Here is a 144,179-nt window from a genome sequence, read left to right as displayed (position 1 = left end):
GGAATTAGCTTTTATTTCTATTTGAAAAATAAACATTTAGAAAGATTTATGAGCAAATAAATATTTGTTTAAAAATACACAAAAATTTTAAATTAGAACTTTTCTGGTGAATTTGAATTTGTTCAAGATTAACTAATAAGGACCAGATTTTACCCACATCTATTGCCTTAAACAACTACAAAAATAGATACATGCGGCACAGACGTTTTTAGAGATTGGACAATAAACAGCACAGTACTGTGATCCCTGAAAGAAGGGAAATAAACAAAGTGAGCCTTATGATTTTACCAATTTATTGGTTAGAGGCAGTTTTCATGCTGTTATACAGGTATAGACACCAAAACAGAGCATAGTGGTCTTGCTAAGTTGAAAAAAAAAAAAAAAGGCTGGGCGTGGTGGCTCATGCCTGTAATCTCAGCACTTTGGGATGCCGAGGCGGGTGGATCACGAGGTCAAGAGATCGAGACCATCCTGGCTAAAACAGTGAAACCCTGTCTCTACTAAAAATACAAAAAATTAGCCAGGCATGGTGGCGAGTGCCTGTAGTACCAGCTACTCGGGAGGCTGAGGCAGGAGAATGGTGTGAACCCGAGAGGCGGAGCTTGCAGTGAGCCGAGATTGCACCACTGCACTCCAGCCTGGGCGGCAAAGTGAGAGACTCTGTCTCAAAAAAAAAAAAAAAAAATCTGAGATTGGGAAGGGTGAGCTGGCTAGAATTTGCTAGTGAGATTACTAACAGAAAACTGCACAAAAAAGTTCCGGGGATTTTTAGAGGGGTCCCTTGAGTCTTTAGCTAAGTGATGTACACATGAGTGAAAGGAAAACTACCTGAGGATCACAGAAAGATTCGCCATAAAGGGGTAGGCAGAATAATTTCTACAATTCATACAGAATTGAGAGCTGTTCATGGTCCTAGCAGTGAATGTGTAAAGATCATGTAAAACGAAGCATTAGATAGAATTATTGAAAGGGTATCACTTTAGTGGTGCTACATTGGTCTCAGATGGAAGGCTGTTTTTGATACTGTTTTGATGACCTTCTACTCACCCCACTGGTGAAGAAGGGATTTCCCACCCTAAATAGTATAAGACGACTGAACACAGGATACCTAACAATGGACAGAAAGATCTTGGCAGCAGTTTATTGGTCACATATACTCGCAGCATGGGAGTGGATCCTGTGAGGCTCAAAGATATAAAGGCAACACTTTAAACTTTAGTTTCTATACTACAGACACACTGTAATAAAGTTTAAAAGAAGACTCAAAATGATCCAGCTGATTATAAGTAACTTACCTCTTAGATAATTTAAATTTTCTAAGTAACATGCCAAAACAAAACTCAACATTATTTAAAGGAAAATAACAAAACAGAGCAATTGATAATATAAAATCCACAATGCCCATTACCAATCAAAACTAAAATTTAAATGTTCAGCAAAAGAGCAGAAAAATAAGACCCATAACTAACGAAAAAATAAATTAATAGAAATTGATCCAGAAATAATAACAATGATGAAATTATCAACAATGTATAAATAGCTCTTACAAACATAATTCACATGTTTAAGGATGTAAAGCAAAACATAAAATTATGAGAAAAATATATATAAAAACATTTCACATGGAACTTTTAGAGGTGAAAAATATAATAACTAAAATGGAAAACACCCTATGGAATTAAGAACAGACTACATATCATAAAAGAAAAGATTAGTTATCTTGAAGACATAGCAATAGAAACTATACACAATAAAGCAAACAGAGAAAACAAAGTACTGATTTATAAAAACCCAAAAAGAATCAAGATCTGTGGGACAATATCTACTAGTTTAATACATGTATAATTGAAATCTCAGAGGAAAGGGGGTGGAAGGAACCCACTGATCCAGGAAGTTCAATAAAAATCATTGAGAAAGCATGCCAAATCACATCATAATCAAATTACAGAAAATCAGAGAAAATCTTAGTATCAGTCAGAGAAAAAGTCACATTACAAGGAATAAGTTTAAGGATAACAACAGACTTCTGTTAAGCCAGCAAAGAGTAGAGTAACAGCTTCAAATCTTTGAAAGAAAATATGGTCAACATAGAATTCCTTATCCAGTGAAAAGATGTTTCAAATAACAAAGCAAAATAGAACTTTTTTTCAGACTAATAAACCTGAAAAAATTATTGCCAGCAGACGTATACAATAGGAAATATTAAACAAACTTCTTTAAGCAGGTGGAAAATGATATCAGAAGGAAATTTAAATGCAAACTAATCAATGAAAGAAAAGATAGATAAAAATAGATATCATATTTTTAACTCATTTTTTAATTTTTAAAAAAGATAACGTTTTAAGCAAAAATAATATCAATGTGTTGTGAAGTTTAAAGTACTCAGAAAAAAATTACAAAAATAGTAGAATAAAATACATGAGAAAGAACAGAAGGGAGAAATGGAGGCATATAATTATATGGTTGCTAGACTACATATGAGTTTAAAAAATATTATTTGAAGGTGGATTGTGATGTTATTGAAGTATATTGCAAACTCGAAAGCAATCATTAAACAGTGAAATAAAAAGGAGTAGATAAGTCAATAGTAGAAATAAAATGTAATAAAAATAATACTGAATCCAAAAGAAGGCAGAAAAAAACTAAGTTGCAGAAAAGACAATTAGAAAACAAATACCAAGATGGTAGATTTACATCAATGTATACTAATGATTATATTAAATGTAAATAGCCTAACACACCACATAAAAGGCAGAGATGGTCAGATGGAATTTTTTTTCTTCAAGGAAGACTCAACTGTATACTTAATATAAGAAATGAAGTTTAAATAGAAAAAAAAAGCAGATAGATTAAAAGTAAAAGCATGGGAAAAGATATACCATACACTGGATAATATATACCATGCAAAGGCCAATCAAAGGAATGATGTAGAACTTTCACTTTTAGTCAGAATTAAGAAGCAGGGATACCCATGCATATAAGACAAATTTAAAATGCATAGATATTATTAAATAATAATTTTAATACATTTTACATAAGGCAACAAGAACAGCAATTTCTGAGAGATGGGAAACAAATGAGGAGGCCCTATAATCGCTTTAGTTTAATGCCTTGAGAGAGTTTCCAGACCATAATCATTGAAAGACATTAAATATCAAAGCTCACTCAAAAAGAAATGGGTAATCTGAATATACCTATATTTGTTAAAGAACTTGAAATTTTAGTATTGTAGTTATAAAACTTCCTAGAGCGGGGGGGTAGGAAGTGGAAAAAACAAAAACAAAACAAACAAACAAAAACTTCCCACAGGATAACTCCAGGCTGATTGCTTACCTGGTGAGCTCTAACAAATATTTAATAGAGAAACAATATCAATTTCGCATAGACTGTTCCAGAAATTAATAAATAAGGAATACTTTTCAGTTTGTTCTATGAGGCTACTATTACACTAATATCAAACCCAGGCAAGGGAATTCCAAGGAAAAAAGAAACAAACAAACAAAAAACCAAGAACATATACTGATTTGTATTTCTCATAAACATCTATACAAAAATTTCAAACATATTAGCAAATGGAGCACAAAATATATTGAATGGATAATACATCATAAGCAAGTGGGGTTTATTCCAAAAATATAGGGTTGGTTTAGCAGAAAATAAATCAATGTATTCAGAATATTACAAGCTAAAAAAGAAAAATCATATTAAAAATTATCACATGAACTTTAAAGTAGTTTTCTCCAATTCTGTGAAGAAAGTCATTGGTAGCTTGATGGGGATGGCATTGAATCTATAAATTACCTTGGGCAGTATGGCCATTTTCACGATGTTGATTCTTCCAACCCATGAGCATGGAATGTTCTTCCATTTGTTTGTATCCTCTTTTATTTCATTGAGCAGTGGTTCGTAGTTCTCCTTGAAGAGGTCCTTCACATCCCTTGTAGGTTGGATTCCTAGGTATTTTATTCTCTTTGAAGCAATTGTGAATGGGAGTTCACTCATGATTTGGCTCTCTGTTTGTCTGTGATTGGTGTACAAGAATGCTTGTGATTTTTGTACATTGATTTTGTATCCTGAGACTTTGCTGAAGTTACTAATCAGATTAAGGAGATTTTGGGATGAGACAATGGGGTTTTCTAGATATACAATCATGTCATCTGCAAACGGGGACAATTTGACTTCCTCTTTTCCTAATTGAATACCCTTTATTTCTTTCTCCTGCCTGATTGCCCTTGCCAGAACTTCCAACACTATGTTGAACAGGAGTGGTGAGAGAGGGCATCCCTGTCTTGTGCCAGTTTTCAAAGGGAATGCTTCCACTTTTTGCCCATTCGGTATGATATTGGCTGTGGGTTTGTCATAGATAGCTCTTATTATTTTGAGATATGTCCCATCAATACCTAATTTATTGAGAGTTTTTAGCATGAAGGGTTGTTGAATTTTGTCAAAGGCCTTTTCTGCATCTACTGAGATAATCATGTGGTTTTTGTCTTTGGTTCTGTTTATATGCTGGATTACATTTATTGATTTGGGTATGTTGAACCAGCCTTGCATCCCAGGGATGAAGCCCACTTGATCATGGTGTATAAGCTTTTTGATGTGTTGCTGGATTAGGTTTGCCAGTATTTTATTGAGGATTTTTGCATCAATGTTCATCAAGGATATTGGTCTGAAATTCTCTTTTTTGGTTATGTCTCTGCCAGGCTTTGGTATCAGGACGATGCTGGCTTCATAAAATGTGTTAGGGAGGATTCCCTCTTTTTCTATCGATTGGAATAGTTTCAGAAGGAATGGTACCAGTTCCTCCTTGTACCTCTGGTAGAATTCGGCTGTGAATCCATCTGGTCCTGGACTCTTTTTGGTTGGTAAGCTATTGATTATTGCCACAATTTCAGAGCCTGTTATTGGTCTATTCAGAGATTCAACTTCTTCCTGGTTTAGTCTTGGGAGGGTATATTTGTTGAGGAATTTATCCATTTCTTCTAGATTTGCTAGTTTATTTGCATAGAGGTGTTTGTAGTATTCTCTGATGGTAGATTGTATTTCTATGGGATCGGTGGTGATATCCCCTTTTTCATTTTTTATTGCATCTATTTGATACTTCTCTCTTTTCTTCTTTATTAGTCTTGCTAGTGATCTATCAGTTTTGTTGATCTTTTCAAAAAACCAGCTCCTGGATTCATTAATTTTTTGAAGAGTTTTTTGTGTCTCTATTTCCTTCAGTTCTGCTCTGATTTTAGTTATTTCTAGCCTTCTGCTAGCTTTTGAATGTGTTTACTCTTGCTTTTCTAGTTCTTTTAATTGTGATGTTAGGGTGTCAATTTTTGATCTTTCTTGCTTTCTCTTGTGGGCACTTAGTGCTATAAATTTCCCTCTACACACTGCTTTGAATGTGTCCCAGAGATTCTGGTATGTTGTGTCTTTGTTCTCGTTGGTTTCAAAGAACATCTTTATTTCTGCCTTCATTTCATTATGTACCCAATAGTCATTCAGGAGCAGGTTGTTCAGTTTCCATGTAGTTGAGTGGTTTTGAGTGAGTTTCTTAATCCTGAGTTCTAGTTTGATTGCACTGTGGTCTGAGAAACAGTTTGTTATAATTTCTGTTCTTTTACATTTGCTGAGGAGAGCTTTACTTCCAATTATGTGGTCAATTTTGGAATAGGTGTGGCATGGTGCTGAAAAAAATGTATATTCTGTTGATTTGGGGTGGAGAGTTCTGCAGATGTCTATTAGGTTCACTTGGTGCAGAGCTGAGTTCAATTCCTGGATATCCTTGTTAACTTTCTGTCTCGTTGATCTGTCTAATGTTGACAGTGGGGTGTTAACATTTCCCATTATCATTGTGTGGGAGTTTAAGTTCTTTTGTAGGTCACTCAGGACTTGCTTTATGAATCTGGGTGCTCCTGTGTTGGGTGCATATATATTTAGGATAGTTAGCTCTTGTTGAATTGATCCCTTTACCATTATGTAATGGCCTTCTTTGTCTCTTTTGCTCTTTGTTGGTTTAAAGTCTATTTTATCAGAGAGTAGGATTGCAACCCCTGCCTTTTTTTGTTTTCCATTTCCTTGATAGATCTTCCTCCATCCCTTTATTTTGAGTCTATGTGTGTCTCTGCACGTGAGATGGGTTTCCTGAATACAGCACACTGATGGGTCCTGACTCCTTATCCAGTTTGCCAGTCTGTGTCTTTTAATTGGAGCATTTAGCCCATTTACATTTAAAGTTAATATTGTTATGTGTGAATTTGATCCTGTCATTATGATGTTAGTTGGTTATTTTGCTCGTTAGTTGATGCAGTTTCTTCCTAGCCTCAATGATCTTTACAATTTGGCATTTTTTTGCAGGGGCTGGTACCAGTTGTTCCTTTCCATGTTTAGTGCTTCCTTCAGGAGCTCTTTTAGGGCAGGCCTGGTGGTGACAAAATCACTCAGCGTTTGCTTGTCTGTAAAGTATTTTATTTCTCCTTCACTTAAGAAGCTTAGTTTGGCTGGATATGAAATTCTGGGTTGAAAATTCTTTTCTTTAAGAATGTTGAATATCGGCCCCCACTCTCTTCTGGCTTGTAGAGTTTCTGCCCAGAGATCAGCTGTTAGTCTGATGGGCTTCCCTTTGTGGGTAACTCGACCTTTCTCTCTGGCTGCCCTTAACATTTTTTCCTTCATTTCAACTTTGGTGAATCTGACAATTATGTGTCTTGCTGTTCTCGAGGAGTATCTTTGTGGCGTTCTCTGTATTTCCTGAATCTGAATGTTGGCCTGCCTTGCTAGATTGGGGAAGTTCTCCTGGATAATATCTTGCAGAGTGTTTTCCAACTTGGTTCCATTCTCCCCGTCATTTTCAGGTACACCAATCAGACATAGGTTTGGTCTTTTCACATAGTCCCAAATTTCTTGGAGGCTTTGTTCGTTCCTTTTTATTCGTTTTTCTCTAAACTTCCCTTCTCGCTTCATTTCATTCATTTCATCTTCCATCAGCGATACCCTTTCTTCCAGTTGATCGCATCTGCTACCGAGGCTTCTGCAATCTTCACGTAGTTCTCGATACTTGGCTTTCAGCTCCATCAGCTCCTTTAAGCCCTTCTCTGCATTGGTTATTCTAGTTATCCATTCGTCTAATTTTTTTTCAAAGTTTTTAACTTCTTTGCTATTGTTTTGAATTTCCTCCCCTAGCTGGGAGTAGTTTGATCGTCTGAAGCCTTCTTCTCTCAACTCGTCAAAGTCATCCTCCATCCAGCTTTGTTCCGTTGCTGGTGAGGAACTGTGTTCCTTTGGAGGAGGAGAGGTGCTCTGCTTTTTAGAGTTTCCAGTTTTTCTGCTCTGTTTTTTCCCCATCTTTGTGGTTTTATCTACTTTTGGTCTTTGATGATGGTGATGTACAGATGGGTTTTTGGTGTGGATGTCCTTTCTGTTTGTTAGTTTTCCTTCTACCAGACAGGACTCTCAGCTGCAGGTCTGTTGGAGTTTACTAGAGGTCCACTCCAGACCCTGTTTGGCTGGATGTCAGCAGTGGTGGCTGCAGAACAGTGGATTTTTGTGAGACCACAAATTCAGCTGTCTGATAGTTCCTCTGGAAGTTTTGTCTCAGAGGAGTACCTGGCCGAGTGAGGTGTCAGTCTGTCCCTACTGGGGGATGCCTCCCAGTTAGGCTGCTCAGGGGTGAGGGACCCACTTTAGGAGGCAGTCTGTCCGTTCTCAGATCTCCAGCTGCGTGCTAGGAGAACCACTACTCTCTTTAAAGCTGTCAGTCAGACAGGGACATTTAAGTCTGTGGAGGTTCCTGCTGACTTTTTGTTTGTCTGTGCCCTGCCCCCAGAGGTGGAGCCTACAGAGGCAGGCAGGCCTCCTTGAGCTGTGGTGGGCTCCACCAGTTCAAGCTTCCTGGCTGCTTTGTTTACCTAAGCAAGCCTGGGCAATGGCGGGCACCCCTCCCCCAGCCTCGCTGCTGCCTTGCAGTTTGATCTCAGACTGCTGTGCTAGCAATCAGCGAGACTCTGTGGGCATAGGACCCTCCGAGCCAGGTGCGCGACACAATCTCCTAGTGTACCGTTTTCCAGGCCCGTTGGAGCGCAGTATGAGGGTGGGACTGACCCGATTTTCCAGGTGCTGTCTGTTACCCCTTTCTTTGATTAGGAAAGGGAACTCCCTGACCCCTTGCGCTTCCCGAGTGAGGCAATGCCTCGCCCTGCTTCGGCTCATGCACAGTGCGCTTCACCGACTGTCCTGCACCCACTGTTTGGCACTCCCTAGTGAGATGAAACCGGTATCTCAAACAGAAATGCAGAAATCATCTGTCTTCTGTGTTGCTCAGGCTGGGAGCTGTAGACCGGAGCTCTTCTATTCGGCCATCTTGGCTCCACCCATCTTGCACTGGTTTTCAAAGGGAATGCTTCCAGCTTTTTCCCATTGAGTATGATATTTGCTATGGGTTTGTCATAAATAGCTCTTATTATTTTGAGATATGTTCCATCAATACCTAGTTTATTGAGAGTTTTTAGCATGAAGGGGTGTTGAATTTTATCGAAGGACTTTTCTGCGTCTATTGAGATAACCATATGGATTTTGTCATTGGTTCTGTTTATGTGATAGATTACATTTACTGATTTGGGTATGTTGAACCAGCCTTGCATCCCAGGGATGAAGCCAACTTGATCGTGGTGGATAAAATTTTTGATGTGCTGCTAGATTCGGTTTGCCAGTGTTTTATTGAGGATTTTCACATTGATGTTCATCAGTGATATTGACCTGAAATTTTCTTTTTTTGCTGTGTCCCTGACAGGTTTTGATATCAGGATGATGCTGGCCTCTTAAAATGAGTTAGGGAGGAGTCCCTCTTTTTCTATTGTTTGAGATATTTTCAGAAGGAATGGTACCAGCTCTTCTTTGTACTTCTGGTAGAATTCAGAGGTCAATGTGTCTAATCCTGGGCTTTTTTTTTTTTTTTTGGTTGGTTAGGCTATTAATTACTACCTCAATTTCAGAACTTATTATTGTTCTATTCAGGGATTTGGCTTCTTCCTAATTTAGTCTTGGGAGGGTGTACATGTCCAGGAATTTACCCATTTCTTCTAGATTTTCCAGTTTATTTGCTTAGAGGTGTTTATAGTATTCTCTGATGGTAGTTTGTATTTCTGTGGTATCAGTGGTGATATCCCCTTTATCATGTTTTATTGTGTCTATTTGATTCTTCTCTCTTTTCTTCTTTATTAATCTGGCTAGTGGTCTATTTTGTTAATCTTTTCAAAAAACCAGCTCCCGAATTCATTGATGTTTTGAAGGGTTTTTCATGTCTCCTTCAGTTCTGCTCTGATCTTAGTTATTTCTTGTCTTCCGCCAGCTTTTGAATTTGTTTGCTCTTGCTTCTCTAATTCTTTTAATTGTGATGTTAGGGTGTTGATTTTAGATCTTTCCCACTTTCTCCTGTGGGCATTTAATGCTGTAAATTTCCCTGTAAACACTGCTTTAGCTGTGTCCCAGAGATTCTGGTATGTTGTGTCTTTGTTCTCATTGGTTTCAAAGAACTTATTTATTTCTGCCTTAATTTCCTTATTTACCCAGTAGTCGTTCAATAGCAGGTTGTTCAGCGTCCATATAGGTGTCCAGTTTTTAGTGAGTTTCTTAATCCTGAGTTCTAATTTGATTGCACTGTGGTCTGAGACACTGTCTCTTTGTAGATCTCTAAGAACTTGCTTTATGAATCTGGGTGCTCCTGTATTGGGTGCACATATATTTAAAATAGTTAGCTCTACTTGTTGCATTGATCCCTTTACCATTATGTGATGCCCTTCTTTGTCTTTTTTGTTCTTTGTTGGTTTAAAGTCTGTTTTATGAGAGACTAGGATTGCAACCCCTGCTTACTTTTTTTTTTTTGTTTTCCATTTGCCTTGTAAATATTCCTCCATCCCTTTATTTTGAGCCTATGTGTGTCTTACCAATGAGCTTGGTCTCTTGAATACAGCACACTGATGGGTCTTGACTCTTTATCCAATTTGCCAGTCTGTGTCTTTTAATGGGGGGATTTAGCCCATTTACATTTAAGGTTAATATTGTTATGTGTGAATTTGATCCTGTCATTATGATGCTAGCTGGTTATTTTGCCCATTAGTTGATGCAGTTTCTTCATAGTGTTGATGATCTTTACAATTTGGTATATTTTTGCAGTGGCTGGTACCAATTGTTACTTCCCATATTTAGTACTTCCTTCAGGAGCTCTTGTAAGGTAGACCTGGTGTTGACAAAATCTCTCTGTTGGTCTGCAAAGAATTTTATTTCTCTTTTGCTTATAAAGCTTATTTTAGCTGGACATGAAATTCCAGGTTGAAAATTCTTTTCTTTAAGAATGTTGGATATTGTCCCCCACTGTCTTCTGGCTTGTGGGGTTTCTTCAGAGAGATTTGCTGTTAGTCTGATGGGCTTCCCTTTGTGGGTAACTCGACCTTTCTCTCTGGCTGCCCTTAACATTTTTTCCTTCTTTTCAACCTTGATGAATCTGACAATTATGTGTCTTGGAGTTTCTCTTCTCGAGGAGTATCTTTGTGGTGTTCCCTGTATTTCTTGAATTTGAATGTTGGCCTGTCTTGCTAGCCTGGGGACGTTCCTGGATAATATCCTGAAGAGCGTTTTCCAACTTGGTTCCATTCTCCCCGTCACTTGCAGGTACACCAATCAAACGTAGATTTGGTCTTTTCACATAGTCCCATATTTCTTGGGGGCTTTGTTAGTTCCTTTTCATTCTTTTTTATCTAATCTTGTCTTCATGTTTTATTTCATTCTTTTTTATCTAATCTTCATGTTTTATTTCATTAAGTTGATCTTCAATCTTTGATATCCTTTCTTTCGCTTGATCGATTCGGCCATTGATACTTGTGTATGCTTCATGAAGTTCTCATGCTGTGTTTTTCAGCTCCATCGGGTCATTTATGTTCTTCTCTAAACTGGTTATTCTAGTTAGCAATTTCTTTAACCTTTTTTCAAGGCTCTTAGCTTCCTTGCATTGGGTTAAAATATGCTCCTTTAGCTCTGAGGAGTTTGTTATTACCCACCTTCTGAAGCTTGCTTCTGCCAATTCCTCAAAGTCATTCTCCATCCAGTTTTGTTCCCTTGCTGGTAAGAAGTTGTGATCCTTTGGAGGAGAAGAGGCATTCGGGTTTTTGGAATTTTTAGCCTTTTTGCACTGGTTTTTCCTTATCTTTGTGGATTTATCTACCTTTGGTCTTTGACGTTGGTGACCTTCGGATGAGGTTTCTGTGTGGATGTCCTTTTTGTTGATGTTGATCCTATTCCTTTCTGTTTGTTAATTTTCCTTCTAACAGTCAGGCCCCTCTGCTGCAGGTCTGCTGGAGTTTGCTGGAGGTCAACTCTAGACATTGTTTGCCTGGGTATCACCAGCAGAGGCTGCAGAACAGCAAAGATTGCTGCCTGTTCCTTCATCTGGAAGCTTTGTCCCAAAGAGACACCCACCAGATGCCAGGGGGAGCTCTACCATATGAGGTGTCTTTCAACCCCTGCTGGGAGGTGTCTCCCAGTCAGGAGGCATGGGGGTCAGGGACCCACTTGAAGAGGTAGTCTGTCCGTTAGCAGAGCTCGAGCACTGTGCTGGGAGATCTGCTGCTCTCTTCAGAGCTGGCAGGCAGGAACTTTTAAGTCTGCTGAAGCTGCACCCACAGCCACCCCTTCCCCCAGGTGCTCTGTCCCAGGGAGACGGGAGTTTTATCTATGAGCCCCTGACTGGGGCTGCTGGCTTTTTTTCAGTAATGCCTTGCCCACAGGGGAGGGATCTAGGGAGACATTCTGGCTACAGTGGTTTTGCCTAGCTGCAGTGGGCTCCACCCAGTTCGAACTTCCTGGCGGCTTTGTTCACACTGTGAGGGGAAAATCACCTACCCAGTCCTCAGTAATGGTGGTTGCCGCTCCCCCTACCAAGCTCGAGCGTTCCAGGTCAACCAGACTGCTGTTCTGGCAGCAAGAATTTCAAGCCAGTGGATCTTAGCTTGTTGGGCTCTGTAGAGGTTGGATCCACTGAGCTAGACCACTTGGCTCCCTGGCTTCAGCCCCCCTTTCCAGGGGAGTGAATGGTTCTGTCTCGCTGGCATTCCAGGCACCACTGGGGTATGGAAAAAAAACTTCTGCAGCTACCTTTGTGTCTGCCCAAATGGCTGTCCAGTTTTGTGCTTGACACCCTGGGCCCTGGTGGCATAGGCACCTGAGGGAATCTCCTGGTCTGCAGGTTGCAAAGACCATGGGAAAAGTGTAGTATCTGGGTTGGAGTGCACCATTTCTCATGGCACAGTCCCTCATGGTTTCCCTTGGCTAGGGGAAGGAGTCCCTCTACCCCTTGCATTTCCTGGGTGAGGTGATGCCCCACTCTGCTTCAGCTTGCCCTCCATGGGCTGCACCCACTGTCTTTTTTTTTTTTTTTTTTTTTTTTTTTGAGACAGAATCTGGCTCTGTCGCCCAGGCTGGAGTGCAGTGGCACAATCTCGGCTCACTGCAAGCTCCACCTCCCGGATTCACACCATTCTCCTGCCTCAGCCTCCTGAGTAGGTGGGACTACAGGCACCCGCCACTGCGCCTGGCTAATTTTTTGAATTTTTAGTAGAGACAGGGTTTCACCATGTTAGCCAGGATGGTCTCAATCTCCTGACCTCGTGATCTGCCCACCTCGGCCTCCCTGAGTGCTGGGATTACAGGCGTGAGCCACCGCGCCTGGCGGGCTGCACCCACTGTCTAACCAGTCCCAGTGAGATGAGCCAGGTACCTCAGTTGGAAATGCAGTAATCACCCACCTTCTGCATTGATCTCTCTGGGAGCTGCAGACGAGAGCTGTTCCTGTTCGGCCATCTTGCCAGCCCTATTGTTTTATATTATTACCAGTGTTTGGTTGGTTAATGAAGTGCATGATTGGTTTATGTGTGTGCATTAGTAAATTTAACCTTTCTTATTGAACATCTTTTATGTATAAAGCTTTCTGGTTTGTATTTTGGGGACATGGGGTTAGTTTTCTTCTTTTCATGAGCTCATAATCAAGTACAGGAGACAGACATAAACACAAATGACTCTTAAATAAGGCATCAAATTAAAATGCCAAAATAGTTCTTAGAGAAGACTGGGTGCCTTTGGAAGGCTGAGGTGGGAGGATCACTTGAGGTCAGGAGTTCGAGACCAGCCTGACCAATATGGTGAAACCTGTCTCTATTAAAAATAGAAAAATTAGCTGGGCGTGGTGGCAGGCACCTGTAATCCCAGCTACTTGGGAGTCTGAGGCAGGAGAATTGCTTGAACCCTGGAGGCAGAGGTTGCAGTGAGCCGAGATCAAGCCACTGTACTCCAGCCTGGGTGACCAAGCTAGACTCCATCTCAGGAAAAAAAAAAAAAGTTCTTAAAAAAAAAAAAAAAACACACAACATACTCCCCTTAAAAACAAGGAATTCTGAGGGAGAGGTTAATTATACTTGTGGGGTCTACATGGAGAGTCTTGAGAATACTTGGAGAGAGAGAGAAGAAAAACAGAACTGGCAACCAAATTCTGGAAATATAGCAAAGAGAAAACACCAGACTAAGGGAATATAAAAAAATAGATATAATGGTCTATTTTAAGTATTCTTCTGTTTTAGAAGACAACCGACTTATTGGGAACTTTCTTTTGTGGTACTAATTGCATTTTTAAGTATATTAGTTTTACGTTGTGGAGAATCATTTAAAAATAATTGTTATCTAAAGAATATGCTTAGTCACAAAAACAGTCATTGGAATCATAAAATATTTTACTTTTCAATCTATTCTATTAACTGTTAAATTCTATTCACCTTTAAATTCATTCTATTTCTATTAACCATAATATCTTCTAAATGTTCACGTACGTGAAAAACGTGTAAGCAAACAAAATTTTCAAGTCACACGCTGGTCAATTCACATCCACAAGAGAGCAAACAGTACTTCTAAAAGTAAGTTTTTTTAAAAACCATAATGTAATGTGTATCTTCATATTTAATGACAATACATAATCATATGAGTAACATATGGATATTATTTTATCTGTTTTAGAAATTAAAGTTCTAGAACACAGATATTTAACCAGATTCATGTGCTGTATATATGGGTTTTTGTATTTTATTGTAGTTCCTTACTTGCATTATATTATAGTTGAAATAATATTAATAATAATTTTTATGATTCATTGAATGTCTCTTATGTGCTATCTACATGATATACCTTTTCTCAAATGATCCTAACAACTCTAGAAAATAAGTAGTACTAACTTCATATTAAGTATGACTTAAACAAGTCACGCACTTTGCAAATGGTATGGCAGATTTCTGCTTGACCACACAGTGAATGCTTTGTCCAAATCACCTATTTTGCTTTGAACTATTCTATTTTGGCCTGGGAAGGGGAATTACTGCTGATATGATTGGTTAATGGTTAGTCCTATGACACCAGGCTTGTATCCATTTGCTAGCTTTTTGTATGTCCGTGAATTATCAAACAGAATAGGAGCCTCCTGGCTGAGACTATGTACTATTAATGGATCATATGTATCCAGATATATTTACAGATGGAAGACATTTCAGAAACATAAAGGACAATAAAAAATAGCAGAATTTACAATCTTAGCAACATGGTTGCAGAAGCAGAATGGGAAAGTCATGTAGGCAGTCAAGGCAATACACACAATGTAAACATGTCATCTAGGACATGAAGAAAACCTTTTGGGCCAAGTAGTATGGCATGTTTAGTTAGATCTAAACAAATGTGCATGACTATAACCCCAAATCTGTAATTTCATTTCTTTCCTTTGCCACAATTATCCAATCTTCAGTTTTACCAGTAGTATCAGAGACATTTTCTGCTCTTAAACTCTAGCTATCTGTGACACTTCCATCTGGAAAGTGTCCAAAGCTTGAACGCTCCCTAGTTTCTCACACATCTGTGCATAATTAGCCTGTTTCTGGTCAAATGGTGTGGCAGATGAACAACAGCCACAGATTCTTTGACATTCTTCCTATAGGGAGGTAGGGCCTATTTGCCATCTTGAATCTGGGCTGCCATTAATCTGTTTCCACTAATGGAGTGCAGTGATAGGGATTATGACAGTTCTAGACCTTGTTTCTATGAGATTGGCAGCTTCTACTTCAGTCTCCTAAAGCCCCCAGGGACAAAATAAGAAGTCAGATCACACTGCTGGAGAGACCACATGGAGAATATTGAGAATATGTGGAGAGAGACAGAAGAATCTAGCTGAGCCCAGCCTTCCAATTGTTCACAGCAAGACGTAATGAATGGAAGTAAAACCACCTTGGATCAGGTGAAAATTAGTAAGTCAGCACCCTGTGGAGCAAAATAATTGCCCAGCTGAGTATGCCCAAATTCCTGACTCACAAAATGATGATATATACTAAAAGGGTTATTGTTTTAAGTCATTAAGTTTGGCATAGTTTGATATATACATATTCTGCCTTGGTTTGCATGTTGGTCCATCTTTATAAAGTATGCATGTCCTTTTTTGCACATGGATCTCTGTCTGTAATTATGTTACAATGAGACTTTCTTTATATCAGTTTCCCATGCCTCTGTGGGATGTGTCTGTGTTTCTCTCCATTGATTCCTTTCTGCCTGATCTTTATGTTTATGTGAGTCAGTTTTGCCTATTTAATTAACTTTCTGTTTCCCCTTTCTTTTCCCTTCAGTGGCTCTTTCTACTAATTTCTCTCACTTTTTCCCAGGACAGGTAGTGAATTAGAACACAGACACTGGAGCCCAATTGCCTGGGACCAGACATCAGCTCTGCCATTTACTGTGGGATGACCTCGAGCAAATTTTTTCACGTCTTAGTGTTGTTGGGGTTTTCTCATCAGAAATATGAGGGTATAATAGTCTTCACCTTATAGAATTGTTGTGTGGATAAATTAATAAATATCTAGATAAATACATGTGTGTATACATGTACATGTATGTCTATGTACACACACATATATATGTGTGTATTAGAATGATAGCTCTAAGCATTAAATATCATTTATAAGTTCTAATTCTCACTGTTTCCTTGTCTCTATTCCTTGTCTTTTTCGCTTCTACTTATCACATTTCTCTGGAAAGTAACTGACATAGAAATTTTATTTTCTGAGCAAGTCGGTAGAATTCAACACTCCCATTATTAATTTTAAAAGATGAGTAGATTGTAGTACACTTATCTCTGTTAAAAAATTCCTCAATTTAGGCTGGGCATGGTGGCTTATGCCTGTAATCCCAGCACTTTGGGAGACCAAAGCGGGCGGATCACCTGAAGTCGGGAGTTCAAGACCAGCCTGACCAACATGGAGAAACCCCGTCTCTACTAAAAATACTAAATTAGCTGGGCATGGTGGCGCATGCCTGTAATCCCAGCTACTCGGGAGGCTGAGGCAGGAGAATCGCTTGAACCTGGCAGGCAGAGGTTGCAGTGAGCCAAGATCACGCCACTGCACTCTAGCCTGGGCAACAAAAGCAAAACTCCGTCTCAAAAAAAAAAAAAAAATCCACAATTTATATAATAATCTTTAAACTTGTATAGACATTGACTTTAAAATTTTTCCCTCCTGAAGTGCAATATATGAAAAGATTCCTTATCCAGGCTTAGTATAGGGAAGGATTTCAACCCTTTTTTTTGGAATGACACATCTGACAGATGACATTCCTAGAAGGGACAATTCTGAGTGGACTTGGGAGGTGTATTAGTCCGTTCTTATGTGGCTAATAAAGACATATTAGAGTCTGGGTAATTTATAAAGGAAAGGGGTTTAATTGACTCACAGATCAGCATGGCTGGGGAGTCCTCAGGAAAGTTGCAATCATGGCAGAAGGGGAACTAAACATGTCCTTCTTCACATGATGGCAAGATGGAGAAGTACCGATCAAAAGGGGGAAAAGCCCCTTATACAACCATCAGATCTCATAAGAACTCACTATCATGAAAACAGCATGGAAGTAATGGCTCCCGTGATTCAATTACCTCCCACCAAGTCCCTCCCATGACATGTGGGGATTATGAGAACTACAATTCAAGATGATATGGTTTGGACACAGCCAAAACCACATCAGGGGCTTGTACAATTTCTGACACAACATCTCTAAGTTTATCATTTCTCTTCTATTCAAGACAATATATTGCCTTAGATAAATTTTCTCAGAAGCATATCAACCCTGAGACAAGAATGGGTGTGTGTACAAGTGATTTGTAAATAAAGTACTTGCAGGAGATTCCAGGAAGGAAATAGGGTCAGCAGGACAGGAATACAGGAGAAGCCAGGTAAGAGCCTCAGCCTGATTTTGTGGAAACTTCAAATTCTCTAAAATGTAGAATTCACCACAGCGTTTTGCTGATTGGAGAAGGAAAAGACCAAGCTTTCATATTTTTGCATCAGTAAGTAATCAGCTAAGGACTGGGGATGTGGGGGGTACATAAGCTCCCAGGAACTTTCAACTCCTTTGCCCTTAGCCTGTAGGCAAAATAGCTTCAGTTGTCTTCAGGCAGTTTTTGTAAGAGTCTGAGGTATAGGCCAGAAACTGGAGGAGGGCTGCTCATGAATAGTAAAGGCAATCCAAAGAGATCTAGACAGAACACTGAGACTGTCCTGGCCGTACATATATCAAAATGCAAGGAATGGGAGTAATAATACTTTAGGAATAAAATTTGAATCTGTTCAAATTTACTTTTTAAAAACAAGTCACTCACAAGTGTTGGTACTTTAACATCTAGCAGGTGGCATCCTCCTTATCTGGTGGCTACCTTTTGTGTCACAACATGGTTATATCTAACTAGCTAGAACTTAATTTCTCTTTCTTTTTAGATGAGTAACATAGCATCTTTGTGCCTTAATTCAAACTCAGTTTTTGTGTGTGTTATGATTGTATTTGCCAGTTGGCACAAGTACCAATGATGTAAGGGAACAAGAGTCATTTCAAGGTGACAATCACAGGTTAATTAATCTTTTCAGGTCAGGACGACTTCTAAATTAGGTGGGAAGAGTTGACTTCTTCTGATACTATTGGGCTATTTGAGGTGACCCAGGCCATCCTGAAAAAATCAAGAGAGAGACGATTTCTTACTGATTCCCTGATTTCAAAAGTGCCAAATGGACTCTTAAGCCCACTCTTAAGCCCTGCAAAGCCTTTCCCTGAAGGGTATCTAAAGCACAGAAAAGGCCAGCTGAGGGCAAGACATGAGGCACAGAAGTAGGGAAGCTTGTATTTGGCAGCCATGGTCTCTCTTTTGTCTGAGTCTCTTTTTGCCCCCTCTGGGTGTCTTGTAAATGTTTGCCTCACCTCTGTGCTTCTTCTCTACCAAAAGAGAAGAAAACTAATATAGAGTTCTAACTATGTCCACCGTAAACTCTATGGTGCTGTGTGTAAAATGGTTAAATAGATACACACTCAACTGCTGTAGTCAGTGTTGACATAGGATGTGTCATACATGATATTGATACTTTAGTCAATGTAAAAGTTGTTATTACCCCATCCAGAGACAACTGTTCTTGCCCAAATTTGTGCAACATAATACCAATGCTCTCTTGAGAAGTTTCTTCTCTTCCTCCCCACTTCCCTCCCTTCCTTCCTTTCTTCCACCCATCCATCCATCTTAGAAAGAAACAGATAAACAGGGGAAGGGAGGTGGGAGAAAGTAAAAGACAGAGAGAGAGAGAGCAAGAGAGTGAGAGATCATGCACACACAAGCACACACGAACCTTTCAAGGTTAAGAAATAAGGCAGGCTGAAATTATTTTGTGGGACAAATTCGAAGAGTCAACTCTCTATAGAAATCAGATGATTAGTGAAATTTAAGCATTTGTAGATACAAAAATGAAAACTAGTCTGAAAATAGTAATGAGGGCTTTTAAATAAGAAAGACACAAATCCCAGGGTAGATGGCCTGATAAAAACTATCAGGGCAATAGAAGTGAATATAAGAGGATTCCAGATAGGAGCAGTACAGATACCAGATATCCTCATTTAAACTGGCTAAGGAGGTCTCATAAGCTCCTTACTAAAATATAGCTAAAAGTCTATTTCAGAGCCCTACTATATTAGTTTATCAACTTCCATATGTATATGTATGTATTTAGTTATAATAAAATAGATGAATGTCTGAGTATGTGCACATATGTACATGTGAACTGCAAGAGATTTTATGGAAAGAGATATGGCTATGGCTAGTCAGGATAGGGCATCTCAATCACCTTAATTTGATTCTTAACAGGTACCATACCCACAAATCCAGGTAAAAAATATATATATAGAAAACAAAACCAAATAAAATAATATTTTATTACTATCTGGGGTTGGCTTCACACTCCCATGGAGATCTCGGGTGGGCTGAGCTTGGCTTAACCATTCACTGATTCTTTTGGCTTGGTTAATTGGACCTATGTAGTCTAGGACAAAAGTTGAGTGGAACACCTACTTGCTTTCTTTGCTTCTACTACAAAGTTTAAATCTGAATTCTCAATGTCAACACTCATTGAGTCAAGGAAAGCACACCTCTAACGACAAGCAGTGGAGGAAAGCACTGAAGAGTAATATAGTATTTGGCTCAAAGGGTAGGGCAGAGCTTGTTGGAGTCCCAACCTCTGTGTTTTTTGGGTTGGCTGTGGGGAAACCTCAAGGGAGCTTCTTTGGCTCTTCTTATGCAGCTGGGCGGAAAAACTAGCCAGGGTTATACAACATACACCAGACACAAGCTTGGCTCAGTTATATAAGGCCAGAGATATAAAGTGCCGGAAAGTTGTTTTGTTTTTTTTCTCTAAAACTGAACAAAACAAACCCTTCTTTTGATCAAGAACTTCCTCGTTTCCCACAAAAGAAGTCCCTTAAATGGATTTTACTCTCAAATTATTCCTGACTAAATATAAAATTCCATAATAGTACAGGAACATAGATTTTCTTTTTGCCTCTTTTCCTGCTGTTGGAACTGTTGTTCAGGACTTCCAAAGTGTTAGTATGTCAACTCCAGATTTAGAAGAGCTCTGATGAATTTATTTGTTCAGTAGCTTTCCCCCTTCTTCATGTGCAGCTCTCATTCATTCGTATTTTCATCCACCTGGTTTGGATGGGAGCTGACAGTCATTTGCCTATGGATGAGAATATTTCCCAAACTGAGCAAACCAGAGTTTCCTTCCAGGAAGTGAATCTCTTTCTATTTCTTCTCTAATCAGGAACCGTGGGATGTGGCCCTTGATTAGTTAGTTAGGAGGCATTCCACATATTTACTGTATTGCAAAATTTAGGAAAATAAAGCTGTCACCATCCAGTTCCCCAAAGTAATAGAAATGATGAGAGGTAGGGGGAACGTCGCATATTTAGAAGATCTCTTCAGTATGTGGTTTATCCCTGAGGCTAGTTCAACACTTGTTCTCCCAAAGCTTTGGTTGTATTTTCAAAGTTCTGAAAATGGGACAAATATCTTTGCAAAAAAAATCTTCCTTTTTTCTTAAGCTAGTTCAAGGTGGGTTGCTGTCACATATGTTGATACCAAGACTTCCATTTGTTTTATTTTATCCCATGAATACATTGCTACACCACTTCAGCTGGGGCTTCAGCTGCAAACCCTATACTGGGAATTCTAGTTGATGAGACTGGGCCTTCAGATTGGGTTAGAATGAGTGACCTATTTACAAAACTGGCCAAATGTTGTGGACTTTTCTTACTCCACCGAAATCTACCTCGGAGTTTTTATTACACGGCAGGGACTGCTAGCGGTTTACTATAGTTTGCATTCTCATTTTCTTTCTTGTAATTAAAACCCTGGATTTTAGTTGGACATTTGGTTGCCTGGAAATAAGGTTTTATTTTCTAATCTTCCTTGTGGCTAGGTATGGCCATGTGACTAAGTTCTGCTCAACAAGACACAAGCATAAGTTTTTGGATTTTTGTTTATAGCTTCACAAAACCCTCCGTAATGGTCATCTGACATATGCCTTTTGCTTCCTTGCTTTTTCAGCTGGCTGTAATGCAGTCCAGATGGAATTTGACCAGTTTTCTTGGGCCATGAGGTGGAAGTCATGAGCTAAGGTTGATGTAGCTGGGCCTACTCTTCTTTGCCTCATCAATTAAAATGCTGTATACATACTATCAAATATATCAAATATATATTTCTAGCCCAGACCTCTCTCAATGGATGGACTTTAGTATCTGAATGCCATCAACTCCTCCATTTGAATGTCTAAAACATCTCAAACTGAACTCCTGATTCTTGCCCTAAATCTCTCTGTACCCATAGTTTTCTCCATCTTAGTGGATGGCTACTCCATTTTCTGACTAGTTAGACCAACTCCTTAGAGTTACATTTCCACATTCATTCTATCAGGAAATCTTGTTGTTCCTACCCTTCAAAACAAATCCGAATCTAACCACTTCTCACTGATACTGCAGCCACCATTTTAGTCTTAGCTGCAACGTCTGTTGTCTCAGTTACATGGTAGTCTTTTGAAATCTACATCAGTGCATGCCATGGCTCTACTCAAAACCCTCCAATGGTAGCCCGTTGTACTCAAGGGGAGAGCCTGACATGAGCTGGCTCCACTGTGACCGCTATGACCTCGTTATCCTATTCCTCTACCCCAGCTCAGCCCTGAAGTATAGCTCAGTCCCATACAAGCCCTCTAGCGCATATCTCTAGGCTTTTTTTTTTACAAAAAACATGAGACAAATAAATTTAATTCTAGTTTAAGTCACTATTATTTTGTTTGTAGCCAAACTAACCATAAGTGATAAAATATTCTGGTTGCAAAAATTCCAGTTGAGGTCACATCCAATAGCAAGAAGACCCAGGGAATAATTTAAGGGTCTGCAGTGACTAGAAAGCCCTACAATGACTGAAAGGTCTTAGCACAATTTGTTTCTTTAGTTGTTTGAGGTTTTCTGTTATTTTATTCTTCCTACTGAATTATATGCTCTGCAAAGGCTGAGACCATGACTATCTTGTCATGAGTGTCTACCACTGTGCTTGGCACAGAGTAGATGGCCAACACATGTTTGTTAAGTGAATGACAAGGAGATGAATGAATTTAGGAAAAAAGAATTTGAGAAATCCTTGAGGTAATACTATCTCATAATGGTTCCTAAACTGAATTGATTATTATAGTTAAGATTCTGGTGTGCAAAAAGGATTACACCAAGTAGCACTTCTTATAAAACCTTGTTTTAATTGTTCTATTTACAGGGAGTGGGTGGCATGGTATGCTATATACAACAGGCAGAATTCTAGGATGACTCTCAATGACCTGTGACTCCTACCCATTGAGTGTGGGTAAAACCGTGAATATGATATCTCTTGCATGATTAGATTCCTAATTTGTTGACTGATTAATCTAAAAATGGAAGTTATCCTCAATGAGCTTGACCTAATTAGATGAGGTCTTAAATAAGAAGTATCAGCAGATACATTCCTGCTGGCCTGGAAGAAAGCAAAGAGATAGATTGTGCACTGCCTGTGGAAGGCACATGATAAGGAACTGCGGGTGGTCTCTAGAAACTCAGAATGGTCACCAGCCAATAGCCGGAAAGAAAATGGGGACCCTAGTACTACACTGCAAGGGACCAAATTCTTCCTATAACCTGAATAATCTTGGAAGAGAACACTGAGCTTTGAAGAAGAATGACAGTATGGCCAACACCTTGGTTGCAGGTTTGTGAGACCCTGAACAGAGGATCCAGCTAAGCCATGCATGACCAGACTGCTGACCCACAGAGATGATTAAGCCTCTAAGTTTGTGGTACTATTGTTAAGTAGCAATAGAAAATGAATATGAACACTTTCACATACATTATATTATTTATTCTTATCACAATATACAGATTTATATTTGAATTTAGGAAGGTTAAACAACTTGCTAAAGTTTATCCACCTAGTAAGTTACCTAGAAGAATAGGGAGGCCAGGCACAGTCGCTCATGTCTGTAATCTCATCGATTTGGAAGGCCAAGGTGGGAGGATCACTTGAGCCCAGAAGTTTAAGACAAGCCTGGCTAACATAGTGAGACACTCACCTCTAAAAAAATATAAATATTAGCCAAGGTGGCATGTGCCTATAGTTCCAGCTACTCAGGAGGCTGAGGCAGGAGGAATTGCTTGAGCCCAGGAATTTGAGGCTGCAGTAAGTTATGATTGCGCCACTGCACTGCAGCAGCCTGGAAGACAGAACAAGATCTTTCTACTGGAAAAAAAAAAAAAGAATGAAAGAAAAAGAAGAATAGAGAGACTTTTATAAAGACCATATTACAGGTGGTATAACTGTGTTCTCATGTGGTCAAAGGATGGAATAGACCAAGAACTGAGGCTGCAAACACTTCCATAATGTGGTACCATTGCTTTCTATCCAGCTAACAGTGGTGATTGGAGACTTTAATTCTAACCAAAATATGATAACCTAGGCTGGAATTTTCAACTTTTAATTGCTTAGAAATCTCTGTAAGTGCTTTTAAGCCTATGTATTTCTACTCTTGGCTTTCTACATCTACTTTTCAGGTTCTTATTATTTTATTGGATATATTCTTATTGAAATCTCTCTCAAATCCTATGTGGCATAAGGTATAACGGAAGGAAGGGAGGAAGGAAAGAAGAAAAAGAGAGGGAAGGGGAGGTGGAGGGAGGGAAAGTAGGAGAGAATGAAAGTAAAGATGAAAGGAAGGAAAATAAGATAAACAGGAAGAAAAGAAAGGCAAACACTACACAATGATGCTTTAGAAGTGAGGAAGCTATGATTCAGAGAGGTTACGTGACTTGCCCCAAATCACTCAGTTTGCAAGCTATAAAGCATAGTTTTTAAGTCTTCGGACTTTAAAATTTATGCAATTTTTCAGGCTGACATAAATATTTGATTATCTTTATCCCGAGGCTTTCTATTTTTAAAGCAATGTGTGTATTTCGTTCAGGCAAATCACGAGGCAAGCACCTACTCCACCTACTCACAATGAGAGATGCGCCAGTGCCCTTCTGTTACCAATTAGGCTTCATAGTAGATTTGGGTCTTTTTGCAATGCTAATAGGAAGAGGCTGATTGAAATAAAACATGATGGATTTAGATGAGCTCTACTCCACACATGCTCCAGAAATCACACTTTAACTTCAGGATAAAACTGATGTCTTAAAAATTTAATGGCCCACAGAGCAACAAAGAAAAAAATGCAGTTTTAGAAAGAAGAAAAAAAGAACAAGCAGAAGGTAATAGAAAAAGAAGGAGGAGGAAAAGGAAAAGGAGAGTTATAAAACAAAAACTAAAGAAAAATAGATTTTTCAAAAATAAACCTTAAAATCCACTCTGTTATTTTTATTGTATTTTTGCAAGTCTTAAACAGTCCCTGTTTGGGATTCATTTATTATGGATGCAGTCTGAATTGTACTATTCTTTAGACCATATGGAATATCAGAGTATCTAGAATACACTGATCCATCCAACTTGTCATCACTATATTTCATAGTACAATTTGATTGCTGGGTTCAGATTACGCTTTTCTCCAGGGATCAAGATTTTTTTTTGAAGTTTTGATGTACACTAACAATTTCTGTTCATTGAGGAGGAATGTTAAGCTTAAACAGAAATAATAAACTCTAAGACCTCACCAAAAGCCTTTCTATCACAGTTAATGGCTACCTCATCCTTTTAGTTGTTCAGACCAAAAAACACTGAAGTCATCCCTCATCCTTCCCTTTTGTTCACATCCTACTCATAACCTATGAGCAAATCTGGTAGCTTTATTTTCAAAATAGTTCCAGAATCTGACCTTCTATTACCAGTTCTACTGCAACCACTCTATTCTGCAATACCACCTTTCCTCAGCTGCTTCCTTTGCTCTTTGTCCCCTAAAGTTGATTTTCAACCTGGAGGCTAGAATGATTCTGTTAAATATTAGTCCGATCATAGAATTCTTCTGCTCAAATTCTCTAATGGCTCCCCATTTACCCCAGAGCAAAATCTCAAAGTCACTCAAGTGGCACCTCCCTAAAATCTTCTCTGTCCACTTTATTTAAAATTGCCAGAACATTTTGGGGTCTTATAACCACAAGCCTCTATCTTATTAATGGCCAGCAGATGTAGGATGAGGTTCCTAATGGTGTGCAAAGTAAGAAGGCTGTAAGTGGCTAAAAATCTGGGTGTTTGGGCTATTCAAAAATAATTGGATGTATAGACATTTGAGTTTGGTGCTGGGGGACTTTTGATTTAGTGGATTTCAGCCTGCAGTGATGAAATAAACAACCTAGAGACCGAGATACAGAGGCTGTCTTTGGCTCAGTTATATAACAGCCATTATGAGCATACTTTTGCCGGTCAGAAAGTCTCTTGGCCAAATTTTGCCTTTGCTACTTCTATTCATTATTTACTCTTGGGTATCTAATTATTCTGGCCCCATTTATTTTTACTTTAAGGATTATTTTTAGATTAATGTAAATGGTATATAAAAAGTTACCATACTTGGTAAGTACTGGATAATTTTGTTTAAAGTAATGGCAAACAATGGGGGAAAATTTTGATTGGGTGGATACCTGGCAGCAGTGGGGATGATGAGTATTGCTCCAATGGCTTTTAGCAGACACAAGGAGGAGGTTTTGTAGAAAACACACAGAGAGCCAAGCATGAAACAGTAATCATAGAATAATAATAACAAAAGAGTGGATTTAAAGATTATTGAGGGAAAAACATAATAGGACTCAGTCAATAGATTGAATGCAATTTTTGGCTTGAGAAAACGGCTGGGAAGTAGTACTATTTGCCAACGTAGGAAAAACAGCAGATCAGCAAATTTCAAGGTACAAAAGAGATGGTGAGTTCAATTTAGGATATAATGTGTTTGAAATGTGATACAACATTCAAGTCAATAAGTTAGATGTTGTACTATTAAGGTTACTGGTAGTTAAAAATCCTATAAATCAATGAGATTTTCTCTATAAAAGACAGAAGAGGCCTGGCGCAGTGGCTCGCGCTTGTAATCCCAGCACTTTGGGAGGCTGAGGTAGGCAGATCACCTGAGGCTAGGAGTTGGAGACCAGCCTGGCCAACATGGCAAAACCCCATCTCTACTAAAAATACAAAAAATTTGCTGGGTATAGTGGCGGGCGCCTGTAATCCCAGCTACTCAGGAAGCTGAGGCAGGAGAATTGCTTGAATCCAGAAGGCAGAGGCTGCAGTGAGCTGAGATCGTGCCATTGCACTCCAGTCTGAGCAACAAGAGGGAAATTCCATCCCCCATGACCCTCCCCCTGCCAAAAGAAAGAGGAAAATCAAGAGTAAATGGTGGCTTAACAGTCATAGGAGGAAAAAAACCTCAATAAAGATGATAAACAACATCATGAGTAGAAGAAAGGTCATCTAAGGTAAGGACTAAAACATGTTTGTTGTTTTTAGTAATTACAAAGACATTTGCAAGATTGAATTTACTGTAATAGAGATAGAAAAACACAGATATGGTGGTTGACACAGTTCTAATGTGTCCGGAATTGGTGGGTTCTTGGTCTCACTGACTTCAAGAATGAAGCCGCGGACCCTCGTGGTGAGTGTTACAGTTCTAAAGGCAGCGTGTGCGGGGTTTGTTCCTTCTGATGTTCGGATGTGTTCGGAGTTTCTTCCCTCTGGTGGGTTCGTGGTCTCGCTGGCTCAGGAGTGAAGCTGCAGACCTTCGCAGTGAGTGTTACAGCCCTTAAGGCGGCGCGTCTGGAGTTGTTTGTTCCTCCCGGTGGGCTCGTGGTCTCGCTGGCTTCAGGAGTGAAGCTGCAGACCTTCGTGGTGAGTGTTACAGCTCATAAAAGCAGTGTGGACCCAAAGAGTGAGCAGTAGCAAGATTTATCACCAAGAGCGAAAAAACAAAGCTTTCACAGTGTGGAAGGGGACCCGAGCGGGTTGCCACTGCTGACTCGCAGCCTGCTTTTATTCTCTTATCTGGCCCCACCCACGTCCTGCTGATTGGTAGAGCTGAGTGGTCTGTTCTGACAGGGCACTGATTGGTGCGTTTACCATCCCTGAGCTAGACATAAAGGTTCTCCACGTCCCCATCAGATCAGTTACAGGGTATGGACACAAAGGTTCTCCAAGGCCCCACCAGAGCCGCCAGACACAGAGTGTCGATGATTGGTGCATCCACAAACCTCGAGCTAGACACAGGGTGCTGATTGGTGTGCTCACAAACCCTGAGCTAGACATAAAGGTTCTCCACATCTCCACCAGACTCAGGAGCCAAGCTGGCTTCACCCAGTGGATCCCGCACAGGGGCTGCAGGTGGAGCTGCCCGCCAGTCCTGCGCTGTGCGCTCGCACTCCTCAGCCCTTGGGTGGTTGATGGGACTGGGCGCTGTGGAGCAGGGGGTGGCACTCTTGGGCCACACAGGAGCCCATGGAGGGGGTGGGAGGCTCAGGCATGGCGGGCTGCAGGTCCCGAGCCCTGCCCCGAGGGAAGGCAGCTAAGGTCCGGTGAGAAATTGAGTGCAGTGCCGGTGGATCGGCACTGCTGGGGGACCTCGTACACCCTCTGCAGCCGCTGGCCTGGGTGCTAAGCCCCTCACTGCCCAGGGCCAGCAGGGCAGGCCGGCTGCTCTGAGTGCAGGGCCCGCCAAGCCCACGCCCACCCGGAACTCCAGCTAGCCGCAAGCGCGGCATGCAGCCCCGGTTCCCGCTGGCGCCTCTCCCTCCACACCTCCCTGCAAGCTGAGGGAGCCGGCTCCCGCCTTGGCCAGCCCAGAAAGGGGCTCCCACAGTGCAGCGGTGGGCTGAAGGGCTCCTCAAGTGCACCAAAGTGGGAGCCCAGGCAGAGGAGGTGCTGAGAGCGAGCGAGAGCTATGAGGACTGCCAGCACGCTGTCACCTCTCACTAAGAAATGGAATCATGGAGGTAAGTACATACTGCTCTTTGGAGAAACATGGTTCTAAGGTGAAGGAAAAACTAACGTGTACACTAGAAGGAAACAGAGCAACAAAATAGGAGATGCTGAAAGAAAAAGAGAAGTTGAAATACAGAAGAGAAGAGATACACGCAATGTAAGGTTCCCAAAGAAATGAGAAGATGTGATTCAAAGAACAGATGGTAGGTTTAACATTTGAAATGTAGGACAACAATTTAGCTAAAATAGAAAGGGAAGAGGTAACGCTGGCTCTAACTATATTTACACTTGTTTGTGTTTCGGGGAGAGAAAGGAAGTGGAGAACGTTCTTGCAAGATGATCTGTATTTTCTCTCTAAAGCAGAGTTCATTTGCTGAGAATGATGGAGAAAATCAGGTTAGTGAAAGTTTGAAAATATTATTGTGGTGAATGAGAGAGGAAGTGGATTAGGGATAGTTAGAAGTTTTACTGTGTAGTGTTAATAGCCTAACTGATGTGGGAGACCATAAATTTGTAGTGGCATCAATCCATGTGGTTGTGGAATTTGTTTTTAGCAGTGCTTGGCAGCCAGATATGTGACTGGAAAGGGAGTGACTGGTTGATCCAGGGTTTGAGTTTTGCTAATTAGGTGCAGAAGAAGGACAAAAGGCAAGGGAACTGATGGTAATGGCAAGAGAGATTTTTAAGTAAAATATCATGAGCTTTATGAGGATTAAGGTTGGTAACCATCACTTAATGCCTACTTTTAGCATGAAACAAGGTTACGTTTTTCATAATTTATCTCTAATTCTCACATCAAATATGTAAGGCGGGTATTCCTACTCCCATTTACAAGTGAGGAAAATGAAGCCTAGCTGAAAAATTTAGTGAAGCCAGGTGGAGGATGAGAGATTAAGTAAAATCGGAAGGGTGAAGGACTAGAGTCCTTAATGAGATTGAAGAATATTATCAGTGGACCAAAAAGTTGAGGAAACAGAAAACACATGAGATTGTGGGCAGAGTGTGGTAATCAAGAAATTAGAAATCTGGAGCTAGATGACTTGGGATATGATATGGACTAGGGTATCCAGACAGAGATATATAAACAGTAAGGTTGGAGTGTTGGATATACTGTCCACACAGAAGTGGCAGTTGTCCAAGATTAGTAGAAATAGGAATGAAAGTGGATTGATCTGCTCAAATCTTTGATGAATCTGTCAGGAGTGGTAGAAGTGAAAAAGTGGCAATGGTACAGTAAGTGTAAAGCATGATTTTGCCAGATGTTCTGAACTTTAAGAGAAGTTAAGGTTTAGAAACAGTAACATGAAGTCTCATTCCTTTTTTTTTTTTTTGGACACGGAGTCTGGCTCTGTGGCCAGGCTGGAGTGGAGTATCAAGATCTTGGCTCACTGCAATCTCTGCCTCCCGGGTTCAAGCGATTCCCTTTCCTCAGCGTCCGAAGTAGCTGGGACTACAGGCGTGCATCACCACGCCTGGCTAATTTTTTTGTGTGTTTTAGTAGAGACAGGGTTTTCCCATGTTGGCCAGGATGGTCTCAATCTCCTGACCTAGTGATCCGCCCGCCTTGGCCTCCCAAAGTTCTGGGATTACAGGCGTGAGCCACCACGCCCAGCCAAAGTCCCATTCTTCTGGCTCTTCTTCCTTCATGTACATCCTTCTCATTCTTGGTCATCCCCCACTCCCCAGATTCTATGCTTTTCCTATTTATTTTGTGCTGTTTCCAGTCTGATTTAGCCACTTCTCACATCCATCTCTCTATCCATACCTAGAATCCAACATATAACTCTTCTAAATTGAGCTGTCCATTTCTTTTATTTAGTGGATATTTGAATAATTCCCTTAAAAACAGGGGCAGCCTTGAAAAATCCCACTTCATGTGCTGGAATTCCCTGGAGTTACACTTCCTGATAGAGCTCATGGGTGAATTGGAACATGCTGTGGTTTGAGGACATGAATGAATGGCCACTTTTCAAGGCTCCAACTCAGTAGTATGGATATTTTATTATGATGCCTTGGAAGAAATTCTAGCCCAAGAATGCAGAAACTCAGATTAGTTTTTTCCCAGGACCTGACTTTGGGGGGTGGGGGCTGGTGTAGCAGCAGCTTCTGGGAATGGCGGGCTGTCCACAGCACCATTGCTTCCTTAGCTCCTTTGGGCACCGTTATCAGCCTCTTAGCTCCTAGTAAGCTTGTGGTCCAATAAAACCTCTGAGGGTTGACTTTTTCCATGCCAACTGCCATTAATTTCCTTGTACCATGTTTTTTGTTGTATTTTAATATAGGCCTATTTTTTGTTTTCTTACGGATTTTATCATTTTGGCCCAGCGCATCATCACACCTGCTATTTTACAGTTTTGACTTTCTCCTCCAAAGTATCAGTTATTTCTGTCAGCATTGTCCTTTTTTTTTTTTTAAATTCAAGTAAGCATGCTTTCTTTAGCTTCATCTAAGCTATTGAGATGGGGCTAACAGGGCGAGATGAAGGACAAAGAGATTGACATAGATAATTTTATCAATACTTCTTACATAGGGTTGTTCAATCAGATATGGAGCCATCTAATTGTAGCTGCTTCTCTAAATCTTATACATAAATATATACAGAAAAGTTCTGTCAAATTTCTTATTTAATTCAATACACATTCTGTAAAACTTCCCTAATTATTACTTTAAAAACTCTAAAAAGCAAACAAACTAAACCACAACAGAAAAATGGGATTAGTAAGGCAGAGAGCATGATACCTGAGAGGGGTTGTGATCCCATGTGTCCTGTAGTTTTCTCTGATGGTAAAGGCTGGTATTCTAGCTTCTTATCAATAGTTTAACATTATTTTTAGAATTTTATCAGATACCAACACACAACTTTGGTGCAGTCTTCAAAATCCACAATTGTTTCTCAGGGCAAGCCCTGTTATTTAGGCAAAAAGGAAATATGTTTTGAAAATAAATTTTTTAAAATGAGCAGTTTTGGAGGGGTGCTGAAACATAATTGATTTTTTTCAAAAGTATTTATAATAGATGTAAGATAATTGCTTTATTTTCTGGCCTTATATAATAAATTTTATTATTTAGAATCTAACTTGAAAGCAAGCATTTCTCTTTTATTGGCTTAGGAGAAGTTGTGAAGATGTGTGATTTTTTTACAGATCATCTGAGTTTCTACAGGACAGAAAACTAGAATTCTATATTTCGTATTGGATCCATACTGTAACCATTACATTAGGTTTCTATTTTTAAGGATTAAATAATAAGTTAATGGAAACAATATAGCCCTATTTTTGCTTAATATGCTAAGCACAAGATGCTTTATATCAGCAACTGAATACATTAATAAAAAAATCTCATTTTTAATTGAATAGCTGAAATGACGCCAATATGTGAAAGAATTATAAACTGTTACAAAAATAACTGGTTGCATTAAACAGGATTGCATATAGTAGACTGCTGCTGCATGTGTTTGAATAAGGAAATGCAAATATGGAAATAAATATATGTATTTAATTAAATAAAATATAATTAACAGGTTTAAATTTTTTAAGGGAAATTTTTCTACTAGGCAGTGACATCAACCTGAGCTATTTTTTTTTCTTGTCAATGATTTATATTCATAATTCAAATATTGGCTGACAATTTGATCAAGGGGGAGATAAGGCATCCTGAAATTGATATTAATAATATTATCAGACTTCATATTTTACAGCATTTTACATTTTAAAAAGATTCTGACATCTATTTTTATTTTATTTGTAATTTATTTAAAAAATAATGTACAAAAAGTAGAAAGTAATATAGTATACACGAGTTTGGGGCACAGAGTTGAATAGCCAATATTGCCTAAAAGTTGAGAAATTTGACTTAGGTGTTAAGGAGGGCAGCAACCAAGATTGATTTTACATGAAAAAAAAATCAGTTAAGATGAAGTAGCATTACCAAATGCATTTATATAGAAAAGGAGAAAGAGAAATAAAGGAGAAGGCAAAAATATCTTACTGAAAATTATGAAGTGATATGTGAAGTCAAGAGAGAAAGTTGGGAAGATGTATTGGGGAAAACAAGTTTGAATGGAAATTCTGTTAAAATTGACATTTATCCCTCACGCTTAATATTTATAGTGGAATTTTAGTTTTATCGCAGGTGTGGATAATTTTACTCTTTGTTAAATTAGAACATTTACTCCTTTTTCTCCTTTGCCTCAGTAGGTTAATGGCTGTAGCCTAATTTCTTCATAAAGCAGACCCAAATAAAACATATGTTGACTCTCTGTAGGCTCTGCCTTGAGTTTCCTTCTTACCCACAGATAGAAGAGCTTCTCTATTATAGAGTTGCCTACATTCCGCATCTTCAATTCCCTACCTTTCATTCTTTCTTGGCTCACTGAGACCTGGATTCTGTCCTCAGAACTTTGTTAAAATAAGTTCTAAAAGAACACCATATTGGCAAGTCCTGGGGACACCTGCCAGTCTTCAGATTGATTGATTTTGTTGCAATATTTGATATAATCATGCCCCATAATATTTCTGTAACATTGCTTTCTTTATTCTTGACCTGTTTACCTCTGAGTGCATCTTTCTCAGTTCCCTTCATAACTCCCTGTTCCTCTACTCACTCTTTAAATATTGCTAATTGTATTCAATCTTTTTTCTTCTCTTTCACTGAATTCTCCTTAGGCTCACTCACATATGCCCTGTGATTTATTTATTAGATAATTACTTCTAAATCAATATCTCTACGTTTCATACAGTTTAGCCCAGGGACAGACTATAATAGTCCAGACTCCTAGGAGATTATCTCAATTGAATATCTGTCACACACCTCAATCTCAACAAAGCAAATAAGCAATCCCACTCTCAGCTGTGGGTGATTCTCTGATTAATGACACTGCTTGCCGAGGGAGACATGGGACTCACTTTGCTCCCCTGCTTCTTGCTATTGGTTACATGTTTCATGGCTTCTACCTTCAAATGGTCTCTGGTGTCTATTCCCTCCTCTCCTTCATCTTTTTCTGCATTAATTCAGGCTCTTTTTATTTTGAAGTTGACTATATAATTTTATACTCCTATACTTAAAACTGTTACTCATCTGAGTGTTCTTCATTCTTAAAAATCCATCTTTTCATTATCACCAAAGGCAACTTTTAAGACAAACAGAATTATTTCATTGCTCCTCATAGAACCCTTAACAGACTCATCACTGTTTTCAAGATAAAGTATAGACTCTTTCCCATAACATATAAGGCCATTTATCATCTGTTTCCTGTTCACACCTCCCAAATCTCTTGCCAGAGAACACAGAAACTACTTGTAATTCCCCAAACTGCATATTCTCATTTATGCCAGGCTTTTCTCATGGCCTGTGATACCCAACCCGACATTCATTTCCTATTTTGTTTCACTGCCAAAGAAGTACTCATGATTGGGGAATTAGCTCACGTTACTAAACACTCATCCTCTCGTGCTCCTGCATCCAAGCCTGAGTTAGGGGCTCATTCCTCTTGACCTCCGCACCAGGAGGCACAGACTTAGGTAAAATACGCTCATAGCATTTGGGTATCTTATGTGTTTCTTCTAGTAGGAAGATTCAAAGACAAGAATTTTGTTTTGTGAATTTGTATTAGCAGTATCAAGCATGTTGCCTGGTAAACAGTAGATATATTGTAAATACCTATTGATTAAATTAAATATTATAGAAAGATTGATTATTGAAGGAAATATATGTGTATATATATGTGTTTGCATGGGTGTATTTTTATATATTTATATATAACAGAAATATCTATATTTCTGTTTCAGAGTGACTTGGAAATTCTATTTTAAGCAAAGCACATACATTTTAATTAGTAGCAATTTACTGGAACCCACTATGTACTTGGCATGCCACATAGTTTCCTTTAATCTTCACAACTCTATACAGTCTGTAAAAATATCATATTTATTTTATGTATGCATATATGGAGAATCAAATAAATTATTTTTCCAAGAGTGCACGGTCAATAATAAAGAGATTTAAATGCAAGTCTATCTGCAAAGCCTAAAATAGACAGAACTTTTCAAATTTTTATTTGTTGAATTATTGTTTGTTGAAAGAGAGGAAATGACTAATCATGGAAGCCAAAGATTATTCTTTTAAATTTATTACAACTTGCGGCTTGGGTAAATTTGATCTTACTTTGAACCTTTGCAGTATCTGATGAAAGAGGGTCTGGAATTTAGAATATCCTTTATGTAGCCTGCCTACAACTGGCATTTTGGCTAATCAAAATAAGAAAAAAAGGAATGTTTAGTAAAATGCCTGTTTTTTTCAAAAGGAAAATTTTTTAAAGGAAAACTGAATTCCTCATTTTGCTGGTATGGTTTAGGCCATGTGAGAAACACAATAAATATGTGCCATCAGAAGCAGACTGTGAGCAGATGAAACTATCTCAGACATAGCTCAGCAGTTTTCCTCTGCCAGACATTACTTCCTATGGAAAGAGAGACAAGTATACTTTTAAAAAACACTTATATGAGATTAAATATCCTTACATATTTATTTGACTAAATGGAAGGCATTTACCGTTCCCCTGATAGTTAACAGGCTTATTTCATTTTATAGAAAATAAAGATTTATGCATCGGGAACAAGAAATAATTTAGGGTATATACATTTGGAATAATTTATTTTGTCATTATTAGTAGTAGTTATTGTAAATTAGGTATAATGATTTTTAGGAGGTATTATAATTTACTCGTAAGTTACATGTATTTCTTTATTTCTTTTCTTTTATTTTTTTGAGACAGAGTTTTGCTCTTGTCACCCAGGCTGGAGTGCAATGGCGCAAACTCGACTCACTTCAACCTCCGCCTCCTGGGTTCAAGTGATTCTCCTGCCTCAGCCTCCCAAGTAGCTGGGGTTACAGGTGCCTGCCACCACGCTCAGCTAATTTTTTGTATTTTTGGTAGAGATGGGGTTTCACCATGTTGGCCAGGCTGGTCTGGAACTCCTGTACTCGGGCGATCCACCCACCTTGGCCTCCCAAAGTGCTGGGATTACAGGCGTGAGCCATGGCACCTGGCTGTAAGTTACATATATTTCTAATGAGTTTTTTTTCTTGGCATTGGAATACAATGCTTACTATGTCACCTACAAAAAATCTTACTAGAGCATTACACAAAATAAGAGAAGTAATTCCTAGGGCAATTATCTACATAATAATATTATAGTAAAATTTACTAGGAGCAACTCAAGCATTTGATGTAATTATTTTGTACAGATAGAGAGCTGGACCAGTTGCTGTTTGCCTATGATAAATGTTAATTGAATGGGATAACTACACATAAGTTGGATGCTGATAGGAAGTGCATGAAACATGGTCTCTGCCATTGCAATGAGAAACAATGGTTGAATGACATAATCATTATAATATACTCTTACAATGGAAGTATTGTGTTTTTCTGGTACATTATATTGGAGAAATTGGTTTCCGAAGACAGACAGAAAGAAGATTTTTATGTAACAGGATAGTAATAATTAGACCTAAATATAAACCATTTTCATATCTAAATTAACTGCTTGGTGACTGAGTGCTAGTTTCAAATAGTAGAAAACAAGGGATTTAAAATATAACTAAGAAGATTAGCCCAACTTGCAAAAAGACATTATGGACAGACAGTATTACATTCTTTGGATTTTAAAGTAAAATCAGTAAGTCTTTGATTTGTTTTTGGTTAATAATGGAAAGCATTTTCCAAACTAAAAGAAAATGAAATTAATACTTTATTAATGGTGCTAAGAAAAGCTAGCACTCCCTCTCACGCCACTCCTAGCAAAGCTTTGCCTCCAGATGTTATTTTGTATTTATTTTGCAATGTTTATTATGGCAGTCCAAGATGTTTATGTCTTAAAGATACATTGGTCAGTTTATTTACAGAGAGACAGCTTCTTGAAGTGAAGGCAGTTTACTTTGGGTGTGGGTTAAGCTACATAGCACTAGAGAGAATGGGTGTGGCTGGTTTCCTCTTGTGTGTTCTCTTATTATTTCTTTCATTTCTTTTCATTACAAGCGCTTCTCTCTCTCTCTCTCTCTTTTAATCCTGTAAGGTTTTATATGATTTGTCCTGTGATAAATAGTTGAGTTTTTCTGAGCAGTTACGCTGTACAGGAAATGAAAGAAACACAAGGCAGAATGGGTGACAGGGCCTTGACACCTTTGCTTACCACCTTTGCCTCCTGTCAAAGGTGACACCGGAATAGCTGGAGACCTCAAGGCACTCAGGATAGAGAGCAGTCTGTTGTATTTGACAGAATCACTGATATTTCTCAGGCAAGGCTTAGGATTGACTAACGGGAGAGAAGGGAGGCAGTAGGTGCTTGTGTTTGTGCAGTAGGGCTGGACCAAGGATTTTGAAAGATTCTGTCATTCCTTTTTTTAATGTATTGCAAAGTAACACAGAATTAAACAGTAAAACCAGTATAAGAAAGTTCAACCAAGTTCTCACTTTTCTCATTATGACTATTTCAATGCCATTTCAGTAATATTGAATAACATTTATTTGAAACATTGCTTTGTAATATAAAAACATTTTTAAAGTTGTTTTTTCTTACTTCTGCTTTGTTGAGTTCATCAGAGTGTACTAACACTCTAAAGGGAAATCCAATTTGTGGAAGTGCAAGGACATGACAAAAGAGAAGCTGGCAATGTGATATTCGGTGAAGGCTGGAGAAGGGCTGGGACATGTTTTGGTTAGGACTGGTGTGGCGTCTTCATACCCATAATGTAGTATTTTGCAGGAAGAGTGAAGCTTCATCTTGCAAATTAGAATATATAGGGAATTCCACTTTTAATTATTTTCCTCCACTTTAGCATTATTTTTCTTTCCATGCTTTAAGGAGTGATTTGGGCATAGATTTGTTTTCTGAAGTATTCTCAATACACTTTTAACTTCATATTTAGGTCTTGTATGTTTCAAGTGATACAAGGGAAAAGCAGGATCATCTGCTGCTTTTTCTTTGTGGATCTGAAATACTCTTACACCTCTTAAAGAGACGTTTTGTAAACACTGCCTGTGGCTAGCCCTTATAACTGGCTACTTCTCCAGTTAAAATGATCCTCAAAGGTATTGTTTATTTTATTTAATTTAAGTCATTTGAAAATAATGACTAAATACTGCTTGAGTGGCAAATCAAGACATTAATTTTGCTGGCCAGTTCAGTAGTTCGGTTATGATCGTTGTTGCAGATAAAAAAGTTTTCTTTCAAATTGATAATTAAATCACTCAATCTCTGTGAAGCTATACTTAGATAACCATCCGTATTTTCACATTTTCTGGATCTTTTCTGGTATCAAAACATACAAAGTTACGTAACTATAAAAGCACTAATATGTTTTTATATCATTTTTACAGAATGGAAAACATCAATATTTATTGTGGATGCCAGGCTTGGTACATCAATTATTACAAAATAACGCAAGGCCTTTAACCTCCATCTAGAAACCTGATAGAAAATTTTAGGAGAATGTTATGTCACCTATACATATGAAGATTGTCTAATCTGATAGCTCTACCGGTACAGCAAAGCACTGTTGCTAATTTCCTAATGGCAGAATCTATAGGTTGATTATTTATTTATTTAAAAGATACTTTATTAATGGATGGAAAGGGCATCTGCTGACTATTTTCATGTTTCATGTTTTATATTCCTGTCCCAAAGTGACTACATTAAACCTGAAACAAGTGATTTTTTTACACAGTCATTTCTCTTTATGCTCATTAATTTCTAATTATTCTTTTCTTGTCAATATAGTGTTAATTTATCCATTATCTAATTGATTGGTTTCTTTTGGGGGTGAAAGGGGTAGAGGCAAGGAAACTGATATAGGCCCTGAATTTCAAATTGCTTAGGCCTGCAAGGATGTTTATGGCCAAACAATCTATTTTGACAATTGTGGAAAGGATAATTCTCATAATAAATTTGAGAATTCTAGAGATACTAGAACAGCACATTCTAATGATCTCTTCTGTTCTATAAATAATACCATTTTGGATTTAATTGGATCATCTGGATATTCAAATAAAACTCTATTCTCTTGACCCTTTCACATGTACATATTAAACTATCCTTTAAATATTCCATAGTTAACAAGTGGAAATATTGGTTTACCACAATAATTCATTTCCCCCCCCCCCCACCCTAAAACTCCAACATTAAAAGGAGACTGGCAATCAAGAAAGCTAGAACTTATTTGCATGAAACTGACTCACTTTCCTAAATTGACTCTGCATGTCTATGTCTTTTTTGGAATCATAAATTATTCTCACTGCTGGTTTGGATAAAACTAAAATCTATTTTCCTGTAGCATTTGGTGTGTTCATAAAGTGAGTCATAATCATTTTTTTTACTACGGGAAAAAGATCAGTAAGGGTGAACTTAGTGATAAATAGGACCTTCTTCTAAATAGTTACCACATGAGGAAAATCCCTTGTATGTGAAACACAAAGTGTTTTTATTTTTGTTTTCTAGTTTATTTTTATTTTTATTAAACTTCTTTTAAGAAGTATAAATGGGGCTGGGTGCAGTGGCTCACGCCTGTAATCCCAGCACTTTGGGAGGCCGAGGCGGGCGGATCACGAGGTTAGGAGATTGAGACCATGCTGGCTAACATGGTGAAACCCCGTCTCTACTAAAAATACAAAAAATCAGCTGGGCGTGGTGGCGGGCGCCTGCAGCCCCAGCTACTCAGGAGGCTGAGGCAGAAGAATGGCGTGACCCCAGGAGGCAGAGCTTGCAGTGAACCGAGATTGCGCCACCGCACTCCAGCCAGCCTGGGCGACAGAGCGAGACTCCTTCTCAAAAAAAAAAAAAGTATAATAATATTCTTTCCATAGCTCTATATTTAGAGGAATTTACTAAATTATGTCTTCTCCAGTTTATTCCTAGGTTAATTTTTAAATCATTAGGTAGGGTTTATTTTCCTTCCCAAACTAGTCAATCAAAAAACATAAATAAGTAAAGTGTAGAACCGAAGTAGGGAAGGAAGTCAAAAGGATGGACGGACTGCTGCCAGGGACAGCACAGTGTCCCGGGGCATGGCACTCGTTTTTGGCATGTCATTCTGGTGGAGGGGCAGTACATGTCACTGAGTAGTTATAAAGATGAAAGGCCGGGCGCGGTGGCTCACGCCTGTAATCCCAGCACTCAGGGAGGCCGAGGCGGGTGGATCACGAGGTCAGGAGATCGAGACCATGGTGAAACCCCGTCTCTACTAAAAATACAAAAAATTAGCCGGGCGTAGTGGCGGGCGCCTGTAGTCTCAGCTACTCGGAGAGGCTGAGGCAGGAGAATGGCGTGAACCCGGGAGGCGGAGCTTGCAGTGAGCCGAGATTGCGCCACTGCACTCCAGCCTGGGAGACAGAGCGAGACTCCATCTCAAAAAAAAAAAAAAAAAAAAAAAAAAGGATGAAAATAAGGATTCCTTTCTTTTTGGGATCAGAATTCTTTTTACTTTTTTTCGAATCTTGAGATCATCATAGCCAGATAGTTGACTGAGTTGTCACCAAATTTTCTACCTCTTGGGAGATTGGGATCCACCTGGAATATGCGTGTTCTGGGGAGACCGTATGTGGTAGCATTAACTGACTCTGAAATGTCTCCAGTTCAAGATTCAACATTTAGTGGTAGTTTATTTTATTGTATTTGGGTATCACACAATGTACAGAGTAAAGTTGCACCTCTAGTTCCATGTTTGATATAGCTCCATTGCCAGCAGCTACAGAAAAAACAATACAGATATACTAGAAGGAAGTGAAGTATATCCTTACTCCCTTCTAGTAAGGAAGGGCTACATTGTTGCATTCTCAAATATGTGGTCTCATCACGTACTTCTATTGACTCCTTTTGGGGAAGAATATAGGTAATTCTTAGACTGAAATCTCCAGCGTGGGCAGCAGTGTGAGCAATGGGGAAAGGAATGTCAAACTCTTGCCGTAGCTAGGGACTGGCTAGCAACAGTAATAGCTTATGTATTTATTGTGCTTTACAATTTCAAAGCACTTAAAATACATTTGGTTATTTTATTTTATTTATAAAGGTAGATTCCTCTTTAAAATGTTTAAGAAGTTGTTAAATTTGTGGAAAAAAATCTAGCTCTTGCTTGAAATTCATTTGTGATAGAAATTCGGAGCAGCTAAAATAGTAACTGATGCTAATAGTACAAAAGTGAATACTTGGATTAAACCTCAGTTAGCCAGAACACTTTGGTATATTATTTAACCTTGTTTAAAAACTTTTCTTATATGTATCTGCCAGTTTTCTTTTTTAAAATAAAACTTAATCTTTTGTAGATGATTCAATATGTTGGATTGCCTCCACATCATATTGAACAACAATTTTCACTGCACATGGCTATAGACATGGAAGTAACTGTAACAGTTTGCAAACTGTTTACATGTCAGATTATTTTGTGGTCATGTAATTATGTCTTTTGAAATTATTATGTAGCCAATTTTCCAATTAATGAAATATTTCCACTTGTTGGAGTTGTGTTAGCACTGTATTTTAAGGACTACGAATAAAAATGATTACTATTTTTGCTTTCTTGCCTCTCCCCTCCCTCCGTCTCTCCTATGTTTCTTCCTCCCTTTCTTTCTTCCTTCATTTTTTGTACCTGTGTATGTGATGGATATGTTAGCCTTAAAATTACTTGAGAGCCAGTATGGGCAAGAAAAGGTGTGTGACAATTAAAATCCTGATATTGAATGTCTGAAAGTAGCTGGAAGAAAATGAAGTATCCTCTGAAGAAAGTTGTTTTGGTAGTTCTGTGTCCGGAATTGGTGGGTTCTTGGTCTCACTGACTTCAAGAATGAAGCCGCGGACCCTCGCGGTGAGTGTTACAGTTCTAAAGGCGGCGTGTCCGGAGTTTGTTCCTTCTGGTAGGTTCGTGGTCTCGCTGGCTCAGGAGTGAAGGTGCAGACCTTCGCGGTGTTACAGCTCGTAAAAGCAGTGTGGACTCAAAGAGTGGGCAGTAGCAAGATTTATTGCAAAGAGTGAAAGAACAAAGCTTCCACAGTGTGGAAGGGGAGCCAAGCTCGTTGCCACTGCTGGCTGGGGCAGCCTGCTTTTATTCTCTTATCTGGCCCCACCCACGTCCTGCTGATTGGTAGAGCTGAGTGGTCTGTTCTGACAGGGCGCTGATTGGTGTGTTTACCATCCCTGAGCTAGACATAAAAGTCCTCCACATCCCTCTCAGATCAGTTAGATACAGAGTATGGACACAAAGGTTCTCCAAGGCCCCACCAGAGCAGCCAGACACAGAGTGTCGATGATTGGTGCATCCACAAACCTCGAGCTAGGCACAGGGTGCTGATTGGTATGTTTACAATCCCTGAGCTAGACATAACGGTTCTCCACATCTCCACCAGACTCAGGAGCCCAGCTGGCTTCACCCAGTGGATCCCGCACCGGGGCTGCAGGTGGAGCTGCCTGCCAGTCCTGCGCTGTGCGCTCGCACTCCTCAGCCCTTGGGTGGTTGATGGGACTGGGCGCTGTGGAGCAGGGGGTGGCGCTCGTCGGGGAGGCTCGGGCCGCACAGGAGCCCATGGAGGAGGTGGGAGGCTCAGGCATGGCAGGCTGCAGGTCCTGAGCCCTGCCCCGCGGGAAGGCAGCTAAGGTCCGGTGAGAAATCGAGCGCAGCGCCGGTGGGCTGGCACTGCTGGGGGACCCAGTACACCCTCCGCAGCCGCTGGCCTGGGTGCTAAGCCCCTCATTGCCCGGGGCCGGAAGGGCCGGCTGGCTGCTCTGAGTGACGGGCCCGCCAAGCCCCCGCCCACCCGGAACTCCAGCCGCGCGCAAGCGCCGCGCGCAGCCCTGACTCCCGCCCGCGCGTCTCCCTCCACGCCTCCCTGCAAGCTGAGGGAGCCGGCTCCTTCCTTGGCCAGCCCAGGAAGGGGCTCCCACAGTGCAGCGGCGGGCTGAAGGGCTCCTCAAGTGCCACCAAAGTGGGAGCCCTGGCAGAGGAGGTACCGAGAGCGAGCGAGGGCTGTGAGGACTGCCAGCATGCTGTCACCTCTCAGTTCCAACATTGAGGAAAATCTGTGGTGTTTCTTCCTGGATCATTGCAATTCTGAACAAGGACTCGGGAAAGAGGATCGTGCTGGTAAATACCCTGCTTATACCAGAAAAGAACTGAATTGAGGGCTAATCCACAGACATAAAGGGCTATAACAATCGAGGGCTTCCCAAGGAGCCAGACTTACTGTTCTCTTTCTGAGCTTTGGTCCTTTTCTGATATCACGTATTTCCCATTTCTCCTTTTTATTCCTCTTGCCTACCAATGCACTTGCCTCCCCCAATCCACTGTTCCCCGCAAACCCCACATCCAGCCAGCCCTTAGGCTTCCTGCAGCTCTCTGTCTCACTGCAGCACCCTACCCTGCCGCGCCAAACACACACACAGTCACATTTAGAGTTCAGATTCAGAGTTAAGTCTTATCCTGGATTGAGGCCTCTAGAACTTGACTTCTCAGGCTTCTTAATGGGGGATAATAGTTTTAGATCATGAGGAAATACTTCAATATTGCACATCATGGGCAATCTTGGAACTAATAATAAATATGACTTTAGAAGTTATGATGAAGGAGAAGGAAAGTGGGTTTTGGAGTCAGCCAGAGCTCGGTGTCACTTCCAAACTCACATGTTGCTAGTTGTGTGACTTTAGACACTTCTCTGTGCCTCAGTTTCTTCTTTCATAAAACAAGGACATCAATGACTCCCTCACAGGGCTTTTGGGATAATTACATAATATAGTATAGTCAAAGGGTTAAGTGGCTAGCATTAAGGAGGTACAGCCATTTGTTTTGTTTTGCTTTCCTTTTTCTAAGAACATTTGAAATAAAGTTACAATAATCTACTATGTTAGTAAGATGAAATGTTATTGCTTAAATTTGGAAAAATCTCAATTGATTTGACCATGATCCTTGTTTAATCTTATTTTTTCAGTGGAGGATGAATTCCAGACAAATTATCTTTGTGTTACAAGAAGTTACACCCTGTTTGTAACAGATCAGCCACACAACAGGCCTTTTCCCCGTAATTTGACCAGAAATAGTTGCAGTTGTATTGAGAAAGAATCTAGTTAGTTCCTCTGCTATGAAAATATATCCATGGAAAATATATACTGTCTGTATTTATGCCCATTTATAAAAAATGTACTTTAAGTAGTTTCCTAATTTTAAGAAGACTCAAGACAAAATTACATTTTAATTACTAGTTAATATTATTCATTTCATTTCCATGATTCTCAGATATATACTTATTCCTTGAAATTATCATGCATAGTGCCCATAAATTATCATTTATGGATACTATCACATATCATGAATCAAGAAATAAAATTTATTTATATGTCTGACTTGTGGAATTAGTCATAATTTTTAATTGATATTTATTTATATACGAAATATTTATTATTATACTGAGTGAAGAACCTTTTAATTCTCATAACAATCTTGCAAAAGAGATCATGCCAATTCCATTTTGCAGATGTGGGATGGAGGCTCTGTGAGATCATACAATGTGCCCAAGGTCACACAAGCTGCAACCAGTTCGTAGCAGAATTGAGACATTAACACAAGCTGTCTAACGCTAGCACCAGTGCACTTTCCATTTTCTTTGCTGTCTCCCTTTGTGAGGATGAAAATCTATTCTTGTTTTTAGCTGTATTTATACATGCTTTTTCTTCCCAGTGTTATTGATTTCAATATTTTAATCACTAATGTGAACAGCTTTTAATTCAATAACATTAGAGAAGCAGAGTTAAATCTTCTCTGAGAGCCTATACATTTTCACTTTTGAGAAAAGCAGGGTTGGGATAACTTCCAAAGGACGCAGTTACTAATGAGGACTCAGGGACATCACCCTGAAGTAAACAAAGTGTGAAATGTTCCTTGTCTGGAACTACAGTGATCATCTCCAGTTCCTCTCTTTCTTGTTGCACATGAGAAATGGGGACCCAGAGGAGTTAAGTGACTCACTAGTGGTTACACAACTGCTACTAGAACCTAAATTTGAGGATAGAAAAGAGGCCTTCCCTTACTTATGAAGCTGAATTTGGAGAACAGGGCAGGAGCTTGATCAGACATTAACAGATTTATGTTGCTGCACTCTCTCGATTCTTCGAATCAATAATTTACCGACCAAACTGTTGATAGTTTACCCCATTATGGAGACAGAATCAGAGTAGAAAGTTAATACCTTCTGTGACTAGTGTAAGAACTTTACCAGAGGTTGATAAAGAGTTTTTGCTCAAATTTCAGAAGGCTGCTGGTTTGAATACTGTATGATTCTATTGTCTTAAGGATCTGTTACTGGTGGGTGGAGAATTACAGTTAAAATTGATGTTATCTTTTTCTTCATTTATATTTCATCCAATGTATGAAGATGAATGTTAATTTTTATTTCTTTATCCTTTGTAATAATTCTACTTTTATATAAGTTTACCATCAAGGATTTAGACCCTTTGCCATTGTCAGAAGGACCACAGGGTAATAACTTTGAGTCAAACACATGGGAAGACCTGATAGTCATTTGCCACCATTGTTGTGTCCTGGTTTACTTAACCCTTTTTCCAGCATTGCCTATGCAGGTGTAGACCTTCCCAGTAAGCGCTTGTCGAATAAATGAAGACATGAGAAACAGAAAGATGTGCAAAAATAATTTGGCTACTTATACTTGACTGGGTAACACTCAGAAGAAAGATGGCATATGAAATCATCTGAAAGGTCTCAAACCTGGGGACATATTTCTACCTAACATCATTCTGTAGGATAAAGTTTGTTTCTTCTTGGTAATATATGTTTTAGCTGAAAATGGAATTAGAATTATTTTATACATTGGGAATAGATCTAGTGAGTTGAAACACTTATAGGGACAAGGAAAGAAACACCAGAATAAGAAACAGGAATAAATCATTTAAAATGTTTATGTCTTGGAAGAGGAAGAGAGAAGTGGAAAATCAATTAAGCCAAGTAGACAACATGAACTGTACAATTGGTGGAGAAAGGGTGTCCAGAGATAAGCAGCCAGAAGCCAGTCATTGCAAATTCTTCAGAAAGCAGTGATCTTGAGAGGGCTAGGAATCACAGTGGACAGAGCAGCCGTGCATCCTTCCATGACAACAGGAAGGTTAAGATGGGTCATGAGATTCTGTGCTGCACACTCAGAGATACCTCCTCCTGCAAGGAGTGGGCTGTGTCCTCTGTGAAGCACTGGTGAGGCCTTCAGCTAGGGTGACTTCAATCCCCTAAAGAGATCCACAGACAGAAAATATGGAGAAGAAAAGACTAAATGTTGAGGATGCAGGGGGATCTGACATGCAAGAAATGATGCTCATTTCTAAGCAATGAAGGGGGAGCAGTGAAATCAGCTAGGGAGGCCCATGTGTCTACAGTTAGAATGTTGATTAAAATAAGGAAGTGGAATAAATATCTCCTAATACCCTATAAGTAAATCTCCATTGGCTCAGATAAAGGTGGATTCAAAAAACAAATATTACTGAGAAATGTAATATATTCTGAATTAGGTAGGAACCAGGTTCTCTGAGTTATCAGAATTCTGTCTTAATTCATGAGTCTCTAAGAGTAAGAATTTCTCAATAAAACAAACAATAAAACAGAGTGAACAAAACTTGAAAAACTATTAACAAATATATTTATTGTGGTGGCTTTCTCCCCTACTAGATATACCTTGTTAGAAAGTAGTATCCCTTTTAGTTCCAGGTGGACCATTAAGCAGGTAATAAAATTGTTTTTCCCTTATTGAGAAAGAAAACACATGACTTTGCAAACATGTTATATTCTCCTTGCTCTATTTTTTGTTTTCTATAAAATCAGAATTTTCTTCTAATAAGTATGATTTTGTTTTTGGAAGTAAGTTACAGGCACATGTTTACAGGTTGATATTATATAATCCAAGGGGTAACAGGCTGAGCCACATAGTGCTAACATAGATTGGAGACCTGTTCCAGGTGACCACAATCCTTCACAGTTTTGTAAAGCACGAAAGTAGTCTCCAGCTCTATGATTTCTTCCACATTTTGTCTTTCTCCAATCCCATATGGTATATTCAACTCTGGTATGCACTCTTGTGTTTCTCATAAAAATACAGGATGAGGGTGATGGAACTAATCTTAAAACAGTTGTTTCTGTGATGATAAATCCTATGATTCCAAATGCCAGGCCCTAATTCTGAGCACTATCTAGATCTCCCGGTCAAAACAACACTGTCCTTTGAAGGATGTTTCTCTTCCTTGAACTTCTATTTGTTTTGAAGGGATACTGTATCTTTGAATTTGCAGAACTCTCTTTTGCTTCTTAAAACAACAGCTTGAAAACACATTTTTATAAGGAAAAGATGTTTCTTCTCCAGATGTCATCATTACGTTGTTACATCTTATAGCCTATTGATAATATGTACAAAAATGTCTTGTCTTTTAAAAATGCGGAGAAGCACATAAGACAACCATCTGAAAGTATCCCTTCTTTGATCTTTTGGCTCTTTGTTGTTAACTACGCTTGTATGAAGAATATAGCAACTACTGGGAATGTTGTTTAGACAGAGCAATAACTGACATGTCCATTTGTGGTCCTAATGGCTAGAGCACCTGTCCTGGGCATCTGGGTGAGATAGCAGCATCATGAGTCTACAATAATCTCACGGAACCCTCTAGTGTACAGTGCTGACTGATACCGATTTCTGTTTATCTTGGACTTTTCGCTTCTTCTGCTGCTGTTTGTTTTCCCGTTGCTCTGGGATTTCTTTGCTGGATTCCAGACTTTTGCTGTCAGGTATTGCTTCTTTACTTTCTCCTTTATTAGGTTTTTTTCTTTTCCTCTCCCTTCCTTTTTTTCCTGAAATGAAAGGATACTCTTTTAAAAATTACATTCAATTATATTCTATTTTTAATTACATTTTAAAAAATGACTTAAATATCTCTTAGATTATATATCATAATGATAGATGCTAAATATCTGCTATTTAAGTAATTCATTCAACTATTATTAAGTCCGTGGTATATTCCAAACAATGTAAATGTGAAACACGTATATGATATAATAAAGCAACTAACATGACAGTTTGAAATCCAAATAGTTCTATTCTTCTAAGTTTGGAACTTATTTTACATGATAGTTATTTATGCATGTTTCATGGAAAGTTTTAGATAGATTTCTTGCTGTTGAAAACATTTATTAAAATGTATATTTTGGCTGGGCCTGGCGGCTTACGCCAGCTCTCCAGGAGACTTAGGTGGGAGGACTGCTTGAGCCCAAGAGTTCAAGACCAGCCTGGGCAACATAGTGAGACCTTATCGCTACAAAAAATAAAAAAAATCAATGAGGCATGGTGGTGCATGCCTGTGTCCCGGCTACGCACAAAGCTGAGGTAGGAGGATCACTTGAGCCTGGGAAGTCAAGGCTGCAGTGAGCCCTGATAGCGCCACTGTACTCCAGCCTGAGCAAGAGAGGGAGATGATTCTATCTCCAAAAAAAAAAAAGAAAGGAGACATTTTTATCTGACTCCTATTTTTTTTTTTTGAGACAGAGTCTCGCTCTGTCGCCCAGGCTGGAGTGCGGTGGTGCGATCTCGGCTCACTGCAAGCTCCGCCTCCCGGGTTCACGCCATTCTCCTGCCTCAGCCTCTCCGAGTAGCTGGGACTACAGGCGCCCGCCACCACGCCCGGCTAATTTTTTGGATTTTTTTTAGTAGAGACGGGGTTTCACCGTGGTCTCGATCTCCTGACCTCATGATCCACCCGCCTCGGCCTCCCAAAGTGCTGGGATTACAAGCGTGAGCCACCGCGCCCGGCCTCTGGCTCCTATTTTTAAGTTAACATTTTGTATTCAATTTTTTCCAAGTAGCAGTTACATAGTTGTAATTTGTCAAGATATTTGCCTGCTATCTAAGAGAAGAGAACTTATTTGCATAACAAATACAGAAATAGTAAGTCAGGATGAATAACATGATAATTGTATTTTAACACAAATATTCGTATGTTGAAATTAATTTGGATTATAATTTCTCTACATGCAGGGTGGTGATGACTATAACTGATTAACCCTCTGGTACAAGCTACCAGGGCAGGTTGAGTCTCTATCCAGCAAATGAGTAGATATTTATCGCATGTATACTGGATTTCATGCAGGCCCCTGACCTGGATGGAGCTGGGTTTGAAGCATAGATTTAACTCAGACTCACATTATGAGAGGAGAAATTTTTAAAAGTGGAATCAACATGACTTTAAAGGTTTGGATGTGAAAAGGTATTACTGTAGCCAACAGGGAGCCACTTGAGGAACTGAATTTTATTCTGTCAGCATTGGAGAACTGCTGGGAGTTTTAGAAGAAAAGAATAATTTGATCGAAGTAGATAAACCTGGCACCAAATTGGATGATTATTTTTATTTATTTCTAAATAGTGAATTAACTAGATGTTTTATGATCATGTACACCTTTTACATATGTAGTCTACAATGTAGTCTGAAGGCATGGTTTTAGTAACATCCATGAACACATATATCCCAATGAGAAATTACTTAGATTCAAATCAATATTACAGTAAACAAAAACTAGGAACCAACTATTTCCTGAGGTATGACAAATTCTGCATGTGTATCCCATATACCGGGCCATTTAAAATTTGAAATTAGACTGTCTAAAATAAGTAACTTTTGACACAAATATTTTGGAGAAATTGTTTGCATGAGAGAACCAAAATATTTTCATGTCCTGAAGTAGGCTGCAAATATTGAATTCAGTGGTTTGGCTTTCCTTTTCTTGGGCTCTGGTTACAGAATCCTAGGGAGTGGTATTAATACTGCGTAGGTATACTACGCCAATACGGTCTCCTTGGATTAATGATTTTATGCCACATCTAGCTTTGTCATGAGACTGTATTTATAAAACCTTCCAGTTACTTTTTGAAAGCTTTCCTTGTTGGGTTCAGCACAACATACCTTCAAATTCTGGAATCCAAAGGGACAATTGACAAAAATCAGAATTCATCCAAGGGTGAAGCAAATTGTTTTGGACATACAGAGAGGAACAAACAACATTAGAGTCAACTATTGTGCCTAAGCTGAACTACTTATATTCTGATTACTGGATTCCATTATTCTTTTCACTTAAAAGAATTTTGCTGGGTTGATAAGATTTCTATAGAAGGGATCAGGGCCTTCTTTCCATGCTGGATTTAATGAATACACATTTGATGTGCTGACTTGAATATAATAACCAAACAGGGAAAACTGAAGAGTAAGTTTACCTTTCTGAATATGTAGCATAATTTAAATTTTATAAAACTGTACAAACAGAAAGAGAAAAATACTAGTTTTCATGCTATGTGCGTAGTTTTCAGAAGGAGATGGCTGCAAAGGTTGGATTACATAATATTTCCATATTGAGGAGCATTTTGGAGGTGTTTGAGTTCAACTCGAAAAAATTGTCAGCAAAAACCATTCCAAAGTTCCATAAAAACTACTGACCCCAAGCAAAATGTTATTTTTATGGAAATCATCCAGAAGTTCAGTGTTTGACATTGTTCTCTTGATGACGGTCCAACATCTTACAGCTGTGATCCCAACCATAATGTTTTGGACACATAAGAAATGTATTGTTTCTTCCTTGGTCACAGATTGATTTATATGTTTTTTAGCCACTTGTGACAACATCCTCAACTGGCAGTGCATTTCTGCTTATTAGCAAACCGATATGATTATTTCTTAAGACAGGCCTAAACATTTTTGGAAGTAGATTGAAACTCGGTATTATAATTTTATGTCCAAGGAATAACTAGTCTGGGCAGTGAGTGAAAGGGAAGGCTCTAGTAAAGTAACAGGAAACTAACACATTGTACATTATTGCTGCTCAACAGAGGGCTATTGCACAACAGAAAAATGGGGTTATTATTTTTTTACAGGCCATGTGTTAGTGGTTGGAAATGCTAACTACCCTTTGCATAAATATACTTTCTTCTTGTCTAAGAAATAAAATAGAAATACAGAAGAGTGGCTGTAGTCCATTAAAAATCACGTGTAATTTGGGATAATTTTGTAAGGTTTTCATTAAAGGGGACTTCCTTTTTTATTCTGGTGACTTTTCATTGATGTGGTTAATATTTTTTTTCAGACTTTTTTGGAAATTTTGCAAACTAAGCAGTCCAGTTATGACAATCTGACATATATATATATATATATATACACACACACACACGTGTGCTTTGCCATTCATTGAATATTCATGTATGTGTGCACGTGTACACGCACGTACATGCCTGAACTGGATTTTGGAACATTCTAGTGATTAAAACAGCGTTCACCTCTCCTTAATGTTCTAGCTATGAGGGTGTTTGGGTAGAAAACATCAAAGAGAATTTGCTATTAGCAGTCAAGTACAATCTGAGCCTTTGCAGAGAAGCACTATGGTGTAACATTTAAGTACGCTGTCCTTAGGGCCAGAAAAACGCTGTTTTCAAATTCTAGGTCTGCCACCAACTAGTTGTGTGAACTCTGGCAAGTTGTTGATATTTCTCAGGATTAACTATCTGATATATTTAAAATGTCAATAATCCTTACTTCTTGCTAAACTTCATAAGGATTAAATGAGATGCTGGTAGAGCACTTAGCATGGTGACTGGCATATGTTACTCATGGGACAAATGAAAACTAATATTATTAACCCCTTGCACAAACATGAACAAAGCCCCTACTCTGTGCCAAAAATGTGTGATAAAACCTGGGGATATAAGTGAGATACGGAGACTGCCAATAATTATAGTCACATGCTAATGCTAAAATAGAGATGCGTACAAGGTGCTGTTGGGGGTACAGTGGGAAAGCATTGAACTCCATGAAGAGAAACTGAAAATGATTTCAGAGACTGAAAATAATTCCCCTGATGTAATGATGTTTGAGGTGAACCTAAAAGAATGACTGAGAGTTTGCTAGGCTGATGAGGGAAGAAGTGCATGCCAGGCAGTTAACATGCACTAAGGCATGCAAGGACATGGTGAATCTGGGGCATCGAAAGTCGACTTCCTTGGTTTGATCAGAGTCTATATATAGACTATTACCCAGAGAAGCTGAAAAGATATACGGGCTTCAATTGCCACGTTGGGAGTTTGTCCTGAGGACCAGTGTACTGAAAACTAGAGAAGGGCAAGTATTGAATTCAGATAGCAGGCTAGAGTTTGGATGTTTCTGTGATGAGTTTAGAAAAGGCCAATAGGCTATTCTTACATGTGACCTTATTTCCTATTTCAGAAAATTGCTGCAAGTAATAAGATGCCATAGAGGGAATGTAGTCAGTGGTTGGTATTTTTGAGCCTTAATTTTTGAAAGAGTAGCTAAAATCTCCATGTAGACCAAAAAGCCATATTTATTTAAGATTTTGTTGCATACTAGTATCACATAATTGAATTTATAATTGATATTTTTAAGATTCTGAAATTATTTTCTGTTAGTATAAACACATACAGTCTTTTACATAAACATTTCCTATGGCCTTCTGCAGACAATGTTTCAAAACATATAAAAATACAGATTCCTAGATCCCACCCCTGGAGATTATGATTCAGTGTTTCTTATGAGGGGCCCAAGAACATGTAGTCAATAACAAGTTCACATCCCCCCCTGCAGTTTACTTTGATGTGCAACCACATTTAAAAGCCAAAGCTGCAGAGCAACAGAAGACCCAATTTCTTCAAATATATACTCTCAAAACTTACTTCAAATTGCATGGTTGCTCCTGTTTCTTTCATTTTTCCTAATGAATATCAAATATGTTTTTGACTTACTGTAGCTACTAATTTTAAGACAAGTTTTCTTAATAGACACATTTGGAATGGGCACCCAGATATAAATTAAATTAGTTGCAGTTTATCTTTTTAAAACCTGTTCAAGTGCATATATGAACTAGAAAAAATAAACATGTAAAAAATGACAAAGAGAGTGATCCTGAATTATTCTTCCTAACTTACATAGTATATATTTAAATTCCAAGTGAAAATGCAAACCATACAACACGTTCAATATCCTTTAAACATAATGAGGTTATGAATAAAAGCGTTGCTCTCCCTAGAATCACAACTGTAATTCATTTATTGAGAACCACTTAAATTATGAGTATCAGCTATTTTCTTGATGTTTGGATAAAATCTGTCTATAGGTCTTCATAAAAGCTGCTGCTTTGTGAATTTCTTGCAAAGTGTCACTAAGGGGAGCCATTGAGCTGTAAGTAGTTCACTTCCCAAGACAAACTAGGTTATAATTTTTACCCAAATACTAAAAATGTATTCCACATTACAGACTGAGGACTAAATAATCATGAAATCTATGACTCAAACCAATTAAATAAGTATTACATTTTTCTTTTCTCATTTGGTGTGGAATGAAATTCAACCGGAAGCCCATGGCTTTATGCCTTATATAAAGCACTCACAGTATGAAAAAGGGGTTGATCTTATTACTTTTGAATCTAGAATTGGACCTGATTATTATGTATAGAGAATGAAAATTCCAGCTTTTATTCTTTTTTCTTTCTTTCTTTCTTTTTTTTTTTTTTTTTGAGACGGAGTTTTGCTCTTTTTGCCCATGCTGTACTGCAATGGCACAGTCTTGGCTCACTGCAGTCTCCGCCTCCAGGGTTCAAGTGATTCTCCTGCCTCAGCCTCCCGAGTAGCTCAAAGTACAGGTGTGTGCCACCATGCCTGGCTAATTTTGTATTTTTAGTAGAGATGGGGTTTGGTTTTACCATGTTGGTCAGGCTGGTCTTGAACTCCTGACATCAGGTGATTTGCTTGCCTTGGCCTCCCAAAGTGCTGGAATTACAGGTGTGGGCCACTGCGCCTGGCCTGTTATTTTAAATTAAGATATCACTGGGAAAATTTGCAAGGAAGAGGAATTGCTATAGTACGACTTTTTTCTTTTTTGGGGGCAATTATAATGTATTGTGTAGACACATATTTACAGGCCTATATTATTACCAAGTAAATTGAGAAATGCATTGAAATCTTTTGTCTTTTGTTTGTTTTAATAAAATAGAAAACTTATTCTCCTCGCTCTAAATTTAACCTAGGAATTTACAACAAATATAGTAAAAATATCAAAGAATGAATGTCTTTTGCTTTTTGATAAATAAGCAGACACTTAATTTCTCCAAATTGAAATTTAAAGCTACCTGATTTACCTATGCTGTAGATTACACACGAATTCTATTGCCTTTTCTATTTAATTTTCAAGATGCTTCTGATTAATTATTCAAAGAAAAATAATTTGATACATCATTACATACTCTACTAAATGCTATTAATTTGTGATATTACTTTGAGCCCACTTTTACAAAGATAGCTCTGACCATTAAAATGTACTGAGATTGAAATAACATTTTATCATCAATTTCAAAGGACCAGTTTAAGAGATGCAATCTATTTGTATCATGCTGTTTTGGGAATTCAGAAACAAGAACATAATGATTGGAAGTCACTGAGTATAAACTTTAGGAAATGAAAGCAGATAAACCCAAGCTTCTTAACATGGCCCTCAGGGTCCTTGTCCACTGTGATATGACCCCTGCTTACTTATCTACTTTGCTGGCCTCACACTTGTCTTTTTAGTCACCCCTGCACTTGTCCCACCATAATGTTTACTGCTCCCATATATTGGATACATTTATCTAGAATGAAGTTTCTAGATCCCTTGCCCTAACTCAGACTTACTGTTGAATTCTCTGGCCTTCAGGGAAACCTTCCTCACTCTCCTAACCTACTCCCAGGCTAGACTATTTACATTTCTCCTCCCTGTGTTCTCAGCTCCCAATTAGGACCCTGCTGCAGATCAAGATGAAGATGACCTGGATAGTTTGTTTTTAAAAATAGTAAGAATAATTATAACTAAAATTCAACACCCACTTTTATTAGGTTGGTGCAAAATAATTGTGGTTTGTGCCATTACTTTTAATATGTACCAGGCCAACTTCTAAGTAAGAGTACGGTGCCTAGAAGCTCTATTCAACCCCTGTTCTACAGATGAGGATAAGGAGGGTTCCTAACCACAGCACCCTTCTGCCTCCACATTATTTCTCAATAGAGCACAATGTGACATGCCATCCTTGTTTATGTCACTTCAGCTACGGAGGCAAGGAAAGAGCCCAGCTGTGGTCTAACTGTTTAAAAAAAGAGGAATTGTATAAAAATCAAGATTTGGAGTGTACTTTCTTAATCTCTTGAAATTTGAATTTGCTGGGCAAGAAAAAGCTGCTTATCAGAAATTAACTCAGAACTTAACAGCATTTGGAATAAACTTTTTGAGTCAGCACCATTCAGCACTATCTCATTCTCTATTCTCTTTATTTTTGCTACAAGCCTATATTTTAGTATTTCCACTCCCCCAACATATAGAGGTATGATATATATATATGTAACTTGAAAATTATACATCATTTATATCTAGTTTAGAAATTATTTTCCATTAGACTACCGTTATATTTTTGAAACTTTAATGAAATTATCACATATTTTCATATTTTGTTATACTTAATACTAAAAAAGAGAAAGAAAAATTATATAGCTTTAAAATTTTAAAATGCTACTGAGGTTTGAATGCAGTCCTATTATAAATCATTTCACCTTACAGTAGACATCATAAATATCAATAATCACAATTTTTTAGAATAAGTATTTTCATAGTCTGCTTTAAGCATAATAAACTCTCTTTTGCCTAATTAAATACCTTCCTTACAAATGGACCATTGCCAATAGGCCTTTACAGATTTTTTTCTCCGTTGTTTACATAATTTTATTATCCACTAAAGATTCAGAATCCGAAATTTTGAATGTTGGCTCAATGTCCTGCCAGAAGTTTCCATAACCCTTTCATTCAAGCTAACTCCATTCCACCTCATTGCTTCTGCTGCCTGGAATCCTTGCTTCCATTTAAAAGGGCCATTAGCTGGAGTCCAAAAGAAACTATTAAAGGCATTGGGTATTGCATACTAGGATGCCTTCCTGTTCTATATTAAAAGAACAGTTAAAAGTGATCAGGGGAGAAAATACTCAAAGATTTCTAAAAATATTGGCAATGTTTACGAATTTTACTCATTATAAAAGTAAAGGATATTCTGTATTTTATTGTATAATATTTTAAAAGCTAGCAGGGTATTATAATTTATATTAAATATTTTAGATTTTGCATTCTTTTGCGTGGGTTTATTTCTCTTGAATCAACTGCTTTTTGGTTAAAAGTTCATTTGCAATAAGTAATTTTTTCTTCAGACCAGAAGTTCTTATCTTGACTTTGAAATCCTATCACCTTAGGATAGATCATAAAACTCTTGGAAACTAAATCAGATACATTGACTTACATGTAGACAATTTCTTGATCTAAGCATGTTTGCATAACACATTTTGAATTAGATCTTGGGTTTTAAATAATTTTATCTATTAAATAAGCATGTAAATTTATTTTCATTCTTACTTGTTATCAAAGGGTATATTGGTAAATTTCATCTATTAAGCACCGTCAGATATTATTCATTACTTTTGCCGTGAAATTCATGACTAGCTTGTTGAATGAATATTATTGTTCCCTTAAAAAAATGACCCTGAATAGGATACTTTGGTTGTTTTATATAATGTTTATGAGCTTATAATATGGGAATTTTATTACCTATCTTCAGAAATTTAGCCAGTGGGGTGTCCTAACGCTAATATTTCAAAGACTATTAAAGCCTGCCTAGCAACATTGTCATGTTCTATCCCAAATTTTCAGTTTGGACCTAGTCCTCTCAAAATATTAGTGACTATCTCAAAAACGAATTGATGTGTTCATCTTTTTTTTTGTAACACGTACTCTACCCTGTCCTTATCTCACCACCATGCCCGCTGGCGCCCCCTGCTGCTGCAGCCACCATCTTCCGTCTCAAGCTGGAGAATATGCGTGAGTCTATGGAACTTATTAAATATTTCTTTCATATTACCCTTTAAAAAGTTCTCTTAGCAATTTAAATATTTAAAAAAGTGAAACAGCCTCTTTGAAAATTTTCTGTTATACACACATTGCCAGACTGAAAGTACATAAATAGTATTACCTAGAAGTCTTCCTATAAAATTATTTTAAATCAGAATACACAATTATAATTCAGACCATCTATCCAGTGATTCCTTTAAGAAATCTGGAAAGATTATTTCTTTAGTACTTGACTATCATTAATTTTTAAACAACTTTTCACATTATTTGCGATAAATTAGTTTGCCTAACGTGCCAATTTAAAATTTAAATGTAACAATGTTATTTAATATATCCGTAATCAATGACTAAGTTTAAAGTACTGCGTATGGTACAGATTGCTTTAAAAATATGAATTTTCAGAAGAATTTTTTCCTAGTAAATTTTTATTTTCTTGCTGTAGGTCTTTTTGAGTTGACTCTCATGTTTCCCCAGCCCCAATAACACATATTCCAGTAACACAGTAAAGAACACTTAATGTTGACTTATCTAATTCATTTGCTTCAGAAAATCAGGAACCACAGCTGTATTATCCATCTTTCATTCTCAGAATTAATGGTTTCTATTTCTATTTTCTCTTTACATATTCCTCTCATGACTGAGCATAGTGAAAGTTAGCTTTTATGTAGAGTTTAAAATATAACTTGTATTTGAATTTTCCCTATTTTTCCTTAGTTAAATGTGTAGGCTCACAGCTCATTCATTCATGCTTAAAATACATGTTCTGGAATCAGTTTATGATAAATACTCACCAAATGCCTTTTATTTTTTCTAAGAATCACTAAGGCAAAATCACTGTCTTCATCTTTGATGGAATATAACTTTCCAATTAACAGAAAAGTCCTTCATTTCAAAAGGCTAAGCAGAATGCTACTTGAAAATTTATTCCAGCTGGTTAAATTAAAGAATTGAAAGAATTCCAAAGAAAGAATATTCTCTCGGCATTTATCATTTGATTTTCATTCGGATAAATTTCCATTTGTTCTAAGAGCTTGTCTTAGAATTTTGTTCTTTGGAGACAAACAGAAGAAGTGTTGATAGCCACATTTGGCACTGCTATACTCACTCCCTTACCCAAATTGTCTACTGGGTTGTATGGACAGGAGCGGATGGCTTCATACTTGCTGACATGTTTGCTGTGATTGATTATACAAGAAATCTTGATATTATTCTACTCTTTCATCATGTTATGCACTAGTTGACTGTGCTGTCTAATTCTCATGCTAACACAGCCCACTATGTCTTTCTCTGAAGCTCTTTATTGGTCTATGGGGAAAAATGTACCTTTAATCTGGAATTGCATCATGTGGGGAAAAATGACTACCCAGTTTCTTATTTGTGCTGCTCCACGTATCATGTGTCCCACTCCATGCAGTTTTAGCTACAGATAATATACATGTTTATAGTGATGGTTTAATGTTTTCAGCTATTTATTAACTACATATGTAAAGATGATTTTCATGCATCTTCAAATACATTCTTAAATGGTTTCACTATGCTTCAGGATCTTAGTCATTCTTCTTTTGTTGCAGATTTTGCTTCAAACTACTGGCTTCTTAACTAGTTTGAAAAACATAGAAAACCCCACTCAACCTCTATTACATTAAAATTTGTGATAAACTTTACCCATAATATATGATAAGGGGAGTATTTCACCTATAGCAGGTAATGCAGATTGTTCTAACTACCTTTTCTCCCATTCTATTTGTTGAAGCAATTGTCTGTTCTTAATCAGAAATACTTTCAACATCCATTTCCACAATCAGCAAGATAGCTCCTTGTAATTACTTCATCAATAGTGGTTACATATAGTACTTGGAGGGGAATACAACTGATTTAATCATCTTTAAAATTTGTTTGGAGGTTAAGTGTTAACTAATCTAGAAATACCCACCCTGTAATTTAGCAAGATTAGCAAGATTTTACTGTATCTATTTTACAGCTTTTCATTGTGCTTTCTCTATCATTATTGATGAGGGTAGGTTTGGAAGTATAGACCCGGGCAACAAATGTGTATGTATGTTTGTGTGTGTATATATTTTTAATATATAAATTTATATGCACATATTTATTTATAGGTCCCTTTCCACCACTGATGGAAAAGTTCTATTTTTTGGGTGAATTTTAAGTATCGATTCCAAGACAGCCTGTTTTCCAATGTAATTTTTAATGATTCTGAAAGGAGTGTCATCCTTTCACAAGAGCTCTTTAGAAATTTGAATCTTTAAATTTAGTGATTTCTGTAACTTATATGACTTTTAACTTTTTCTTATCAACCATATTTTCCATGTAGCATATTAAGACTTGTACCCTATCTACTTTTTCTCTTCACAAACTTTCAGAATGTCCTGAGGAAAATAGAATATGGCTTTCTAATAAGCATCTGATTAATGCAGAAGAAATCAAATAATTACTTTCATTCTTTGGATAGTCAACCTCCTAGGCATACGTTCCCTCCCAACATTAACATTATCATTAGTAGATTTCACTCCTCTTTCTTTGCTACTAACTAGTGTGTTTCCTTCTATTGTTTGATTGGGTCCCTATGTGCAACCCAATATATTATCTACTAATTTTAATTGATATTTCTAGGCCCTTTTGCAATTTTTCAAGGTGGTACTGAAGTTTGTTTCCAGTTTTCATAATATTAGGAAGAACAATTAATGTAGTAACAACTGCAAATATAAAGAACTTACTCTTTATAGAAATTCAACCTTAATTTTTATTTACCTATCAAAGTATTGAAAAGGAAATGCAATCCACAGGACTGATTATTTTGGAGTAGGGTGGTTATATGGTTTGCCTGCTTCCCTACCCAAATCTCACCTTGAATTATAGTTCCTATAATCCCCATGTGTGGTGGGATGGACCCAGTGGGAAGTAATTGAATTCCGGGGGTGGTTACCTTCATGCTGTTCTCGTAATAGTGAGTGAATTCTCATGAGATCTGATGATTTTATAAGGGGCTTTTCCCCCTTTTGCTCAGCACTTCTCTTCCTTCTGCCATATGAAGGATGCATTTGCTTCCCTTTCCATCGTGATTGTAAGTTTCTTGAGGCCATGCTGAACTGTGAGTCAACTAAACCTGTTTCCTTTATAAATTACCCAATCTCAGTTATGTCTTTATTAGCAGTGTGAGAATGCACCAATACAGGTGGGGTGGATAGTATTGGGAGATTCTAGCAGTGATTTCCTGATTTATTTGCATAATTTTGTGCAGAAGGGGAGACATGTAAGGCCGATATTCCTGGTATATTAGTAAGCACTGCTACTATTGCTCTAAAGGCTGTGGTAGCTCCTTCTTTCTCTTTGGCAAGAGCCTGAGAACAGTAATGAGTCTATAAATATTCGTTGAATGAATTAAATGAAAAAGATAAATATTGTTCCCTTTTCTTGATTTCATGGCCATGACTTAATTTGAGTTAGAGTTGGAGAAGGACAGGCATAGACAGAGATGCTTTGGTGTTACTCTCTCATATGCAGGCATACTGTGATTACCCAGTGTCCCAAACAACCTGTCTTAATAAGTCCCACTTATTGTAGAGTACTAAGCCAGTTAGCTACTTCTGTTCCAATATCAGCTTCAAGAGTTTACAGTGAACTCCAGAGAGCTATATCATGTTTTCAGGAATATCATTTTGACTTGTCATGCTTGGTCCTTTGGGACCAAGTCAATGATGAATAACTAGAGTATCCCTAAAGCTGTTTCAAGAAATGGCATTAGGAAGTCCAGGTTGGAACAGAGAAGTTAGAATTCCATTCTCTTGTTTCCAGAAAGCATTTGAGTTCTAGGACAGTTTTAGTGATTTGAAGACTTCAAAGTTTCCCTGAGATTGGGAGTGTGGACCAGAGTCCATCCCTTAGCCCAAAGCTGGAAAACAGTGGTCTACCAAAAAGTTTTTGCAATTGTTTAGAGAAAAAGAGGTGGTCAGGAAGAGGAACAAATAAAAGAGAAATAGAGGAAGAGAGGAAAGCACTTAGGATGGTTGTCAAAAGTTGAAAGATGACAAAAGAACCTCGTCTTCCTTAATTATCTTCTATAGCAAGCATAAATGATGCTTTATTTGGTGGAGGTGAGAATGTAGTCTTCCTTTAAAGTCATGAAATATGATTCTAGCCCATCTTGCCTGATCTTGGGGCTTTTGTATCCTCTTTTGAAGTGGCACTACACAGTCTCAGAAGCCTGACTTCCCCTTGAGTTTCGAATAACTGTGGCTTTTGTTGTAATCCATTGAATTTTTCTTTCAGTGGAATGCCACCAAAATGGACCATTGGGTAGTATGATGAAACTTTCCATTTAAGAGGGTGTAGCAAGGACAGCAGATGTTATGTGCAATGCAATTAATGGGAAGAGAAAGTCTCAGGAAAGGCTTAAGCAAATGAGCTGAAAATTAAAGGAAATGTGACAATTCCTGAAAGAATGAACACTGTCTTACTCAATCTCTAAGAACACTGTCTTAATCTCTAAAATAAATATTTCTTATTTAATTGAAGTATTTAAGAATCAAATAAAGTGACCCTGGAAAAAAAAAGGCCAGACGAAATAGATAGAAAAAAAGTTTTAAAGGGGTAAAGAGCTTGAAATATCCCATATGTTTGGTTTTTATTTTCTGAGCAAAGTAAACTTCATATGTACCTTAAGACCTAGTTAAGGTAATGCTATAGTTTAGATATTTGACCCTGCAAATGTCATGTTGAAATTTGAGCCCAAATGTCTGGGGTGGGGCCAAATGGGAGGTGTTTGGGAGTCACTGGAGTGGGTCCCTCATGAATGACTTAGTGCCATTCTCATGGTAATGAGTGAGCTCACACTCTATATTACTTCCTAGGAGAGTTTCCCAGAGAGCTGCTTGTTAAAAAGAGCCTGGCACCTTCTCTCTCTCTCTCTCCATTCTCTCACACACTCTCTCTTTTCTGCTCTAGTCATATGATCTGCATGTGCCAGTTCCCCTTTTCCTTCTGTCATGAGTGGAAGCAGCCTGAGGCCCTCACCAGAGTCAGATACTAGTGCCATGCTTCTTGTACAGCCTGCAGAACTGATAGCCAAATAACCTCTTTTCTTGAATGAATTACTCAGCCGTAGGTATTCTGTTATAGCAATACAAAAATGGACTGAGACAGGTAGAAACGGGGATACATGATCAATGACTGTATATAAGCCATTCTCTTATCTCCAGAGAATACTTAGGAGAAAGACTAGTAGTCAGGAAGTGACTTCAAATATTGGGGAGTGAAAATACTGAAGGAAAGCAGAAGTAAGATTGGCTTACTTGTTTATCTGTTATGCCAGAATTTGGGGAGAGGAAGGTGAATCCCTTTTTTGTCCATTACATCTTGCCCACCCTTAATCAAGCCCACTTTTGGATCCTGCAAGCTCTGCTGGAACTTTTAAACTGCAGAAGATTTAAGGAGTTAAGCACAAAATGTCTCTGAGGAAGCCTTCCCTGAATATGAATGGGTCTGGGTGTGGGTGTGTGAATCAACCCTAACAAACTGAAAACAATACCAGGTGATTTCTAAAAATTAGCAACTCTTTTCAGGCATCACTGAATAACCTCACAAATGATTTGCACTACTGCTAACAACACCTGGTAAGCAGTTGTATTATCTATGTATGATAATATATTTAACATATTTATATATGAGGTACTATATTTATATATTTTACCGTACTAGTTGTTAAGTATCTTGAAGATCACCCCTTACCTACATACATCCTTCAAGATACATTTTAAAGGCTACTTCTCTATTAATTCTTCCCTGATCTTCTCCAGCAGGTGAGGAGGGACGCAGTAATGTATAGCTGCTATGACCTTGGGCTTTGAAGTTAGAAAGATCTGAGTTTGATTTTCTGCCAAGCTATTTAGTCATTGTCTATCTTTGGGGGATATTACTTAGACTCTCAGGACCTCATCTTTTAAAATGTGTGCTTAAAAAAAGTGGGCCATTAAATTTTAAATATCTGAAATAGGTATCAGAAAACGTGCATTTTAAACTTGGCTATATTACTCATCAGCAATGTGACCTTAAGTAAAGCACTTTCTGTGCTTTGTTTGCCTCATTTATAAAATAGAATCAATAATTCCTACTATTCTCATTATTTGGGGTAGGTATGAGAAACAAATGATATATAAGTAGTTGAAAATGAAAAGAATTCTAAAATTATAATCCCTAAAATAAAAATAATTAGTAACGATAATAAATGGTCTCTATGAAACTGTAAAACAGCTGAATGAATCAACTCACCTTTAAAAATAGAACAGCCTTAATCTGGTTTGGGTAAAATCTGAGGAGCACTTAATTCTTTTAAGATGTTTGGTGAAAGTCGTTAACCCACTCAATGCCATCTGCCTTACTTCTTGCATATCTCTCAAATGTGTCATTCCTTCTTTATCCTCATTCAGTTCAAACCTCTGTCACCTCTAGAACCTCTAGAATGATTTTTGCAAAGATTAGGTGGGTTTTTTGTTTGTTTGTTTGTTTTCTTCCAGATATTTTCCACTTTGCTGTCAGGTTATCTTCTTATAGTGCAGAGGGCTGGTCTTTTATTCCTGTTGGTTTTTTGTTTGTTTTTAAATCTGCCCAGTGCCTGTACTCCCAAAGTTCTCAGCATGGCTTAGAAGGCCCTTCCGAATCTGACTCTTGGTTAAGTTATTGAACAGCACCTCCTTCCCTAATTTGCCTTTGCTCAGTCACACTACATAGTTCACTATAATTTGATCACATCATGCTCTTTCTTGCTTTTGTGATTTTATTGATGCTGCTTCTCAATGGGAAGTTCCTCTCTTCTTTAGCTGGAAAATTCTACTTGGCCTTTAAGAGCCAATAATAATTTATCTCCTCTATTTCCAGAGGACACATCTGTCAATTTTGCATTTATTTGTTTACAACCAATTCTCCCATGAAATTATGAACTTCCAAAGGAGTCTCATACATATTTGCATATCTTTGTTATTTTCACTTCTAGCATCTAGCTAATCAGCTGACCTTGAGATGCAGAGATTATCTGGAATTATCCAGATTGGTCCATTTAATTACATGAGTCCTTAAAAGTGGAAAGTGGAAGAAGAGGCAGAAGAGTGTGTCAGAGAAATGCTGTGTGAAAAGGACTCAACCTGCCACTTGAGGCTTTGAGGCTGGAGAAAGGGGCCATGAACCAAGGATTGTGAGCAGCCTGTAAAACCTGGAGAAGACAAGTAAGTGGATTCTACCCTAGAGTTGCCAAAAAGGAACACAGCCTTACTGATGCCTTGGTTTTAGCATGGTAAAATTTGTGTCAACCTTCTCACCTACAGAATTGTAAGATAATAAATTTGTGTCGTTTAGGATACTAAGTTTTTGGTAATTTATGATAACAGCAACAGAAAACTAATACAAACCCAACTTTGTAATGGTTTTCTTATATTTCAGTTCACATGTCCAAAACAGTTTTAAAGACCCTCATCCCACTATTCAAATGTTCTAGGGTAAACTAAATGAGATCGTTTTGGTTATGAGCAGCATCTAATTTGTCTACACAGAATATTAGCACATAAGAGCCTTAATTTCCTTTCTGAAAACTTTGTTCCAGCAAATTTGGATAAGTTGGATTTATTGATAAGATGTAAACTAATAAATCAAAGGAAGTGGAGCATCAGAAAGTAACTACATTCTAATTTTTATTACAAGTTTATACCTCTACTCTCAGTCTAATTCTCTACTCTCAATCTAATTTTTATCAGAAGCAAAAATTTCCTTTTCCTAAAAATGATCTGATAGATTATTAGCTGAATTATGAGAAAGGTATTATGGTATGCTTGGGTATTCTCCACTTTATTTTTACATATATGGTTGGTATATTTTTCTGTCAATTTGTGAACAAGAATTCTTATTAAGCAGAAATTCATCTGGACTATATCATCTGCAAGATCAACTTTAAGACAAATGAAAGAATGTGAAAACAGGGACATTCTTTAAGAATGAAATTATGTCTTCCTCCATGCACCCACATCACTGTGGTTACAGAACTTTGGTGAATTTATTCCCATATTTTCTCTCCTCTGGGTGTTCACTGCTTCAGTTCTTCGTATCAGAACCTCCTGAGGTCAGAAAGTTTTGCCCTTTTCAGAGACTTTCTATGGCTGGTAAAGCCTTCTGAGCTAACCAGAAATCAAAATGGGATGCTGTATTATGTCAGAACTGTGTGTTTAGTCTGCTTTCCTAGAAATAATCAAGAAAAGTTATATGTGAGAAGACACAGATGGTCCTTTCTCAGCAATATTTTCATATTTTTGAAGTATAATATAAAAATATAGTTGATATCTAGAACAATATATTTTATATACACATATTTTTATTGATTCCATTTATAAAAGTTCACAAAATGTGTGTGTGTTTGTGTATGTATAATGTAATACAAGGCAATAAATGTTATATCATGTTGGCCCTTAACCCAGGATGTTTTTCTTTGAAAATTCACAGAAATTGATATTCTACTTCTGACTTATTACTGAGCATATTTATAGCATGGAGAATATTTTTATTTGCCAGATTACAAATCATTTTAGGAAAATATTTGAAGGGATACCTAAAACCATTTTGCACCAATATTAATCATTTTTTAACGTGACTTTTATTTTTATAATTATATAAAAAATAGGACTCATGTTAAAGCTGCTTCAAGACACATATTCCGTTATGAGTTTGGTAATTAAGAAGCTTATGTGTAGAACTTAGAGAATCTCAAGGAGGTGTCTGTGATACTATTAGCTGTTGTCCAGCCAAATAATACAATATGTTTCCCCTTGCCAACTATAATATATAATCTACTATTTAAAAGTCTATACAGTGAAATATAATTAGTTAACATTTCAGTATTTAAATTCAAGATGACTAGTAAAGGATCTCTCATATACTGCACAGTCCTAGACATGCAGCTAAATGTACCTATTAATATTCAATGAATACCAGGCTCATTTCATGCTCATTTCTATCTCAGGAATGACTCAAAAAAGGACTGTGTTCCATTGATTATGAGGCTAATACTAATGTGACAAAAGTTATTTCACCATTCTCTTTTTTGTAAAAAAACAAGAAAACTATAATAACACGAACAAAACTTTGAGACCACTATTTGGCTCTCTCTGACTCCCTTCCCTGAAGAGCATTTACAACTGACTTTTGAGGAAAAACAAACACATTCATAAAAAAAAATTGGCTTTTTGCAAGTCCTTTTCTCCTTTGTCTTCCAACTCTTTTACTCAAGCTATAAAAATAAACTCAACAAATATTTTCAATTTACCTATTTTAAAACTTCTATTCTTGTTTTACCATTTCAGTTTTTCACTCTGCTCTTATTCATTCCTATAGTTTGGGACATACTATGCTTATACCTTATCATTAATTCTAATAGCATACAAAATTAAGTCTTATGATCAGCACTTATTACTGGCATGGAGCATCTGGTGCTAATCTCAAATTGATTCCAGATTACATTGCAATCCTGTTGTCTTCCCAACAGGGCAATACCCTTTGCTGTCTCAGGGTCAAACATGCAACTCCTGCCTGCTTGTATGGCCAGCTGGGTTCAAGAAGGAAGGAACCTCATTGTTGACAGTTACCAGATGAATGTGCGCCTTCTGTACAGCGAAGAAATGGAATAGACATTGGTGAGTGTTGGATACAGTTTACAAGCTTGAAATGCTGGGAATTCACATTTGTGATACTTAAGCAGATTTTAGTCTCACTGGCTTATTCCCAAGAATTGGGTAACATGTTATAGTTTTTGATGATTTGTTGGTTATTTGTTATTCTTTGAAATTCCCAAGGAATGAGCAAAATATCCAGCGGGAATATTGATGTGAGCAATAGACTTAGCAGTCTCTTTCATGGGCCATCAGCTGTGGCACTTCACATCATAAACTCCAAAGGGAGGCTAATCGTGGGTCATAATTCACCCTAGTTGGAGGAAGTCCTCACAATAAGGAACGACCAAGTTCAAAATTATTCTTGGTTTAAAATACAAGGTTTAGGAATCTCAATAAGGTGAAGGAAAAAACAAGTTGTGTTTACTAGAAATAAAAATTTGCTGCCACAGGGAATTGAGGGATTATCAAGCAAGGGTATAAAGATTCAGCTTCACGGAATGACAGCCAAACATTTTCCTCAATATTTTGCAACAGGTGTCAGGTACCTGAGTTAAGTGAAGATGAACTTTGACTTTTATTTGAATTTAAATAATTATAAAACCCTGGAGTAGAATATGTCTTCCTTAAAGTGTATCTTGAGCTTTTTCATTGTCCAAACCCTGGATTATTATACGTTCATCCTAAATTACTTTCTGTTGACACATAAAATGAAGTGTCATGTTGTTTTCCTAGACATGAAAACCCATTGTAGTTTTTTAAAAGCTTATTCTTTGTATTTGTTTGACCGTATCAAAAATATGGAAAATAGCTGACCTAACCAAGCGGAATTTTAGGACCCAAAGAAACCAGTAGTAAGGAATGAGTGTTTTAGGTCTATTAAAAAAAATAAATAAATAAAAAGGAAATAACAAGTTCCTTGATGTTGGAGCCCCAGCTCCTTTTGTTACGAGCTTGTATTTGGCTTCCTTTTCTGCTTAGTCATTGCTTTAACTCCCACTCTGAGATTAATTGCATGACCTCTGGAGATGAATGATCTTTCACTTAATCTTAGTCAATGCAATCTGGACAACCTCAGGTTTGGTGAGGCTCCTCTTGGGTGGTTTTCATTTGTTTTAGAACATTAAAGTATCTCATAAATCTATATTTATTATATTGGTGTGTAATCTGTAATTAAATATGAAATGCTGAAGACAACGTTACGGTAACATTGGGGTCAAAAACCCCTTTTTATGGTGATTCCATGGCTACAAAAATACTCTGGAATTTACTTTTGTCTTTATGTCTGGATCTGTTTAACATTACAGAGCATCCAAAGGCACATCATTTTCAGATGGTCACTTTCTAAGTGTTTTAAAATAATAGTGATTTTTAAAATGATAAATACACAATTCTTATAAGAAAACAATTTACGATGAATCTTAGAATTTGGCTAACAATACCCTTATTCAATATAATGTGTCCACATTTACTGGTATTAGAAAATTTGGTGAACGAGTCTTAAATAATCCAGTCTTTAAGAATATCCAGGTTTGATATTAGATCTCTTCTTACTAGTTTTCAGGATGAGACCAGTCTTAAGATGCAGAAATGAGGCTGAGTAATAACAAAATCAGTTTAAGGCCATCGATTTGTAATTTATGAGTTAGAAGGAACTGTCACAACTGTGCTAAAATTGGCCTCTGCAATGTTGACAGGAAGAAAAAGGATTTCTTAAGCAAATTAATATTGAAACAAACTATGATTTGTAGATGCACTTAAATGATCCAAAAGTATAAAGTTTTCCAGTACTTTATGCTCATATATGAACAAAATTGATATTACCAGGTAGTATTATTTGATAACTGAAGTAGTCACTTACCCAATTATATGAACAAAATTGATATTACCAGGTAGTATTATTTGATAACTGAAGTAGTCACTTACCCAATTTCCACTTGCTGGTGGTAGATTAACCATATGCCACCACCGAAGAAGGTAACACAACTGCATGTTTTCCAAACATGTTCTGTAATTGAAACTAGCAAAGCTCTTACTTACTGGTTTTCAGTATTCCTCAAGATGCTGAATATTGAAACACAAACTAAATAATATGCTTTGGGACTTTATATTCAATAAAGGAATTCTATTTTCTAAGTTAGACAAATAACCAAAATAAAACCAATGGGCAAACTTAAGACAGACAAAAGGGCAAATAAAGGAAAAAATATAAATGAATAAATTATTTTTAATTTGAGAAAATGTATACATTAGGAGACAAATGAATTATTGAATGTAAAGAGAATGAGCATTGAAAGCTTTTGATAAGCTGGGGAAAATCACCTTTTTGCACTGAAGTAAGGTTGAAAATCTATTCACTAAGAAGTCTCAAAATCAAATAAATTCTCATGCATCTGTGCTTAAAGTCAGGGATATAAATGAAAGAAGTCTAAGAGTTCCTCACTCATATGATTCCATGGTTAGTTTAAAGTTTAAGATACAGCTGCCCAAGGGTAGAAAGCTTCTCCATCAACCTAACCACTCTTTCTGTCAGACTTCCCTTTGAACTGCCCTAAGAAAACTTTCCTGGGTACTTCAAATGAAAATCTCTTATATCACTGAAAAACACAAGTAGACCATAAAATACTTTAAAAAAATGTGTTGGTGACTATGTTCAGTTCTATGACTCCATACAATTACTTTCAATTATTTTATTATTGAAGTGTTAAATAATTGTGTAGCACACACATACTTAAATCTTTGAGGAAAACAGAGTAAGACTAGTTCCATTCTAGTGGCTCTAGAGAATATGGTGGCAGGGAGGTCAACTTGAAAAATTATAGTCCTCATCTTCCCATAGGACAATGGTAACAAAATAAAAGCTAGCACAGAAGCAGTTTCTTAATGTATCTATTACCCTGATTTTAAAAACAGGTTTCTTTTGCTTTCTTCATACTTCTTAGTCCTCTGATCAGAACATATTCACCATTTCAAAATTATGCTAAAGGGAGTGTTTGTAAAAATACTCAGGCAATGCTAAAATGCAAACGCAAATTTGTTCTTTTTTCTATTAGGCCAACCTTAAATTTGCAAATCTCTAATTATGTTGCAAGTGCCTTAGAAGGCTTAATAGACTGCTAGTAGGTTTTACCATATCTTAATTCTGAAAATCTGTATACAATTTAAAGGAAACATATCCATGTGTTCCTGACTAATTTGCCATTAAGCTTATTTTGTGAGCTCAATTTCATGCCTAAAAGGTATTTCAAAGCCTCTTTAAATTTTTAAGCCTTTGCCATGAGCAAGGTATCACAAATACATATGCTATTAGAAATGCACTGATGTTTGACAACCCAACTAAACTGTAAATAGATATCAAATAATACTGCTAAAGGAAATCAATGCTCCCATATTTTTATAAAGAAATAGCTTAACGCCCTCTGTGTGCCCACATGAATGAGCACGCTGTGCAATTTTCATGTTAGAATGAAACTCTTATTTGGTTAACAGCCAATTCCCCTTGCTTCCAAAGTTAAACTACAATATTCTAGGAGAAATTCTGCACCATTCCCTAGTCTCAATCTCATGTGCCTTCAGCAGATGTCTACAGCAATTGGGAGCAGCATGTATTTTTCCATATAGTTGTGTGTTCCCAAAGAACAGACCCAAAGTCATGCTGCATCTGCTTTCCTCGCACATGCACGTTGTGTTCCCTCTTGGAACTCTACCCACTTACAGCTTGCTTCGGGCTGAGAAGCCTCCTGGGGTGGGAAGTTTGCTTCATGTCTGGCATGTCCAATGATTCACACAGCATTTAGGAGACCATATATGCTTCATAAATTGAGTAGAAAATCCAAACCTTTGAAATACATTTTTTTTAGTAAATTTTACTTTATGTCTTCAATACTATTTTATAGGAATTGGATTAGGTATTAATTTTCACAGCCTTTTAAAAAGCCAAGTGAGATTCTTTATTAGGATTTATATTTAAACATAATCCTGTGAAAATTGCACAAACCACTTAACAGCCTGAAGGTCACTGACTCTAATGACTGACAGCGCTTTTGTTTAGACAACATGATAGCACTAACATAACCATTTAGTGTATTTGAATACGACGCTGGCAATTTGTGAAAACTATTTGGCTTTAAAACATCAGTATGATTTGAAGCAAAAGGGAAAATCACTGGCCAATTTGCTTATTATAGTTAAGTTTGTTCTTTGAATAACAAAATGGTTGTAAACAGAAAGATGAAGCAGATTTGGTGGTGGTAAAAAGAGGTTTTCAATTTTTTCAACAATGATAACATCATTAATAAGAAATAATGGTTGATGCTAAGCCTCATGTGTGATAAGTATAGTTAGAAAAGAGCAGATGATTAGAAGTAAATGATCCTCTTGAACACGGGGCAAAAGTGTTGAAAAAGACAGAATGGAAAGATCAGATTGACAAAAGATTTAGGTTCTAGTACTGACTAACTTGCTTATTAACTGGCATTCTTAAGGTAGTTATATACTCTTTTCAGCCTCAAATACTTGAAATATCACTGGACTCAGAATTAGGTCTGAGTGTGAGTCCTGGTCTTTGAGTGTGAAATCTACTACTCACACTCAAAGCCTCAATTTCCTCATCTTTAAAATGCAGTTGATAGTAATAATGCATATATGCCTGGAATATTTAAAGAGTTTTAAATGAGATAATTATGTAAAATTGCCAACATTTAAACAAATAATATTATTAAATCACAGTCCAATCAGAAAGAATCTATGTTAATATGGTTATGGTAATGGATATGATTGAATAAGGACATATAGCCCAAGTGAATAAATTTTTCTGTCTTTTGGCGTTTTGTAAGGTGAATTTGAGTCCAAGTGTAATTCCCCTGGAAAACCATTTTACCTTCATTGCAATAATTGAAGGTCTCATTTCCATTTTAATCATTGTGTAGGTTCCCAGAATTATATAACCAGGTAACTGAACAACTGTGCCCTGACTCCTTAGTGTCCAGAGATGAATAAATCCCTGCCAGCTGTTATATTATTTAGTGGGGCTCTATGGAACATTAGGATTTAGAGCAACTCAGCATTTGGATATTATTTTTTTATTTCTGATTATAAAAACCATATATATTAAACAATTTGGTTTTAGACTAGGAGATTAACAGGTGTGTGTATGTGTGAGTGTGTGCATATATATATATATATATATTTATATCTGTATATCTATAATGATTCATAAGCCTATTGTCCAGATTAATATTGGCTTGTGAAACAGGCATTTCAGTGTAAAGGTATAGAGTTTCATGGCAATACAATGTGTAATATGATGAATTAAAAATAATTCTGTTTCCTCTGGAACTTTAGGTGCTTGTAGGTAGAAGATACTAGATCACATGTTGGTAGTTTTGTTCTTGTCATTATTCCAATACATATATTCAAGTCCTTTGGGTCTTAACTAACTTTTTAAAAATTTAGTATTACACACACATTTTTAGTTAAGCAATATACATGTGTCATCTGCGATTTATTAATATTAATTATAAATGATTGGTGGTTAATGGGATCCAAGTCCAGCAGCTGAGATTTTTCTAAATTTGACCTCCTTAGAGTTTATATAAAAAGTTTTCAGAGTAGTTCTCCCAAGCTCCTAGCCAATTTGAAGCTAGTTTGCAACCTAATATTTTAGATTATGTATTTAGCAATCAAAAAGAGGAAGGATAAATGACAGAAATCATGAAAAAAACATTATGCCAGATGATTAGATGGGACAAATAAGAGGAAGAGATGTTGTTTAAAGTGATACAGTGTCATGTGTTAAACATTACAGCAAGTTAAAAGTTATGTGTACAGTATATGTTTTAGGAATATTACAGTTTCATTTTGTTTTCCATAGTTTTACTATAGTCATAATGACAAATGTGGAAGGGATGTTTCTATAAGTTAGTATAAATGAATGCAAACTTGAGGAGAAAACCTAGAAAGAAAGAAATGCAAAGCCCAGCATGTTACTATATCATGAGAGAGCCACTTCTCAAAGTTACTTATTTATTGCTACCCTACAACATCCTACAGCTACAGCCTAATGGACTCCAAGACATCTGATATAACCTCTGCACAATGCCTTGGGGAGCACACTGCTATATTTTTCCTTCTGAGAGTCAAGCAATTTTCCTAAGAAAAAAATATTGTGCTTTTCTGTAGCAAAAAGTCCACAGGAATGACAAATACAGATTTTACCATGATTATAATTGAAAAATGTGAAAGAGGTTTTAGAAAACATCTTGTTCAACAGTTTTAAAATACAGTACTTTGGTACAGAGCTACTGGTTGGCTAGACCTTACTTCAATAGAGGCACTTAGTTTATTTTTATTTTATTTTAAATTGGGGTAAAAAACACATAATTACCTTAACCATTTTTAAGTGTACAGTTCAGTGGCATTAAGTACATTCACACTGTTGTATAGCCATCACCAGCATCCATCTTCAGAACTCTTTTCATCTTGCAAAATTTGAAAAGTCTGTATCCATTAAACAATCACTCTCCATTTAGCCTTCCCTACCTCCTGGCAACTATCATTCTACTTTTTATTCTATTAACTTGCTACTTTAGGTACTTCATATAACTAAAATCATATAGTATTTGCCATTTTGTAACTCTTTTAGGTTACTTAGTATAAAGTCTTTAAGGTTTATCTATGCTGTGGCATGAGTTAGAATTTTTTTCCTTCTTAAAGACAATGATATCTTATTGTATGTATATATCACAATTTGTTTAATCTATTCATCCATCAGTGAACACTTTAGTTGCTGCCATCCCAACTTTTAGCTATTGTAAATAATGCTGCTATGAACATGGGTGTAAAACTATCTCTTTGAGATTCTATTTTCAATTCATTTGGTTATATACTCAAATGAAATTGCTGGATTATATGGTAATTATATATATATGTATAATTATATATATATATATTTGTGTGTTTGTGTGTGTGTGTGTGTGTGTGTATGTGTGTATGTTTGGAACCACCATGCTGTTTTCATAGTGGCTGGCTGTACTATTTTACATTCCCATCAATAGTGCATGATAGTTCCAACTTTTCCCATATCTTTGCCAACAATAAGGCACATCTATTTTTTATCCATTGTATAAATTGGGCTCTACATACAATTTCAACAGAGCAGAGGGTTCTGTTGCTAAAATCCATTTTAAAATAATTTTTTTCTACTCCAATTTTCTCATCTTGTAAGCATCTGTAGATAGCCAAGCAATTTATTACCAGGAGGAAAGCAAGACCCAGTCAAATGCCCACTAAAAGTCTCGTCTTACTACTCCTACTTACATTTTTTTTTTAAGCCTCAACTTTTTTGGCAGCCCTTCTCAGAACACCTTTCTGAGGATAACTCTCTTAGTCTAATGCTCAAATCTGCTTTACAGAATACCTGGCCCCAAGCCACATCAGACAGTGAGAACAAACTGCTAGAACAGCCATTTTATTGAAGGGAGACTGTTTTCCATTGCAGCAGGGGAGAGTGGCTCAACTAGGTGGCTCCCCTTGCTGCTTAAAAATAAGACTCTAAGAAGTGATTAAAAAAAACAAAAGAAGCAAGTAAGCACAGTTAGTATGGTGATACATTATTAAATATCTGGATAGCTCCACAAATTGAATTAACAACATCAACACAGTTCATGGTAAACAATACTACACAAAATATTGTGTCCATAAAGCCTTATGATACAGTGGAAACTATAATGAACTAGGATTCACATTTCTTTTCTGTCATTACCAGCCTTGTGATAATGTCAGTTGGGCAAAGTCACTTTAACTCTTTAGTGTTGTTTATTGCAAAAAAGAATGATGAAGTATGCATCTCCAAGGTACCTTTTGACTTATTCTGATGTTTTATGTTTTGTTATTACTACATAAGAGAAGGAAATCTAGAATTAGTTCTAACATAAGTCTTCTTAATTACATCAGCAGAGGCAGAAGAGTTTAGGAGGGATATAGGACAAGATAGCTTATACATACCTATGATCATATGTACATGCAAATATATTTACACTAGTGTGCCTAGCACTATGTCTGGCATACAACTGTCACCTATAATGTTTGTGACTGAATACCCACACATGTAAGATTGCAGTATCTAACAGGTTTTATTAAAATCAGCATCTGAGAAGGAGAAGTTGTAATTACAAAAACAAAACAAAATAAAACAAAAAACCAAACAGAAAAAAAAAAACAGATGCTGGTGAGGTTGTGGAGAAAAAGAAACACTTTTACATGGTTGGTGGGAGGGTAAATTAGTTCAACCGTTGTGGAAGTAAGTGTGGCGATTCCTCAAAGATCTAAAGGCAGAAATACCATTTGACCCAGCAGTCCCATTACTGGGTAAATATGCAAAGGAATATACATCACGCTACCTGACTTCAAACTATACTACAAGGCTACAGTAACCAAAACATCATGGTACTAGTACCAAAACAGAGATATAGACCAATGGAACAGAACAGAGCCCTCAGAAATAATACCACACATCTATAACTATCTGATCTTTGACAAACCTGACAAAAACAAGAAATGGGGAAAGGATTCCCTATTTAATAAATGGTGCTGGGAAAACTGGCTAGCCATATGGAGAAAGCTGAAACTGGATCCCTTCCTTACACCTTATACAAAAATTAATTCAAGATGGATTAAAGACTTAACTGTTAGACCTAAAACCATAAAAACCCTAGAAGAAAACCTAGGCAATACCATTGAGGACATAGGCATGGGCAAGGACTTCATGTCTAAAACACCAAAAGCAATGGCAACAAAAGCCAAAACTGACAAATGGGATCTAATTAAACTAAAGAGCTTCTGCACAGCAAAAGAAACTACCATCAGAGTGAATAACCTACAGAATGGGAGAAAATTTTTGCAATCTCCCCATCCGACAAAGGGCTAATATCCAGAATCTACAAAGAACATAAATAAATTTACAAGACAAAATCAAACAACCCCATCAAAAAGTGGGCAAAGGATATGAACAGACACTTCTCAAAAGAAGACATTTATGCAGCCAACAGACTGAAATGCTCACCATCGCTGGCCATCAGAGAAATGCAAATCAAAACCACAATGAGATACCATCTCACACCAGTTAGAATGGCCATCATTAAAAAGTCAGGAAACAACAGGTGCTGGAGAGGATGTGGAGAAATAGGAACACTTTTACACTGTTGGTGGGACTGTAAACTAGTTCAACATTCTGGAAGACAATGTGGCGATTCCTCAAGAATCTAGAACTAGAAATACCATTTGACCCAGCCATCCCATTACTGGGTATATACCCAAAGGATTATACATCATGCTGCTATAAAGACATATGCACATGTATGTTTATTGTGGCACTATCCACAATAGCAAAGATTTGGAACCAACCCAATAATGATAGACTGGATTAAGAAAATGTGGCACGTATACACCATGGAATACTATGCAGCCATAAAAAAGGATGAGTTCATGTCCTTTGTAGGGACATGGATGAAGCTGGAAGCCATCATTCTCAGCAAACTATTGCAAGGACAAAAAACCAAACACTGCAAGTTCTCACTCATAGGTGGGAATTGAACAATGAGAACACTTGGACACCAGAAAGGGAACATCACACACTGGGGCCTGTCGTGGGATGGGGGGATGGGGGAGGGATAGCATTAGGAGATAAACCTAATGTAAATGACGAGTTAATGGGTGCAGCACACCAACATGGCACATGTATACATATGTAACAAACCTGCATGTTGTGCACATGTACCCTAGAACTTAACGTATAATAATAAAAAAAAATTCTATTATAAAGATACATGCATTCATATGTTCACTGCAGCACTAGTCATGATAGCAAAGACATGGAATCAACCCAAATGGTGATCAATGATAGACTGGATAAAGAAAATGTGGCACATATACACCATGGAATATTATGCAGCCATAAAAAGGAATCAGATCATGTCCTTAACAGGGATATGAATGGATCTGGAAGCTGTTATCCTCAGCAAACTAACACAGGACCAGAAAACAAAACACTGCATGTTCTCACTTACAAATGGGAGCTGAATGATGAGAACGCACGGACACATGTGGGAAAACAACACACACTGGTGCCTGTTGGGGCCGGGGGGAGGGAGAGCATCAGGAAGAATAATTAATGGATGTTGGGATTAATAGGTGATGGGACGATCTGTGCAGCAAACCGCCATGGCACACTTTTACCTATGTAACAAACCTGCACATCCTGCACATGTACCCTGGAACTTAAAAGTTGTGGGAAAAAAATAAACTAATTCAAGTATATCAGTAATATAAAAAAAGAAAAGCAAAACACATTATAGTCAAATAAATACTAGAATAAGAAAAATATTTGCTGTGCACATGACAAGAGGTTAATCTCCAATATACAAATAATTCCTATTAAGTGGTGTTTTACTTAATAGACAAATTAGAAAATTGGACAAAACATATAAATAGGCATCCTGTGGAAATTCAAATAGCCTCTAAACATGAGATTAGCCTTATTAATAGGAAAATGTCAATAAAACAATAGAATACCATTTGTCAATCTATCAGATTGGCAAGAGTTTAAAGGACTTAATAACATGCAGTTAGACTGAGGATATGAGGAAACAGGTATTTTTGATATATTCCACGTGTGAACTGAAACACCTTTTTGAAAAATAATCTGGCAGAATATATTAATATTTAAAATGTTCACATCTTTGGTTTATCCATCAAATGTTTGGGACTACATTTAATATTAGATCTCACAATTACTGAGTGCTTACTCTGCACCAGGCACAAGTCTGAGAGTTTTATCCATACTCATAACTCTTCACTACAACTTTGTAACATAGTTACTGTTACCATCCCCATTGTACAGATGAGGAAAAATGGGATATATAAAGGCTAAAGAATTTGCTTGCTTAAAGTCATAGAGCTAGTTAAAAGCACAACTGAAATTTGAAACCACATGGTTCCAAAGCCTGTGTTCTAAATTCTAAGATGCATCACCTCCTTTTCCTCTGATAGAAAGTGAATGTATCAGTTCATTAATATGATAGAGATTTTTGTTACAGTAAGAAGAGCAAAAAAATGGGAAACAATTTTACAATCCATCAATAGCAGAATGGTTGAATACCTTATGTGATATTCATAGAATGTAACACTTTGCAGCTATTAAAAAGATGAATTAGAAAGACATCCATGACATGCAAATTTTAAAACGACACAAGTAAACATACACACACTATTGAGCTACCAAGGTGCACAATTTATTCTTTTTCTGTAGACACAGAAAGAAAAGTCAAATGCTTTTTATAAAGAAAACAATATATTCATTCTCTATGGAAATTTTTTATATGTCTATTTCTATAAGCAGAAGATTAATATGGAAGAATATACAACCCACTATCACACTGTTTTTCTCAGAGGAAGGAGTGGACTGAGGGAGAGTGAGATTATTAATTCTTTATTTATGTATCTTTTAGGCTTTTGTGTTTTTACAAGAGCATGCACATCATTATTGATATTAAAAATACAGCTTTTGTGTAAACCAAACAAAGAAATGAATAAAACAAATAATGAATCTGCAGCTTAACTGAGATAGTTCTGGTTTTTAAACTATTTCAACTATTTCACTAGGCTGACATTGCAAATATTAAATATTAGTTTTTGAAGATTATGAACATGAGAAGAAACAGTTATTCTATGAGCAGATAATTTTAATTCAAAATTTAAGAAATCCACTGAGATGGAAGGAAAGGGTGACAAGGTAGGAGGAAGGGCATAAAAGGTATAAAACATGGTAGAAAGCCAAGGGGCTGTGGAGAGAAATTAAATTTAAAAACTCCCTTGTCTTATACATTTCAAGACCTTGACAAACTAGACAAATGTGAAGCCACTACAGGTTTGCCAATGAAATACTTTAGTAACTGTATCTTAGCTGTTGAAACAAACCAAATTTGAAATAAAACAAAATCCCTTCACGATTTTGCTGTTGGATGGAAAACAGATAAGCAGCATAGCAGATGTTTACAATTGTACTTATTATTGTGAGAAATATTTTACTATCATACATACATATTCCATAAAAAATAATTAACCATCTAATCCGTATTCTACTAATTACATTATGAAAACCTAGGTTCTTATTTCTGTTAATTAAGACAATAATTTTTGTTCATGAGTTATAATTAATTAGATATTAACTCATGATCCTAAGTATGCACATATTTTCTATATCTTTTATTTTTGGAATTAGCAACTATTCGTATTTTCTGCATGTGAATTTAGTATGTTGATATTTCCTTACCTAAAATGTGCTATTACTCAAAAAAGTGAATAGTAAGTGGCATTGTGCTTTCAGATATTGCATTTTATGTAATGCAAAAGTAAAAGGAATATCTCACTTACAGATGTACATATTTTGCATTGAGATACAAAATGTAATTAAACTTTATTCAGAAACTCTTCCCTACATCTGTTTCTTTGCAAAAATAGGAAAAGCAAGCTCTTCCAGCAGAAACAACAAGTAAACAAAACAACCATTTGCAACGCATATTTCTCAATTATGGCAGCTGGGGCTCACAGAGGCTAGAGTTATGACCTGGTGGTGTATACACAATATAAACACCGGAGTTCAGCAATTAGGTTAGAGTTAATTTTAACTTTTCAGTGGCCTTGTGCATAATCAAGCAAAAGGTCATTGCCCACACTGGTGCATTTCACACAGAACCCTCAGCAGCTAGAAATGGACATGGACATGTCTTTACTTGAGCCTGCACAATTCAATTCCAGAAACCATTCATATGCATAGTAGATTATTTTTTCTATTCATTTAAAACCAGTTTACTCCCCCAAAAAAGTTTCTAGCAAATGCAGAGAAACCAGAAAAAAATAGTTAAATTAAAATATTCTTAGCATTATCCTGAACGTGTGCTTAGTCTGAAATAGACAGAAAAAAACTTTGGTTACTCTTCCTCACTTAAAATTATTTTCAAAACCAGTATTGAAAAGGGATTATCTTGTAGAAGAACATACGTTTCTAGATTCGGTAAGTTTTGTTTCTTGTTTGGTGGGGAGAGATGGGAGATGATTTACATCTGTTGTGTTTTTGTCAGTACCCTTGTTTCTAAACAGAGCTAGCAATCAAAATGGCTCACTTGACCCTGGCTTCAACTGCAGGCATTTTACTTAGACAGACCAATCTCAGGACCCCAATTCCTCTGCCACAGTGATTCAAAGCAGGGTCCATTGGAATCCTTTCATGAGATTGGATGCAGGGATACTGAAAGAGAGAGCGAGAGCACTATCCTTTTTTATTTGGAGCAATGTGGATATATAGACTTGGAGCTGCCCAGAGCCAGCTTTCCTCCTAAATGGAGAAAGACTCTGCAGCAGAGGAGAATAAGGCCAACAAACAATGAGGAATGAAGGCAGTGTGAGCTGAAGTGGTGAGAAAGGGAGAGAGCAGAAGGCGATGCAGTGATATTGTGATAAAGTGATATTGTTTGAGGACTTAGTGCAGTCTGTGGTTAAGCCAATAATTTTCTTCTTGCCTAAGATAATTTGAGATCTGTCATTTTCAACTACAGTGTCCCGCAGAATACAGAGGGCAGAACAGTGAGCTTGGTGAAAAAGGACTATCATTGAGAGATACATGCTAATATATTGTTTTGCTATCAAAGTAATAAGTATGTCATGTAAATAATTTTTTAGAGAAACTGAAAAACAGAAAAATTTTAGGAAAGTATTTCTAATTTGGGACCTGAGAAATGGGATGTTTTAAATGAAAGGTAAGGAACTGAGTAGGAAATTAAATAGAAAGAGAAGGGCATGTGGAAGAGAATGAGAACAAAGTGGATTAAGAGGTTTTGAAGAATTTTCCATTTCTATCCATTTTGTCATGCTAGTAATAGCCTACTTAGTCACACCTCTTGAGAGGCCCAAGGATAAGGCATCAACTCCTTTCTGCAGACTATGACATCTACAAAGTTAGTCTGTAATGCTTCTATCAAGAAGTTGCTGGAGGAGATAAAAAGCAAGAAAATGATCTATGGAAAGAATAATTCTTTGTGCCTTCAAATGTGGGGTGTCCCCTATGCCAAAGAGTTTTCAGCAACACTAGCAGTTTTAAGGAGTGACTATATTAGGGAGATGGGAAGGAGAACAGGAGCATGAAGGGAGGGAGTGTCTTTTTGCTGGAGAAATGTTTACTTTGCAATTAGCAAAGGACAAGAAGCTTCTTTTGGAAACTACATTTGGGGGTCCAGAATTTAAATTTATGCTGATGCTCTCGGAGTCTCTCTCTAGGGAACCCTCCTAATTGGCAGGGATCTCAGTTGGCTAGAACAGGCTGTAAAGGAAGCCAAAGTCTTGGGGTCATTTCTCCAAAGGGCCGGTTAACTCAGCATTGTTCCACAACCACAAGCTGTACCTTTAACCCTACTTAGCCGTCTTACAAAAACATATTAGCACATCAACATGGTGGTCACAGAAAAAATCCATGTATTCACATTGAGACCAAAATGAAATGTAAGCAGAGAAATTTCATTTTTGCCAGTATTAACAAATGTCTTTGTAATGTGTTAGGAAACTCTAATGAAGACAGCAGCTACTGGTGGTACAAATCACAAAGGTGAAAACTGTTAACAAAGGTATATGCTTACAAAAGGGCTGATCCTCTATGGTCATTACCTTGTGGACTGATATAAACCATTCAGAATATAAGATCTATGATGAAAAGAATTTTGTCTTTTTGGTGTACTGCTTTATCCCCAGCACCTAAGAGTGCCCAGCACATGGTGGAAGTTTAATAAATATTTGTTGAGTGTATGAAGGTATCTCGGCCTCAAATTTTAATTATTCTTCCTGTTCTGCCCTTTACAAATTAGAAAGTACAATAGAAATAATATCCAACACAACATCTCCTGTATCAACAGTTGACTGTTTTTACAAAGGAAAGAAGGAAATTTACAAAGGAAATACAAATATCTTACTGTATTTCAGACAGTAAGAGATTGTTAAATGAATGAGCAATCACACTAATCTAACTACAAACAAGAGAAAGACCTCTAGGGTAGAATGCAAAAATGGCTATAATTCTCCTCTCCCACCCTGTATATGCATGCCACCTTGTGAAGTAAGTTTGCATCTTCTCCTGCCAAGAGATAAAATCTGTTTCTTCAACTCTTGAATCAGGACTAGGCTTATGACTAGTATAGGCTGACAGAATGTGGTGGAAGTAAAAGCTATGCCAGGTTCTGTGCCTAGCCTCAAGAGGAATGACTTCACCTTTTCTACTTTGGAAGGCTGTAGGACCTCTTGCCATCTTGATGATAATAGAAACATGGCAATTTCCTCATTCTCCGGCCATCCAACAATGTGACAGAGCCCAGCCAAGATCAAAATTGCCCAATAGGTCTCAGTCTTAATTGCCCAGCCACAAATTGTTAAGTAAGTGGTTGTTGTTTTAAGCCTTTATGTTTTGAGGTTAATTGTTATGCAGCAAAAGCTAGCTGAAACAATCCCCATGCACCAGACCTAAACAATGGCAAGATCATTGTTTGCTTAGGAGCTGAAGAATGCTACCACTCTATTCAATAACCTGATCACTGTGTGTTATGTCACACTCACCAATGGGTCACAAAGCACTAGATATTTATAAATATCACTAAGTGAAATCTCAGAGAATATAGGCATTTTCAGGGATCATTTATTACAAAGTTTATTTTAGAATAGGAATGCTGAGGTACACACCAATTAGCAGAACAGCCTACAAATAATTTTTATACTACCATAGGAATGAAGGGATTGCATGGATAATAATAACAATTAAGTATTTCCCACCATGAATAATGTCCACCATGATTTTTGACCACCATTAATAAAATCCCCAAAATCTCAGAGAGCCTACAAAAATGGTATGGAGCAAACTTGGTCTGAATTATAAAGAGGTAGTAACTGCTGGTTGAGTTCTAAAAAATGATATAATATCAAGGAATGCAAGGCATGAAATAAAGCTTCTTATTTTCTGCAGAGCTTTTTCTTTCATGTTGAGAAGTTTAAGAACATACAATAGGATGTAAAATGTGTTAGAGGCAAGAAACTTAAAAACTGTCGTTTCATTTTTTTTTTCTACATCTATCCACGTGCTGGCTGTGATTCTTCTGCTTCATTATGACACAGGGGAGTCAACTGTGCATATAAAGCCTCTTGGTTCAGTCTTCAACCCAAAAACTTAGGCAACAAAGAATTCTCACAAAGATCCTGCTATTATAACGTCAATGCCAGAGGAAACAATAAGAGGTGGGGCCTGTCACTGAGGCATTAAATGTTTTCACCTATATGGATAATAAATTCTGATACTTGTCCACTGAATTTACAAGGTGATTTGATGTTTCAGTGATTAAATTGAAGGTGGTGGGAAAGAAAAAAAAAGGAATAAGGGTTGAGTAATATAGCTAAGGAGAAAAAACAATCAAATGAAAGCAGAGAATAGGTCATATGTGACCATGATTAAAGAGCATCTGAAGACTAAACATGTTTTCATGAGAGACTTTAAAGATTAGTAGTGAGGTAGGAGGTAGGGCTTGACTCACGAAATGAGACTTGACTCTGGAGGCAGGGTTCAGATACCAGACCAAACTGAGGACTAATTAAAACAGGCATGGGGTGGAAGAACCTTTCTAAAAGACACACCCACCATTGTGCCATGTCAGTTTGCCATTGCCATGGCAACACCCAGATGTTACCACCCCTTTCCATAGCAACAACCCAATGTCCTAGAAGTTACCACCCTTCTCCTAGAAATTTCTACATAATGTGCCCTTTAATTTGCATCTAATTAAAAGTGGGTATAAATGTGACTGCAGAACTTCCTCTGAGATGGTACTCAGGGCACACTGCCTATGGGGTATCCCTGTTCCACAAGGAGCAGTACTTCTGGTGCTGCTGTACACTGCTGCTTCAATAAAAGTTGCTGTTGAACACCACTGGCTTGCCCTTGAATTCTTTTCTGGGCTAAGCCAAGAACCCTCCTAGGCTAAGCCCCACTTTTCAGGCTCCTCTGCCCTGCATTGGTAGTGCCTACATTCTTTCAAGGACAGCTGTACAGTTTACTATTATTAAAAGCTTAATATTTAAAACAGATTGTAATCTATAAAAACTGTAAACTGTCAATCCTTAAGAAACATACTCTAGGTCTGGTTCTAAAACTTGATCAGTTTAGAGAGATGAAATTTTAAAGTATCAGGTTGAACCATATGAAACTGCTAACATTTGACCATTTATGACCTACAAAAAAGGCAGTTGCATACAGTCCAACTGAATAGATAGGAGAGTATTATGAAAAAGAAATGATTATAGCCATATAATTAGTTTTAGTGGAGGTCAAAGTTAAATAGTGATTCAGTAACTGGAAGGCCTGTCCGCTGAGGACATTAAATTGAAAACACGGCTTAGCCTTTAAGAGAGAATACATTCAGCCAGGCATGGTGGGTCATGCCTGTAATCCAAACACTTTGGGAGGCTGAGGCAAGTGGATTTCCTGAGCTCAGGAGTTTGAGACCAGCCTGGCCCACACAGTGAAACCGCGTGTCTACTAAAATACAAAAAATTAGCTGGGTGTGGCAGCGTGTGCCTGTAATCCCAGCTACTCAGGAGATTGAGACAGGAGAATCGCTTGAACTCAGGAGATGGAGGTTGCAGTGAGCCGAGATCGTGCCACTGCACTCCAGCCTGGGCGACGCTCCAGCCTGGGCGACAGAGTGAGACTCCATCTCAAAAAAAAAAAAAAAAAAAAAAAAAAAAGGAGAATGTATGTAATGCCTTTATATAATGCCTGGTAGACTTTTACTATACTGAATTTTGAGAAAGTACATAAGGCAACCTACAGTATACTCAAATCGTACAGTAATACAATGATTCCCACATTTGTTTCTTCCCTGGAGTGTCCCTAAACATTTTATTTCTTTCTATTTTAAAGGGTTCCTTTTATATTTCTCTGGTGGAATGAATGCTAACTTGTCTTTATACCAGGAAGGTAGACCTCCACCTCACTTATTCCAGCAACGTGCTCTGCTCTTCTCTCTCCTTTCTATCCCAAGATCATACACTATCTGTGATTAATAAGAATCTTTTTCATAAAACTAACCAAAGAACAAAATTTCTTTTATTCTTGGTGAGTTGCCTTAAAAACCATCTATAGGAAATTCTCTTTAGTTAATTAGAGGAAGGTAGAAATGAATGAAAAATGTGTTTATTGACTCTGCTTCCACTACCACATACACAAAAATACCCTTTTGCATAACATGCGGGTGCACACATATCTTCCTGAGCTGTTTCAGTTTTCCTTACCTGAGATGGTTACACACTGTATGTCAAAAAAAGTCAATAAATAAAATCTGGCAACCACTGGAAATGCATTTTCTCCTCGTTTACTTCTACTTAAATATGATGCTTCAATACACATGTGATAATAGTTTATATATTAGTCTATATAATCTCTTAAAATCTATATTTTTGATATTTCAAATATATAATTCAATTAAGTTCAAGCTAGAAAGAATTGTATTGGTAATGACCTCTTACTAAAGTTACTAATTGATGGAGAAGTTCAGGCTGATTAAAAGGTAGCATGTCAAGTAAAGGGGAATAATCTAAAATACTGTAAACAAATACATGAGATAATTTAAATATAAGGATACAACAATTAAATTTATCTCCTCGGGTTAACTTACTCTAAGCATGAGAAAATGGTAGTAAAGAAAAATGTGTGTGTAAGATTTTGTAACACATACATGTTAAAAAGCATCTCCCAACTAGATGAATCCACTCTGTTCCTACAAACTATTTTCTTCTATTCAACTTCTTTGTGTACATTTTGAAAAGCCATTTCTGGATCTCATCATTCTTCCCTGGAGATCTTGCCTTTGGCAATTTCGACAGAGCAGAAAAAATCCTGAACACATGCTCCCTACCTTTTCCAAATATGAGTTATCTACCTCTGTCTATTGTTAACCTCTTAGGCAGGGATCATAGACCTAACTTAAAATTCATAAGAAAAGCCTTATCTTTTAGTACCCTCATCTTGAAATGCTCAAGCTGTGAACCTAAAAGAATCTTCTTATTTTATTAATCTATAAACATCTGGGAGCAACTCAAATAATAGCTGTCCTAAGTGTGAGGGGAAGTCATGTCTGTACCACTTTATTGTGTTTATCTTTAAAGTTGATTAAATGTTTCTAATGCTTACCCTACTTAAAATAAGAAATGCCAACTTTTATATAAAAATATAAAGATAAATTAAAATCCTCTACTAAATTTGCTCTGTTGATATGCTTCTCTCTATGTATATGTGGGGTTCTCATCATTTAGGTTATAAATTCAAGACAATGAGTAATTTTCAAGATATTTTTATTATATATTATACATATTATATAAATGTATAGTAGAGCCTAAATGAAGACTCTGGATAATGTTATTATTTTGATATGATGCTTGATAGAGAGGATACAGTGGGATGTCCAGAGGTCACTATTACTTTTCTATTTGGTTTGTGTTCAAATAGGATGCTTGCTAACTAAACCTTAAGAGAAGTTAAGAAAACGGAGGATTAGAGAAATAAACAACAAAGAGAGAAGTGATTTTCTTCCTACCTTTAGTTTCTAGGCTACTTAAGAAAAGTTTTTGACAAACACCTTGAAAAATAAACGAAGAAAAATAAAAGTAGGACTAAATCTGGAAATTAATTGTAAATGTGATTCATATTTGCCACTTGTTAGTCTATATTTTATGAAATTTGAAAAAATAAAACACCTAAATTTTCTAGTGGTATCAACTTCTCTTTGTAAATGTAAAATGTCACTGTATCCTCAGAGGGGAAGAAAACAAATCAGAAAGACACTTTTAAGCTAAATCTTATGTCACAGGTTACTATTTCAAACTTCTTGTGATATTATTTATTTTATCTCTTTCTAAATGAGATAAATGCCAGTTTTAACAGCTGACATTTTCAATGTTAATGTTTAAGTCAAGGGCTACCAAAATATACTCTACTGAAAGATCACATAGATCACATTCTCAAGTAAAAGAAATAAAATGTAATTGGAATCGTGATTTAATTCTGCTATTGGATAACTTTTCTTCATTTATATTTTAAAAGGAATGTATACTGAATACTGATTAATAATGTACAATCTTTGTGAAAAGAATGATATGAGCAAAGACCACCTGTAAGTCATTAAATTTTAAAGAAATTTAGTAAACATAAGTAAATGTACGGCAACGGGAGCATACCAACAAGTAGAGTGATGAAATATTTGACTTCCAAATCCAACTTTTAAAATCTAAGATGTTTTAAATTAATTGGTAACATATGCCAAAAGGCCTTTTTCACTAGCCAGCTTTCATTCCTTAAACTAAATTTTAATCAAAACCTCCTACAAATTTACAAAAGTTTGAAGTTCTCTTTAAATAACCCATGTCTTCAAGAATTTTTTCACATTAACTACTTGATTAGAATGGCAGAAACAGGTTTTATAGCTTTTAGTGATGGCCAATTCTTTTGGCATAATGGATGTTTCTTTGCAAAGTACAGGTGACCCAAATTCTCTTTTGTATAAGCAATGTTCAAGTTTGCAGTGTCCTCTTCTGTGTTCCCTTTAAACTAGTTCACACGTCTATAATCTCCCTTACTCTATGATGTTGTGATTATCTGTTTAAACATCTCAACCTTTCACTGGACTCCGGTGTACATTCACAATAGAGAGACAGTACCCCATTCAGTTGTGAATCCTTAGGCCCTAGTACTGTGCATAGCCATAAAGTAAGAATATAATAAAACTATGTTGAATGAATAAATGAATGAAATAAGCTAGTAAATGAATGAAATAACCTAATAAAGGTCAACTATGGAGAAATAAGAAAGGTCAACTACAGAGGCAATCAAACTCCTTTGGAATTAATTGAGAAGATCATTTATAGACTCACCAGGTAACTACCAATAGTTACATAAAACTACACTATTTGTAGGAAGTGGTGCTGAAGACATTAGTGAGAAAGATAGAAAAATTATATTTTAAAGATCGGCAACTGAGGGTCTTCTGGCTGGAAGTTTATTCACCCTAAAGGATCATATTATCAAATTGTATATTTCTCCTTGTTGATTTCATAGCAAATTCTAATAGTTAATGTTGATGGAATAGGTTCTGTAATCTGGTCTATAAAATTAGTGCAATATGAAAAGAAATCTGGAGACAAATGTCATTAATGATTTTGCTATATTTATAAAATGTGGCCTTGGTCATTTAATTCAAAATAAAGTCAGTATTAACTATACTGGCCAGGTATGGCGGCTCACACCTGTAATCCCAGCATTTTGGGAGGCTGAAGTGGGATGATTGCTTGAGCCTGGGAGTTTGAGGTTGCAGTGAACTGCGATAGCACCATTGCAATACAGCCTGGATGACAGAATGATATTCTGTCTTTAATTTTATATATATATATACACACACACACATATATATATATACACACACACACATATATATACACACACGTATATATACACATATATATATACACACACACACATATATATATATATATATACACACACACACACATATATATATATGCTTAGCTACAAAAGCTTACCACTACATTTCACTACTTTGGTTTGCAGGCAGTGAGGAAAGGAATGTTTGATGGCAGTGTTTCTTTGTCTTGTTCTTGTAAATATCATTAGACTTTGTAATTATGAGACTTCCCAAAAGTTTTCTAAGTACTAGCAAAGCAGATTATAGTAAAGATAATGCCCTAAATGCTTACAATACAGCCTAGTTCATCATAATTCAATTAGCACACTTCTATAGTAAAGTTCTGACATCAGGCTCCATATTTTGGAATTACCACATCTATATTCTATAATTTAGAAGCAACACATTCTTGTTTGGTACACATTTTAGGATATTAGGCATGAAAGATAATGCCAAATGTTTCATAAGAAATAAAATGAAAACTGCAACAGATTATGAGGATTCAAACAAGCACATTTTGTTATTATGATTGTACCTCGTTCTCCCTTCTGACACTTCTTCCTTTGCACTGTACACCTTCTTGTCTCATTTGTGGGGAGACACAGGTTACCCTTTGCTGAAGGATGCTGTATTATTTCTCGGACCCGTGTTTCAGTCCCTCTTTTGAAGCCACATGTTTTTCCCTTCTTCGTGCATGGACTCCAAGGATTCCATTCACTGACCTCACAGTGCACTGAAACAGAACAGAAGAAACAGACTCAGCTGGCTCACAACCACTTTCACTATTGTTGAGTTAAAAAAAGATTTGCTTCCATCAGAACTTGCCCACATTTGAGAAGAAATCTTGCAGATCAAAGTCGGGCAAGATGACTTAAATATAAAACAGGAGAATGGGAAAGGCAGAAATTGAATGTTTTCAGTTTAGTACTCATTATTAGGTAAACTCATTTTTGCATTGGATTTCCTTTTTCTCTAGATTGATTAACACAGGCACTAACATTAATATAATCACTAAAATTGATCAATTCTTTATAATTTCCAGAGCACTGCTGCAATTGTTGATTGATCCTGACCAGAATTTGAAGAACAGTTGTTATACTATGTGCTAGAGAATTGATTCTCAAACTTTAGCATGCATCAGAATCACTTGGAGGGCTTGCTAAAACAAAAAATGCTGGACCTTTCCCCACTAGCCCCCACCAGAGTTTCTGATTCAGTTATCTGGGGTAGGGCTGTGAATTTGCCTAACAATACAGGTAATGCTGATTTGCAGGTACTGGGAACTCCTTTTGAGAACCTCTGTGTTAGGGAATGCTTGAGCAGAAAATGAATTCAGGTCTTTGGCCTACTATTTACTGCCTTTGCTTATGACATGTGCTGTTGTATGCTTAAATATTGATATCTGTTACTGAGTATGGTTCAGGCATAGCAGCATCTATTATATGTGAATTCTGGGTCAATTTCAGCTGACAAACTTGCTTCTAAAATTAACCTGACCAAGTAATTCCTGAGATGACCTGATGTACTTTTTCCAAACCTTCTTTTGGAGATTTGTTTCCTTTTTCTGTGTGAGTTTCTTTTTTTCAATAATGGCTTTCTCAGGTTATAACAGATTTTTGCACTTCTAAAGAAAATAAACATCTCAAGTTGCTATTATATTTATGTCCCTAAAACTTTCTAATGTATAACAACAGCTAGCAACAGTAACTCTTTCAGATGATTTAAGACTATCTTTCCACAAAAAGAAGTTTCCAGTAACCTCCCTTATTGCCTTCTGATTTAATGATTCCTTACTCTAGAGCAGAATGCTATCTCATAACAGCAGAGGCTGAAAGATAACTTAAATGTTTTAGAAATTTAAATCCATTTATTATACATTTTTCACAGGACTTTTCAGACACTTTTAGGTCCGTGAGTGCAACACAGAATTAAATGGAATTGATTAAATACATGACTTTACGTTTCTGTGAAATGAAATGAACTTTATTGAACCATTTTAAAATAGTCTTCATGCTCAGTTATACCATTACAATTTTCATTCAAGAATAGAGTAACTAAGTCAATTAATAATATTATAATCTCTTGCTGGTTATGGACATTATCTTCCAGCATCTCATTCTGATATTAACCATTAAAAAAGTAGTGTATCCTTAGCATTACAAAAAAAGGCACCTCCAAAAAAGCAAATGAGAAGAGGAAAGTCAATGTTTGTGAGCTGTCACTTTGTCCAGTATTCATTTAATTCCAGAATTAAGAGGACTGAATTAGAAAAAATGATCTGATGTGCAAGTGACCAGAACTTTGGTGCTCTTTCATAATAGCAAAAGTGGTCTAAGCAAATGTATACTTGGACTTCAGAAAAACGTATTTAAAAAATTACAGCTTAGGTAATTATTAGTTTATAGTCAGAAGATGAAAGGTTTTATAAATTAAATTCTAAGGACAACCTTAGATAGTTTCATTGGAGGAGGGAAAATATTCAAAACTAATAAGTTTAGGTAGTAAAAAGTTCTAATGAGACCAGAAAGTTAAAACACCATGAGATGAGGTGAATTTATCTTAGAGAAACACTGTAGAATAAACCTATAATGTTAGCATCCAAATAATATTTCCAGGAAAAAAATGAAAACCGAAAAAAAAAGTGCTAAAGACAACACTAAAGTTTATATAAGTTCTATTCAGATCATTTAATCAACAATGTAGAATAGAGGCACTCCTTTGTTAAGAGATAGTTAAGAAAAAACAGAATATTCGCCTTCTGTGTTCCTCCTAGCTTCTGTATTAAGAATATCTTAAAACTGGAAATCTTTAGCTATTCACTAATGAAGCAAATGAAGCACATGTCTCATAAAGGTAATGAGCTCCGGTCCCTGGGAATGATTGTGCTGTGGTTGATCATCAGTGTAAGATGCTGTAAAAGGGATTCCCAAATTGGCAAGAAAGTTGAATAGGATGTCCTACTAGTAGTGACTTTACTGGTCATTTTGCTCTAATTCTTGTTGACTAGTTGCATGGTTCCATAGAGAACATAGCAAGGGAATGTCCCTTGCTACTCAGTCCTTGAAGTAAGATATATTCTCTCTGTGTTTCTTGAACAAATCCAACTCTCTAAGAGAAGCAGTGAGGGTGACAAAATGACAGTGCAGAAAGGAAGCAAATATCTGGAGCACAAAGTGAAAAGAATATGTTCTCTTATAAAATTTGGTTCAGTGAATGTTTCTGTTTCATTTGACCTGCAAACCATGGAAAGCGGATATACTGTGACATATGTCTTTCATTCCAGCTCTATATGAGGGTGGCATTTCCTCTGTTTATGACCTTTCCTCTTAATTTAAAATCTCTATAGAAAACCAGAAATATGGTGTGGATTTTAGCAATGAGAAAGACACATTCTTTCTATTGGATGAGTAGTGGGAAGCTAAAGTCAAGCTACTAATTACAGCACTGAAAATAACTTAAAATGTTTCCTTGGGGTCACCATTTTGGCTCTCCGGATCCTAGTTTTCATATTTGTTAAAGGAACAGGCTTTAATATTCCTTTGTGATATAGAAGCAGGTCATCATCTTCCCTGAAATTCTGGACTGGCCTAAAGGCATGGCAGGTGTAGTGCCTGCAGGCTAGGCACCATATGATGGGAGACATCTCTTATCGAGCAAACAACCGGAGCCAGCCCTGAACGAAAGTTGGTGATTTGTGTTACTACAGTGTCCTAGGTCATTTGCATCTGTTAAAAGAACCAAGCTCAGTAATTGGTCTTTGGACTGCTAACCTCTCTTCCAAAATATATAAACTTAAATGTAATTGTGTTAAGAAATAAATAGTCTTAGTCTTACTAGTAGTATAAATTACCAGTAAGCTTTAAAGGCAAATCCAATAGTGCCAAGTGTGAAATGATCTCCCTGACAGAAAAGCATTAATACATTTAAGGTAAATAGCCTTTCCAGGACTGAATGTTACACCTTCAACAACTGAAAAAATCTAAATATGTGCCTTTTTTTCTGGGTAGAGAAATGTCACAAACATTCTGCAACTCATCCTGAATTTCTGCTCTTGAATATTCCACGTGATTTCTATTTTTTCCAGTGTTTGGAACATATTACCTCTAATCATCAGCCCTCAGGACCTGTAAGAAAAAGAACTTGAAGTGCTTTCTTTTGTACTTTTTACCCTATTCCTAAGTTGCTTTTTTTTCCCATGTGTTTTTACAACTAGAGAAGAAAAAATTTAACCAAAATGAGCCTCGAACTGTTTCAAGACCGTTGTTTTCCAGATGCTTCTAAAATTATCTTTAAAATATCTATTTATTTTATTCTATCAAAAACATTGTTTAGAAATAAAAGTGCTACAGTGGACTTGAAATGGTGAAACCACCACTTTAGGGTTATTACTCCAGCACTTTAGATTCTACGGGATCCCTAAGATGGGGCCCCAGGGGAGTCCTGGAGACTATCTTGTACTGAATCAGGAGGGCAGTTGTGTGGATATGCCAACATCACCGCAGCATCAAAGGTTCCTGTAGTTCTTGCCCAGGGGATTTTGAGATTTCCTAGGCTATTTTCCCATTTGGTTCAGCATCTGCTTCCCAAGTGTTCATCAAAGTTGTAGCTGTAGTAGCTGCACAACGTTTAAAAGAGGGAAAATATAGCCTGACAGTGATCTGTTATTTAGACAAACAACTTGTCTGAGGGACCTCCCCTTCAGGAAATTTGGCCTGCAATTAATCAGCCCCAGGGACAGTCTCAATCTGTCAGTTTGAGTAAGTCCACAATCCTTTTTATTATGTATCAATACCTGTGCAAGCAGAATATTTCAGTATAGCAGTGTGAGAGAAAAAGAGTGAGATTTTAACTAAATCAATTCCAGTTCTCTAGGTCTTTGATCCATTTACTGAGCATTAATGGGCTGTGTCAAGAGAATATATGTTCCCGACTTGGAAAATAACTTTGGTCATTAGTTGAGATTAGACCTAGGTGTTTTATGAAACTGTTGCTTTAAGGTAAAAATTAAGTTCAAGACATATATGTATGTCACATAACAGATCACTGTCAGATATACATATGTGTGTCTTGACTGAATGTTTACTTAAATAAAATTCATTAACTAATTTAAATAAAAATTCACTAAACAATAATAAAAATAAATCTATCATAAACAGAATGGTTGAAACAATTATCGATAGTCCATAAGAAATAAGGAAGCACCTACTGTATTAAATTGTACCATAATACATACTAGATAAGGTTATGAAAAACACCTTTAAGAGAGTATCTTTCTAAAGAAGGATGGAGACAGCCTTTAAGAGATCTCAGCCCAAGAACCTTCAAGTTCTTCTGACAAAGGACTTTGAAAAGCACCTCCATGGAGACTGACATTATCACTTACTCAAATTATTACAGGTTCTCCTTACCAATATTGACACACTCCATAGTATGGTTGTTGGCTTCCAACCCTTCTGGGCAATTGTCAAGGCACTTTCCAAGGTGTAAGTAAAATCCACTTTTACATTTTGTGCAGAAATTTTTGTTGAAACAGGTATCACAGTCAGCTTTGCATTCTGAAAGAGAAAAAATAAAGAGAAATATGCTTGCATTATGTTCTCTTAACTATTGGTCCAGTTCTGCATGTGTCAGACACAGCCACACACAACTTTAGTATCAAATAAACATCTGAAGTCCAAAATTGTTTTGTTAGACTGAATTCAGGATTCCTCCACAGTGATTTAGTTGAGGTACATTGGTTATTGATTTTAAAATCATTGTACTGATTGCCCTATGAAAAAATCTTTGTTTTTATATATATATATAGCCAAGAATATTTATAAGATGAAGTATCTGTTTATATTAAGTGATAGTGAAAATGTTTCATCAGAACCTTAAGAAAACATACAAAGGATATTACCTTTGTGTCGTTCTTGAGGGCTATTGATTCTTACAACAAATATTTGATTGCCTACTATGTGCCAGGTATTGTTTTTTATACTGGTTGACAGCAATGCACAAGAGGAGTAAGAGTCAGGCTTCAGAAAGTTTACATCTTAGGAAAGGAGATACAGTAAACAATAACAATAGTTCACCCTTATATGGCGATTACTGTAAGCCAGGATTGCTATAATGCTTTACAATATTATTAAGTTATTTAAAGTTTACAACAATCCAATGAGGTAGTCATTGGTATAATTTCATTTTACATATAAGGAAACTGAGGCTCACAAAGATTATAAAACTAACCCAGGACAACAGATCAGACTGCTTTTTGAAACAAGGCAGTCTAGTTCCAGAGTGATAAGTGCTCTGGAAAACAAAACAAAAAAACAACAGCAAATGGTGGGAAAAAGAGATGGAGGGTGGTTGACAAGGAGAACAGGCTGATTATTTTGGATAGGATGATCATGGAATGTCTCTCTGAGAAGGTGACATATGAGGAAAATCATCAATGAAATAAGACAGCCAGCTATGCAAAGATGTGGACAGAAAGCTTTCCAACTGCTAGAGCAGCCAGTGTAGAACACAATTGCAAAGGCTTGAGGTGGGAAGATCTTACGAGAAGGGAAGTGAGGCTGGTGCAAAATGGTTGAGGGGGAGTTGTAGGAGATGAGTTTGGAGAGATTGATGGAACTACATATGATATTTGAATAGAGTGGTATTTCCTAATTTACATTTTTGAGAAAGGTCCCTGGGTCTGCAGTGTGAAAAATAAGTTTTCAGGTTCCAGATGACAGTACTCCCAATATTTACTTCCAATTGATAAATAAATGTTTCAGTTGCTCTAGAATCTCTCTTGAAGTCAAAATAGCTGAAATGATTCGGCAAGTTAGTCAATACTTAGACTTTGTGTTGATAATGGAAACTCAGATGGAATTGAGGCTTGCAGTACTTTTCTATAGGTTCAATGAGCAATAATCATATTCCCAGCCTTTGCTTTCTTAATTAAAAAGAAAACCAAAACATGAGTGCTTTTTTTGTAAGTTAGTGATACAAATTTTCTGGTTCTGAGGGTTAAGTCCAAGTATGGTTTAGCCTAATTATCAGATAAACATTATCATTTACTTAACACTGAATATCACAAATATATTAGAGGCCATTTCAATCTGGAAAAGTCACCAAAGATGAGATAAAAATACAATTTCGTGTAGGCACTTACTTGTACACTTATTTATATCTGGATATCGAGTTCCATAATATCCACTTGGACATGAAGAGAGACATACTCCAATCTGCTTCATGCCAATTCTTTCCAGAGCAAAAAATAGTCTGGGCTTACATGACAAACATCCATTGTAATCTGAACACGTTGCACAGCCTCCTTGGCAGCCTTGACTAACGTTAGGATGCACTGTGGAGACAAATGTAGAAAGACATTATGAAGGTTAAATCACAGATATAAAAGTTAAATGACATTTTCTGGGCAGGATATATGTTTCCTTTCATTAGCTTTCAATTTGTTGGTAATGGGTGAATGAGGTGGGATTTTTTTCCTATCTTTTTTTGTGATCTTTTATTTCCCTTTAGCATATGTATTGTTTTTAATTTCAAAGTTCTTAAAATTGAGCATTTGAAAAATAAGAATATACAGCCTCAAAGGACTTATATATTTATGTGTGTGTATACATATTCTCTTTATCATATAATATATATTGCATAATTATGTATAACTAATTATATATATATATATATTCTCTTCATATATATAATATCCTCACTGAACTAGCACCCTGGGAGATTGGGGACTGGTAATTTTGTGCTCATTTACACAGTGAAATTAATACACATTTGCTTTGCTTTTCATTTATGTAATGGAGGATAAGCATATGTTTCTAATTTCTTCAGTAAGTAAAATAATGTACACTAGGGCTTAACTTGAGTAAGGACACTAAGTTTTATAATATCTGTTTTGAACTATGGTGTATTAGAGAACACAATTTTACTTTTTGATCCAATGCAAACTGATGCTGAAACTATGTTAACTGTTGAGCACCCCACAATCCCTTCATTAAATATTTCTTCTCACACGAGCTTAATAATTGCCAGTTCAAATAGATATAATGGTGAAAATGTGATACTTATCTCACTAGTGTTTCCATGTGGATCATATATGACTACTGATGGTAATTTATGTTCAATATTTTCTCTTTTGGAACTGGTGTCTTACAATTTCTGTGCCCTCATCTTCTACTTACTTGAGTGAAATGTATATTTGGTGAGAATGGACCAGTCTACCTTAAGAATCACTGTTACACATATTCCAGGGTTTCCAAGAGTTACCAGTGTGTGAGTTAAGAGTGTTCATTAGCAAGTCTGAACAAACAGAAATGAGTATTTGGGAGACTCATGTTTGCTTAAGATCATCACAACTTTAAATCTTCTTTTGACTATTAAATAGTCACCATCACCTCTGCATGAGCTGGTAAAAACTGCTGACTAACGGGCGTTTCTCATATAGCTGGTGTTTAGGATGATTTCTTTTCCTAATGTGTTCTCCACTCAAATATATTGCTAATAGCTTTATTGTCCTTTGAAGATGCCAAAGAAAAAAAAACATAATCCTTAGAGAAAGACAGATTGATGCACAGGAATATAAAGGCATCCCAGTGTATTTCTGGCTTCTCTTGTTGGTAGTAGAAGGTGTAGGCTCTGATGGACCTTAACATTATTTAATCTGTCTTTACAGTGACGTTTGGTTATTACTAAGTTCTTTACCACAAAAACAAATCCCTCCAAGCTTAGTTAGAAGAGATACCTATAAGACCAAACAGCCTTACCACAGGGGTGCACGGGTTAGTTACAGAGAGGTCATTCGGTTGACCAGCATCCTCTGCCTGTAGGAAACCATCCCCGAATCAGCCACAGGAACCACAAGCAGCTCATTCTCATTCCAAGACGTTTTGTAAATAAACTAAGGAAATGTGTGGGGGAAGGGAAGTCTGCTTTTCCTGTGCATGCTCCTCTGTGGGGGTGGGGTAGTCACATAAAGTGGCACAGGAGGTTTAGACATTACAGGGCCTGGGGGACTTGTAAGTGAAACTACTTTCCAAGTAACAGGGTCATTTTTCATGCCAGTAACTCAGCATTGGTGACTTACAGAAAACGTGTACATATTGTAAGCTTGCAAAGATGCTGAAAAGGAAAAGGGGCAAGAGATTTCCATGTGTTCGGAATCTATCATTATCCATTTCAAGAAGCGAGAGGTGTAGATAAAAACTTGTAAGACCTTTTCATAGAATCGTCTATAGAAGAGTGGACCTCAACTTGAAAGAAAAGTGCTTCAAACTCAGGGCACTAAGAGACTCTGGGTTTAAGAAAGATGGACCATATTGGTCCATGCCAGTCCATCCCTATCTCTGAAATGTGGCTGCTGAAAGAAAACACACAATTCTAATTTTATGTATTCTGAAACTTTTGCCAATTATGATATAATTTTAAATATATCAATTATTAATATAAACATGATTTACATATTCAGCGTTTCAAAAACGGACATTCCTTAAGATAAATTTTATTTTAAAAACAGTTTTTGAATGTTTGGAATATTCTTCAGGAGGGAGCTTTGAATAAGTCTCATGATTGTAACTGTATCCACTGAAATTATGAGATGTGCCAAAATACCTTGCTTGATTCCCTCTGTCTCTAGAACTTTTACTGATGAAATGCAGCACAGTCAACATTGTGCTACAATAATTCTTTTTACCTTTTTTTTTTATATAATGACTTCCTAGGCAAGGGTTTTTAAAAATTTGATTTTTGAAAAAGCAAGAAAGACCTAGTTGTCCCAACTTGCAATAAAACTTTATGTTTTAATCAGTGAATTTTGAATATGGGCAATGAATTTTGAATATCAAATGATGGAAAACCTTATTTCTTCAGGAAGGTTTAAATGCTGGCTGTGGGAAGAGAGGGAAATGGAGACTGTGAAGCTCAGATTCAATGAGTCTAGATTTTTTTTATGTTTATGTAGTGTAGTGACAGCTTTCTTGAATGCCATATAAGGATCATACAAATTACACAGTCAGTATTACACAACTAAGTACAAATTTCCCAAACTTCATTTTAAGGCAAGAGATTTTACTTTTTATATGGAAACCACAAAAAACTTTGGTCTATATTGACTGTAACAACACTTTCAGCCATAAAATCTTGTGATTCTGAGACAGAAAATAGAATTTTACTTTCTCATGTGTCTTTCTTTTTATTCCCCATTCAATATTAACTTCATTTTGCATTTCTAAATCACCTTTTTCAAACAATATTTTCCTACTATTATTTGAAGTTGTTGGTGGAGAGGTAGGGAAAGTTTCACAGAATCTCAATGTTTGAACTTAATCTTAGAAAACGAGTTGGAGTTTATCAGTACGTAAGTGGCCATGTGTGGCTAGAGAAGGAAAGACCACAATGACCCAAGCTGGGAAGGAGACTGGCATGAGTTTGATGCAACTGGTGCATAAGTATTGGGGAATGAAGATATGAGGAATAACAAGAAGATTGGAAGCATAAAATAGATCTAGATTACAGAAACTTTTGTGAGATAGGCCAATGAAATTCTTCTGTAAACATAGGGTGTTTCAATCACACCAGTGATTGAAATATAAGATTTGAATTGGAAAGGAAATTTCCCTGGCAGTGTGACAGGCATGCAAACTAGGAGCAGAATAATGTAGTAGTCGAGGTAAAAGGCTGATGATAACTTAAAGTACAGGAGAGGCAATATAATGTAGTGAGGAAGGGATGCATGTTTCAAGGTTATTTAGGAGGTGGTACCAACCAAATATAGTGGCCAATGGCATGTAGGCTGAACAAGAAAGAGGATTTGAAAAGGTGTGTTTCTAGGTCCAGCCAGTGAATAGAGAGGGGAGGGGCAGTAAAAGGGCAGTAAAAGCCTGCAGTTGGAGGGTAGGGCATGGTGCATAGAATACCGATGTTTAAAAAGATAAACCTGGCTTGGAATCATTAATTTTGCAGATTTTATGAAATATCCTGAGAGTGATGTTTAATAGATGGAGCTTACTTTGGAGTGGCTGTTGGAGATGTACACATGAGTCTCTGATGGTGGCTACTTAATTAGGAAAAGCATGGGAGCTACTGGGCCTGGCATGGTGGCTGGCTCATGCCTCTAATCCCAGCACTTTGGGAGGCCAAGGTGGGCTGATTACATGAGGCCAGGAGTTTGAGACCAGCCTGGCTAACACAGTGAAACTCCGTCTCTACTAACAATACAAAAATTAGCCCAGTGTGGTGGTGCACGTCTGTAATCCCAGCTACCGTAACTGCTTGAGCCTGGGAGTTGGAGGTTAAAGTGAGCGCAGATTGCACCATTCCACTCCAGCCTGGGTGACAGAGTGAGACTCTGTCTCAAAAAAAAAAAAAAAAAAAAGTGGAAGCTACTGAAAAATTACAGAAAAAGAAGACATCATGCAAAATTGGGGACATTTGGTAAGAGAACAAAGTGTATTATCAGCAGCTTTAAACAATACTTTGAATTTCTAGGTCACTCACTGTTGCTTTCAAAGCATACTCAAAAGCTAAATTAACTGTGGTAATTAGGATATAAGGTAATTAGGATATAAGTAAGTAGAAGCTATCATAATCATTTATTTTGAAACTTCAAACTTGGACTCAAAGGAATGCTGTAACCTGCTAGAAAAATAGTGAGTTTAGATCAGAGGTGAAAATAGAGATCTTTGATATCTGGTAACTATATCTTTATATATAAGTAAACTTTAGATGTGTAATGGGGGTAGATATGAGTGGGAAAATGGGCAGAATTCGTAGAAACTTTAAATTGGGACTTTCTACTAAAAATGTGTCACATACACAGTGAAATTAATATGTCTATCCTTAGAATTAAGAAAGAGGGAACTATTATTTCTTAACTTGTTTATTATGGTTAGTTGTACAAAAAAGGGTGTACACTGATACATAACTTAAACCTACTTTCAGTGTCTGAACTGTCAACACTCCCTGAGTAAGAAACTTCAATTTCACTATCTGTTAAGAAGGCTTCCTACTATTTGATAACCTTTAACTTGTGATACATAACTGATGCAACCATTCCTAAGAGACTTGCTATTATCATAAGAGTTAATTCAACTTTGATAAAACATCCAGAATACAGAATTTTAAATGGAGCCAGAACATTTGGTCAATATACAACCTTTGGCTACTTGTTTTCAGTGTTTATGATGTATCAACTAATGCAGTATTGGGAACTAAATTCTGTTTCTGTGGCAATTTAAATGCAAGCTTTAAGCATTTGCTTTACGTTAATTCACTTCTAAAGCTCAGTTACAAATGTACTAACATCTATTGTAAGTTGTCCTGTGAAAAAAATCCATTATTGCATGCTGCCAATTACTGCTGATGATCATTTATTTGTAGCTAATTTCTAGAAATGTAAATTTTAGTAGACTTTAGACTAATAAGACAGGTTTGACTGAGTTGTAAAGAAGTGCCAGATACATAAAAGTAATAAAGATTTTATAATCTAATTAAAAATTAATAAATTCACAAATTTGATCTAAGTTATTTTTAACAACAATAAAAACATCATATAGAAAGTCTCTCCAAAGCATACTTGTCTGCACAACATTCACTGCCTGTTTTTCTGTATGCAGTGGCCTTAACAGACAGAGTAGAGAGAAGAGACCAAATGAATTCTATAATCAAAGTTTTTTTTACATCTGTCCTTTCCGCCATGCCTTCTCTTTTTAGAAGTGTGGTCACATTGACTGTACACTTCCTGAGGGAAGAGGCCTCATGGTTTGATAATTTCTTCTTCTTTTTTCCTCTATAGATTCAGGAATTTGAGATAATTCCCACCTTCTATTCAAGGAAGCTATTTATTGAATAGGTTCTCAATAAAGTGTTTTTGATTATTGAAGGAATGAACACAATACACATAAAAAAGCTATTTTTTTAAAAAATAATAAATATGTTGTTAGGTGCAATGGCTCACAACTGTAATCCCAGCACTTTCCTTGAGCCAAGGAGTTTGAGACTAGCCTGGGCAACACAGCAAAACCCTGTTTCTACCAAAAAAGAAAAATTAGCTGGGCACAGTGACACATGCCTATGGTCCCAGCTACTCAGGAGGCTGAGGTGGGAGGATCCTTTGAGCACAGAAGGCCCAGGTTCCAGTGAGCCAAGATTGTACCATTGCACTCCAGCCTGCATGACAGAGAGAGACCTTGTCAAAACAAAAAAAAAAACAAAAAAAAACCAGAAAGAAAGAATAATAAAAATGTTAAAGTAGTAAATATTTAACAGAAAGTATCTATAATAATTTAAGTGGGCTATGCCTATGAATATCTGGCAAAGAAATCAAGTTGCAAATTACATAAACTTTGAATGCTTAATTATGAAATCAATCATTCAAAGTGAAGTAATAATGGTTTTTTTATGTGTCATTTACTTCAGTAATTCATTCCCTTAGAGAAAATGTGGTGATTTTTCTTGCCTAAGTTAGGACAACACATTTCTACCATATCTTGGGACTTGATTATTATGGAGTCACATTTAAGTTTGGAGTAATATTACATTTATTGAAAATTAAGAGATGTTTCCCGATTCCTCTGGAATGTTTGGCAATGTTCACTTTAAGAAAAGTCTAATGTTAAAAATTTGAATTATTTGGCTGTCTCTCTAAACTTGTGCCCAGTCAACCCAAGAAAATATTCAGAGTCAGTGTTTCTTATTTGTTCATGTGTTAAAGCTCGCAAGTAGAGCCGACAATGGCTAGGTCTCCACAACCATTTAGGCAACTTGAGAAAGTTAGGTATAGATAGCAAAATATAAACAAAAGATTTTTTGAATAAATATAATTACTTATTTGGATACAACACTCCTTTTGGATTATCAAACTATGATATTTGGGTGAGTACAGGTTTATTCATTATTCTTTTTTATTGATAACTTATTGAAAGAACCAGATATTTATATGTCCAAATATATACAGACCCTGCCATTTTTGAAATACTGTTTATCATCTGATGGTTTTAGGGTTTTAATATACCAATGTTTTAACCATTAAGTAAATTAAAATTCACCTATGCTATTTAAATATACATATTTAAATATGTGCACATATGTTTGTATGTGTGCGCATGTGTATATGGATACACACACACATGTGTGTGTGTACATACATATACATATGCATGCATGCATGCCCACACACACCTACATGCAAATTCTATTGGTCTTTCATCAAACTCAAAAGTACATACATTAATTGAACTTTAACAGCTAGGATAATAGAGTCTCCTGTATCTTTTATCCTACTAAATCAACATCTAATCTGAAAGTTTGTGCCTACAACAAAGGTTGACAGAATTCCTAAGAGTCTCAGAGAGGAATGTCTTCACCAGCTGCTGAATACAGCCCAGTTGGTACGCCACCATTATTATTATGTGGGGAAACATACTGTTTTTAATGGAAATGGTTTCTTTGAGAACTTGGAAAATCTTTCTTTTTCTCTTACTGAATAATAATTTCCCGAAGGGAGTCTAATATTTATATTCTATAAATACTTTAAAATAAAGCCACAGCAATAAAACAAACCTAACATTAAACAGCAAATAGCTAGGCTTTCCACTAAAATCAAGTCAGCCCAAAATATTAAGAAAATGGCTAGAAAATGATGGTAGCTGTAGAATTCATGAAATCTAAGATATGATGAATATTTGGGAGCTCAAAGCCAACCTGGTAACTGAAGGCTATGCTTTGCCTAACCACAGCTAGTCCAAAATCAGGACTAGAAATGAAAGATAGATGATGCAAGTAGGCTTCACTGTATATGGATACACTGTGGAAACTATGATTAAGGTTTTCAACAAAAATTTCACCCACAGTGTGCTCAACATTTCACGTGATGCAGGAAAGGCAGGACTGAATAAGAAATCCAGTTCCTGAAGACATGATGTTCATCAGTTAATAAGTAAGTAAACAAGGAATCAAATGATTAAAGATTGTAACGAGTGTTGTTAAGGCAACAAACAGGTGAATAAGGCAGAGAATAACTCTGGGAAGCTTCCTTAAATACATGTCAGGGAAGACCCTTTAAGGCTACTCCTTAGCCAAGGCCTGCAGAATAAGGAGGAGTCATCATGCAAACCCAGGAAGAGTATTTCAGGTAGAGCACCAGCAATGCAAACAGTATAAAGCCATAGGAGAAGCTGGGCACAAGGAGCAACATGACAGGTACCAATGAGGCTGCAGTGCGTTGAGTGCTATAAAATGAGTTACAAAGGGTGGTTGGAGCCAGATCCTCCCATCCCTTAAGGGCCAAAGTAAAAAGCCTAGGTACACGTAGCCTCTGCGTTTCTAAGTAAATATTAGAAGGAAAGGAAAGAACACATTTTGCCTGATATAGTTACTTTAATTTGTGTTAATTTTATGGATCTTGGAACAGAACCAGCATCTTGTATTCCATGAAAATATGTTCTCTTTTTAACTTGTATATTAGAGGAAAATGCTCTAACTAGCAACAAACTTGGGGATTTACATCCAGAATCCAATCTTTGAAGAGGCTGTGCATCAATCTACATGTGTTTTGCTCTTGGGACTATCTCGTTTCTCCTCTGTTCCTCCCCATCTTTCTCTAGCAGTAATTTTAGTTTGCTTTGGGATTTTAATTTTCATTCTGTGTATGTGTGTGTGTGTGTGGGAATAAGTGGGGAGAAGTAAAAAAGTTATCAAATACATAAAAGGTCATAAGAACAAAGAAAGAATAAAAAGCAAAAAGATTAGTCTTGCATATCATCTTGTATTTTTCTAAATTCTTACCATTAGCAATGCATATTGAAACAGTCTAAATAACTTAGAGTAACAACACTGTGCTTTTTACTTCTAATTTAATATTGCTTTTAGTATCTTAATATTATGTTCTTTAATTCCTTAAATGAATTAAAAATCTATGGACTAATTTCAAATTTGATGCTTCAAAAGTAGTAAAAACCATATGAACTTTCCTGTGACCAACCGACTAGCTACAGTTGATGCTGCTATTGAAACTGTTACAAACTACTCACAGAACCAAAAATAAAGAGGTGTTTTTTTCCCTAATCGCAAGTAGAAAAATCCTTTGTAAAGTGAATGCACTCTGCTACGAGTGTAAAATGTAAGGTACTGAATCAATATCCCCAGCTGTTGCTAAGAGAGGGAAAGCCTCCCCTTCTCCAAGTGGCCATGTTCCCAAGTGGAGGTGAATAGAGGACAAGAGGGGGTGGATGGGGGTGATGAGACCCAGATTCTGTAGAGAGCCAGGACCTGTTGATGAGTTAGTGGGTGGTAATAACAGCGTTTTTCATGAGACAGATCCAACAGTGTTCATCCAACAGTGGGAATCATTATGTGCTGTGGTCTGGCTGAGAGAGGCATTCCTTTTTTTTTTTTTAAGGTTAGAAATAATTAGAAATCAACATAAACAGAAAATGTGATAGTTTAATGGTAATGAATCTGCATGAGTGGTCCATAACTACTAACTTCACATTCTTGAATGAAACAAACTTCAGTTTGTGCTAAAAACAAACTCCACTTTGTTATATTATGAATAAACTTGGATATTTGTGCTACATAGCATGCTAAAGTAGCATATCTGATGGCTGAGGACTTAGCATAAGTAAACAGCAAGTGAGAGACTTGTGGTATTTCAACAGGCACCAGAAGATGTACAAATAGTGAGTATACCAATTTTAAAAAATCCAGCTTTATGTATCACATATAAAATTCTGAGCAAAGAAAATAAGTGCTTTTTTTCCCTAGATTCACAAAATTGCTAACAGAATTGAAGAGGAATATACATGCACCTTTGTAAGTATGATGCATCTTTATACTTACGTGCATGGCTCCCTGCATTGTGACCTCATTCAGAAATGGGTCCTGCACACTTCCTAGAAGAGCACAGGGACAGGGTGAAGAGGTACCGGCTCTGCACTCATTTAGAGTCTGGTTTTGAACCCTAGTTCTCATGTTTTCTAGCTGAGTTACCAATATTTATTTTTTATCCAGTTATTCATTTAAAAAATTAAATTATTCAACATCCACACAGTGTTCTAGTAGGTGAGCATACAAAGATGAATATAATCAATTATCTGTTTAAACGAATTTCCAGTCTGATTATATATTTAGACAAAATTTGTTTAATTTGTTTGAGCCTAGGCTTCCTCATCTGTAACACTGGAATATCTGCTTGATATATATTTGAGAGGATTAAGTGAGATGCTGTGTAAAGTGCCTAGGACTCTCATAGGCAATAATCAAAACCATAGGTATAAGACACTTTGTTTAACTCAAGAGGCACTAAACTCATCCTGTGTTATCATCATCCATATTTGAAGCAGTGGGCAGCTTTATCCAATAATAACTCTTAGAAAAGAGGGCATATACTGAGGCTTCTAATACAGGAGGTGTGAGAAGCTTGGGGAACCAGAAACTCACTAACAGTCATAGAGAGTGGCTACTTTTTAAGGACCATAGACACAGACTTTAACAGGAGTCACAAACATCCGGGGTAAGAAGACCTCTGAGGCACTAGCTGCTCACTGAAGACACACACCTACTTAAACAGACTGAAAAAGGTAAGATATGGCATAGAAATGATACCAATATGGTACTGAGAAACCAAAGGTCTGTATGGTACAGAGAAACCAAAGGTCTAAGGATTCTAAAACTTTACTGTGTGTAAAAATGGCCTGGATTACTTGTTTACAATGACGAGGTAAGATGCCACTCCCAAATATTTTGATTTGGAAGTGAATCTAGTGGATTTAGGTAACTGCATTGATAAGAAGCATCCCAGGTGAATCTGACGAAGGTGATATAAATACCACACTTTCAGTATTACATTATTATTATCTTCATAAATAATTGTTTATTCAATGATTACTGGAAGCAGTCTTCTAGGTACTGATCATACTGAGAGACAAAAGATAGTCTCTGACTCAAGAAGCCTACAATACAATTAATAAAATAATACTTTAATATTCTAAAAACCATAAATGTATAGACTAGAATTTTTTTGCAACAAATTAAAAGGCAGGAGCAATTATTGATAATTGAGCTATCTAAAGACTACAGAGAGCAGTTAGGAATGGTTATGGAACTTCAAGGGAAAGAAAAACTGAGACAAATGGAAAGGGAGAAAGAGGGAAAATGTTACGAACAAAATGCTTTATGTAGGAATACATACATAATATCTGAGAGGATGGTGAATTTACCTGTGGAATTTAAAGGGCTCTTGAAGCTCTTCCTTCTCCCTTAAATTTGCAGATGAGAATATTGAGATCCATATAGTCAGCTTCCGGCCAATAGAATCATAAACTTTGGGAACTTTAGAGGTATCTAGTTCAAACTGCTTCCCTGTAACAGTCTACTTGATTATGTCTAGTAAAACAAATATCATGATACTTGGGGAAAGCCCATACAATTATCTTATAATGATATTTATTTACTTATTTATTGAGATGGAGTCTCTCTCTGTCACCCAGTTTGGAATGCAGTGGCACCAGTTCCGCTCACTGCAACCTCTGCCTCCTGGGTTCAAGCGATTCTCCTGCCTCAGCCTCCCAAGTAGCTGGGACTACAGGTTCACACCAACACGGCTGTCTAATTTTTATATTTTTAGGAAAGACGTGGTTTCACCATTTGGCCAGTCTGGTCTTAAACTCCTGACCTCAAGTGATCCGCCCGCCTCAGCCTCCCAAAGTGCGGATTACAGGCATGAGTCACTGTGCCCAGCCTGTAACAACATTTATTAATACACATCTCATTCTATCAAAACTCAACCATTTCTCTCAGAAAGTTCTACTACCATAGAGAACACCCAGCAAGTTTTCTGCTTTTTCCTGAAGACAGTTTGCCAAACAATGCTTGATGCTCTTGCTTCAGTATCTCCTCCCCACAATAAGCTCATTCATGGGTATTCAAATGGGACAGGACGTTAAAGATCTGCCAGTTCACATTGTCAGCTAGTAAGAATCTCATCTATAATAAAGATTTCCTGTAATCTACATGCCTTTCTTGTCAAATCCAAAGGAATTATACGAATAGTAGGAACTTCAGGGTAGATATATGAGAACTGTGGTAGTGTGGGAAAAGTCATAGAACTGTAGAAAAACAAAACAACTATCCCCCTACAAGGACTTTGAGGCTAAGTTTTGCAACTTACCAGCCTTGTGATACCATACAAATCACTTACCATCTTTGAGCTTTAATTGTGAAATGAGTATGATAACACCTGTTCTGCCCATTTCAAAAGGGTGAGAAAAAAGTCAAATAAGACTATGAGAAAGTGTCTATATGCTGTACAAAATCATATTAATGTACATTATTGCTAATAATGGGCAAAATGATACTTTTCCAGCTCAGGATCAGATTTGAACCTTCCTCATTCCCAGGAATAGAATATGTTTGATGAGGAAACGGATAACTGTGTTTGATGAGAGTACGACATGTGTAATTGGTTTGTTTTTTAAAATTGTGCCTTGTCATGAGCCATCTTAGTTTAGGGCAACAGGTTATTGTAACTTTTTAAAGTTTGGCATATCTTGGAGTAAGGAAATAAAGAGACTGTGAAGCAACTCCTCAGTCAATGAACAGATAATTCTCTCCAAAAAGGCAATTATTAAACACATAAGAAATCAGATTGGCAGAGGATCCACAGAGCCCTTCTCTGGAAGGTCAACCCTTGGAACCATCTGCTGTGTAGCATTTGGTATTACAGAATGGCCACAGGAGTTATTTCTACTCTTGGCTCCACTGCGAAGTGACTTCAGTGAAGTCACTTACTTCTCTGTTCTCTCTTTATCTTCTTCAGTAACATGAGTGGTTTATGTTGCATATATAATTCACAAAAATCTTCCTAGCTATTAAAACTATTGTACACTTAATTGACATGTGCCTTTTTTTTTTTTTTTTTTTTTTTTTTGAGGCAGGGTCTCAGTTTGTTGCTTAGGCTGGAATGCAGAGGCATGATTACTGCTTACTCCAGCCTCAAACTCCAAGGTTCAAGTGATACTCTCACTTCAGCCCCCACAGTAGCTGAGACTACAGGTTTGAGCCACCATGCCCAGCTAATTTTGGTATTTTTTGTACAGATAGGGTTTAGCCATGTTGCCCAGGCTGGTCTTGAACTCCTGGGCTCAGGAGATTTGCCCTCCTTGGCCTCCCAAAATGCTGGGATTACCTGTGAGAGCCACTACATCTAGTCGACATGTGCTTTTCTGTTGTAGCAAATGGCACCATGAAGATGCTACAGTGAGAAATCTAGGAGCCCTCCTTATCCTTTTCTCCAATCACCTTTCTTACAGATTCTACCTCCCTGATTAATAGAGTTCACATCTTCCCATTTCCTACTACTACTACTGCTACCATTACCAATCAGAGGGATCTTTTAAGAACAATAGTTGTGATTTTTTTTTTTTTTTTTTATGGATTCTCACTCTGTCGCCAGGCTGGAGTGCGGTGGCACGATTTCGGCTCACTGCAATCTCTGCCTCCCGGGTTCAAGCAATTCTCCTGCCTCAGCCTCCCGAGTAGCTGAGACTACAGGCATGCGCCACCAAACCCGGCTAATTTTTTTATATTTTTAGTAGAAATGGGGTTTCACTATGTTGGCTAGGATGGTCTCCATCTCTTGACCTTGTAATCTGCCCAACTTGGCCTCCCAAAGTGCTGGGATTACAGGCGTGAGCCACCATGCCCAGCCAATAGTTGCAATCTTATTGGGCCTCTGATTTAAAAACAGTTAAAAAACTTGGCCTGGCACTTCCTCAGTAACCTTTCTGTCAAGTAGTCTGGTTTATTTTCTCACACCCTCATGTTTTGTCTAATGAGGTATTAGTAGTTCCATCTCAGTTGCAAAGATAACTGTTTTTCATTTAAACCTCCTCTGGCATTCTCTTTTACAGGCTTAATGAAAAGCAGAGTGTATTGGGGAAAGCTATTCATTAGGTCAGAAGATCTAGATGTACAGTTTAGGTTTACCATCTCTGACTGTGTCATTTTGATCTGTTCCTTAGTTGTTTTCAGCCTCAATTTCTTTATTTATAAAATGGAATAATACCTCATGAAATTGTTGTGAAGGTTCCATGAGATAAACATGTGGAAGTAGCTGGTAGTATCCTTTCTTTACTTAAAGACCTTTACAAGTCAGTGATCACATACCAAAAAGAATTGAATCAAGTTATTTTCAAGACTCTGAATTTTGGCAACTGATATCTTTAAAGCTATCAACTGAGGTTAGGAAAGGTTATCAACAGAGTTACATAAGAATCCAAATAACTTGTTGACATATATTTGCCAAATTAGTGCTTTAAGTAGATTGACTTGTATGTTTTATGTGGCGGTAATGGGTTTACCATAAAAGGTTTGAAAATGCTTCAGAGAGATGGACAAAAAATGCACTGTTTTAAAACATACAATATGTTAGTATTTGGGAAAAGTAATTCCAGTTGATGAACTAGTGTGAAAGTTCAGCTATAGAAATTAGTCAATGTGCCAAAAATGGAAATTCACTCAGCCAAGCTATGCCACACCATTACAAGGCTTACTTAAAAATGCTAACTACATTTAAAGTGGACAATAGCATACTTCCTATGACTGTCACAAACGGCATGCTAAGTAATGAGTCCTATTCATTGCTCATAAATTTTAAGACAAGAAAATAACGGAAGGCCTAATAAATTCCCATGTTTTCAGCTAATCTTCCTTCCACCTTCCTGCTTCATCCCCATATGTGGTCTTGTTCAGCTTTGTCTCTGTTTCCCAGAGAAAAATCTGGGTAGGTATTAGGTTTATTGTAAACTAATTAATTTCCAACGCTATTTAAACAAATAAAAAAAGAGGTACTATTCGGCTTAGAAATGATATCTAAAGTGCTCTAATTTATCTTTAGCCAAATATTATTTTTTAAATTCTGAATTAATATTTTCTTTCCTTAACCACTGTGAAATACTACAAGGGCAAGTTCCAGGTGTGTTTTGCTCATTTTTGTAATTTTGGCACATAATAACTGTTTAATAAAGAGCTATTAAATAAATAAATGAATGTATGATATCGTAGTTAGTGCTGAGTTCAATTTTGATTTTTCCATATTTTTCCCCTAACAAGATTCCTTTTTTGGCTTGTTAGCTTTTTAAAAATATGGTCTAAAACTTCCATGAATGTGCAAAAAGAAACTTAAACTTTTGAATTCTAGCCGTAACTCAGCATTCTAGACATTTGGACGGACAACTATCTAAGGTTAGAGCATGCTGCAAAGATGAAAAGGGAAAGCTCATTGATCTTACTGTTGGAGGAGTGGACTTTAAGATCAGTTTTCTGCTTTCAGATGAATGAAAGATTATGAATTCATTTGTATAGTGGATACAGTCAAATCACAGACTAAATGATTTGTCTAAATTATATAGCAATATATAAATTAAAATCAATGTCTCTGCCTCCTAAGGTGGGATTTTTCTCACTACAGTCAAATCAAGAACATCTAGATTCTAAGAAGGTAATTAGAAAGACAGGATTATCTTCCAATTAAGTTTATAAAGTCTCTATTTCATATTCCATGGATCCTTTTTGATTATTTTCCTTGCTCATTTATAGCAAATACAGTATTTAAATAGGATTCAATTGGAAACTTAGCAGTGAATGACTGCCATTATGTTTGAAGCAAAACAAAAAGGAGTAAAGTTCCATTGCATATGTTTTAACATTATTTACATTGAACTTTTCTAAAATGGTTTTTCACAAAAAAATCTTAAAATTTAAAAAATCCTATGTCTGTAATGAGGAAATAATCTCTAGGTATTAAGAAGAAATCTCATACTGTGACTTACCAACAAAGAAATGAAATTAAGATTCATGGGTTCTTAAATTTTAAGGTAGGCCTTAAATCATTAAGGGAAGGAGGAAATATTAATTAGTCTAAATGACATATGCCTTTCCTAGTCAAGTATCACAGGAATCATTCATGCTGTAGCATTAATTTGAAATTCAGTCAGTGAAGTTTCTGAGGTTTTTAATTCCTTAGCTGTGTAATCCCCTAGTACACAATACACTTGAAAATGCTGTGCAAACAGGAACGCACAGAAAGGGAACACTGGTTTGCTTTCACCTCTTGAGGCCTAGGGTACTACCCTGTTTTAATAAATAATATTCAATATAAGGCTTAGAGCTCAGCAGTTATCCCTTTTAGTAGTTTTTGAATAATAATAATATGGATACCAGAGCTTACATCAGATCGGATCTCAGATATGTTACTTCATTTTGGTGAGAATTTGGAGAACTAGCCAAGAATTGCATTTGAACTGGCATGATGATAAGATTTGTAATTGCCCCCATTTTTTTTTAAGCCATTAAAGCACCAGTAGTCAGTTTTTACTATTTTTCAATTTAAATGAACTCATTTCCCTTATATCCTGTTCACATTAAAAAAACTCATCTGTATAGAGATAACTTAAAATAATATTTTGCAGTTCCAATTACATACAGTTCATACTAACTCCTCTCTCGATTCTTTTTCCTTTAGCCTTTTCTCTAGTATACAGTATCAGAATCTTTGCATCAGATAACATCAGACCTGCTGTTGCAAACACTACTAAGATCTATCATTTAGGCACAGTTACTTAAACTTTGTTTAATCTCTAGTGGAAAGGATTTCTATAAACATTTACACCAGAACAGTTTGTCAGAATGAATCCTGCAAAATTACTGGCATACTCCCAGGATCAGGGGGCTGGTGTTGGGGGAGAGGGGAGATTCCTGGTTATACAATTTTAAGCAACCCTAGAATTTCAGGGGTTTTCCTGCTAGAATATGAAGGGTTTGTGTTAACAAAAAGGGATTTCAGTGCCCAGAGCAATTCAAGTAAAGTGTTTGAACAGCCACTTTAGTTTATTGCTCTTGTAAAAATGACTCTCCATTTGTTTCAGGTTTAAAGTAAAGGGATTATTTAGGTTTCAGAGACCCAGTGAATAAATTGTCTATGAGGAAAGAAATTGTAAAAGAAGTGTGTGAAGAGACACACCAAACTTACTCTGTGCAATGGTTCTCAAGGTGCTTAATACATAGGGATGACTTGATCCTCCATGAGTTGCTAAGTAGTCAGCATGAAAGAGTTAGTGGGGGGAAAACTGACATCTGCCAAGATAAATGCAGCACTGTTGTATAAATTAACTCGGCTGTCTGTGTCCTTATTTTTTCTATGGAAGATTATAAAATTAAGACTGTTCAACTCATCTTAGTAGTGGTTTAGAATTTGGGGAGTGGATGAGGAAGTGAGTTTGAGCTAGGAAGGGTGACGAAAATATCCTGCACTGGAAAATCTTGGCAATTTTCATGTGAATGTGTTCTTATCTGATTACCTAGAGCACTTCAGCCAACAGCTTGTGAATTAAATAGTTTGGGTAAAAGCTATTACATGAAGGTTTCTTGGATCGTAGGCTCTCCTTAGAGTACATACTCAGTTCAGAGGCAAACAGTTTAAAATGAATTCCTGGAATGTCAATGGGATGTCCACATGAATACTGAAGATGGTAGTTATAGCATGAAATCGTTTGGAGGTTCTCTTGCTGCAACTCTCCCTTATTCTGTTAGAAACTGAACTTTGGGGTATGGTCACATAATGCCCACAGGTTTAAAAACACAGGCTGGATATGATAGCAAATGTTATTGATTGTTCTAGGGCCAAGTATGCATCTATGCGATACTGCAAGCCTAATTGGCCTCCAAGGAAATCCCACTGATCTATGTTAAAAGCTTGGATCTACATCAAGCTCTGGATAGAACTGGAAAGTTGGCTGGATGTCTTAGAAATGTGCTATATGAAAGAAAGACTGGCCTTTTAAAATTATATTCAGTCTTTGTGGAGGGCACTGAGAGTTACCATCTTGAGGATGGCATGAAATGAGAGTGTGTGAATTACAGTCAGAGGGGCTAAGGATACCATGTTTGGACCTTGTTCCTTGTTACCAAACAAGCAATGAGGGTCCTTTTGGACTCCAGATAAAAAAAACTCATCATAAATTGAAAAACAAAACTAAATTCTATAAGAAACAAATATGTAGCTTCTCAGTATGTCCTCAGTTTGTGGCCAAGCAGCATTTGTCCATACTGTTTGTATTTTATGGCAGAAACTACATGACCAGTGGTACAAGTAAACACAGCAAAAAAATTTTGCTAAGTTTTTCCAAAATTAGGATTCTTCTGTTCTGTGGTTATCTTATTGTCAATTTAAGATGAAAGAAAATTAAATATATTGTTCCACAGTATTGGCCATAGTGACAGTCAGGTCATGATAACTATTAGATGTGTGCAGTGCACAAGGACAGGGTTTATTTGTCTGCCAAATGATACCTGGAGATTTCCAGTTGCCAGAAAAAGCCTGCTAGAAAAAGAGTTTGACTTCCTGTCTGTAGATTTAAAATAAGCAATATCACTTATCCACATATTTAAACAGAGAACTGGTAGTCTAAGCTCAAAAGAGTACTGAAATACACTGAAGTCATTCTGACTCATAAAGCAATTTGAAACTTACCACTCTAAGGACAGTGTCTTTGTTCAATTAAAGATCCGTCACATAAAGTGATGGACTATCTTTTCTGGGTATCCAAGCCAACGGTTTCAAAGGCAAATTTTACTTTGGATATTGAGCAAGAATACTTTTGTGCTACTTGAGTATTTTCCTAGGGAAAGGTTTAACAATCTTTTAATTTCTCAAATATTGAAAGCTTAAAATTATAGCACCACTTACTTGTTGATAATTTCTACTTAGATACTTACAGCACCATGTTTCTAAAGTGAATTATTTTCAGTACAAGAAATCATGTTTGTTCTAGCCCCAGATATTTTAGAATTGCTTGCCTGATATAATGTACTACCATTTTCTTGTTGCCAAATGTTACTTCAATAATGTGATATTTAAGTTGACCTAAGGATGTTTACAAGAATTCCTTCCCTTCCGCTTCCATGCTAGTCAGACACCTTCTTTTATGAACTTAGATTAGATTCTTTCAGTTCTTTATCTACTCAGAAAGGGAGGAGGAGAACTTGTAGTGATGAATTGGGAGTTCTCTATGTAGGCATGTACATTCCCACAGGCAAACAAGGTGGTTTATGAGGATAGTGACATAAACTGCACATACTGATGACGTATTTCCATCTCTTGCACGCTTATGGTAAATAACCTATTGAGAAAAAAAAAATTAGTGAAAAAGCATTGTTTTCTGGTATATTTCCTACTCTCTGGAACTCATGATTGCTCTCCATCCTTAGGGACAAGTAACTAGGTCTGACGTTGGAGCAATGGCTAAAGCTCGCTGTGATGACCTTCCTCCCAAGGAGCCTGGCTTTCTTCAGTCTAATTACTTTTGGCAATTGCGGTTATTGGGATTTGGCCTAGTGACTCATTGGAACCCATATTATCCCAAAGAGCCCCCTTAACTAGCAGGATTAACTCTGTCAGGAAGCCCAGACTTCCACCCCACTTTTACATGGAGCTTTCCCCACTTTATGGCAAGATTTGAAAATCCTTCATGGACTAAAAAAGACTCATAAACACGATTTAATGGAGATAACTACCCAAAGAAGAGCACATTAGGAGTGAAGTAGAAATGATAAGTTCATGAACAAATGACCTACTGCAAAACGGAACCCATTAAGGTAGAGTTAAAACTGCGCTATTTATAGTTGTTTTACTGATCACCAGTAGTCAATCTAAAGTGAGTCAGGAACTGTAGAAACTATAAAAGAAAAGGACATTTATTTCTCGTTAGGTATTTCCTAACCATTAAGTTTTCCCTAAAAACAAGGAGGACTCTAGGGCACGTTACCAGTCATCTGGTAAGACATAAAAACAGTTGTTTATTATTAAGTAGCTTTGAAAAAAAATTTGAGTATGGCTGATACCCATCTTCTAAAATAGTCCTATTTATACCCCCTCCACAAAATATAGCTCAGCAGCAAACACACTCCCCCATGGTCTGTACCTCTCTTAGTAGCTGTGTTCTTATTCTATGAGGCCAGCATCTGTTACATTCACTAGTGCGCCCTATTGTGTGCATTTTGCTCTGTTCTTTTGACTGAGATAATTCTCTATCAGACAGTCTTGTCTGTACCAATCAGTGCTACAAGTTTAATAATACTCTTGATCAACAATACAGATCAATAGAGTATTGATCAATAGTATCAGAATACTGTTTATTTTACACTGCTATTTGTTGAAATGACATCTATCTCATTTGTAATCACACTCCACATACGTCTATTTTGTCTGTCTAGCCTTCCCAACACTGGCATGGTTTTCAATGGTTGCTTAGCTGCAATAGTCATTCTTGAATTAAGGCTCTTACAATATTTCTCAGTCTTGGCTGCACATTAGAATCACCAGAACTACTTTAAACAATATAGATATTCAGGTACCATCCCCAAAGATTGTTTTATTTGTTCAAGGGTAGAGTCTGGGGCATTAGTATCTTTTTAAAGATCCCCAGGAAATTCTAATGTGAACTCAAGGCTGAAAATCATTGTACCAAGACCCATAAAGCAAGAATTCGGAGTTGAGGTTACTGTTAATGCTCATGGTAAAAGTAATATAAATAACAGACTTTATGAAGTGCCATAAAGATAACTTTTTCTGGATAACAATAACTAGCCAGTAAAATATCTCTTGTGATTGTAAATTACATAGAAGGATTCTGATTTTTAACTGCAAAATTATAGACTTTTCCAACATTCTCATGCCTACATTAATCTTTTCTTGGTTACGCACACCATAGATGGAAATAACAATCACAGAGTCTTTCATATAAACTGTGCAATCCTATTGCTTTTAATGAAAAAAAATCAGCAAATTTTTATGTTTAAAACCCATCAATAAGACAGGTTTAAGGAAAGAGAGGACAAAAGGTAAAGAAAAGAAAGTGATGTAGAGGAGAGTACTTGAATACCAGAAGCAACATTTATAGTAAATGTTTGAAAAAAGACTTATGGTTTGTTAAATGAGGATAAAGAAAGAAGGAGGAAAGAAGAGAGAGCAAGAGAAAGAAAAAGGTGGGTGGAATTTAGAAAATGCACCACCAACCCTAACAGTTAAGGTGGAGTGAAGAATCAAGGAAGGACCTTGGCTTTGGAGTCTAGCCAGACTGGAATCTGAGGTCCACCTCAATTCTTTGAGTGATCAACGAAAGTGGGACTATTGGCACATTCCTTACAGGTGGGTGTGAAGATCAAATGAGATTAATTTTTGCAAAAGCATCAAGCGAAGGGTCTGGCCCTTACTGGTGATTATAACATGGGAGCTATTGAGTAACAACTATTATCATAATACTCACTTTAGTAAGTATACATGCATATTAAGATAAGATATATATAAATATAACAGTGGCTCTGAGAGCTAAAAAGCTGTTCTTTGCCATGTAGCACTTACACATACTTTGGCATATTGTTTCTTGTTGGCAAAATGTGATTGATATTTGCTTTGTGTGTATGACAGCCTTTGTTGAGATGACAGTGTTCTTACCTTTGAAGTCTCTTTGTAGAACAGGGGAACAAAACAATGAGAAAGGACTGCTCTTTTTCTTACCAACTTATTGAGCATATGTTAAGAAAACAGTGTTCTAAAATAAGCAGCTCACAAATTCTGTTATTTTATATTGTGTGGTAGTGGTTTGTATTATGTGGTTATAAAATGGGGGCTGCTTTACCACTTACTCTCAGGAATGTGCTTTGTATTGGGGTATAATTATAAATATGCTTACCAGCTAGTTTTCTAAGGACAATTTTTGGGAGTGAATATAGCACATTGCATTACTGTGTGTTCATTTTAGAAAGGTGTTTTAAGGTAACTACATCTAATCCCATGCCCATGCCAAGTGCAAAGAAGAGGACTAGGAGAATAAACTGCTTCTGATACAGAAGCCCTAAAAATAGGAGGAAAAAGAGGGAGAGCTTAGGGGGCTGACTGTTACTGAGGCTAGACAATTACTCAGTGGGGATGTTGTAGAAGTGATCCCACACTGTGTAGATGGACTGGATTCTTTCAAGTTTTATCCCTTCCAGAGATTCTCTTATATTAAGAGAGCACACTTTGTAGAGAAATCTACTTAAAAGTAGAATGCTACGGTGATGAACAGATACTGCACCCAAATTCAATGGTTCAAAATTTTATTTTTGTACCTTATGTAAACTTGCCTTTCATTATCATAGTTTTTCAGGTCTTATGCTCTGTGGCAAAGTTCCACAGGTAAGAAGTCTTCTAAGTGCAATTTTCAGCTGCAAGATTTGGCAACAACAACTACAGCTTATGATACCAGTGACCATCCTCTTATGTAACACAGAGAGTATTATAAAAACCATAAAAAACCACAGTTGAAAATGATATATTAAACTACTTAAAATAGGCAAGGTACCTTAATGTAATTAATCTTATTTTGACATTACCAAGAAGAGTGAGTCTCGATGTCAGCACAGCACACATTTTTTACACCCCTATATCAGTAGAAGAGCACACACTTTTGATAATAGTAAACATCATTTTTATGTGAGTGACTCTAAAGTACTCTAAACATTCTAATCCCAGGTGTTTTGAGTTTTGAGTTCCTAAATGTCCTACTGGCTCCTGAAAAGAGAAACAGATTTCCAACAAGACCTGCTTCTCCTATTTTTCTTTTTGTTGATCGTCATCATTTTTCCATTCACCCAGACCTGAGTCCTTATACTCCAACGTTTATTGCCAAATATGGGCCTCCATCTCTTTCCCTTTCATATCCAATTAATTGCCAAGAACTACTGATTTGATTAAATTATCTGCTGTATATACTCTCTTGTGCAATCATTCACTATTGTAGCCTAGGGCCTTATTTTCTTAAACCTGGACTATTGTAAATCATCTCTTCCTCATAACTACAGGCCACCTCTGAAACCCTGCCATGCTAGGGAAGCTCTGAAGTGACCCTTGAGTCAGTATTCTGATCCAGCTCCCTAACTCTGAGCCTAAGGACAAGATGGGGTAGACTGAGTATGCTGATTGTTGCTGTGACTATGGTTTTCAGACAATAAAAAATGTGAATGATGAGGTATATCATAATTAATTCATTATCCACATTGATCACTTCTCATTAACCTTTATGTGATGAATTTACTTATAATCAATGAATGTTTATGTTTGTACTCAATCTTTATCTGTTAAATTTAGTTGAATAAGACAAGTTATTATTTAACTCCCTAGTTGTGACTTATATTCTCATACCAAAAGATTAAATGTTGAGGAGACCGTAGGGATCACTAGATCTAAGTTTTTGATCAACCTCCTCATTTTGCAGATGAAAAACTTTAGCTTGGTATAGTAAAAGGACTTTCTTGGGTTATTCAGGCATTAGCAGCAATGCTAGATCTGGAACCTAGGTCTTCAACTTCTGAGTCTACCTTTTCTCAGCATACACTAAGGAGCCTTCTTTCTCAGGTCTCAGATTCTACCACAGACTTATGATACTTGCAATTAATTAAATTCTAAAGGTCAAATGAAACATTAATAAGGCGGTGTTTTGAAGAGTAGATTAGATGTTTGCATAAAACGTAAGGACAGTTAAAAGCCATTAAATATTTATTTAATTGGACAATCATATTCTTTAGTACCAATGAATTTTCTCTAAAAAAAATTCAAGAAAAATTTTAGCTACAGCAGATAGCACTTAGGTCCCTTGCCAAGATGACAAATAAAGCAGAAATGCTCTTATCAGATAAGAGGCACCTGCAACCCTGTTTTTTAAAAATAAAATTTAAAAATTATTCAAACAGTTCAAATGTGAAAAGAATTCAGGTATTTTGCTTAAAAGATCCATGTTATTGAAACTTTAGAGCAGAAAACGGGATTCTTAGCAATCGATGACATTTAGATATTTAGCATTCTCAGCACCCCCACAGTCTTTGAGAATGGAATGCCCCATTCTTTTCAGTATTGCTGGATGACTACTTTAATCAGAATGCCAGTAATATTCCTGAATGGAAAGATCTGATGGGCAGAACTGGAGAAACAGAAAAGATGGCTAGCATCTTTTACATATGTATATGCTATACTTCATGTATTTAGTTATAGTTGCAAAGCATTTCAAATTTACTAGGTTGTCAAACAGATATTAAATTTTAAGATATTCAATCATGTGAAACCCTGAGAAAAATCTCTAATTAAGAAAGCAATTTACATTTGCCCTTAAAATGAAAGGCCAAGCAAAAAAAAAACCCTGCAATTTATGATGCAACATTTTTTCAAATTATTATTCTCAAAAAAAAAAATGCCAGCACAGAATGCACTGTTAGAAGAAAAGTCCTAACCAAGTCAAACACATAATTTCAACACACTGTCTTGCATGATCCTTACCGTGCTCTTAAAACTGAATGATGTTTTCCTGATGGTAACCAAAGTTTTTTCTTACATTTCATGAAACACAATATCCACTCTGATGGCATTTCAAGAATTCACTACTTGGAAAAGAATTTGTTTGGGGTGGGAATGGGATATGTGAATTAATAGTGAAGAAGTAGGAAGGGAGAGATCAAGACATGTCCAAAATGAAACATTTGGATGGAGACAAAGGGGAAAAGACAATTTGGCAAATCAGTATATCTAGAATAGTTTTATTTTTTGATAGCTCATTCTTATAGTTGCAGAGGTGTATTTTGGTCTTAACTCTACATAGGGCTCTGACAACTCTACATAGTACTCTGCCAACATTGCATAGGATTCAAAAGAATTATTACAACTAAAAAAAGATTAACCACTGAACTAGAAAATATTTTAGACATTTAGTAGCAATCTGGAGATCTCTGTTCAGATTCAAATAATCTAAAATAATCAGATGTCTAATAAATTCATTTTGTAGCAATGTAGCAAGGGTTTGCCCATAATAACTCGAAAATAAAATTTTACTACACGTTGTAATTTCCATTCATTGCTTTCTGGGGACCTAATTTGTACAATATTAAATGCCAGGGAATTATTTAATGGAGAAATGACTTAGTAAAGCTTATCTGTTTGCAAGTTCAAATACTCTTCATATTTCATGTTTAAAGGAATATTGAAATAACAACATTAAATCAGTTTCTTACTCATTCTTACATTCTCATTACTTGAGTAACTTGGGGCTAAAAAGAAGGTATTTTAAAATTACCTTTTCTAACGTTCTTGTTAAAATCCTTCTATAAAAGTAATAAACAGAGAATTAAAATAGTATCACTATGGGATATTTTGAGAAACAACCCTGATAATATAATGATGATTAAATTTGAATTCACAAAAATGTTTTTCCTTCCATTTAGATGTTGCCACTACTGCATATGAATTTGCATTTGTCTTGATTTATACAGCTATTACACGAAGTATCAAAGAATACACTTTCTTCAGCAAATTCTATTCGTGTCTGTATCTTTAAAACATTGTTACTCTCAAAAATAAGGCAGACTGGTGACAAATGTAGACAAGTGTGAAAAATACATTGTAGTCAATATCCAAACCATATTTTCATTTGAAATTAATATTACAAAATGTAGAGTAGAATTGAAGATATTTCTATTTTATCAGTTAACTTGTTATTTTCCAGGATTGACAACATAATCACAAAGAGTGTGTCATAATTTCAAAGACTGGCTCAACATCAGAAACAATGTCATGAGCAATGACCAGTACATTCCAATAGTCTTTTTATTTTATTACCATAAAAATTATTTCCTTTGTATTCTTTGTCTCTTTCTTCAGACTTCCTTATGAAAGACTTGCGAGGTTTTATAGATTGTGCAATGAGTGCTTTTAAATTATTATGCATATAATGGCTTTTCAAAACTTGCATTTATCTAGAGTCTGAACAATTAAAACCCAGCTACTAGATGGCATCAAATAAAAAGGATGCTAAATGCCATCTGATGTTTCTAACAATAACCTTCTGGCATAGTATAATCCTACAGTATCTTCTAGATAATCAAATAATATATTCCATTTAGAAAGCTTTACTATTAGATATTTAATTCTTTGAGATTGATCACCATGTGTAATAAATAATAATATCAGCTCAAAAATTTCCAGCCAAGGAGAACAGTTTATTCTCTAAACCTATTGAATAAATGATGGCCTTGAGACCATCTAATTTATTACTTAATAAACCTGATATCTTCCCTATGACAAGAATATAGAATAAAGGTGTACATAACTGTGAGATTCATGGCAGGAGACAAGTTCCACTTGCTAGATATATGGAATTATGTAGGTTACTGAGCCTCTAGTTCTCAGGCTCTTTCTTTGTAAGGTGGGAAGATAAGTACCTGCCTCTACACTTCAGTGGCTATTTCAGGGCCGAAGCAACTAATCCAAGTGAAAATGTGAGGCCCCACTAAGATACTGTGGCTATGATTATGGCAAAAAAGTACTTCTTAATGTTATTAGCACACAATCTGGAATTCAAAGGCTGAGTCATTTTTAACAGCTGTATACCAATTCAAATAGACAAGAATTTACTGTGTATTTATTCACCCATAACTAAATAGACATTTTAAAGTACAAGAGTCTTGTCTTAAAACATTGTTTCTTTTACGAGAAGAAACACTAGTTTGTAATAACTAGGATCACTAGTTTATATCAAAGTAGAGACAAATGGGATTACAGCTGTTTTAGGGAAACAGGAGAATACTAATATGGCTTTATTTGCTATTTCTGAAGATAATGCATGGTTCTTTGGACATGACAATATTTAACACTTCAAATGAATGTTCTTGTTTACAAAAAGCTTTCCTACTAAAACAATCAAGAGAGACCATTAAAATTTTTGTAAAACAGTTTTTAACACCTTAATTTTCTACCTGTCATATCTTTACTGATGATTTTAAGCTTAGGAAATTGAAACTATATAACTACAGGCCAGAAGATTCCTTAAATATTCACTTAATTGTCTCTTGAAGAAACAATTAGGATAGCCAGCCTCTTTTGAAAACACGTTTGACCACGTTTTCATTTTAGAAACTTTTCCTAGTCCTTACTTGAGAAACAGGAACTGTGAATCGAGTCTTTTTATTCGTTTTTTTCCCCCAGAGATTTCAAAACAAACGGTATATCTGAGTTTGTGCACATGCAGTTTGACCTTGAGTTTCTGGGCATTTAAAGAGGACCTCTCTACCCTCCACCCCTTCCTCATTAAGTCATACTGCACCTGCCAAGAGTCTAGTCTGTCTCCTCCGAGGACGCAAGGGGTCGCCCCTCTACCAGGATTGCACCAGTAAACCAAGCCGCAAAGGCAGACTCAAGTGCGAAGGAGCAAGAGCATCGCTGTGGGTGCTGTCTCCCAGTCCCACTCCCACAGAAAAACTGGAATTGCAACCCAGTTCCACCCATTCCCTCTTTCATCCCCTCAACGCAAACAGAGGTCGCCTTTGACTTGGCCTTGAGATGATTAAGGCAGATCGAAAAGCAGTTTGCCTTTTGACTCCTCTCGGCCCAACCTAGAGGTGCATCATCCCACAGCTCCCTGAGGCAGCGCCCGGGGAAAGCTTCCTGCGCCGTGGTCCTCGCTGGAGGAGGTGGGCACAAATGGACTACAAGCTTTCTTTCTTGTGCCTTCCTTCAGAATCAGGGGCCCCAAAACTGCAAAGCGAGACGCCTCTGACACTCAGTACCCTGTCCCTCCTTGACAAGTGTGTGGCTCTCAGTCCGGGGGTCCTCGGTGGGGGTAAAGGAGAGAGCGTGCTCTCGGACGCCCAATGGGCACGGGCTGGAAGAGCGGATGGAAAGCAGAGTGGGTTTCGCTTCAGCCCGGGCTCCCTATGCCCACTGACCCCGAGATTCAATTCCCCGGGCCAGACCCTGGGAGGAGAGGAGGCGGGGACCGCCAGGCGCGTGGACACCGCTGAGACCCAGGCCTCCCCTTCCGCGTCCGGGCCGGAATGAAAGAGTGGGTGGGGAGTTACCAGAGTACACACCATTCGGAGGCCAAGAATAATAAATCGGATGCCCTGACATATTTAGTTTGGGCTCTCCTGCCCCCTGCTAGGCGATCCTAAAGGCGTTGAGGCCCGGCCAGGGCCCCTGTCGCTCTGGCCCTGCCACCTTTTTTAAAGGCAATTTTCAGGTGAATCAAACCTTGTCTGGCCGAGGCCAGCAATACAAAGGGAGCTTTCAGGGGACCCTCATGCCCAGGGGCAGGGCAGGGACAAACAGCGGCCGAGAAGCGATTACTAAATTTCTATCTCACACAAGCCGGTGTTGTGTCCTTCGCGCTGCCCCGACGTCTGTCCCGAAAGGCTTCCCGGGCGGGACGCTGGGAGAGGGATCCCCTTGGGAAATCAGGTGGGGCCGCTGGGCATGGGCTGCACGCCGCGGAGGTGCGAGAGCCCAGAGTAGCAGCATCGCTTCCTGCCCCTCGCGAGCTCCAGGAGAGGTTTCCTCCTCCCTCTCCCCACCAGCGCCCCCAACCATAGAGCCAGGGTCGCCCCTGCTCTGCGATCTGCGAAAGGACTCCCCATGGGAATACAGACACTAGCACAGCGAGGGCGCCAGGCTACCCTGGAGCGAGGAGAGGTGACACCTTCGCATCTGTCCCTTCATCTCGGGAAGATTCTACCTTTCAGACAGACCAACTCAGGTTGAGGCTGCCGTGGTGCTGTCCGCTTAATTCCAGCTAGGACACTGTCTTAAGAAGCCATCACAATCCAACCCTCCAAATAACAGCACTAAGGGCAGCGAGGAGGCGAATCTTTAGGGAGACTCCACTCTCTGTACGTGTGTGTCTCAGGAGACACACTTGAAAGGGCCAGAGATGGTACAGACGCTCACATGTGACAGTCAAGAGAGAACCTGGAAACTCCGCACCTCCGGCTCCCCACATCTGGGGTTCTGCTATCTTCAACCCTCGGGCGTGGGACGTCCGGCAGCTCTGCAAACGCGCAGACACGCGAACCCCATCGCCTCGCTCGCCCTTTGGCTCCGCTGATGCGTGTCGGGGATGCGGCCGCGCAGGCGCTCGCTCCCTGGCTTCCTGGCCAGGTAGCGGGCGTTCGGCTACCGGAGTCCAGCCTAAGAGCCCAGCCAAGGTCTCCCCGCACGAGGCGGTTGCGCTAGGTGAGCGGGTACCGCGACCGCGCCTCCCTCGGCATTTACTCAGCGGTCAGGGGCATCCTGCGTCTGGGCGTCCCAACTGCCTTCGGCTGGGTGCCCCTGTCCGATCCTCAAAAGGAAAGCACAAATCCCGGGTGCGAGTCTAACCCAGGACCGAACTTTCCCGCGAACCTGAAGTTACCATGGGGCGGGAGCCAACTTAGCGCCGCGTCCACCCGCCCCTCGCACCGGCTAGGATGCTGCGGAAGGCAGGGGCGCCGAGAGGCAAGGGTGAAAGACGCCGTCCATACCCCCAGAGCCCGAACCCACATCTCCTCTGCGAGGCGCAGGGCGGGAGGATCGCTGCAGTTGGGAGCCGGCTCCGGACAGGCAAAGCGACCCGACAGGTGAACGCGGCGGGAGGGAGCAAACGCGTAAAAAACCTTGCACTTACTTCTTCGCTGGCGCCTTCCCCGGGAGGCGTTTTGGCTGCCGATGTATTCCATAAAGTTCAAAATGATAAAAAGCCAAGAGATCAGTCGCAAGTGCATAGTAACCCAGTAATGCTTCCCTTCCTTTTCTCGTCTTTCTTTTGATTGTTAATTATATTTAATGTTTTTAAAATATATGTAGGTGTTAGGCGTATATAGAGAGTGCCCGAGCAGCGGGACTTCTCCTTTCACATCCGATAGGCGTGCTGTGATGGCAAGCGAAGCGGGGCGGGTGGACAGGGAAACCAACTATTGTACTTTCAAATTATCCAAGCACTGAACTGCGGCTGCTTCGCTGGGGTGGCTGGCATCGCCGCGAACCGGGGTTCCAAGAGCCGCCGGGGCGGCCGCAGGTAGCATGTTGTGCGGCAACTGCCGCAGGCGGGATCCGGGTGGGCGAGCGGCGGCGGCGGCGGCAGCAGCGGCGGCCCCTTGGGCTCAGAAGCTGCGGCGGCTGCGGCTGCAGCGGCGGGGGCCCCGGGAGCGCAGGGGAGCGGGCGCCGTCGGCACAGCGGCCATGGCCAAGGGGCGGCGGAGAGACCCCGAGCTGCTTCTGGCGTGCGCGAGCAGGAGACGCTCCAGTGTTGGGCTGGGCTCCCGGGAGCACCACATAGGGGAGGAGGAGGAGGGCAGGGAGGGTGGAGGGAGAGGAGGGCAGGGAGGGGGAGAGGAGGGGGGATGGCTGTGGGGGGTGGGGGGAGCTCGGGGGCGGGGAAGGAAACTGCTGGAGCAACAACCCTGAGCGACCTCAATAACTTTCAATTTCAAGAGGGAAAGAGGGAGCTGGAAAAGTACAGGCGTTGCGCTCTGGCAGAGGGACGGGAAGAGGCGCCTAAGGGGTCCCGGGTCTACAGCGCAGCATCTCTGGACACTGTAGTGACGGCGGGAGAACTCCAGCCAGAAGAATGGGGAAAGCAGTGCGTGCGAAGAGCCCCTCAGAAGGGCAGCTCCGGCGGGGAGACTTCGGCGCACTGGGGCTGGCAGGCAGTGTTGAGGCCGAAGGCCCCCCACCCATCCCAGCTCGGCTCCTCTCCGCGGCCTCAAGCTAGGCGCACCCGGCTGTCGGTGGCCGTGCGCCCCTGCGCCCTTGTGCCCCCGCGCCCCCACCCCAGCCTCAGCGCCGGCGCGCAACTACCCTCTGGGCAGATCGCTGGAGAGTTTCTGGCTGCTGACTTGTTCCCGGCTTTCCTGACCTTCTCCTCTGTTGCCTTTCTCCCTTTCTTTCTTTCTTTCTTTCTTTCTTTCTTTCTTTCTTTCTTTCTTTCTTTCTTTCTTTCTTTCAATAAAAGTGGCTGCAGTTGGTCGCCAGGCGGGTGGTCGGGAGGAAGCTCTGTGGGTGCTGCCGGTCAGCTACTCTGAGGTTTACCTGCTCCGAGCGGGGAGGACCCAGAAGTGTGTGCGCTCAGGACCTTCCCATGGGAAATGCAGTTGTGCTACGGCTTTCTTCCAAACCAAGCCTTTTCTGTGGCTTTGGAAGATTCCTTTCCCTCTCAGACAATTCCCTCTATAGTCAGCTCGCCCCCCTTGGAGCTTTCTCTCCCACCCTCGGTCTCCCAGTGTTCTTGAGAGGATCTGTTGTACATTTTGATCTCGCATCTGGAAGAGTGGGAATAAGATTTGGAAAGATTTTCCCAGTCTTGGGGAAGGAAGGGGAAGGTCCACAACTTTCTTATCTTCCCAGCCCAAGTGGAGGCCCAAGGCAGCAGAGAGTAAGATGACCTGGCCCACCCAGGGATGGGAGAACAGAGGGCCGGCACCCTTGAGTGGGGCACACCCTGGCTGTCGTTAGTAAATGGTGAGCATTCCACGTCTTTTCTCCGGTAGCACTAGCCGATGAACTTTTCAGTAATTACTGAAGAAGTGTTTAGTCGAAAGTCACAAGGCTCAAGTGATTTTAACATAAGCCTGCCCTATGTATTATATTTAACAGAATATCTGAAGGACTACACTAGCACTACAGGTTAACACAGCAGCAAACTTCTGGGAGGTCACTTTGAAAGAGTCCCTGATTCATACGTGCTTTGCTAATTTTTGTGCTCAAATAATTCAGTCTAAGTCAATTGCTAAAGCCTTGCAGAGAAGCAAGTGACACTTGCACTTCTATCTCCTTCCTCCATTTGTAATCCCTATTACTGGATTGCCTTCAATTTATGTAAATTAGGTAAATTTACATGAATTAGAGCATTTTGTAAGTTTGCAATGCTGTTAATTGTATGTCTCTGGAGTCCTTTAGTGGTATATCTGTTATTCATCCCAAAAGTAGGATAGAGGCAATAAAGTGGCCTGGATGCAAAAGGAAGGGAACTTGAAATATGCATTATTTTCAAGATGCTAAGAATTAGAATCTGAGAGATGGCCTTTTGATGTTAATTCTTTAATTAAATATCATTTAGTATTTTGCATGCTTGTGTTGGAATTTCGAAAGTAGGCATAGTTTCCTTTAGGTTTGATATTATGAGGAAGGTGACACCTCAACAGGATTATGATTTTTGCCTTCTTTTTAAGAGTTCCCATTTACAACATCCCTCCTTCAGTGGTGGAACTTTTTCTGTACATTGTATGCATATGTGTGTGCACACCCCCACACACAGCCTTTCCATCCTTTATCTGTTGCAAAATGTCTAGTTATAAATGACTGAGTTTATCACTTTGAACCAGCAAAGTTACAGATAACAAGACAATTCCAATAATGATTATCCAAAAAAGAAGCCACTGTATTTTACTGTGCCTGTCCCCATCTGCTTTGCTTTCCTTCTTGCTAATACCTCAAATCCTGAATATCTGCACCATAAAACATGGGGGATTTAAAGACTATGGGAGGCTCCCTTTGAAAAGGACTCCAGAGACAATCTTTCTAATCCCAGATACTTGAGCCGGATGGGATGAGATTGCAAAAGGGATGTGAAAAAGCAATTTGATGAACAACTTCAGGGAAATAAACATGAAGAAAGACATTTACTTTTCACTGTGCATTGTGCAGACATATGTTAGTTTGGATGAGAACAGGAATGGCAGTGTAAGTAAATAAACAAACCCAATGAGAAGCTACAGTTCTTGAGCCATCCCAGAAAAGAAGTGCTAGATGCAGTGGGAAGGGAAAGCTTGTCAAGGAATAAGCTCTGCTCAGAGGAAACATAAGGAAAACATTAAATAAACGAGGAGAGTATTCTCTCTCTTGATGCTGTGCTTTAGAATAACTTTTTCCTGATCCATATTACCGTCGTATTAAATGTGTGTTTACTTGCCTGGCTGAGTTTTACGTTCCCTCAACTGTCTTAGAAGCTTATGAAAAGCATGCCATGGCATATTTTCTGCAACATAGTACCTTTTTTTTTTTCTTCAAACAAGAAAACAACACTCACAGAAGCCTGTGGCTGCCAGTGGATTTCAGAGCTCAAGCCTAAAGAAAGTTAAAAACCATAGGCTCAGCATAGAGGTCAACATTTGCTTATTTTTCCCCAAAACACATTAGTTCCAGGGAGTTTTGGATAACCAGGAGACTGGGAGACTTGGGCCAGGAGAATAGAATAGCTTTGAACAAAGATAGGAGGCTAAGCATATCCCGACTAGATACTGAAACTTCTCATCTCTCCTTCCACTTATTCCAACCAGGCAGTGACAACAGTAACAAGTTATTTTTATCCATTGCAGCAGTGGCACTCTAAGGAAAGAAAATGATTGTCATATTGTTGAATCCATACTGCAAATATGTGAAAGGGGGTGTGCTCCAGAAAGAGAGAGCAAGCCCAATAGTTTGGAAAGGGATATAACTAGTAGTGATGAGAGATGTTTGGCAAAGTTGGGGCTGACATCAGTCATTATACCACAGAGCGAATATGCAGATTCTGAAAATGCGCAGCTCTCCAGTTACTCAGATCTGGATGCATCTGAGTCAGTAAGTCAAATAGGGTACTGCTGGCGGGGTGTGTGTGACTGATGCAGCTAGAAGTCATCCCTGAAATACAGAGTGGGTAGCAGCATTTAAACACCATTGAAATTAGTAGATGAAGGAAAACTATTTTGAGAGAGAGAAAGAAAGGAGACAGAATTATTGTAGCAATTTAAAAAGTGATTATATGGTTATACAGCATTAAGAAAATGAGAAAATCAAGACCCGTGATGGATTACTTTCTGTCAACGAGAAGGAATGTTCTTCCTCCCAGATGAAGTTATGGGACATTTATGTAATTGTGGCAAGCCCCATCTGGTATGCCTATGTTTAAAACTTATTTCACAAATCAGTTGATTGCTGGGCTCACTTAAAATGTGAATATCCAATAGTACTCAATATAAAGAATTTAACAGCTCAGAAAATTTTGCATGATCATGGAGCTTTAGTACAAAGAGGCTGTATGTTGTAGTAAGAGGGCACTAAATTGTGAATCTAGGGATCAAGGTGAGTCCTCGTTTTGTACTTATATTGTTGTGTGTCAGGTTTCTTCATCTGAAAAATGAGGAAATTGAACTAAACCATTTCCAAAGTCCCTTTCAGCTCTGACAATAATGTAACTATTTCTAAGAAAGAAAGACAGACTTGTAATTGCAAATGTCAGAGCTATTTCTAGTTGTGTGACATCACAGCTTTTACTTACAGAATTGTGTTTAATTGAATAGGTCCAGATTTAGAAATCTGCTTTCAAACTTGTTGATTTTCTGGAAATGCCTAACCCATTACAAGAATCCTAGATGACTCTGGCCCAGCAAAGATAAATTCAGGACAAGTTCAATCTGTCTAGATGTCTGTAGACTTTGGGACAACAAGAAAGAACAAATTATAAACTCGAGATTATAGGCAGATTCCTACAGAGGCTAGGGAAAAGGACTTCTGCATCTCATAAAGAGAGCACTCATTTAGACCTGTTTGTAGGAATCACAGATGAGGGAGGAATGTGGATCTCACTAGAGCCATTCTTTTTATCTTTGTGTTATTACTTTCTTTTTTGGAATAAAAAGTTGGAAATAAAAGTCACATTTTATTTTTCCTATTCTTATCTTTGGATGAGGATTTATATCCATGTACCCTTCATCCCCAGAACCTCTTCTGAAGGTCAACAGTGAAGCTTGAGTGGTTGTGGTCACAGATTTAGGTTGAAGGGTTACTATCAGAGACATGAAAGTGTAAGATATAGGCTGGGCACGGTAGCTCACGCCTGTAATTCCAGCACTTTGGGAGGCTGGGGTGGGCGGATCACGAGGTTAGGAGATGGAGACCATCCTGGCTAACACGTTGAAACCCCATCCCTACTAAAAATACAAAAAATTAGCCAGATGTGGTGGCACGTGCCTGTAGTCCCAGCTACTTGGGAAGCAGAGGCAGGAGAATCGCTTGAACCCGGGAGGTGGAGGTTGTAGTGAGCCAAGATTGCACCACTGCACTCCAGCCTGGGCAACAGAGCGAGACTCTTTTTAAAAAAAAAAGTATAAGATGTAGAGTGCTAGATGAGGGATAATACCAATGAGTAATTTTTGCAGCTTCTTTTACATGTATTATCTCAAAACATTGTCTCATAGATGAGACAACTGAATCCAGAAAGATAAAGTCACTTGCTTAAGCTTATAAGATTCTGGCTATTTTGTATTACCCCCAAATCTATTTTCTCTGCCCTCCCTGTCCCCCAAGAAGTTGACTTCCATAAACTAAATAACCAGAGCTCCTTTCCCCTGCTTTCCAGTTGCGTTCAGGCCTAGCCGGGGGTACCTGCGGGTGATCAGATCATGGGAAGGAAAAGTGATGCCACTCCTTCCCTGCTTTGGCATCATTTGCCACACCCTTCAGGAGACTAGAGCCCTGTCACACAGTCCTTTTTCTGTGGCTTTAGCACTCAAGTAGGTTTCAGAATCACCATTTACCCTCCTTGACTCCTCGGGCTTAGGAATAGAAATGGCTTTCCCCTCTTTTTAGTTCCTTGGTGCCTCAACATCTCCTCTTGGTTTCTTCAACCCTGTCTGCACTATAGAAAATGGCCATTTTATAAAAGTGTCTTTCAAAAATTCTTACTGGGTCCCTAAGTGACACAAAAGTGTCAGTGCTTGGACTTGTGACCAAGTTGTCTGATTTAATGCCAGTGCCCTTCCTACTATGTCGTCCTCCCTTTCCAGAGGAATGTACTCTGATTAAAACTAAGTTGCGTGAAGGGAGAGGGTCAGGGTATGTTACAAGCCAGGAAGGCTTATAAAGTAAGGAAGTGGGCACACAACAAACATCAGAGCAAGGTCATGGGCTAAATCGCCGTGAATAACTAGAATCAGAATGGCAAAGAGCAAAGCAAAGTTCATGTTTAAAATTATAGCCAGGCAATCAGAAACAAGAAGTCACAGGAAAAGAAAGAGCAAGGGAGTCAAGAAACAGCAGCAGCAAAAGCTGACATTGATCTTAAAGCATGGTTTGACTGAGTCACTTTTTACTTATTTTTTTCCTGTTAGGTCCAAAACGAGCCTTGCACAATCCACAGTGAGTAAGCGTAGTTTATTGGAAAGCATACTGAAAGATGGCAGCTAACGTCAATGTGCCATCCATTCATCCCATGAATATTTGTTTGATGGTGCCTACTATGGGTAACTCCAGGCTACACACTGAAGCAGAGTTTTATGCATGGCCTTTAAGGCAAGAACAGTGAAGGAATTATATTAGGGGTTGTATTGGTGCTCAGATGAAAAGCAATGCTATGGTTTATGACAGAAATGAACTGGACACACCCAGCAACAAGCTTTAAGAAGTACCTATTCAAAGCTGCCATATTCATAAGCAAAGCAGAATGAAAACCTCCCTCCACCTGTATATGTACTATTATTTATGGTTTATATCTGTTACTGCTGGTGCCACTTTGGGTAGCTACTTTTGGCCATCTGGCTACTTTTATTTCAGCACTCACTGAACATGTGGCAAGCACCATGCTAGGCTCAAGAGATACAAAACTAGGGACACTAGGCCCCTGCCCTCAAGGTGAATACCCTCAGTGAAGGAAGCAGGCACATAAACCATGTGGTAACTGCTATGTCATAAGGGCTCTGTGGTGTGTTGCGGGGAAAGGAAGAGGAACAATACTTGAGGGGCAGTGATAGTGGTGAGGAAAGAGATAAATTCTGTGTCTAAGATAATACAGCTTTTAAAGAACTAATGGTGAATCTTAATGGGGATAAGGAAGGATCCCTTCTTTTGCTTTAGACTGGCCCTGATTCAGAGGTAGGGGGGCAAGCCCCTTTTCTGCCTTGCTTTGAGGAGGTCAGTGGTCATGGTTGGCTACATGTTTGCTAGGGAGGCAGCCAGACTCGAAGAGCGGCATCAGGCCTCCTCCTCCTCCAGCAATTCCTGTGGCTCAGTGGTGATCTTGTGGGAGTGTGGTTCATGGCTGATACCTGTGTGGGGGTTTGTATGGGTTAATGATTTGACTGGTTTACTGTAGTGAGAATGCGGGCAGATTCCTCTCATGTGAGAAAGATGACATTTCATTTCCCCTGTTCCTACAAGTGTTTGAGAATGTTTAGAGTAACTACCAAAGAAATGAGAGTTGGCCTTTGTAAGTGTCTGGCTGTTCCCATTCTCTTGCCCCAACTCCATGCCCAAGCACTCTCCATACATTCTGGTATTCCTTTGGAGCATGCTCTCTCCAGACAGTGTTTTGTGCACCCATCCTTATCAAAAATCTCCTGCTGAGGCTCATCCCTTCTGCTTTCCAGCTCTCCCCACCCTAGAAGTTCCCTATTCTGAAATCTAATCCTTGCTTACTCACTAGTGATAAAGGGCTGGTTTAGCTCTGCCCTTCTCTCCTTCTCTTCCCCCCATATAATCTTTTCTTCCCAGAAACATATTTAGATTTCACTTTGGCCTGTGGGGTATGTCACAGGTGTGGGGGGTTTCAAGCCATTATGAAAAAGCTCCAGGTGGCTGGTGGTCATGATATTTTTCCAATTTGGCAGGTAGTATTCTATATTTGTAGATAAGATTGCCTCACTGAGAAGTATTCTGCAAGAAGATAGAGGAGAACAAAGGACTTTCTTTCCAGGGAGCTTGTATCAGTTGTGTATTGCTGTATAACGAACCACTTCTAAACTTAGTGGCTTAAACTATCAACTATTTATGGCTTCTCACAATTTTGTGTGTTGACTGACTCTCCTGCTGGTCTCTCCTGGGCTCTCTCATATGCTACATCAAGCTGTCAGGTCAGCTGACATCGCAGAGATAGCAGGCCTCTCTTCCCAGGTAGTATTACATCTCAAGAGCGTGGAGCTCTCTGGGTTCCAGAAGTGTGAGAGAGGAAGTTGCAAGGCCCCTTGGAAGCCCTACAAGTGTCACTTCTACTGCATTTTTTTGACCAAAGCAAGTCAAAAGGCCAGCCTAGATTCCAGAATTTACCCAGTAGACTTTATCTTTTGATAGGAGGAACTGCAAAGAATTGTAGGCTATTTTGAATCCACCCCAGAGCTAATGGGCAAGTTATTAACCTCTGTATAAAGCCAAGTGTGGAGCTCTTTGGCCAGTCAGAAAGTTGATACCTAATTGAAGCAAGAAAGCAAAACTGAGGTTTACCATATATCCTATCTGACCACCTATACAGAGTGTCTGGTTCTAGATCAGTTCTTTCTCTGAATTGAGTTTTAATTCTAGACTTGAAGCCTCACAATATCAAAGCAGTACAAAGGTCCAGGCCATTGCTGGGACAAATTTTCAGCTTTGGGTACATAAATAAGAAGCAATTATGGTTTGGAACTCACAGAGAAAAATCTTTGCAATGTTCTCATATTGGGGGAAGTCACAAGTGTTTTTCTTCAGCCTGCTATTTCCTTCCCTTTTCTCTTAAGAGCTAGGATAGTATTACTTAAGGTTTGTGAATATAAAATAGACATCTTCTCATTGAAAAGAATCCCGGTGAAAATGCCTCCTTACCAGGAGGCCTTCCTTTTGTCTACTAAAATTGGCAGCAGAACTTATCATTTTAGTGCATAGAAACATGAAGCACTATCTCATTAAATTCCTTAATTCTAAGATTTAATGACATGAGGTACAATCATTTTGCCGTACAACATAGATTTACCTTAAGTGTTTAGGAAAGGAGGCAATTTAACTACTGGATTTACTTCCTCACTGTGACTTGATTCTCTGATTTATTTAAGAATGATATATTGGGTTTTCATGAGTTTTTGGTGATTTTCACCATTATGATCATAAGAATCAATACTTTTTTAAAGTAACATTGTAAGTTATATACAATATGGTGTCTTTTGTCTTTTTAAAAAAAATACACAGTACTATGGTTTGAATGTGCTCTCTGCCAAATTTATATATTGAAACTTAATGTCTAATGTGATTGTATTTTTAAAGGTAGGGCCTTTGGGGAGGTGATTAAGTAATGAAGGCTCCACTCTCATAAATTGGATTCATGCCCTTATAAAAGTGGCTCCAGGAAGCTCACTTTGCCCATTGTTCCATGTAAAGGCACAGCAAGGAAGTGCCATCTTTGAAGCAGAGAGCAAGCTCTCAGCAGACAATGACTCTGCTGACACCTTGATCTTGGACTTCCCAGCCTCCAGAACTGTAACAAATAAATTTATGTTGTTTTATAAATTACTCAATCTAAAGTATTTTGTTGTGGCAGCCCAGATGAACTGGTATACTAGATATTCAAGGACAGCCTGGTTTCTAATAGACAACTAATGCCTTGAGGATTTCTCCTCCAAATAATTATATTTGTATGTGTAGCTTGCTTTCTCTCTGTTCATGTATATTTGTATTTTTCCTCTACTTATTTTTTAGCATTGTTAAAATTATTCACATTGTTATGTATACTACTTGAAATCATCACAATTAGAAATTTATTTTAAATGCAAATATTCCCAAGAAAGTTAAGAATGGGTGAATTATTTTAGTTAGATTGTTTCCTTCTGAACACATCTCTGAAAATTTGACAAGGAGAGAAGGTCTGACCTGTTTATGGGCATTATGAAGTGTGAGTATGAGGGAGACCTGTGTCTGATAAGGACACCGAGTAACTAAGGGAGGTGGAAAAGTGAGCGCAGAAGCAGAAGCTGCAAGAAAAAGCAGCAGCAAAAGGAGCGGTGTGAGTGTGCTAAGGATGAACTTAGTAAAAGGATGCACTTAGTTTTCTAGAGATAGTTTTATGAAGTATTAAGAAAAACCTAAATTTGACACATTATGGCAACCTCCTAAACATAGGAGGAGATTGCATAAAATATTATACATAAATTGTTCTCAAAACAATGACATAAATTCACCTGATATTTGACATGACATAGGAAAGAAGAAAAATTACCCAGAACATGCCCTAAAGATGGAAAGTGGGTGAGTATATATTATGGAATGCAAGGATGTGGGGCAAAATACATATAGTTTCTTTTTACTCATTTTCTTTGAAAAATTAACTGTTTTCAAAATTGCTGCTATTACTCATACCTGTTAGTGAGGACTGTATGAAAGTATTTTCTCTGCATGACCATCTTCTAAATGCCTCTTTGAGAGAAACTTCAGTGACAGCATAGACATGTTTGATTGGATACTAGTACTTATGTTACCTTCTTTTTAAAAGAGTGTCCACCTAATAAAAATGTTTTGTTTAATATATAGCCCTGAAGTTTAATATTCTAGATTGATTAATTTGCAGGTATTCGTTTTTAAAATGTTAAGTGGACATATTTTTCATTCACTGAAAATTATGTTGCCTTACAGTTATCGTCTACATACTGAATCAAGGTCATTCATTGTTTGGGGGTAAGGGGAGATAACTCCTAGACCACAATTTCACTATTGTGCTTTGAGTCTCAGAGCTGTCTTCCTTGAATCCCTAGCAGTTAGTCTTGCCATGGATTTGTTTAGAGAAGGAGATTTCTAAACTCCAAGTTTCCTTTATATATACCAGCAAAGTTTTGATTCCAAATATGCAGTTTCACTGAAAGCCATAGTGTAGTGAGGAATCAGGACTGTAAAAAGTGTCCTTGTCAGAAGGAAGAGGAAGTGAAGAACCTTTCTGGAACTGGAGGAAAGAGTGGGAGTGTTGGGCAAAGAAATCAGACTCTAGTCTGCTCTTGACAATTGATCATTCATATCTCTTTTTATATAGAAGGAGTAGAATTATTATGCACCTTTAGGGCCTTGTGTAAAGTGTTCACAGAGAACTAATAATCAAAGGTAGAAGATGAACTAAAATTACCCCTGTGCTGGTAGAAACTAATATAATTGTTCAAAGGCAGATCTGCCAGGGGCCAGAGACATCTTGCACAACTGTCAAGTATGGGTGAAAAGTGCTCAAAAAAGTTTTCCCTGCAGTCTTGGCCCTGGCATGGCATTGTATGGTAGCCATGGGGCTGTTCAGCAAATCGTTCTGTCTCTCCTCAATCTGTTTTCTGGACACGTGTAGAGATTGCATTTCCATGCCTCTCCTTGTCACTTTTTTTTCTTTGAGATGGAGTCTTGCTCTGTTGCCCAGGCTGGAGTGCAATGGCATGATCTCGGCTCACTGCAACCTCTGCCTCCCGAGTTCAGGATTACAGGCACGTACCACCGCACCCAGCTAATTTTTGTATTTTTAGTAGAGACAGGGTTTCACCTTGTTCCCCAGGCTTGTCTTGAACTCCTGGCCTCAGGACATCCACCTGCCTCGTCTTCCCAAAGTGCCTGTTACTTTTAAAGTTAGGCATGGGATGTATAAATTGAAAGAAATGAGACAGAAGTGACATTACTCACTTGAAGATAAAAGTTTGAAGAGCCAGGGTTGAGTTTACCACATTCTTTTTCTAGTGCTGTCGTGATCATAGAAGCATAAGACAGAGTGAAGCTGTTGTCAGACAAGGTCCTTGAGTGACTATGAACAGCCCCCTCACTCCCTGCCCGTTGCTGACCTATGCTAGACACAGCATGAATGAGAAACTCAACTTTGTAGTTATCGGGCCACTGAGATTTCCCTTAAGTCAGCTTCTATATATTTCAGTCAGAATAGTTCCTTGTCTATATAAATCAGGACATGTGTGCAGAAGGGAAATAAAGAAGAGACAAATAAACAATTTCCACCGAAATACTAAAGCAGGAAATAATGGATAATTTACAGAGTAAGTACAATAGATCCTTATTGATAGTGGGCAAGAGTGAACGAAAAATGGAGCAGCCGAGTCCGTTGGAATAAGACATATTTTCTGCAAAAAAAAAAAAAAAAAAAAAAAAAACATATATTTTCTGTTGCTGAATTCATAGATATTTAAAAGTTAAATACAGAATGAATTATTTTATGTCCATTGTTGAAGAATGATTATCTTTAATACCAAGTTGGGAAACATATAGAACTTGAAGGGTCCTTGACAAATCAGTTAATCTTTCACACTTGGCAAATATTTCAGTTTGAGGCCACAACTCCTTTCTTCCAAAGTGCACTTTATTGATGTGATCTTGGCACTCTGGACCACTGGCTCAAAGGGGTTTCAGAATCCTTTATGTAAAGGGCTGCATGCAGTCACTGTCAATGGATGGGAGCTGGAATATAGTAGAGAAATCTGTTTGCTCCCTGAACCTGAGGTAGGAGAACATTTAAAGCATCCTTGAGAGACAAAGATATATACTCTTTGTAAAGACTTTTTAGGGAAAGAATTTTCCCTCTTCTTTAAAGCTTTCAAAAAGGTAGAACAAATTTTATTTCAAAAAATATTTTATTTCCCTCTAATGGCAGTTTATTGCAGTGTAAGTTTTCTGTACTGAAGTAAAATTTCAAAAGCAAATTGGAATCTTTGTCTAGAAACTGGAAAAACTTTTGATTTTTAAGAAAAAAAACTTGTTGAATTTGACTTATGAAATTCATGGAATTCTAGATCTGAATGTACTCTCAGAGATCGTTAGTATACATTATTTTATTTTGACTGAGACCTGAAAGATTAAGTGACATGCCCAAGGCACTACTGGCAATGCTGAAACTAAAACCCACTCCTCCTCATTATTAGTTTTATATTTTATTGCACCACCATTCTGAATGCTGTTTTATTCAGCGTTCAGTGTTTAATCAGTCATTCTACATTAGAAATCCATATCCTTGTTTCGTATCAATGGAATCTGAGAACAACTCATTTATTCACCAATTCATTCATTCATTTACTCACATTAATTTAATATTCCCTTGGTGCCTATCTTCTTTGGACATTGTCCTTAATCCTCATTGTTATTTCAGACTAAGAACACTTGATAAAGTTTAAAACAATTGTGAATGTATCCATTTCGTAGAGCAAAACACTTTAATTCTGATTCTTTTAATAATTCTTCACTGACTTTCATATACTTCTTATTGCAAAGTTTAGGGTCAAGTAAATTCTGAATGTAATAGAAAGAAGATCTAATTTTTCTGCATTTATTTTGATTAAAAAACCAATATTTTTTATTATAACTAGAGAACTCCTTATGGATTTGTTATACAAACTGACCCTAAGTTTTTTTTTTTTCAGTCATACTTAAGGAAAAAAATAACCACTTAAAGTAATAAGGTAATGCATTTATATATTATCCTGTATTGGCACTGCTGAAATTTATTCATTTCTTTCCAGATTGATGCAATGTATAAAAATCCCTTGGATTCTATTCCAACACTGCCATCAGTGAGCATGCTAAGTACCTACTATGTGGGCAATAAACTTATGTTTAAATGTAGTTAAGGTGTTAAATGTAGTGAGAATAACACCAAAGAAATGAAGGACCCAGGTCTCCAGGAGCACATAACTAAGTCATGAAGAAGACCTAAAGAAATATGTTAGTAACAAAAATGCTATTCTATTTACGCCTTTATTACCAAAAAGGAATCACTCTTAAACTACCAAGAAAAGAGAAGAACTGAGTCAGTTTAGTTAAAATACCAGTCTTTGAAGACTTGAGTCAGGTAAGCCAGGTTTTGAAGCAAGTCTAAATCTGATAGAGATATAGGGAAAGAGCAATTAATATAGGGAGGCATTACTATTTAAGGGAAGGCTTGGGTAAGAAGTCTTCCTCTCTTTTTTGAGTGACCTGTCTCAATTGAATAACCCACTCTCTGCTTAGGTTCCTTCAGAAGGTTCAGCTTCACATTCAGCAGCATTTCTTGAGACCTCCTGTTCCAGGCCCTGTGCAAGGCACTATGGCATGTTGTCATATTTGTTTAACTAGTAGTTCTTCCCTCTAGATAGGTTGTCAGGTTATTCTCAACTTTTTCTTCCATGCTGTGCATCTTATTCACCCCTGGAATCTAAAATATATAAATAATGTGTGTGTGTGTGTGCATGTGTGTGTGTGTGTGTGTGTGGTGGGGAGGGAGGGTGAATGAGTGATCAGTAGCTTTAGCTCTGTCTCCATTCCCCAAAATACTCAGTTTAATAGGCCTTGCTACTTATAGGTTGTCCAGAGAGCAGAAGCACAGAGATCATCTGGGAGCTTGCTAGAAATGCAGAACATCAGGCCGGGTGCGGTGGCTCACGCCTGTAATCCCAACACTTTGGGGGGCCAAGGTGGATGGATCACCTGAGGTCAGGAGTTTGAGACCAGCCTGACCAACATGGAGAAACCCTGTCTCTACTAAAAAATACAAAAATTAGCTGGGCGTGGTGGCGCATGCCTGTAATCCCAGCACTTTGGGGGGCCGAGGTGGGTGGATCACCTGAGCTCAGGAGTTCGAGACCAGCCTGACCAACATGGAAAAACCCTGTCTCTACTAGAAAATACAAAAATTAGCCAGGCATGGTGGCCATGCCTGTAATCCCAGCTACTTGGGAGGCTGAGGCAGGAGAACTGCTTGAACCCAGGAGGCGGAGGCTGCAGTGAGCTGAGATCGAGCCATGGTGCTCCAGCCTCGGCAACCACAGTGAAACTCCATCTCAAAAAAAAAAAAAAAAAGAAATGCAGAACATCAGGCCCCACCTCAGACCTGCTAATCACAATCTACTCAATCATTTTAACCATTATTTATGCAGGTGACTGAATGCACATTAAAGTTTGAGAACCCTTCATGATATAATCATCTGAAAGAGCTTTTAACAGGACTATTGAGTAGGCTCAATTTCAACACAGTTAAGTCAGAAAGTCTAGTGACTGGGGTACCTGTGTGGTTTAAACACTCTCCAGGAGATTATAGGATGCACCCAAGGTTGGAACACACTGCTCTGCTCTTTCCCAAAATGACATATAGATAAAAATTTCACAAATCCCTTGTAAACAAAGTAGATTTCAGAGTCTAGATTCAGGACCTACAGAAACAGAAATCATAATTTCCAGAAAAGAAAGCTGTTCATCTGTATATTTAATAAGCAACTCAGGCTCTATTTCTTTCATCTGGTGACCTTGTGGGAACTCATTTTTTCCTGTGTCCTTACATCCTTCACCAAAGGACAAGATGCAGTGGAGTCACAAAGTAGGGAGACAAACATGGAAAGGAAAGAATGTGGGATGAGAAATAGATTCCAAAATATCCAGTAGGGTGGGGGCAGAGGTGGAGGTGGGACTCAAATCAGCCTGAATCCCTTTGTCACTATCAAGAGCCACTGCTGCACTTAGATGAGTGAATGATTCTCAACAACTGTAAATCTGTTTGTTTGAGAAAGGACTGATGTTGAAAGGGCACATTTCAGAGAAGATAACCATAGTTTGGGGGAAAAGAGATATCAAATCAGAATGGTTAACTTGACTGAGAGTCTTCTGGTTCATTACAAAGGGAATGAGTCGGTATTCTGCAGGACTGTGGGAAGCTGTCCTTTGTATTCTTTCTTTGCTTATGTGATTCTCAGTTTGAGGAATACCAATTTCGAGAATGTGTAGTCTCTCTACTGGTAAATGTATCACAAAGGTCAATAACATATTTCGAATACTGGTATTGATTATAATATATTATAATGCATTATAATACATACTCATTGCATTTGTTCAATGTATCTGCTGTCTTGATATAGACTACCAGGTTGGTTTGAGAAATTCGTTTTCATAAAATTAAGTTAAGTTGTATTTCAAGAATTTTTTGAGACCATGCATTGATTTATAGAATTATTTATAGTTTTATTTATATTTTGCAGTAGGAGAAATACCATGTGTTTTAAACATCTACTTAAAATACGTGGAGTACTCTGCTAGGTGCTGCCGATAGAAAATAGAGGATAGCGCCTCCACTTCTGAAGTGCTTAAAATTTATTTGGAGTCAGAGGTGTCAGAACTTCTATGCACAAAAAATAAGTAACAGTGGAGCAGTGGATATGTTGACAGACAAATGGGAGATTTGGATGGTAAGTGTTAAAGGAGTTGACAATGCTGTTACGTCTATGGGCATTGTGCTTTGTCCTATCTCTAGAAAATTTGCCAGTGTGAACTAAGAGACTATTTTTTTACTTCATTACCAATTCTCACTGTAAAACTTTAATGATCATTTAACTTCTCTGAATAATAGCTGAATGCAAATGCAATAAAAAAACGTATTTTTTTGGATTTCCTTTGGTGCTAAACTTAAAGGAACTTTATAGACACAATAAGTTATCCTTTGTAGTTTGAATATCTAGAGGAATTAAAAGACCCTAAGGTAATTCGCTTTTGTAATACGGACCCAAACTGGATATTTGGTTGATAACTATTTTCTTGCCTTCTCATTCTAGCAAGGGGTTGTGATTTCCCAACAAAGACAGGGAGTTGCGAAACAGCAGGGCTTTGCTAGAGTTAGTAATTAATTAGGTGCTAAAAGAACCAGAGGCTCCGAGACATAGTGTGTGACTCAAAGGGATAAGAAGCACCCAGAATTTCAAACAAGTGTCACTTAAATAAACAGAAAGTCAAGTGAGTCCTGTCTGTGGAATGGGAAATGGTCAATTGACATCAGGAGCCACCATGCAACTGTGTAATACAATATTATAAGAATTAGTCACTATATTTTGCAACTTGTGCATGACTGGAGGTTTTTTTCTCAGTTCTGTAGAAGGTGAGCAATTATCTGCCTGGTAGAATTCACAGAAGTCAAAATGAACTCTTAATGCACCATAGTGTTCAAATAAATAACCAGTCCTTCAGAGGTTCCCACCAGCATGACTTTCCTCTACCCCTTTAATGTATATTAATCAATCATGTTAATTATTAATATTAGTAGACAAGCCAAAGTACTTTACGAATCAACTAATAGCTGGGGACCCAAGGCCAAGCAAGAGCTTTCATGACTGGGAGAAGAATTCCAGAGAGAAAATTATATAAGTGGTCTTTTTGTCTAAAAGGAAATGTGTTTCTCCTATGGAGTAGAAGAATTCCTGCATAAATACAGATAAGTGTTAAGGTGTTATTCAACTTAAGATTTTATGGTTTCTTTCCCATATTATTTCCAAGTTTCTTTACGTAACTATTTAAATTTTGAAGTGGTAGGTACTAAACACTGTAATAGGGTCTATCAACATAAGATAGCGGAAGATCATCAGAGCTCACAAATAGGTAAACATTATGTGTGTGTGTGTGTGTGTGTGTATGTATATGTGTGTATTTTCTTAAAATGTAGGTTCCCTGCAAGAATGGGAACGGAGAAAAAATATCTGATGTAACTTGATTATCCTCGAGTGAGTATTATTCCTATGAGGGATTTCATAAACACTTTTTATTATAATTGATATATGGTACAGAATGCTTCAGTGTGACATTGAGAACATTTTTGTTATGTTGAATAAGTCTGCCTGAGGTTGAAAATGCAAAACATGTAAAACAACTCTTAAATGTATTCAAGTTTTAAGAGTTTAGAAGAATTAAGCAACTCTCTGATTTTGCACTTTTTTTTGCAATATGAAATTAATACATGTATGTCTTGCCATAAAGAAACATGTAACTTGCATATTTACAAGTGAATATGTGTTCATCAGAGACACGAGAAGCCAAACTTCATTGAATTTGGTTAGTAAACTTTAAATTGTAGACATGAATGTTTCATGCCAGGTTTATTTGATTTGATGGCATATATTAAATGCTAATTCATTAAAACATTATCTGACTCATACTAAAAAAGCTATTACTGCAAATTTGGAATTTTTTTACTTTATATTATAGAACCAGTAGTTAATTATTTTCCTTTAGAGATCTCTGGTCCTGGCACTAGTAGATGAATGAGTTGGAGTTACAAATCAGTAGTTTACTTAGCAGAAACATTTTAGCTGTTTCCATTAATAAAGACTGAATATTGTTTTTTCTTTTTTTTCTTTTTAAGAAAACTTGTAGATTTTTTTTTTTTTTTTTTTGGAGGTTGGGACAGATAGTTTTGTAGCATGAATGCTCCATATTTTAAAATGTGTATTGAGAAAGAATTTACTGGATCAAGTCTTTCCCTTCAACATACTCTAGAGGGAGTCAAATCTAAGAAAGTTATGTTTAATGCATTTCAAGTGCTGTTGGTTTTTTAAAAATAAATTCCTCTTCTTGGTGACAATCTGTTTTGGCCCTCTTCTTTAATAAGGATGCAGTTCAGGAATTGGTTAGAACCGGCATCTAATGATGCCAAGGTAGAGACTGACTCCATGTGTGAACCATTTAGCCACTTACAGAGAAAATACCCCTTCCCTTGGTCACAGACTGCTTGGGTCAGCATGTGAACCAATGCATACTTAGGCATGAATAGGGAGAGAGTGAAAGGTAGGATGTGGAGTAAGAGTATTTATGGGCCAGGAAAAACTACTCCTTCCTGACTGGAATATTAAACTACAATATGGGTCTCAATAATACCATTAGTTAGCTGTGTGAACTTGGAAAAACCTCTTAACCTCTTTGAAATTCAGTTTTTCAATTGTGCTAAAATGGAATTTTGAGCTAGAAGATCCCAGGTCTGAGTTTTATGATATTATTTCTATAGAAGAAAGTTTATGGTTTGTATAAAAGTGTATCTTGAAGATCTGGGTATGAGACAGTAGCTCCTAGAAAAATCTTGGAAGTCTGGGCTGGGTGCGATGGCTCATGCCTGTAATCTCAGCACCTTGGGAGGCCTAGGCGGGTAGATCACCTGAGGTCGGGAGTTCGAGACCAGCCTGACCAAAATGGAGAAACCCTGTCTCTACTAAAAATACAAAATTAGCTGGGCATACATGCCTGTAATCCCAGCTACCCGGGAAGCTGAGGCAGGAGAAGTGCTTGAATCTAGGAGGCGGAGGTTGTGGTGAGCCGAGATCTCACCATTGCACTCCAGCCTGGGCAACAAGAGTGAAACTCCATCTCAAAAAAAAAAAAAAATCTTGGAAGTCTAGCATTTTGTTTTTAATATATTTTTGTTCTAAATATTGTTGCACCATGCACAATTGGATTACATGTACTTCTGCCAAATATCTCCTGTACTTTTTAAAACATTTGTTCCTTTTATTGCACTATTTCTTTCACTTGAAGTTTATTCAGCTTCTATTTACAGTTATAGAAATCTCACATGTTCTTTGACCCAACTCAGCTGATATGAACTCCATGAAACACTCCTTGTCCCTTCTTAACACTATAGGAATGATTTCTACTTTCTCTGAACCTCACTCAAATTTTGCTGTTACTTTTCTTTTGGCACTATCACTTTCTGCCTCCCTTATAGTTGTTTTTGGAACATTTCTTACTTGTCAATGAAACTCAAACTCCTTAAGTAGGTGTAGAGATCAAGGGATCTAAACTTTACATTCTCCATTTTAGGCAACGGGATTTGCTAATAGTAAATATTCAACACAAATCTGCTGACAAAATCAATAAAAGAATGCTGCTTAAAATATCTAGTTTTTGAAAAATTATTTAAATAGACATGTAGTTCATTTTAGTGAGACCATCAGTTGCAGTTCCTCAGACTTTATAGCTCTTATGTTTGTGAGGAGACACTTTTAGCAAATTTTCTTTTTAGGAAGGGAGGGAGGAAAAATGCTTGGTATTCTTTCTTTCGAACTTGTACGTGCATACTAATTTTAAGAACTCATACAGCTTCAGTTTTTTCCTTCGGCAACTTGTAGGTTGGTATCTACCCGAAACAGAGTTTGAGTGAATGTTTTTTAAAGATTTTTATACAATTTTTACACAGTTAATCTTCTATAGCCCTTGATGATGAGGAGCAGCCAGCATTTTTCTCATCAGGTACCAATTTCTTTGTATATCTCGAAAGGACCAAATCTCCAAATAGAGTTGGATGTGCAATTAGAAATTCTCACATTTAGTGCAAGTATGTGTTAGGATTTTCTTCAGTAGCCTCTTAGGTACTGTGTAGCTTTTATTTCTATTTTGCCTTCTCCCTATCTTTCTACTTTCATTTCTACTTTTCGTTTCTTCCTTTCAGCCCACAGTCATACAAGGCATTTATATAGTAGGTGCACAATGCATAATTTATTTGGTTTAATTTTCTCTGCTCTTTTTCCTTAATCAACACATGAAATTTTATCCAGGGAAAAGAGTAACATGTGGAGTTTATCCTCTTCATCTTCTATTTTAGCTTTTCTGTATTTCTTTCTTCAAGCGCCTGCCATTTCTTTTGAGTATTAGCTTACACTGTGGAATCCCCTCGCTTGGTAATTGCAAAGGCTTAAATCTTTGATGATAAATGTCAAGTGGTAGGGTTGAAACTTTTGGAAAGGAGGGCCTTGTGCATCATCATTTCCTTCCTTTTTTCCTTCCTTCTTCCTTCCCTTTCTTTTTCTTTTAAAGTCTGGAACT

General features: G+C 37.6%; 1 protein-coding gene across 1 annotated transcript; it reads right to left on the bottom strand.

The window, feature by feature from the left end:
* Positions 1–45,483: 45,483 nt before the first annotated feature.
* RSPO3 (R-spondin 3) lies at positions 45,484–124,151 on the bottom strand. The gene is made up of 5 exons (XM_003255673.4): positions 123,532–124,151; positions 94,170–94,361; positions 92,437–92,583; positions 87,564–87,761; positions 45,484–46,705 (listed from the first exon to the last, which is right to left on the bottom strand). Exons 1-5 carry the CDS (start codon positions 123,626–123,628, stop codon positions 46,521–46,523), a joined length of 819 nt encoding a protein of 272 aa, XP_003255721.1. The 5' UTR covers positions 123,629–124,151; the 3' UTR covers positions 45,484–46,520.
* Positions 124,152–144,179: the final 20,028 nt, after the last annotated feature.

The sequence above is a fragment of the Nomascus leucogenys genome, chromosome 3 (genome assembly GCF_006542625.1).
Source record: "Nomascus leucogenys isolate Asia chromosome 3, Asia_NLE_v1, whole genome shotgun sequence".
In the NCBI taxonomy this organism is placed as follows: Eukaryota; Metazoa; Chordata; class Mammalia; order Primates; family Hylobatidae; genus Nomascus; species Nomascus leucogenys.
This window is presented reverse-complemented; position numbering and strand designations above follow the sequence as displayed.

Bases quoted from the DNA above. Each gene is read 5' to 3' on its own strand.
- RSPO3 (XM_003255673.4), bottom strand. From the start codon at position 123,628: ATGCACTTGCGACTGATCTCTTGGCTTTTTATCATTTTGAACTTTATG. The intron at 94,362-123,531 runs GTAAGTGCAAGG...TTGTCTCCACAG, and splicing joins GGGAAGGCGCCAGCGAAGAA to TGCATCCTAACGTTAGTCAA. The intron at 46,706-87,563 runs GTACAATCATAA...CTTTCATTTCAG, and splicing joins GTGTCAGAAGGGAGAACGAG to GAAAAAAAGGAAGGGAGAGG.